At 36.7% G+C, this 128,163-nt stretch overlaps 3 protein-coding genes and 1 non-coding gene across 4 annotated transcripts; 2 read left to right on the top strand and 2 right to left on the bottom strand.

Annotated features, from left to right (window-relative positions):
- The first annotated feature begins 14,811 nt into the window (after positions 1–14,811).
- Positions 14,812–63,910, top strand: LOC115981926 (sacsin). Its single transcript, XM_031104365.1, has 13 exons — positions 14,812–15,342; positions 17,732–18,458; positions 20,614–26,588; positions 40,080–41,581; positions 41,923–42,186; positions 47,562–47,782; positions 51,053–51,324; positions 52,179–55,209; positions 55,293–55,425; positions 57,783–58,297; positions 58,394–59,299; positions 62,559–62,741; positions 63,328–63,910. Exons 1-13 carry the CDS (start codon positions 14,996–14,998, stop codon positions 63,523–63,525), a joined length of 14,274 nt encoding a protein of 4,757 aa, XP_030960225.1. The 5' UTR covers positions 14,812–14,995; the 3' UTR covers positions 63,526–63,910.
- Positions 63,911–66,701: 2,791 nt separating this feature from the next.
- On the top strand, positions 66,702–85,658 carry LOC115981927 (photosystem II stability/assembly factor HCF136, chloroplastic). The gene is made up of 8 exons (XM_031104366.1): positions 66,702–67,052; positions 67,136–67,371; positions 67,457–67,587; positions 70,295–70,427; positions 79,568–79,690; positions 81,235–81,309; positions 84,005–84,120; positions 85,305–85,658. The coding sequence occupies exons 1-8, from the start codon at positions 66,719–66,721 to the stop codon at positions 85,369–85,371; spliced, it is 1,215 nt and encodes a 404-aa protein (XP_030960226.1). The 5' UTR covers positions 66,702–66,718; the 3' UTR covers positions 85,372–85,658.
- Positions 85,659–107,669: 22,011 nt separating this feature from the next.
- LOC115980963 lies at positions 107,670–109,074 on the bottom strand. The gene is made up of 4 exons (XM_031103158.1): positions 108,886–109,074; positions 108,128–108,772; positions 107,846–107,974; positions 107,670–107,738 (listed from the first exon to the last, which is right to left on the bottom strand). Exons 1-4 carry the CDS (start codon positions 109,072–109,074, stop codon positions 107,670–107,672), a joined length of 1,032 nt encoding a protein of 343 aa, XP_030959018.1.
- A 14,710-nt stretch (positions 109,075–123,784) lies between these two features.
- Positions 123,785–123,891, bottom strand: LOC115983006. Its single transcript, XR_004089823.1, has one exon. It is a non-coding gene; the product is annotated as a small nucleolar RNA R71 (small nucleolar RNA).
- Positions 123,892–128,163: the final 4,272 nt, after the last annotated feature.

Below are 128,163 nucleotides of genomic sequence, written 5' to 3'. Positions count from 1 at the left end.
ACTTGAGCTACAATGAACAGTCATCTATGGCAGTACATGGTAGCTCAAACTTAAACAAAAAAAAACGATATTTTATTCAATCTTTCCCCTATTTTAATTAAGGGTATGTTTGATACATTGAATGTGGATTACAACAGAATGGTAATCTTTATTATTAGGAATAAAAGATATTGTAATGGAATAATTAATCTTTATTATTAGGAATAAAAGATATTGTAATGGAATAATTAAACATATTCATTAGTTTAGTTGTGAGTTGTAACATTAGAATCAAACTTATGATCTATTTTAGAAAATATCTCATTCATACAAATATATTTCCTATAAAATAATATATTTTAAATTTTAGAGAGATGAGTTATTTTTTGATGATTTTTTATTTCCATAATTGTTAGGTGGATATGGAAAGTTTATTTATTTGGAAATATATTAATGTTAGAAATTATTACATCTACTAAAGAATAGCTATTACAACTCTTTTATAGAGGAGTAATTATTTCTCATTTTAAAGAATAGCTATTCATAAAGAATGACTATTCCCTGTAATAAAAACATAACCAAACTATTAAATAGCTAAACTATAAGAATAACTATTACATTACAGTGCCTATTACATTCTACCAAACGTGCCCTAAATAATATTCTCTCTCTTTAATGTTTTATTCTCTACTTCGCAGTCTCACCATGTTCAATTCTCTTCTTCCTTTCTTTTTTTTTTCTTTCTTCCTCATCTCTTCTTCCAGCTCCTCACCAACACCCTCTCCCCCTGCCCAATTGTCGTCGATCTAAGCCCCAATCTTGAAATATCTTTCCACCAAACCTAAGACCTCTCTCTTCTCACATCTTCCACAAATTTCCTACCCATTTCACTCTCCCTCCTCTCTGTTCTCATTTCAGAATTGCTCTCTCCTCACTATTCTTCAAGCTCAAAGCTCGAAGTGTCAAAATTATTTGCCCTCAAAAACAATACTATGCATTTTTATTTTATAATAAAATTTTATTTTCACATTCATAATTTTTATAGGTATATTTTATTGTTTAAATGTGACATGTGATGTCGCCTCTATAAAAAAATCATGTTAATGGTTAAGGAACCAAAGACAGGAAGTAATGATTTTTCATATATTATTAAATTGTTCTAGGTTGGGGATATTAATTGAATATTACCAATGAAGCCTACACTTATTGTGCTGCTATATGATAGAATGATTTACTCTATCATTGAGGTAGTGACTTTAAGCAGACAGGTGGGTATAATGTAACAAGTACATACACTGAATTGGATCTGATCAAGGACACCTTATGAAATGATCACTGTTAATTCAAAAGTTGTTCTATCACAATTTTTCTATTGTCTTCAAATATAAGAGGTTTTGTGTATATTTATTTATTATGCACATAACTTTGACAATGTCAACTGGTGATGTCAATTTTAAAGGTTATATACAGACACGTTAGGTTATGTGTGTAATGAGTAAAATATATAAATGCTCATCAATAAATCCACCAGTCTCTAAAGAAGATAGTATATTCAGTTGATTTTCATATTAAAGTTGGACTCAAAATAAAACCGACCGATGACATTTTTCAAAAATGTTTTTCATATATATAATGTTGTATATATAAATTTAAAGAGTTTTTTAAAGATATTTTAGAGTCAAGTAGAAATTATGAAATCAATAAATTAAGGGTCACATAAGCTAGGGACATGACAGTGATATTAATCTAGTCCTAGTGACTTGTGGGAATATAGTATGGTGGAAGGACATAGATATAAAATTGTAAGTAATGAGACCTCATTTGCAATTCTCTAATCTTCAGGGGTCAATTGCACTGTGTTGATGGACACTATTGCAATCTGTAGAATATCAAATATTTTCTTAATATGGTTGAGAAAATTAAGGAATAATTTTGAAATAATTTCAAGACAAGTCAATAATGTTCAAAAAAAGTTATTGATGAATCCTACAACTGAAGATTAGGATCCCTAAGGATTCCACGTCCAATCTCTCTCTTGGGTTTTAGAAGTCTTAAATAAAAATAAGATTTTAAAAATATTATATTAGTTGTTGGCCATCAAAACTACTGAGTGATACTGGAGTCTTCTAAAAAAAAAAAAAAAAAAAAACAGAGAGAGAGACGTGAATACCTTAGGAGGCAACACACTTGGGTTGCTAAGAGAGGTACGCAGTTTTATTCTATTTAGAATCTATGGTTGTATGGTACAATGATCTTTAAATGAAAATATAAATTTTGTTTTATATTACTTCCGCAAAAATATATCACGAAGCTCTCTCCATCTCTCCACCTTAACTTTCCCTCTCGTAGCTCTCTCTCTCTCTCTCTCAAGCTCTTTCCTCTCTTCCCCCTCTTCTTGATATGGTTGTGGTGGTGGTAGTTTTTTTATTTTGGTTGTGGGTTTGGTGGCCATGTGGTGGTAGTGTTTGATTTTGTCTGTGGGTTTGGCGGTTGTGGTAGTGGTGGTAGTGGTGGTGGTGGTGGTTTGTTATTTGATTTTGTTTGTGGGTTTGATTTGGATTTTTTTTCAAAATAGCACTCATTTTCAAACAATTTCATTAGTTAGTATCGTTTTAACATCTCGAGTGTTATAGACTCGATTTTAGTGTACTAAATTGAGTATAATGAACTTGGTTTCAATGTTAAAATCGAGCCTATAGAGCTTGAGTTCAATATTGCAAAAAGAAAAATCTGACTAAGTGAAAAAGAAGAAGAATATGACCGAGAAGATGGAGGATCTGATCGAAGAAGAAGAAGCAACCCACGATCAAAAAAATCAAAAACAATCCCCAAATCCAAACCCAAACCCATGGTAGTTTCAATCTTAGCACCGAAACGACTTGGGTTTGTTGTTTCTCTATGAATTTGTTGCTTGATTTTGTTGTTTCTCTCTGGGTTTGTTGTCTCTAATGTGCTTGGGTTTGATTCTGTTGTTTTTTGGGTTTGTTCTCTTTGGTGTCTTCGGTGGTGTCTCCCTGGTTTGTTCTCTACGTTGTCTTTTGGGTTTTTTTTTTTTTTTTTTTTTTTTTTTTTTTTTTTTTATGGGTACTCGAGTCTTTAAGGCTCGAGTTCCACCCTCAGCACACTAAACTTGAGTTTTTAAGACTCAAGTTGATACAGTAAACTCGAGTCCAAGAGACTCGAGATGTTAGTTTTCTAAATCATTTGAAAACGATGCTAACTAATAAAATTGTTAAGATTTTGGTATTAAATTAAAGAAGAAAAAAAATATGTTTATGGCTAGTTGCTAAAGTGGTGGTTGTGGCTAGTTGCTAAAGTTTCTGTGGTGGATTTTTTTATTATTTTAATGAGTTCTTAATATTATTTTGGGAAAAATGCCAAGAGACCCCTTAAACTTTGAAGCAGTGGCCAAAACACCCCATAAACTTTTAGTTTGGTCAATTTGCTCCTTAAACTATACAAGCCTGCCAAATAAAGCCATCTATTAGTCTATCTGTTAAATGACTAACAGAACACAACACACACATGCGTTTCATTTAAATCAAAGAAAAAAAAATCCACCACATTCAAATAGAGAGTGAATCGCTTGAGTTTATGGTTCTGCCGCCGTTTATATTTTCTACCACTCATCATCATCTGTAAATCTGTAGCCATTATTGCCATATGAAAGAGAGTATACGAGCTTGAGAGAGAATCCCAAATTGGAGAAATCTATGGATTAATTTTAAAAGAGGGAGAGAGAGTTTGAGATATGGAGATTAGATTTGGGATTAGTTCTGACTTCTGAGAGGCTAGAGCTTGAGACTTTTTGGCTATGGAGGCTACAAATTGGCTAGAGAGAGAAAATTGCAAGAGAAAGAAATTGCTAGAGAGAAGCTAGAGAAGAGAGATGGCTTGGTCTTAGTAGCCACAACCGGCAGTGGTGGCTGTCTTAAGTCAACCATGGTCACTAACCTGTGAGTTTGAGAGAGAGGCTAATCTGTGGGTTTAGAGAGAGAAATTGCATAATGAAGCTTTGGTTTGGGCTTTGAGACTTTGTTGAAAACCCAGGATGGTAGTTGTTGAACATGATCCGATGGTGGTGCATACCTTCGGCGATTCCACAACCTCCTGGATGCTTCCTATGCTTGTCGATACAGCCATGTCTGACATTCACTATTTATGGCCTCAAACAAGTTTACATCATTTGAAACTCTTTTTTGTTTCAACAATAGAACAATTTAAAAAGAAACTCAATTTTGGGAAGTGATATAAAGAATTTTAAAGTAGCCATGACAGAAGGATTAGAAGCTTATGATGAAGAAAAGAGTGACAAAAGTGATGAACATGTTGAAAACACATCTATATAATGTTTTCACAAATGTGCTTATCTTTTGACTTAAATGAAGCTAGTAGTTAAGACGATGGTTATTTTGCCAAGGTAGGTGAACTCAGCATTGAAGATGATGTGATGTGTCTATGCTTCTTCCTATTCCTCTTCAAACGTGTCACCATTGTTGGGATCTCTCAATCGGTTTGAATAGTTTTTTTTTTTAATATATAAATGAAATGCACATGAGTTCCGTTAGTCACTTAACAGACAGACTAACGAATGGCTTTATTTGGCAAGCTTGTATAGTTCAAGGAGCAAATTGGCCAAAATAAAAGTTTAGGGGGTATTCTTGTCAATACTTCAAAGTTTATGTCTTTTGGCATTTTTCCCTATTATTTTAATCAAAGTGGTAAAAAAATAGAACCATTAATGTTGGGTGTGTTATAAAGTGGTGTGTTAAAATGGATAAAGTGAGTTTTTGACATGTTAAAAGCTAAAAAATTTAGCTCCACAACTATGAATGCTCAAACATCTACATAGAAAACACTTAATGTTTTACTCCCCCCACAATACACTTCCAAACAATCCAAGCCTACCCAATCAAATTTGCATAATTTAGGGTATCACAATCTTTCTTTAAATTTATTGTGCAAGTTATGTGAACTGTTTGAATGATTAAATCATTATCATATCGATTACAAAATAATAGATGATTAGTTAAGAATAATGAATGGGTTTTAATTAGCTCAACAAATAATGTTTCTTATCATCAAATAAGAAATTTGTAATTTAAACCTTGCCTACACCAAGAATTAATTGAAGTCTTGGCTTGGTGATAAAGAGCAATCATTATAAAGTGAACATCATAAATTGAAACCCTATTGTATCTATCAAAAAATAAAATTAGGGATTAGGAGATGTAGGGTCTCACAAAAAAAGCTATTCAACAAAATTGCCAAACGAACAGATGGTAAATCTTTCTAGAGCTTTAAATCCTCTCAAAGCTATTTTTTTCCCTTCTGAATGCAATGACATACACATTCTATTTTTCTCGATTTTCACTTGGTGTTAAGTATTTTGGGGGTCAAAACACAAATTATCAAGAACGGCCTGTAGAACTCTTGATCAACACAACTAATTTCTATACAAAGAGGGGTAAAACTCCACAATGGGAAGACTGGACAGATAATTGAAGGCACAAATGATTGGAAACAAAAACTTTGATTAAGAAGAAACTAATTCCCAAGATAGAAAGAGTGAATTAAGTGAAGGAAGAAAAATACAAATTCTTGCTCTCTCTCTCTCTCTCTCTCTCTCTCTCTCTCTCTCTCTCTCTCATTTTTCTGGATCCCCCTTCCTTGTCAATACCAACACCCCCGCCGTTGTGCCGCCACAATCGCCGGTCCCCAACTCCGCAAGCCCATCACCGATCAACTTTTTTATTTAGAGCTTCTATTCTCTTTTAGTTTCAGTGGTCTTTCTTTTCTTTTCTTTTTGTTCGTGGTTTGCGTTTCTTTTAGAGTCTGTCATCTGAATTTCTTTTAAAGTATGTAATGTCTTAAGTCCATTGCACAATGTATTTTCTTATTTTGCAAAAAAAAAAAAGAAGAAGAAGAAGAAGAAGAAAGAAAGTAAGTATTGTTGCTGTGAACCCATTGCATGTATTAGGCCTTAAATTGTTCTCCACAGGTCCATTTGTCCAAGTCAAATCCATTCACGTGAGGAGCCAAGACCGTGACTATCTACTGCAATTAGTTGGCCACTAACTAGGTTACAACTCTTACTCTCTTTTGGTGGGTTCAATTTTGTGTCATTGAAAAATATTATCTTTATATTTTTTATTTGCATATCCCACCATACCCCACTAGCCTACCCATTTTGTGCTCAAGTTTTTATTATTTGTACTTTCTTTCAGTACCCATTCTAAAATTCCAAAAAAAAAAAAAAAAAAAAACCAATTTCTTTGAAATATCTGATTCTCATTATTAATTATGGAGCTTATTGGAATTTGACTTTTATTTGGGCTATCTCTCAATATTATGAACATTGTCACTACTTGACTGCAATTTATTCCTTTGATTCATTGATCTAGTCTCTACACGCACTCTTGCTTGACCTTAATTTTACGTTGAGAATTGGTTACTTGAATTTTTGGGTATCTCAATTGCATTCATAAATATAGTGTTGCATGCATCTACGCAGTGGTCGCATCATGTCAAACCCTGAACATCAATCCACTTCCGAGCATAGGTCCTTCTTAGAGCAAACCATAGAAAACCTAGCAAAGAGTGTTCATAATTTACTGGATAGGGTAGAGCAAATTGAAACATCTCAAAGAGAGACCATCAACCATGAAGGAGATAACATGCATAGGCAAAACAACCACGGTTACTTTAATAGGGCTCCAAACTTTGAACATGATCACTATAATCACAATGGTCCTAGGGATTATAATGATAGGATGTCCAAGGAAAAGATAGAAGCACCCACCTTGGATGGCTGCCTCGACCCATGGGTTTTCACTGATTGGTTACGTCAAATGGAGAAATTCTTTGACTATTACCATTGGGTTGAGAATAAGAAAGTGAGGTATGTTAGGATGAAGTTAATTGGAAGAGTCAACCTTTTCTAGGAGGACCTTGAGGAAAACTTTAGGTGACGACATGAGCCCCCCATTACTGATTGGCTTGAGATGAAGGATGCACTCTCAAGGATTTATCTTCCTTTAACTTATAAGATCTCCCTCCTTAAGGAATGGGATCACCTAAAGCAAGGCACTACCCTTGTGGCTGAATATATAAAGAAGTTCAAGGAGTTCAAGAAGCGAATTCGAATAGTCGAGAAAGAGGTTATCACACTTAATAGGTTCAAGAAAGGTTTAAATGCTAACCAACTAGGCGAGATTATCACCCGAGGAATCACTACCTTAAAAGAAGTATATGACCTCGCTAGGAATTGTGAATTAGCATCCAAATCTATCTTTTGGCGATGTTCTGAGCTCCGAAGTGTTCCCACCAACCCTTAACCTTTTGGTAGAAAATCTAGACTTGCCTTACCCCCTAAGGTCAACCCCAATAGAAAAAGAGGACAAGGGAAAAGGTGTGGTCAATGAGCCTTCAAGATTAGGCTCTTGCCTTCAATGCTTCAAATGCAATGGGGTTGGACACATTGCAGCTAGATGTCCCTCTAGGACCCTTGTCATTCAAGAGGATGATGAAAAGGTAGAAGATGTTGAGGAGCTGGTGTATGATCCAAATGTTAAAGAAACCCAAGATGTTAAGGCAGAATGGGAAGATGATCCTAGTTACCTCACATGCATTAGAGCCATTTCTCCCCAGGATGATGACTTTAAGGACTTTGGTGTCCCTAGGGTGAATGTGGTAAGGTGTGCTTTGACAGAGCAAAGAGACACTGATGATTGGCGAAGGAGTACCATCTTCCAAACTTACACTAAGTGTGGAGACAAAACTTGCAAGGTTATTATAGATAGTGGGAGTTGCATTAATGCGGTGTCCTCTAACGTTATTTCCCGCCTAGGCTTGAAATTGACCCCTCACCCTAACCCATATAAAGTTTCTTGGGTGGATACTTCCTCCATAGCCATAAAAGAAAGATGTGTTGTCCCACTTCAATTCCTCACCAACAAAGCTGAAATATGGTGTGACGTAATTCCCATGGACGTAGGGCATATATCGTAGGTAGGCCTTGGCTTTATGATTTGGATGTCACCTTTCATGGGCGATCCGATTCTTGCTCATTTATGTTTGAAGGTAAGAAGATTGTGCTCAATCTTTTGAAACCCAAGCCAATCGACATGAGTAAGAAGATAGAAGCACCAAAGGCGAAAGGCTTGAACATCATAAGCCCAAAGGCATTTGAAAGGGTAGTAGTTCAAGAATCCATTGTATTTGTCTTAGTTGCCAGGGAACTTCATGGGGAGACCTGTGCGGAGCAACCTGAAGAAGTGAAGTTAGTGCTCTAGGAATTTAAGGACATTTTCCCTAAGGAACTCCTCGATCATTTACCGCCCATGCATGACATACAACACGCCATAGATTTTGTGCCCAAAATGACCCTACCTAACTTGCCTCACCATAGGATAAGCCCTGCAGAGCATGTTGAGTTGCAAAGGCAAGTAGAAGAACTACTTAGGGAGGGTTTTGTTCGTGAAAGCATGAGTCCTTGTGTAGTCCCTGCACTCTTAACTCCAAAGAAATATGGAACTTGGAGGATGTGTGTTGATAGTCATGCCATCAACAAGATCACTGTGAAATATCGTTTTCCTATCCCTCGGTTGGATGACATGTTGGATATGATGGTTGGAGCAACGATTTTCTCCAAGATATACTTGAAAAGTAGCTATGATCAAATTAGGGTTCATTTTGGTGATAAGTGGAAAACTGCCTTCAAGACGAAGGATGTTTTATATGAATGGATGGTCATGCCTCTTAGATTGTCCAATGCTCCTAGTACCTTTATGAGAGTGACGACTCAAGTACTTAAGCCTTTTATGGGGAAATTCTTGGTTGTGTACTTTGATGACATCCTCATCTATAGTAAGTCTAAGGAGCAACACTTAGACCACCTAACTCAAGTTTGTACTACCCTTAGGAAGGAGAGTTTATATGGCAACCTCAATAAGTGCTATTTCTTCATCGATAGAGTCGTCTTCCTAGGTTTCATAGTATCCTTTGTGGGAGTTTCTGCCGACCCCCAAAAGGTTCAAACAATTATGGAGTGGCCCAAGCCCAAAAATATCCATGAAATTTGAAGCTTTCATGGGCTCGCTTCCTTTTATCGCCAATTCATCAAGGGGTTTAGTACCATTATATCCCCCATCACTGACTGCATGAAATAAGGGGAGTTTGTTTGGACTAAAACTTCTGCTAAGGTTTTCAATGAGGTAAAGCAAAAGATGACTGAGGCACCTGTCATGCGTCTCCCTGATTTTACCAAGCCTTTTGAGGTGGAATGTGATGCCTCAGGTATTGGTATAGGAGGAATACTTAGTCAAGAGCGCCACCCAATTTCTTATTTCAGTGAGAAGTTGAATCTAAGCAAAAGTACTCCATATATGACAAAGAGTTTTATGAAATTATTCGAGCTCTTTGGCATTGGCGCCATTACCTGTTGTTTCAAGAATTTGTTATCTACTCTGATCACGAAGCCTTGCACTACCTCCATTCTTAAAAGAAGTTGAATTTCAAACACGGTAGTTGGGTTAAGTTTCTGCAACGCTATTACTTTGTGGTGAAACTTAGGGCAGGAGTTGAGAATAAGGCTGCTGATGCACTAAATTGAAGAGTGTCTTTGCTATCCATCATGAGTGTTAAGGTTACTGGGTTTGAATGACTCAAGGATGAATATGAGTCATGCCTAGATTTTGAGGAGCTCTACACTAGCCTAAGGCTTCGCTTGAGAGTTCATAAGGGAAGGGAATGGAATGGAATGGAATGAAATAATAATAAGGGAATGGAATGGAATGTATTTAAGTAAGGGAAAGGAATGGAAAAGAATGGAATGGATTGAAATTAAGTAACCTTAATTGGATGTTTTAAAATAAATGAATGAAAATGAATGAAATATAAGTAATCTTGTTTGGGAGCAATATAGAGGGAATGTAAGAATAATTTCACGATAATATTACTATTAAACCCATATTTTAAAATAAAGAGTTAAATATACAGGGCTATTTTGGGAGTTTTAGTAAAAAAATCATTAAATCTAATTTCATTCCCTCCAATTCCTCCCAATTTCAAGGAAAATGAAAATTTGAGGTTTTAAGGGAATAGAGAGGAATGAATGTTCCCTCCTACTCATTTCATTCCCTCCTACTTAAACTCCCAAACAAGGGAAGGGAAGAATATTCTAAAATAATTCTTTTCATTTATTTCCATTTCATTCCATTCCCTCCTTCCAAGCGAAGCCTAAGTAATGCCCCATGGCCAATCCTGGATGATTATACCCTTCAAGATGGTTACTTGTTCAAAGCCAACAAGTTATGTATCCCTCGGTCTTCAGTGAAAGATTTCCTAGTTTGGGAGACACATGCAAGAGGCCTTGCAGGTCATTTTGGCCGAGACAAAACAATTGAGGAAGTGGAACGTCAATTCTATTGGCCTAGTCTTAAGAAGGGCGTTGCCAAGATAGTTGGTCAGTGTCGTACATGTCAACTAGCCAAACATCGCAAGCAAAACACTGGCGTATACACGCCTCTTCTTGTGCCGGATCACCCGTGGCAGAATGTGAGTATGGACTTTGTGTTAGGTTTGTCTCGCACCTTTAAGAAGCATGATTCCATTCTAGTAGTCGTTGATCGCTTCTCTAAGATGGCTCATTTCCTACCATGATCTAAGACCTCTGATGCTTCTAAGATCGCAAAGCTCTACTTTGATGAGATTGTCAAACTTTATGGTCTTTCCAAGACCATAGTGTCTGATAGGGATGTTCGCTTCATGAGTTATTTTTGGAAGACCTTGTGGCATTTAGTGGGCACCAAATTGAAATTTTCCATGGCATTTCATCCTCAAACTGATGGTCAAACTGAAGTGGTTAATCGTAGTCTAGGAAATCTCCTTTGGTGTTTAGTGGTTGAAGCCAATCAGAATTGGGATTTAATACTTCCTATAGCTCAACTTGCATATAATAGCTCTGTCAATAGGTTTATAGGTGCTAGTCCTTTTGAGGTTGTGTATGGATATACACCTAGGAAGCCTTTAGATCTTTTGCCCATGTCCCCACATGTTAGGATTTCTGAATCTGCCGAGGCATTTGCATGACATATTCATGATTTACATAATGAGATTCTCAAAAAAATTCAGGTAAGTAATTCTCAATATAAAATTTATGCTGACACTCATCAGCATCATGCAGAGTTTTAGGTAGGGGATTATGTCATGATTTGGATTCAACCTGATCAGTTTCCCTCTGAGACCGTTAAGAAATTGCAAGCTTGTAGTGCCGGACCATTCAAGGAATTGAAACGAATGGGCCCAAATGCATTTGTCATTGACCTTCCTCATGATTATGGTATTAGCTCCTTCTTTAATATTGAGGATCTAGTTGCTTATAAAAGCCCCACAACTATTCCTGATACCCTTTTTTGATAAGTTTTTGCCTAATTTTATTGATACCCATATTCCCACCCCTTCACCCTTAAATTTGCCCTATGCACATAAAGAATCTATTGATGCTATTTTAGATGAGCAGATTGTTTCTACCAAGGATGGAGGTGTTCACCGTTTCCTAGTTCGGTGGCGAGGGCGACCAGATTCTAATTACACATGGATTACTTAAGATGAGCTACAACGACTAGATCTTAACTTGTTGGAGTATTATCAGAGCTCTTTAGATTTCCACTCGACGGGGTCGAGTTCTTCTCACCTGGGGGGAGTTGGTGCGGACACGAGGTACAAGCCCCCAATTACACGCACATATAGGAGGAATAGCAAAAAGAAGACGGCCCAACCTGTGGCCTTATGGATGTAGCCTATTAGTTATTGGGCTTGAGACTAAGCAAGTTCGAGCATTTAATAATTAGGTTTTCTTTATGCATTTTTATTGTTAGCTATTTAAGCACTTTTTCTGATTATTGTAAGACAGCTTTTGAGAATTATTAAAAAACGTGTGTTTTCTTTTCACTGGTGCCAACTCCAGTTTTGCTTGGTGCTAATCTCAAGCAACCCTTAGGTGCTGACTCCTAGGGTTTATCTTTTGTTCTATTGTTAGTGTGGTTGTCCTACGTCAGGAGGAGTCATTGAGGGGAAGACCAGGTTATGAGTGTCTGAATGATCTGCTACACATTTTAATTGAGGTTGAATTACTTGCCAATGTCATTGATATGCGGTTGAGACAAGCACAAGAAATCTTAGAAGAACTTCTTAAACCAGTGGTATCACTTTCAGTCTCATTCCTTCTAGTGTTCAAATACTATAAAAGTATAGTGCATATTTCCTAAGCAAACTTAGTTATTGTTGATTGCACATGGTCAGTTGAATGATTTTAGTCTGACATTTTTAGAAATTTGTTAAGATGTTTTTACTTTTCTTCATCACATTTGGAATGCAATTTAAAAAAGACGATATTAGGAATTATTGCCTTTTGGAATACAACCAGTTTGTGGTTCCTCCTGGAAGACCTTGTGGCAATGTTAGATCCTCACTATTATTTTCTTTCATTATATCACACTAATAATCAAGCTACTCTTTTCTACCCCCTACATGGTATTACATGGTCAATCCAAACTCTAAAGTCAATTGGTATAAAGTGAGATATCATTTTCTTATGTTTTTACTGTGTAATTTGCAGGCAACTTAGTATCAGAAAAAATGGCAATTGATCTTAACACATGACTATCCAAAAAGACATTTGTGGTGCAAGCCAAGAATTTGCAACCCTTGTCAAAAGCTATTCATCATTTTCCCCAAGATGGTCCTTGTGGTGCTTTTATTTTTGTATATCATCTTTCCTTTCTTTGTATATGCCTGTATTTTATAAATACAAATTTTGGTTAAGTCAATTAGATTGGGTCTTGGAAGAGAGGTTCTTTGCATGAGGTTCACCCCCCACCTGGACTTGGTAGTTTTATTGTTTCTTAATGCTGATTTTGTATTGAAAATTGGGGGTCTGTTTATGTTGATGTTTTTTTAGTAATATGAAAAGATTAGCTCTCACCTATAAACATCCAAACTTGAATTGAATACAAATACCTCAAATAACCTTAACATTATGTTTCTCACCAATACTGAATATTTGCATCAACGTTAGCAACAAAATTTAAATTAAACCCAACGGCCACTTCAGAATTGTACCTTTTTCTAATTAAATCATAATGGATTGTTTCATAGATCCCCACATGTTTCGCGAAAAATTGATTTTTGCATCAACTAAATTTGTTGCTAGGAAACAAAGTCACTTGTGTTTCAGGTGAGATCGAGGAAGAGATGCATAAAACATTAAGAAGGTACTCGAGTTCCAAGATATCGAGTACTATGCACTAAAATATAATAAGGTACTCGATCCGTACTCGCGTTCTCTAAACTCGAGTAAGATGGAGTAAGTAACCGAGCCGTACTTGAGTTTTATGAACTCGAGTATGGTGGATTAAGTATCCGAGCCAGACTCGCGTTTACGAAGCTCGGGTACTGTGTATGTAAATAACATAGTACTCGAGTATAAGAAACTCGAGTTTATTCAACAAAGAACTCGAACTTATGACCATCAAGTTCCAAGTGGCATTTTTAGAGCTTGTTTGGAAACCCACAAAACTGAGTGATATCACTCAGTTTTCTTAACTCATGATCCAAAACTTGCGGGTCCCACAGATGAATTCTTGTTTGGATGAGTTTTGAATCACGGATGTGAGTGACCAAAACTGAAAACATGTTTCACCTATTTTCAAAACTCAAAAACTGAGTTTCAGTGGCAAGTCAGTAAATTATATGAAATTATGGGACCCAAAAGCCAGGCATTGTCACATCCCACCGATCACTCTATCTTTTCTTTTCTTTTTTTTCCTTTCTTCTCTACTTTTCTTTCTTTCTCTCTTCTTCTTTATCTGTTCTTCTTTAGAGCAAAAAGCTCATACTCACCGACCACTCACACTGGTCACTCACATGTCGACCACTCACACGCCGACCCAAGCCGAGAGATCATCGGCGTTGATCTTCGATCACATGTCGAAAAGCTCCACCACTCGCTCGTTCTCCTCGTCACTGCTATCGTACTTGTTCTTCGATCTGGCCAGAGCGTCGAAATCGGCATCCACAGCAACGACGGATCTCCGTTGGAAATGATTCAATCTGGAAGCTCGTTCTTCGATCTGGAAGCTCTGTTGTCGGCGCCGGGAACAGCTCCGTTGGAAGCTCGTTTTTGATTTGGAAGCTCTTTTTATTTTATTTTTTATTTCGTGGTGTATCATATATAAGTATGAATGGAGTTTTGAATATGGGGGGATGAGCTGCCTTAGGTGTTGTTAAATTGTTGAGAGTTTTTGTTGTTTGTACTTCTTTGGTTAAACTGTAAATGGAGTTTTTTGTGTTAAACTGTGACTGTGGTGGTGGCAAAATGAAATGTGCAGTGAAGAAAATGGTGGGAGATGAGGGTTTGGCGGGAAGGCTAACAGCAGTCTCTGATTATTGTTTAGGTATGGGTTCCACAAAAAGTAAAAAAATTTGAGTGATGAAAAATTAAAAATATGTGTCAAACGGGTGGAATTCGGAAATTGAGGTATTTTAAGTAATAAGTGATGAGTGACGAAAATTGAGTGACCATTTTTTTTAACCAAACAAGCCCTTGATATGCAAAATTCCAGTTTAGCTATTGCTATGCTGGCAAACTATGTAGGTACTCGATTTCAGAGAACTCGAGTATGGGTCAAAACTTGATTTCATGAACTTTGAGTACTGAAAATGTGATAAATTGCTAAATATTTTTGAAACAGTGCTAGATTGCCACAAAGATGGTAAAGAAAGTGATACTTGGCCAGTTTCACCGTTTACGCAGTCTGAACTAAAAAAAAAAAAAAAAACTTTTCGTTCGTTGGCCTTGTGGCCCGGACAACTACAAACTGCAAAACCTCACAAAGCGACATAGACAAAGGAAAGCAAATAGATCGCCCTCAGGCGACCAATTCAATTCCAAAAAAAAACGAAACCCAAACAGGCAGCTTTCCTCCACGAATGACAAATCTGATCTGATCTCGAAATGTCGTCGACGTCGTCGTCGATGTTTGTGGAACTGGAAGACTTCGGTCAGACGGTAGACCTGACTCGGCGGATCCGTGAGGTTTTGTTGAACTACCCGGAGGGTACGACGGTGCTAAAGGAGCTCATTCAGAACGCCGACGATGCAGGCGCCACCACCGTCCGACTCTGCCTGGACCGGCGTGTCCACCCTTCCCAGTCCCTCTTGTCCGACTCCCTCGCCCAGTGGCAAGGCCCCTCACTCTTGGCCTTCAACGACGCCGTTTTCACCGAGGACGATTTTCGTAGCATTTCCAGGATCGGTGGGAGTGGTAAGCACGCCCAGCCCTGGAAGACCGGCCGCTTCGGGTATTCTCTCGCAATTCTTTCTTTCTTTCAACTCAGATTTACTTTCTTTTTTTATCCTCCCCCAAAATGTGATTAGATTACTGTCCGTCCAGTTCCAGTAGCTAGCTTACTCACTTACTTTTACAAAATAGCAATGGCAATAATCAAGAAGAAAGTTCCAATCCATGTGGTCCGGTCCGGTCCAATAAGACTCATCTACTATTATATTATTTAGGACTGAATCAAGATTCATGAATTTGATAAATGCATTTTGAGAGCTTCCCTGGCTATGGCTAACGCTCCCCAATTATTAGACTAAATAAATGGTTTGAAATCAATGCTCCTACTTTATTTATTTTGGGATGAGGCCAACAAAAATTGCTTTTTCATGAAAAGCCCAAAAAGTATTCATTACATCTTCTTTTATCACTTCCCATCTCAAAAAGTTTTAAAGAAAGCAATAGATTAGAGAAGCCATTAGGGATTGACACTCAATTACCATTTGAGTTTTTGAATTGTCTCTCTAACCAAAATGTATCTACACTATCCTCCTAACTGATGCCTCCATACTTCTGTTTCCTTATTAACTGAATGATCAATCAAACCAATCAGGTTTGTGGAACATTCTCTCTTTTCATAAGAAGTAGGGCCATTTATCTGTCCAATCCCTGCAAGGGAATTGCTACTACCTACTAGCACCTCAGGCCTACTAATGGGACAAGTGGAGAGTCTTCCAGCAAGTCTCCTTAGATTTGACAAGTGGAAACACTTGGAACCCTCATCTCTCATATTCATTCACTGTGATAAAGAGCTTATTTTTGAAATTGGTTTAGAGACATGAATTGGGTTTTGACTATTGGTTAATCTAGTCACTAACTATTGGATGAGTTTTCCGAAAAAAAAAAAAAACCATTATTTTTTAGTTGGAGTAGTAAGCAAATATGCATGAAAAAAAAATGATATTGAAAGAAATAACACAAAATTTTATTACTTAAGCAGAAGAAAACAATGCTGTTTTATTTTATTTTTATTTTTTATTTTTGTTGTATATATAGTTATATATAAGATACGTTGTAATATTATATATCAAAAGGTACCTATTAAAAGGTCATAACCCTTCAAATTGGATATACCAAAAAGCGTCTATTAAAAGGTCATAACCCTTCATATTGGATATACCAAAAGGTGTTTATTGACTGAAAATGTGCCTATTGAGTATTGAATGAAAAAGTGCCTATTGACCGAAAATGTGTTTATTGACTGAAAATGTGCCTATTGAATGAAAAAGTCCCTATTGACTGAAAATGTGCTTATTGAAAAATGAAAAGGCACAACTGTTTAGTGTTTTTAAATATATATGTGGCATAAATTTATATAGCCACGTGGTGCAATAAGGAGTGGCAAAAAAAAAGAGTCAAATGTTTCACTTTTATATTATATATAGATAGATGGGGTTCTGCCAAGATTTTCTACCTATGCGTTTCAACTTCCTCCACTGTTGTTGCTTTTCATCTTTTTGATCATTGGTTGAGTTTGCTTTTTGTGATGTTACAGTGCTGTCCCTCGCCTTTCAGCACTGCTGCGTAAGAAATGTTTTTGGAGGAAGGAATTATCATCCTTTGTATTTAGGGACTTATAAAAAGTTTTAACTTAATATCCATGGCTTCTGGCTGGTGTAACCAAATCACTATATCCTATTTACCTCCACCACATCTAATATGTTTCCACATGCCTACCTCATGAGTTGCTTACTTTTCTGAGCATCATCCTCCACATGAACTCCCATGCCGCTGTAACCATTGCCCTAATAGGGCTTTGAAAAACCAAAAGATTTTCCATTACTTATCAACCAAAAAAAAAAAAAAAAAAATGAAAAGATTTCTGACACCCAATCCCCATATTTAATAGGGGCACAAACCATATTCTAATTTACATAGGTGATATTTAAATTTATTGCCAACACCTCCTCACAGAGAATCCTGTTGTACTAATTTCTTGAAGTCTATCTGCTATATCAACAGGTGGAGGAAAAAAAGAGATTTTTTTTTAAGCTATAGCTAAATTGCTCTTAATTAAAGTTTCCTACTTCCCCCTTAAAAAAAAAAAAAAAAAAAAAAAAGTTTCAACCTCCTGTGATTCTTACAGCTTGTCAATCTTCTATCCAAAAGAGAGAGAAGTACTGCCGGTCTTTATCTTATATATGTGAAAACTCAAAATGTTTTTTAATGCACTATTTTACCATAGCCCCGATAAATGTTTGGTTTTGTTTCTGGATGTCAGAATCGGTTGACTTGTGCTACTTATGTTCCATCTCTAGTACTAGATATTATCTTATTACAGCCTAATATTGGTGTAATTTCTGGGATTTGAATATTTCTTCTTACTTAATTTTGATGACTTGCCTTTCTAGGGTTGGCTTCAATTCGGTGTATCATTTAACTGATCTGCCTTCGTTTGTCAGTGGCAAGTATGTGGTATTATTTGATCCTCAGGGTTTTTACCTTCCTAAGGTTTCTGCAGCCAATCCTGGAAAGCGAATTGACTATGTTAGTTCTTCAGCCATATCACTGTATAAAGACCAATTCTTTCCATATTGTGCTTTTGGTTGTGACATGAAAATGCCTTTTGCTGGAACTTTATTCCGTTTCCCTTTGAGGAATGTAGATCAAGCAGTCAGAAGTAAGCTCTCGAGGCAAGCATACTCAGAAGATGATATCTCTTCCATGTTTGTTCAGCTGTATGAGGAAGGAGTGTTCACACTACTCTTTCTCAAAAGTGTTATGTGCATTGAAATGTATGTGTGGGATGTTGGAGAACCTGAGCCAAGGATGCTTTATTTGTGCTCAGTGAGTTCTGAAAACAATGATACTGTTTGGCATCGGCAGGCATTACTGAGGTTATCAAAGTCAGTTAATTCTACCAATGGTGAGATGGATGCCTTTTCATTGGACTTCTTGAGTGAAGCTACGATTGGAACCCAATGTGAGAAGAGGATGGATAGTTTTTATATAGTGCAAACGATGGCTTCAGCATCTAGTAGAATTGGTTCTTTTTCTTCTACTGCATCGAAAGAATATGATATTCACTTGCTGCCATGGGCATCAGTTGCAGTATGCACATCAGATGATTCATTGAATGTAATTCTCAATATTCAGTCTTCTTATTGCAAACATCTCTCTCTCTCTCTCTCTCTCTCTCTCACACACACACACTCAAAGTGACATATAGAATGTCTCAATTTGGTGCAATTTTGGCTAGTTGTTTGGGTACAAGTTTGAGCCTTTTTCAAATACAAAGCTATATATTTTAGGCTTAGTTCCCATGTTATATGCATCTGTCCTACATGAATGTGAACCTTTTGGAAATCTTTCAATTCTAATGAGAAGACATTGGATGAGTTAAAGGTTTTATGCCAACGTAGTCTTTTGGAACTTTTCAACTGTTTATCTTGTGTTGCAATCTAACTGCTGTTTTTTAGGGCAACTGTATATCTTGTGCATTGTTTCAATCTAATTGACTTTAGATTGATTGTACAAGCTGTGTATAATGCCTCGTAGTAATTTAAATATATACAGTTATCTTATATATCATATCTTTCTACCCCTGGTTTTTACTTTGGTTGTTTCAATTGCCTTAATGGTTTGCCATTTGGCTTATGGTTTAGCAAGTAAGAGCATTTGATGAAGCTGTCCTGTGAAACTTTAGAGGATGTTTTCTTTCATTTGTTTATGAAGACCATGATGTTGTGCAATGAAAAGAAGAATGAGAAACCAAATGATGTATCCTCCCCTCGTAAGTAATGGATTCAATCCAGCAAGGGAAACTCTGTTTAACTCCTCTCACCTTCCCCCGTCTCAATTGCTTCCCCCCCCCCCCCCACCTGCGGCGGCGGGGGTCCAACTCCTGCCCAAAAAAAAAAAAAAAAGGAAAAATGGGAAATATATCATGGATGTATTTATTTCAATGTGATACAAAAGTGAGATGTCTAAAACAATTCAAACAGGAAATGTGTGTACTAGTTAGGTATGCTTTAAAGTTTTATTATTCGTGCTAGTTTTGCATGGTAGTGTAATTGAGCTTTTGCCTTTTATGACATCCATTTTAAAGAGCCTGATGCTTTTGGATAAGAGTTGATCCTCATGATTAATTCTCATTGAGAGTGGTCATTTTATTTCTTTCTTTTCTTTTCCTTTTCTCCCATGAGATTGGCCAAAGGTACTTTGGGAAAGCCTTTAGAGAAAGATGACAACAGTATGTCTTTCCTTTACTGTTATTAAACATCTTGGCTGAAGTTTAATAAAAAACTTGCTCGGTTGGGTGTGCTAGTGCCAGGTCTTCTTGTTCCACTCGCTGGCTGATTCACTAGTCTGCCATATAAGCTGGAGAGGATGATGTGGGCTGGTTTTTGGATTGTGTTAAACCTGTTGAGTTAAGCTTGAAATATTAGTTCTATGAATTACCTGTGTCATAGGGAAGAAAACTAGTATTGCATGATTACTTATATAATAAAAAAATCTACTTAGAATCTCCAAATATCTTCTCAAAAAGTGGCAATCCCCTTGCCTGTGCTAATAAAACACCATTTTTCAAGCAAAGCATGAGAACTCAATTTTTTTTTTCTTACAATTGCCTGGTGCACACTCCACTAGCTTGAAATATCTCTTTTGTCTACAAGTATTTGTTTCTAATTCAATTTTTATATTTATTTACAACAATTATATTGCTTTTCAATTTTCCCGACTATTTATTTACATTTGCTTGGTGCATGCTCAACTTAATCTGTTAGTTCAGGTTTCCTGAGTTAAGTATGTTCTTGTGGAGCTTATTTCTAAGAGCTTAGTTTAGAAGGTTGATTTTTTCTGTCTTAATGCTCCACTAGCCTGAAATATCTTTTTTGTCTACAAGTATTTGCTTCTAATTCAATTTTTATATTTATTTACAACAATTATATTGCTTTTCAATTTTTCCAACTATTTATTTACATTTGCTTGGTGCATGCTCAACTTAGGCTGTTAGTTCAGGTTTCCTGAGTTAAGTATGTTCTTGTGGAACTTATTTCTAAGAGTTTAGTTTAGAAGGTTGGTTTTTTCTATCTTAATATTCTTGTTATTTTATGTGCATGTTTGTGGGGCTAATCGGCTAATTACTATTGAAAAAATCCACAACTTACTGCTTTTAGTTAGTTATTTTCTTGTTTTGGATCTCTTTTTTCTTTTCTTCCCCTCCCTTTTCCTCTTCTTTTTTCACCTATATTCAAAGAAATTCTCATATAATTACTATGATTTTTAACAGAGTAATGTTCTAAAGCGTGGCCAGGCATTCTGTTTCCTTCCGCTACCTGTAAGAACTGGATTGACTGTCCAAATTAATGGGTACTTTGAGCTCTCATCTAACCGTCGTGGCATTTGGTATGGGGCTGACATGGACAGAAGTGGGAAAATCCGTTCTATCTGGAATAGGCTTCTTTTAGAAGATGTTGTGGCCCCCACTTTCACACAATTGCTGCTTGGTGTGCGAGGGTTGCTAGGTCCAACAAATTTGTACTATTCTTTATGGCCCAATGGTTCTTTTGAAGAGCCATGGAATGTTTTGGTCAAGCAGATATACAGAAACATTCGTAATGCTCCTGTTTTGTATACTGAACTTGAAGGTGGAAAGTGGGTTTCACCAGATGAAGCTTTTCTATATGACGATGAATTTAGTAAAAGTAAGGAACTCAGTGAGGCCCTGGTGCAGCTAGGAATGCCTATTGTTCATTTACCCAATATTTTATTTAATATGCTTCTCAAAGATGCTTCTGATTTTAAGCAGAAAGTGACTCCTGACGTGGTACGCCATTTTCTTAGGGGATGCAAAACTCTTGTTTCTTTAGGCAAACCTTACAAGCTTGTACTCTTGGAATATTGTCTTGAAGACATAGTAGATGATGAAGTTGTTACATATGCATATAACCTACCATTACTTCCTTTGGCAAATGGTGATTTTGGATTATTGTTGGAAGCTTCAAAAGGAATTTCTTATTTTGTTTGCAGTGAGTTAGAGTACATGTTACTTCAGCAAATTTCTGATAGAGTAATTGATCAGAATATTCCTCTCAATATACTGAATAGACTTTCTGGTGTTGCACGGTCATCAAGGTCAAATCTTGTTTTTTTCAGTGTTAATTATTTCCTTCAGTTATTCCCTAAGTTTGTACCTGCTGACTGGAAATATAAAAGTAAAGTGTTATGGGACCCAGATTCTTGTTGTAATCATCCAACTTCATCATGGTTTGTGTTATTTTGGCAATATCTTCAGAATCAGTGTGAGAACTTATTGTTGTTTGGTGATTGGCCTATCTTGCCATCCACATCTGGGCACCTGTACAGAATTTCTAGACAATCGAAACTGATCAATGCAGTAAAACTTTCCATTGAGATGCAAGACATACTTGTTATGATTGGATGTAAGATACTAAGCCAGAATTATGGAGTTGAACACCCGGATTTATGTCACTATGTATGTGATGGTGATGCTGCAGGTGTTTTGGAATCCATATTTGATATTGTCTCTTCAGAGGTTGGCAGCATAGTGCAAACTATTCATATTCTGGGAGTAAAAGAGAGGGATGAACTTCGTGGATTTCTTCTTGATCCAAAATGGTATGTTGGAGAATGCATGGATGATTCCAACATAAAAAATTGCAAGAAGCTTCCTATTTATAGAGTCTATGGTAGAGGATCTGCTCAAGATTTCCAATTTTCTGATCTAGAAAATCCTCAAAAATATTTACCACCATTAGATGTCCCTGAATACTTTTTGGGAGGTGAGTTCATTGTTGGCTCTTCAACTGGTGAAGAAGAGATTCTGTTGAGGTATTATGGAGTTGAGAGAATGGGGAAGGCGTATTTCTATAGACAACAGGTGTTCAATAGAGTCAGGGAGTTGCAACCTGACATTCGTGACAGCATCATGCTCTCTGTTTTGCAAAACCTACCACAGTTGTGTGTTGAGGACTCATCTCTTAGGGAATGCTTGAGAAGTTTGGAATTTGTCCCAACCTGTAGAGGTGCTCTAAGGTGTCCTGATGTGCTGTATGATCCTCGTAATGACGAATTATATGCATTACTTGAAGACTCTGATAGTTTCCCTTATGGTCCTTTCCAAGAATCTGGCATTTTGGACATGCTACTAGGTTTGGGCCTTAGAACATCTGTATCTCCCGAGACAGTTATACAAAGTGCTAGACAGGTAGAACGATTAATGCATGAAGATCAGCAAAAGGCACATTCAAGAGGCAAAGTACTCCTCTCCTACTTAGAAGCTAATGCTATGAAGTGGCTACCCAGTTCAGCAAATGATGATCAGGGAACAGTGAACAGAATGTTCTCACGAGCTGCAACTGCATTCAGACCTCGCAACTTTAAATCTGACCTTGAAAAGTTCTGGAGTGATCTGCGGATGATCTGCTGGTGCCCAGTTTTAGTTTTTGCGCCTTTTCAAGCATTGCCATGGCCTGTTGTGTCAGCCATGGTTGCTCCCCCCAAGCTTGTAAGATTGCAAACAGACATGTGGATTGTTTCTGCTAGCATGCGAATACTGGATGGAGAATGCTCTTCCACAGCACTATCGTATAGCCTTGGATGGTCTTCTCCACCAGGTGGAAGTGTGATTGCTGCACAACTACTTGAGCTTGGAAAAAATAATGAGTTGGTGAAAGATCAGGTTCTTAGGCAGGAATTAGCCATGGCAATGCCAAGAATATACTCAATATTGACAAGCTTGATTGGCTCAGATGAGATGGACATTGTAAAGGCTGTTCTTGAAGGTTGTCGTTGGATATGGGTGGGAGATGGATTTGCAACAATGGACGAGGTAGTCCTGGATGGCCCACTTCATTTGGCTCCATATATACGTGTTATTCCTGTTGATTTAGCAGTTTTCAGGAATTTATTTTTAGAACTTGGCATTCGAGAACTGTTGAAGCCCAGTGATTATGCTAATATCCTGTTTAGAATGGCAGTGAAAAAGGGTTCCACTCCTCTTGATCCACCAGAAATCAGAGCAGCCATACTGATTGTGCAGCATCTATCTGAAACTCATTTCCGTGACCAGCAAGTTAAGGTCTATTTACCTGATGTTTCAGGCAGACTATTTCCTGCCAGTAACTTGGTTTATAATGATGCCCCCTGGTTGCTTGGCTCAGAAGATCCTGATAGCTCATTTCATGGTGTGTCAAATTTGACATTAAATGCAAAAAGAACAGTTCAAAAATTTGTTCATGGGAACATATCCAATGATGTTGCTGAGAAACTTGGTGTCTGCTCCCTTCGTAGAACCTTGCTAGCTGAAAGTGCTGATTCAATGAATCTGAGTTTGTCTGGAGCTGCAGAAGCTTTTGGACAACATGAAGCTTTGACGACTAGGCTTAAACATATACTTGAAATGTATGCAGATGGACCTGGGATTCTATTTGAGCTGTTGCAAAATGCGGAGGATGCAGCAGCTTCTGAGGTGATCTTTCTCTTGGATAAAACTCAATATGGAACTTCTTCTGTTCTCTCTCCTGAAATGGCAGATTGGCAAGGCCCTGCATTGTACTGTTTTAATGACTCTGTTTTCAGTCCGCAAGATCTTTATGCAATCTCACGCATTGGTCAGGAAAGTAAACTAGAGAATCCTTTTGCAATTGGAAGATTTGGGCTAGGTTTTAATTGTGTCTATCATTTTACAGATATCCCCACATTTGTTTCTGGGGAAAACATCGTTATGTTTGATCCTCATGCTCATAATTTACCTGGGATCTCCCCGTCCCACCCTGGCCTACGAATTAGATTTGTGGGTAGAAGAATTTTGGAACAATTTCCTGATCAATTTTCTCCATACTTGCACTTTGGTTGTGATTTACAGCATCCATTTCCTGGTACATTATTCCGTTTCCCACTTAGGACTGAGAGTGTTGCTTCCCGAAGCCAAATAAAGAAAGAAGCATATGCTGCTGAAGATGTCATCTCTCTTTTTACTTCTTTTTCTGAGGTTGTGTCTGATGCTCTGCTTTTTCTGCGTTTTGTGAAAACTATCTCTGTTTTTGTGAAGGAGGGACCTGGACATGAAATGCAGCTTATACATCGTGTGGACAAACGCTGCATTAGTGATCCTGAAATCCAATCCAATGCACTACAGGACATGTTCAGCTTTATTAATGGAAAACAGCATAGTGGGATGGATAAAGATCTGTTCCTGAAGAAATTGAGCAACATGGATGGAAATTTGCCATATAAATGGCAAAAGATTGTTACTACGGAGCACAGTTCATCTGGCGATGTATCGCATTGTTGGATGACCACTGAATGTATAGGTGGTGGGCGAGCTAAAAGCTCTTCTGTAGCATCTAATGATAAGTTCCATAATTTCACCCCTTGGGCATGTGTTGCTGCATATTTACATTCTGTCAAGGTTGATAAGAAATTGAATGTCCCAAAGACAGAGGATTCTTTTACTCCTGATTTGTTTCAGCTTCCTACAGCTTCCACTCAAAATAGGAAGGATTTTGAAGGCCGTGCCTTCTGTTTTTTACCACTGCCAATTAGCACTGGTCTTCCAGCACATATTAACGCTTATTTTGAATTGTCTTCAAATCGTAGGGACATCTGGTTTGGTAATGACATGGCAGGTGGTGGAAAAAAACGGTCAGACTGGAATATTTACATCCTTGAAGATGTTGTTGCCCCTGCTTATGGTCATCTGCTTGAGAAAGTTGCACTGGAGATTGGCCCTTGTGATTTGTTCTTTTCATTATGGCCAACAACAGGATTAGAACCTTGGGCATCAGTTGTACGGAAACTCTACAATTTTGTTGCGGATTTTGGTGTTCGTGTATTATTTACCAAAGCTAACGGGGGGCAGTGGATTTCAACCAGGCAAGCTATCTTTCCTGATTTTACTTTCCACAAGGCACATGATCTTGCTCAAGCATTGTCAGACGCTGGTCTACCTCTTGTAATTGTTTCTCAGCCACTGGCAGAGAGATTTATGGAATTTTGCCCTACATTGCATTTCCTTACACCACAGTTCTTAAGGACTTTGTTGATTCGGAGAAAACGTGGATTTATGGACCGGAATGCAATGATATTGACCCTTGAATATTGCTTGCTTGACTTAAAAGTACCTATTCAGTTTGATAGCCTGTGTGGTTTACCATTGTTACCTCTTGCTGATGGTTCATTTACAACATTTGACAAGAAAGGTTTTGGTGGAAGAATCTATATTGCACAGGGGGACGAGTATGGTCTTCTCAAGGATTCAGTTCCAAATCAACTAGTAGATGGCAGAATCCCTGAATTAGTTCATGGGAAGCTATGTGACATAGCCTTTGGTGAAGACTCAAATATTTCCTTTCTATCATGCCCTCTGCTGGAGAAACTCTTTTTGAAATTACTTCCAGCAGAGTGGCAGCATGCAAAACAGGTCACTTGGACCCCCGGGCATGAGGGCCATCCAAGTTTAGACTGGATAAAACTTCTGTGGGGTTATCTGAAGTCATCGAGTGATAACCTCTCTGTGTTTTCTAAGTGGCCTATTCTGCCTGCTGGGAGTAATTTTCTCTTGCAACTAGTTGAAAATTCAAATGTAATTAAAGATACTGGGTGGAGTGAGAACATGTGCTCTCTGTTGCTGAAAGTAGGATGTCTATTCTTGAGGCGTGACCTGCCAATAGATCATCCACAGTTGGAAAGGTTTGTGCAGCCACCAACGGCAACTGGAATATTAAATGCGTTTCTGGCAATTGCTGGTAAGCCAGAGAACATTGAGGGGCTTTTTGATGATGCATCAGAAGGGGAGCTGCATGAACTTCGGAGTTTTATTCTTCAGTCCAAATGGTTCTGTGAAGAGCAAATGGAAAACATACATATTGAAATCATCAAATGCCTACCTATGTTTGAGTCGTATAGAAGTAGAAAGCTAGTAAGTTTGAGTAAACCTATCAAATGCCTTAAACCCAGTGGTGTACGTGAGGTTCTTTTGAATGATGAATTTGTACGCACAGAATCAGAAAAGGAAAGAATCATTTTAAGAAGGTATTTGGAGATTAAAGAACCCTCTATGGTGGAACTCTACAAAGATTATGTGCTCAACCACATGTCTGAGTTTGTTTCACAGCAGGAAGCATTTACAGCCATTTTACATGATGTGAAACTTTTGATTGAAGATGATATTACTATCATACCTGTACTTTCTGCAACACCTTTTGTTTTGGCAGCAAATGGATCTTGGAAACAACCATCCAGGTATTATATTTTATGAAATTCTTGATTCTAGAATATTAAATTTTTGTATCTATGTAGGTGGTAGTGCTTAGTTGAACCTTTGTTTGGCCTCTATTTTTCTTCCTATTCCATTCAGAAGTCAGAACATTAGAACCAAGTGGGTTCCTACATCATATAGTAATAAACTAATAATGTTCAATATGTGTTACTTTTGTAAGGAACCAACCTGGTTTTTTGTGCAGCAACCAATATTCTTTGCCAGCGAGTTAGCTTATTTATGCATGTGTTCATGTGAATGTTTTTAATAAACGAAATTCTCAATAAATTTTTAACATTTGTCAGTTGAATACTTTTGAATTGAATCATACTGTGAAAATAAAATAATTCTGGATTGACATTTATGTTTTTTATATTAGGTTAGGAGTAGTTCTTGCTTTTGTGGGTTCATCACTGGGTTGCCCTATTTTGAGACGAAAATGAAAGAAATATTCTATTTATGTCCTCCCCAATCCCCCTCCCCCCTCCCCTTCAAAAAAAAGAAAGTAAATCCTGCTATAATTTCTCTAATCAATTTTGCCGTACTCACTATTATGTTAAAAAGAGACATGAAATAATCCGCTCACCTTTTAGAGGGGTATATCTTCTTCCCTCTTGCCAATCATTTCTCCATTCTTAAATTATGCCAACAGTTAAGCTAAATGTTATAGGTAGGGAGGGAGCTCACGTTACGGCCTAGAACTCTAGCTAATGCCTTCACTTCTAGAGCTGCCCCCACTAGCTCGATTTCACCCTTACTGAGGTTCAACCTTGATCCTGTAATAACCTTTTCTTTGTTTATTTAATAATTTTTTTGATACCTGATCCTGTAACAACCTCAACATATAATAAAACACATCGCAGGCTTTGACATGCTTCAGTCATCTCATGTCAGATTAATACTCCTTTGATCCTTTGATTATTTCCCTACATTAAGGACTTCTAGTGGAAGGTTGAGTAACTCATGTTCATTAAGTTGAACGCTTTGGCTTGTGAGAAAGTTTGCCAATTCCATCTTTCTCTTAGAAATTGCAACCTATTGAAATTAAGGGTGTTAGTGCCCGTTTGGTTCAGCGTTTTTGGGGAAAAAAATACCTTTGCAATTTCAAAATGGGATTTTTTTGTTTTTATTTTTATTTTTTTTTCATTTTTGGGTATTTGGTAAGATTTCCAAATTGCGCCTTTTCAAATCGCAAACAACCAAAAAGTGCTTTTTGGTATTGGACCATCTAAGGTGGAATTCCAAAATGCACGGTTGCATTCCATGTGACTGTTGATTATTTTGCATATTGTCCCTGTATTACCCTTAGCTTTTTTTTGAATCCCCAATTTTACCCAAGTCTTTAACAGCAAAAAATACAGTCAATAAAAGAGACTCATTGGGCGGAGTGGGAGAGTTGAAAGTTGTGATGCCAAAATTTGATTGATTGTGTGATATGTGTGGGTGTGTGATAAGTCTCACATCGGGTATTTGCTAAGTAGATTTGGGTTTTATTAATAACTAAAAGGTGCCTCAATTGTGACTAGTCATTTTGAGGTATAGTGCAGATGTGGCTAGCGCTTTTCCTTGAGTCGTTACTTATGGTATCAGAGCCGGCTCGGTAACCCTGTGTGGGCTCGGAGACACTATCCATCAAAGTGGGCCCTAACGAGGACGTTAGGGATTTAAGTGAGGGAGATTGTTATGTCCCAATTTGATTGACTGTGTGATGTGTGTGGGTGTGTGATGAGTCTCACATCGGGTATTTACTGAGTAGATCTGGGCTTTATTAACAACTACAAGGTGCCTCAATTGTAACTAGTCCTTTTGAGGTATAGTGCAGATGTGACTAGCACTTTTTCTTGGGTCATTACAAAAGTGGCGGCATAGTGGAGGAAATCGTTGGAGATGGAAGGTCGGATTGGAGTTGTAAAGGCTGAGACTTGATTTGTGGGTTTGGTTGAGGATGTCATGGTGGGTTTTATGTGTGAGATTGAAAGATAAGGCTTGTAACCATGGCATGATGGAGCTTATGAGGGTGGAGTATTACTTTTGTGTTGGTGGCTTGGTGCTGCAGTGCTGCTCTTCATTTGGTGAGAGAGAGAGAGGAAGAGAGAGACTTGTGTGGCTATGTCTGTGTGTGGAGGGGGAAAGTGAAGAAGAGGAAAATAAGAAGATGAGGATGAAGTGAAAGAGTGGATCTATGGATGAGAAAAAGAGAGAAGGAAAAAGAAAAAAAAAAGAAGAAGAGGTTTTGGGTTTTGTAGTTAAGCAAAGTGAAAGACATGCATTTAGCAAAAAAAACAAACATGGGCACATCAAATTTAAAACATGAAATTTAATTACAAATTTAAATGGAAAAAAAAAATAGCTATAAACTATTTCACAACTTCTTTGTTACAATTGTGATGTGGCATAGTGGGAGTGGTAGAGAAAAAATTGTGGGTCCATGAGAAAGTGGTAGACAACCACCCACAGTTTGCCACATTAGAGTTGTGAAAAAAAATTGTGAAATAATTTGTAGTCCTAGAAGAACCACTCAGTTTAAAAGATATGTATTAATAAAATTCTATTTTAAAGAGATTCATTCTACCAATATTATTGGTTTTTAACTTTTAAGATAATAATTTTTTTTTTTTCATTATGAAAAATGCAAATCCACTTACTATTTTACAAAATCTTTTATTAAGAGAGTCATTTATTATTACCATGAAGTCATTAATTATTATTATTATTAATAAGAAGATAAAATCACATGAATGAATTCTTAAAAAAAAAAAGAAAAAGAAAAGAAAAGAAAAGAAAAGAACACAGTATAAAGAATTCCTTATATAATATGTATAGTTTGGTAATTTATATCTTAAACCACAATTTTGATAAGTGCTACCTAACACCCAGCTTTTTCCAAAAACAATTTCTGATAGCTTTTACCAAACACTATGCTCTTAAAAAAAACAAAATTTCATACTGCACTTTTTAAAACTACAATTTTTTTCAAAATGCTTAACCAAACACACCCTTAATTGGTCGGTGCACCAGTTTTGGGGGAGTTTTTTTCCCCATCACTTTTACCTAGTCCGTTTTCCAAAATGCCAAACCACTACTGTGCTGCGGAGGTCTCATAGTTGAGTTTCATGTGGTAGCTTACGTTGGTACAGTGGGTTGGTGGCCATGGAAGTAAGAGAAGTAAAAATGGGACTGCATATAAAACACGTTAAAGAGTTGGTGACTGCCTGTCATAGGTCAAATTGAGGAATTTGTGTACATGTGGATGTGGTGGGTTGAGGTTTAGGAGGATTTGTGGAAATATAATTTAGACTTGCTGAAGAAAAGAGTTATGGTTTGTGTGACTGATCAAGTAAAAAGTTATGGGGTTGTGTTAGGAACTAAAAGTTGGTTTGATGAGTTATTTGATGGCTATTTGGAAGAAAAAAAAAGTGATTTTTATGGTGTTTAGGTGCTTTATGAACAGTACCATGAGAGGGAGAAGAAGAAAAGAGATTGAAGGCCAACATGTCTCAATGTTCGAAGTACTCAATAATTTTATTAATTAACTTTCATCTACTTTGAATACATTGGGCACAAATATATATAAAGATACTTTCTTGTAGACTAGTACTTTGACCAGTAAACTAAAACCTAATAAAATGATAACTTGGACCCAAAGAAAATAAACCTAAGATACTGAGGATCTCCTAGAAGATACTAAGCTCAACTAAATTACCAACCCTAATTTGGGGTCAACTCTATTCTACTCCTCTCTCTCCTCCTCAATCCAAACGGACCCTCAATTAGCAAGAATTGCGGGAATTACAGATATGCCCCTGAGTATAAAATTGACCATAAGTAATAAAATAAAGCCCAAATAAAAAACTGTTTTAACCTTAAGTGATTCATACTTAGACCTTTAAAACCACACAACTTTATACTCCACAAGAGCAAAATTTTTACACCAATTATACTTTATACGTGGACCCCATAAAACCACTCATCTGTGGCGTAGGGTCATAGCCATGAAATATGGGGAGGGAAAAGGGGGTTGGTGCACTAGAGCTGGTAGAAGGGCTCATGGTTGTGGGTTATGGTGGAGTATTAGTGAAGGGTGGGATACTGTCGCTAAGTATTTCTCTTTTGTGGTGGGGGATGGTTCTCGTATTCTTTTTTTGCATGATAAGTGGACTGGGGATGTTCCTCTTAAAATTCTTTATCCTTAGTTATTTTTTTGCTCAGCTAATAAGGAGGCCTGTATTTCTGAAGTGTTAAGCCCTCCAGTGGGTGATAATGACAGAGTATGGAGTTTAAGCTTTTATAGGGATTTCAATGATTGGGAGTTAGCGGCTTCCTACTCCCTACTTCATTTCATCCAAACCCGAATTCCTAGGGGTGGAGGGTGTGACAGGCTTTGTTGGGATCTTAATGGAAGTGGGAAGTTCGATATTTGGTCTTTTTATCATAAGATTCGAAATGCAGCTCCTTCCACTTTATCTTGGAAGGGCATTTGGAAAGCCAAGATTCCTAAAATGGTGGCTTTTTTCACGTGGACAACAACTCATGGTCAGATTCTTACTTTGGATAACCTTATTCTTCATGGTCGCTCTTTGGCGAATCGTTATTGTATGTGCTGTTGTAATGCGGAATTTGTGGATCACCTGCTACATTTTTGTTCGATAGCTCATTCTTTGTGGATGTATATACTTCGGCTGTTTGGGATCGATTGGGTCATGCCAAGCTCAGTTGTGGATTTATTATTTTGTTGGTATAATTTGCTTGGGAAACATAGTTCTGATATTTGGAATTTGGTTCCATGCTATTTACTGTGGACCATTTGGACCGAACGGAATCGACGGTCTTTTGAGGATGAAGGGAAAACTGTGGTTCAATTATTAGAGCTTTGCCAACGGACCCTCTTTGATTGGTCTCGTTGTTGGGGTTTCTCGGATGGTTCTACTCTTATGGATTTTCTTTCGTCTATTAGAATAGATTAGGGTCTACTTCTGTCTTTATGTTCCTTTTTCTTTCGTTCACTACCGTGAACTCCTTGTATTTTTCTTGCTTTTCTTTTATTAATAATATTCTCTTCTTATCAAAAAAAAAAAAGTTCTTGAATAGGCGAATTTACAAAGTAGGACAAAATTTAGGTACAGTACATTAGGTGCTGTTCCTTAGGTTACTCTTTTAAGATTCAGCCATGTGCCTACTTAACTAAAAAATATACTTCCATCCCATGATAAAAAATCTACATGGCTAAATCTTAAAAGTGGAATGTAAAGAAAAACACCTAAGTGCTGTACCTAAGTCTTGTCCTATAAAGTAATAGCAAATTAATCTTCCATGGTTACAGATGTAGTAGTTGCAGATGTTAAATAAGACTAGAGGGTGAACCTTGGTGGACAAACCTGCTAAGGACGGTACAAATTGCAATATGGTGTTCTGGCTCCCTATCATTCTTTGAGCTTGAGATTGGTCTAGATTGTTAGGGAAGAGAGAGGTCAAAGGAGAGTCAATCTTAGGGAGGGGGAGGGGGAGGGGGTTGGTTGGTCGGTTTTTGTTGGGTTTCCAACACTCTTTCTTTCTGAATTGAGTGTTGTTTTGGAAAATTACCACCTCACTGTATAGCTATACTTGTTGGAAACCATCAGATTAGAGGTGTTTGTTTTGGTTTTCTCGGTTGGTGAAACAGTCCTAGTTGAAGTCACTCCTAGGCATCATGGTGGGTCCTTTTACCTTTTGACATTTCTTAGCTCCTTCAAGAGGTTTGGTTGTGCCCCATTGTCATTTAGGTCATAGATACAAGTATAACTTCAATCCAAGTTGTTCTCCACATTTCAGAAGAGGCAAGGAACTGAAAATACACCTTTTATGTATTCTACTATCTCTTTGTTTGTCCCACATCACTAAGGGTCCGTTTGGTTAGAGGGGTGGAAAAGTGGGAGTATAGAAAATGGAAGGAGGATGGAAAAGTGGGAGGATAGAAAAGATTTTAATTTCCCTTATTTTTGTTTGGTTAGGAGTGCAAAAGTGAAAGGATAAAAAAAGTGAGTTTGCATAAATTTCCTCATATACTCTTGTTAAAAAATGATGTCCAATTAAAACAAAAAAGTGACAAACAACCCCCTAAAAAAAAAGCAATCACCCAATTATGTCCTCATTAAATAAAACAAAAAAGTAACACATTTATTTAGCAAAAAAATTGTGTATGTGCAAATGGATGAAGGACAAAAAAAAAAGGTAAATAAAGTAATTGGATGAAATGAAGAAGAAGGAAAATAAAAAAGTAATTTTCTTCTGTTAAGCAGCCTCATTATCTTCCTTCAATTTTCTTTCTATTTTGGGGAAAAATCTTTTTGGTGGGCCTAGAGAGAAAACATCTGGGTCCCACAATTTATTTTCCTTTCTCCTCACCCAACCAAACGCACTCCAAAAAAGTTTTCCTGCCTATTTTCTTTCCAAAGTTTTCCATCCACCCTATTTCACCTTTAAACAAACACACCCTAACTAATTCCAAAGAAAGAAAATTTTATTTAATTTATTTCTGATTAATTTTAGAAGTCAATTTTGTTTTCATTAGTTAAATGGATATTATTTTGCCTCACTAGTCAATGGGGTTATTAGTATTTAATTTAATTTCTTAGTTTCAAGAATACATTTTTCATTCAATAATTGTTTTCATAAGTCAATTAGAATTAGGGATAAGATACAATAGTCTATTAAGGACAATATTGTACTCAAAAGTTACACAGTTTGCTTGATTAATAAAATTTTTGTGGAAATTTAAAATTTTCCCAGTGGTTTGGTGCTTATTTGAGCCAACCTTAGTGCTAATTCCTAGGTTAGTTTCCTCCTGCTTGGTGCTAATTCCAAGAAAGCTTAGGTGTTGATTCCTAGTTTATTTATTTATATATTCATTAAATCAAATTTTGGTGTTGCATCAGTTTTGGGTTTTGTCTGACTTCAAATTTTGGTATCAGAGCAAAAATCCAATTTTGTATTCAAGCAAAATTGTGGGTCAGAACTATATTCATAACAAAAAAAAAAAAAAAAAAAAAAAAAAAAAAAAAAAAAAAAAAAAAAAGAAAGAAAAAAAGAAAAAAGAAAAAAAGACAACAGCTCACTATCTAACAAGCTACCATCATCAAACCACATAATCCCATCCACCAAACAATCCGAGTCAAACCCCAAAACAACTTAGGGTCCATCAAATCCCATTCACCTTGTAACAAAAATTAGATCTTCAAAAAAAGAGAATGAAAATCCCTGTAGTTTGTCCCAACCTCCGCAAATTTTGGACTTAGTGTTGATTGCTAATGAAAGCTTAGATAGTCGCCTAAGGTCCGACATACTAGGGGTGTTATGTAAGCTAGATTTGGAGAAGGCTGATGATAATGTGCATTGGAATTTCTATATATATATATATGCTTTGGAAGTGTGGTTTTGGTCCTAGATGGAGGCTGGTTTCTTTCACAGCTCAAAAGGGTTGAGACAGAAAGACCCTTTGTTCCCTCTTTTATTCACCATCATTATGGAGGAGCTTATCTGGATGCTAGAGAGAGCTGGAAGAGGCAATTACGATTCAAGATTTTCAGTCGGTGGCTACTAGTCAGTCACTTATCTCACATCTTCTCTTTGTAGATGATACCTTGTCTTTTTGTGGGGCAAATCCAAAGCAAATTTGGCATTTGAAAGCAATCTTTATTCATATTATTTTTGGGTTGAAAATAAATTTGGGGAAATATGAATTGGTGCCGATTGGTGATGTGTTGAATGTAGAATCTTTGTGATGCAGGGGCAAAACCAAAATTATTTTAGGATTTATATTTTTAGATTTTTGTATTTATCTTATAGGAAATTGGGTAATTGTAGATTTTTATTTGGATAGGGATTAGGGGGCCGTTTGGTAATGTTGTTTTAGTAACGTTATTTGTATTTTTTGGAAATATGTGAGTAAAAAAGTGTGTGGAAATATGTGTAATGTTGTTTAAACATTGAAAATTGTTTCTCAAAACACCCTACCAAGCAGCCCTTAGATTTGAGATTAGATAGGGATTAGTATTTGAGTTTAGTTAGGATTAGTTTTGGTATGTTGTTACCTTTCTCTTTATTTTCCGGTTCTAGCTCTATATAAGAGACTAGTTTATTTTTATTTTGGGAATAGACGTGATTAGTGAAATTTAGATTGGATATTTTTCAATAGTTAGGTGCTGATTCCTAAGAGTTTAGCTTGGTGCTAATTCCAAGCGACTTAAGTGTTGATTCTTAGGTTTATCCATTACTCTTCTATTGTCCTTTTATTTTATTTTATTTTTCTATTAATTGTCCTGGATCACTTTGGTTTGAATTTCGAGATGCAAATTAGCTCAGCTACCCATGACATAGCTAGATCACCCCATAGGCTCTATGTTCAAAGCAAAGCTAGAGAAGATGGAGATGCGGTTGGCTGGTTGGAAGAGGATGTTTCTTTCTAAAAGGGGCTAACGTTAATAAAGAGCACTTTGGATAGAGGTGTACATGGGTGTGGTTTGTGGAGAAGTATCAGAATGAGTTGGGAGGTTTTTAACAAAACTATTCAGTTTGAGGTAGGGGTGGGGGATAGAGTGAAGTTTTGGACAAATCGGTGGTGTGGGGATTCACCACTCCATTCGACCTTTCCGGTTGTATTTGGGATTGCTTCCAATAAAGAAGCAACTGTGGCCTCTTCTCATGAACGATTGGGGATAGAGGAACGGGGAAATTGGGATGTTCATTTCATTCGAAAACCAAATGATTGGGAGATGGGTGTTGTGGATGAATTTCTTCGTACTTTGGGTTCTAATTTACCTCCAATTGAGAATGGAGACCGTATGAGATGGAAGTTGATGAACAATGGGGATTTTGATATCCGCTCTTTTTACAATAAGTTACGAGGTCCCTTGATGATTATTTTTCCTTGGATACGTATTTGGAGGGTCAAGGCACCTCGGCGTGTTTCTTTCTTTGTTTAGATTGCAGTTTGGGATAAGATTCTTACAGGTGACAATCTACAGGGTAGAGGGTTTGATTTTGTTGACTGGTGCATTATGTGTTGGTGTAATGGGGAAACGGTGGATCATCTGCTACTTCATTGTGGAAAGGCTTATTGGTTGTGGAGTTTGGTTTCTAGATCTTTTGGGATTTCATGGGTCTTGCCAAGATCGGTTGCAGATACTCTTTTTGGTCGGTGGAATTGGTTTGGAAAGCACTCGTTTAGCATTTGGAATTTAGTTCCGTCGTGCTTAATGTGGTGTGTTTGGAGGGAGTGAAATTGGCGGACGTTTGAGGATATGGAAAGCTCCAACGACCAGCTGCTTGCTTCTTTTAGTGGCTCTCTTTTTGACTGGTCTAGGGCTTGGGGACTCATTTCTAGTGATTCTCTCCCTTTGTTCCTTAGTTCTCTCCTTTGTAATTAGTATTTTCTTTGTTTTTATTTTTATTTTTTATTATTCTCTTTTTGTAATCTTTGACCTGCCTTTTGCCTTTTTGCATGAGGTAGCTTTTTGAATATACATATTTATTACTTATAAAAAAATAAAAAATAAAGAGCACTTTATCCAATCTTCCCAGTTATTTATTATCCTTATTTCCTATCCTGATGAGTCTCGCTTGGCATATTGAAAAATTACGATTTGTGGGGAGGAAAGGGAGATGACTTTAAGTATTACCTGGTTGGTTGGAGGAGGTTTGTGAACCAATTCAAATTGGGGGGCTAGGCATTTGGGATTTGGTTCTATTCAATTAGGATTTACTTCAAAAATGGTCGTGGTGGTACGCAATGGAGATGGATGCTTTGTGGAGAAGGGTAGTGGACACTGAAGACGGTAATATGTGGGGGATTGGTGCTCTAATGCTGTGCAAGGGACATATGGAGTATGTCTTTGGAAGAATATCAGAAAGGGGTTGATGGAGAAAAAATGGTAAAAATGAAAGCTACTTTAGAAAGCTAAGTTGCTTAGAGAAAAGAAAGAATGAACTAGCTCTTCAAGAGACACTGATGTAGGACAAATTAGGTATTTGTCTAACGTTTAGTTGTGGTGAGTTTAGGGTTAGGAAAGAAAAAGAAGAATTAGAGAGAAGTTACAGCTGTTTAGGGGCTGTGTGAACAGTAATCTTAGAAAGAAAGAAGAGAAAAAAAAGAGAAGAGAGAAGGGAGAAAGAAACAACAAAGGCCAACGTGCCTATTGCTCAAAACACTCAATTTTATTAATCAGCTCATTCTATTTTTTTTGAATACATTGAGCACAATATATATAGATTCTTACTTGTACTAGTAGTAATAGGATTCCTACTAGTATTAAGACTACTAATAAAACCTAATATTTACTGACTTGGATTCCAAGTAAATAAACCTAAGATACTTAGAATACCTTAGAAGATTTTAGACTCAACTAAATTACCAAAATACTCTTAATTCACAAGAATTGCAAAAATTACAGATTTGCCCCTTAATATAAAACTAACTATAATAAAAACCCAAATCAAAAACTGTTTTAGCCCTAAAAGACTCATTCTTAGACCAATAAAAGGGCACGACTTTCACTTGAATTAGACTTCACACGAGGACCCAAAAAAATAATTCTTGAATAGACGAATTTGCAAAGTTTTCATATTAATCTTCCATGACTCCATCAGACACACTCTTGGAATAATACCTCATAGGTAGAGATTTCTTGGATTCAAATTCAACTAGTTACAATGAGGGCAGCCTTGCTTATTTATAGATACATAAGCAAGCTGCTGATTGGCTAGAAAGTTAGTTACAAGAACCTACCATGTGGCTGTCATGTGATTGGCCAAAGCCTAACAAACATCTCTAACTAACTGATAGGCTATTGCACTTATCATTACCAATCTATCAACTAACTTTCTGTTACAAGTGAAAGGAACTACTTACCATACAACATAAGCACTAGTAAACAACTAGCTTTAAAAATGATCAATTAGCTTTAAAAATGATCTGCATCAGGGGTGACAATTTCCATTGTTTTGTCGCTTTTAAGGTGGGGGATGGTTCTTGTATTACGTTCTGGTTTGATCCTTGGTGTGGAGAGAGTTCTCTAAAAGATATCTTCCTAGAACTATTAGGTGTTGCTTGCATTAAGGAAGCATCTGTGGCTGATCCTTTATCTTTTCTTAGGGGATGGTTTCCATTGGAATGTCAATTTTGTTTGACTGGTTCAAGATTGGGAGATGGAGTCGGTTGCCTAGGATTTGATCTATTCTGGTTTGGTGAGAGGGAATGGAAGGGATTAGATTTGTTGGAAAATTTTCCCCATGGGGGTTTTCATCGTAGGTCCTATTATAAGATTTTATATTCCACTATTCAATCTTCTTTTCCATGGATGTCTCTTTGGAAATCGAAAGTGTCAATGAAGGTTAGCTTCTTTCTTTGGATTGCAGCTTTGGGGAGAATCTTAACCACCAATAATTTGTGGAAGCGTTGAGTAGTTGTGATGGATTGGTGTTGTATGTGTAAGAAGGATGGGGAGACTATTGCTTATTTACTTTTACATTGTCAGGTAATTAGAGAGTTTGGACTATGGTATTCTCTTTATTTGGGGGTTATTGGGTTATGCCAAGTGGTGTTGTGGAAATTCTAGCCAGCTGGTTGAGCAAGCTTATTAGACGTAAATTTGTATTGATTTGGAGTATGATCCCTCATTGTCTCATTTGGGGTATATGACGGGAGAGGAATGCTCGTACCTTTGAAGAAAAGGAGAGATCGACCCATGATTTGTAGCTGTCTTTCCTCCAGACTTTGCTAGAGTAGACAAATGCTTTGGGTGTTTTTAGTTTTAATTCTTTGGATGGTTTTCTTGATAGTTGTACTTTCTATGAACTAAGTTTTTGATGTTCTAGCGGTTCCTTAGTACACTACCAAGAAAACTTAGATGTGGATGGTGTCATGTTCACATGATTAACACGACACCATCCACATCTGTGTTCTAGTCGTTCATAGTTGTACTTTCTATGAACTACTTTGTTTCCTTGTATGATTTCTTAATTTTTCAATGTAGTTTTATTACTTAAAAAAAAAAAAAAAAAAAAAAACTTCAACCAAATGAAGCCCACGTTGCTAAGCACTCATCATGACCCATAAAAACCTAGGCTTGCCTTGCTAATTATCTTCATTTGTCTTGTCACTGCCTGAGGACACATTGGAAATTGCCTTGTAGCATCGCTAAAATGTTTGCCACTTGTATTATCTTCTCATGAGGACGCATGGGCCCCACATTCGAGGACACATGTGCCTGTAATGGAGGTGGATTGTGAAGGACCAAAGGGAGAAGCAATCCTAGAGTCCCACATCACTTGGGGGAGTACATGAGGATGTGCTTATAAGGAGTTATCTCCGTTTGATGTGTAGAGGCCTTTACTTCGACTATTGTGTGCTTAGGAGGTCAACAAAACCGCAAGGGTTTAGGACCTAAAATGGACAATATCTATATAGGTGGGGTGTGGTCGTTACATCCCCGTTGTTTCCGTAGATTATTTTTTTATCACTATACATTTCCTTGGCTTCGTTTCTCTCCTTTTGACCATCTTTCACTCTCTTTGCGCTAGTTATGTGAGTAGTCTTATTATGGGCTCCTCAAAGCCTTCATAGGAACTCCAAATAATTGGTCCCATAAAAAGTGATGAGGTTCACTGTGATGCGTCTTTAGCTTATGTTTTTCTTATTTAAATTATTATTATTTTTATTGTAATGATAAGGGTAACTTTGGTGCATCTTTCATTTTTCAAGTCATTTTCTAATTTGATTTATTTATTTATTTTTTTAAGATCTGAGTTCAGATCCTACTTTCTTTTTTTTGGAATTTATAAGCTTGTTTTTAAATTGGTTTTAATCATATAAGAAACCTTGATATAAATTAGGCACGAGTATGATTAAATACATCGTACTTATCACCTCCTTTTTATGCATAAGATGATAAATATCTTTTTATTTTTACTTTTTCATGTCTTTTGAAGTCATTTATGGTTTCTTAGATACATTCGTCATGCAACCCTTTTTGAATAAGTAATTTCCTTTTTCTTTTTTACACTAGCACATGCCATGAGAAGGTAATTTGTTGTTATTTCATAGTGTTGGCTTCACCATTTTTCCCTTCTACATGTGCTTTCATATAAGTTATTTCTTATGAGATGTATTGAATGTGCAACATATGATATATCTTGTTATAAAAGTTTTAAACAATTATGTTTATCATACCACATGGGTGCAATATTTGCATTCTGATTTTCTCTTCTGGGGTTCATTAGCCTGTTTGTATTTGCTATTCTCATTCATCTTTTGGACTGCAAGAAAGAATTTTGCACAGCTAACCTATTTAGGTCCTTTCTCATGAAATTACGACGACTTTATGGTAATGTTATCAAGTGAGATGGTTATAGTTTGCACAAAGCTATATAGGCAGCATGTCTAATAATATTAACATCATCAAAATCATTTTATATGAATATATTTTGTACTATATACTTTGCAGGCTTTATGATCCTCGTGTTCTTGAGCTACAAAAGATGCTGCACAGAGAAGTTTTCTTCCCTTCTGACAGATTCTCAGATCCTGAAACTTTGGAGATATTAGTAAGCCTTGGACTCAGAAAAACTCTTGGTTTTTCTGGTCTGCTTGATTGTGCCAGAACGATTTCTCTATGGCATGATTCTGGGGATTCAGAGACACACTATTATGGAAAGAAGTTGCTTTTCTGCTTAGATTCTCTGGCATTAAAGCTCTCAACTGAGGAAGGGGCAGGAAATAGGGATGGATCAGAGGATACCTTGTTATTGGATGAAAACAGTAATTCTATGGATGTTGATTCTTCCATGAGAGATAAGAACTATTATATAGAGGATTTTGACACTAGTTCAGTTGTAGGCATCAGGATTGATGATAAACCAGAAGAGGAATTTTGGTCTGAAATGAAATCTATTGCTTGGTGTCCTGTTTCTTCAGATCCACCTCTAAAAGGACTCCCATGGTTAAAATCTGTTAATCAAGTAGCACCCCCAACCATAGTCAGACCTAAAACACAGATGTGGATGGTGTCGTGTTCAATGCATATACTAGATGGCGAATGCTGCTCATCTTACCTACAACATAAACTTGGTTGGGTGGATCGCCCAGCCATAGATGTTTTATCCACCCAGTTAATTGAGCTATCAAAGGTCTATGACCAGCTTAAGTTGCATTCTTTTGTGGAACCTGGTTTTGATGCAGCACTGCAAAAAGGGATACCGTCACTTTATTCAAAATTGCAAGAATATATCGGTACTGAGGTTTTCATGGTGCTAAAGTCAGCTTTAAATGGTGTTTCCTGGGTTTGGATTGGGGATGATTTTGTATCCCCAAATGCACTTGCATTTGATTCGCCTGTGAAATTTTCTCCTTATTTGTATGTTGTTCCATCTGAATTGTCGGAATTTAGAGTTCTGCTTTTGGAATTAGGTGTCAGACTTAGTTTTGATATTTGGGACTATTTTAATGTATTACAGCGCTTGCAGAATGATGTGAAAGGTTTCCCACTGTCCACAGATCAGTTAAGTTTTGTCCATTGTGTCCTTGAAGCTGTTGCAGACTGTTGCTTGGACAACCCATTGTTTGAGGCTTCGGAGACTCCAGTCTTAATTCCAGATACTTCTGGAGTTCTGATGCTTGCACGAGATGTTGTTTACAATGATGCACCATGGATGGAGAGTCATAATCTTGCTGGAAAACATTTTGCACATCCAAGTATCAGCAATGATCTCGCAAACAGGTTGGGGGTACAGTCACTGCGCTGCCTCTCTTTAGTTGATGAAGAAATGACTAAAGATTTGCCATGCATGGACTATTCTAGAATAAATGATCTTATGGTGTTGTACGGGAACAGTGATTTCTTGTTGTTCGACCTTCTTGAGTTGGCAGATTGCTGCAAAGCCACGAAGCTACACCTAATCATTGACAAGAGGGAACATCCTTGCCAGTCTTTGCTGCAGCACAATCTAGGTAACAATACAAGATCTAAAAATTGTTATTGGAATGGTTCCCCAACGATTTTTTGGACATATATATAATAATAATTTCTAATTACACACGCTCGTGTAAGTTTTGAACCCATGATCTCTCCCTCCACCATTCTTATGGGAGAAGGAAGTTTATGGCTTAAAAAAAGCAGCAGAAATCTTGAGGAAAACATTGGAATATAATTCTGCAGTCATGTTGCAGTTGAGGGAAATCTATTTATTTTATTTAATGTTGTATTCTTTAATTTATGTCTTAGCGTTTTTCTTGCCTAACCATAATTTAGGGCATTATTCTAAACATTGTTTGCATTGTGACTTGTACAGGAGAATTTCAAGGGCCTGCTCTAGTGGCCATTTTGGAAGGTGTTAGCTTGAGTAGGGAGGAACTTTGTAGCCTCCAGCTTCTTCCTCCATGGAAACTACGGGGAGATACTCTTAACTATGGTTTGGGACTGCTTAGCTGTTATTTCATCTGTGATCTCCTCTCAATTATTTCTGGTGGGAACTTTTATATGTTTGATCCTCATGGTCTGGTGCTAGCTCTACCTTCAGCATCAGCTCCTGCAGCAAAAATGTTTTCACTGATAGGTTTCTTGCTCAACATCATTCATTTATTAGTTATTCGCTACTCCACTTACTATATTGCTTTTTTCATAGTTGACCCAGCTACTCTGCTTACTATATTGCTTTTTTCATAGTTGAACCAGCGCCAACGTTGCCTTAATCCCAAATATTTGTTACTTTGTTATTAATTATAATGTTGAGGTAGTACTTAGAGTAGTATATGGTGTGTTAGAATATAATTAAATGATTACATAATTAAATTCATCATTTCCTAATAGTTTAAGCTTTTGGGACAATTGGTAATTTAACATGATATCGGAGTTGCGAAAATTGGTAATTTAAAGAGTTGCGAAAATTGGTAATTTAACATGATATTGGTGCAGGAGATCTTAAGTACAATCCTTGTCTTCACTTTACCTTCTATTTAAAATGATAAAAATCTTATGTATTGGGCCTTGTTTATTAAGGGGGAGTTTAGGCTCACATGTGAGAGGGAGTGTTAGAGTTATGGTTAAATATTAAATTTACCATTTTCTAACAACTTAAACTTTTGGGAAAATAGGTTATTTATCAGTGTAAATTACCGATTGTCTCAAAATTTAATCATTTAATTTGGGAAAGTCAAAATTGGTTCCAATTGTTGATGTGCGTAATATGCATGAATCGGTGGAGATGTTGGGTTGTAGGCAGTCTTTACTTCGTTTGTTTCGATAAAACAGTTTTTAATTTGGGTTTTTATTTTTTTAGTTATGGTCAGTTTTATATTGAGGGGCAAATCAATAATTTTTGCAATTCCTGCGAATTAAGGGTATTTTGGTAATTTAGTTGAGTCTAGAATCTTCTAAGTTATTCTAAGTATCTTAGGTTTATTTGCTTTGGGTCCAAGTTAGTATTTATTAGGTTTTATAAGTAGTCCTAATACTAGTACGAATCCTATACAGTATACTACTAGTAGAGTTTTTATATATATTGTACTCAATGTATTTAAAGAAAATAGAATGAGTTGATTAATAAAATTGAGTGTTTTGAGCAATAGGCACGTTGGCCTTTGTTGTTTCTTTCTTTTTTTCTTTCTACAGTAACTGTTCATGGTTACTGTTCACAAAGCCCCTAAACAGCCCTAACCTCTCTCTAATTCTTCTTCTTTCCTAACCCTAAACCCACTCCAACTAAATGTAGACAAATTCCTAATTTGTCCAACATCAGTATGGATCCATGGATCTATGTCCTTTGAAATTTTTGGGTCTTCTATTGGGTGCTACCTTTAATGAGAAAACAATTTGGAATCCTGTTTTGGAGAAGATGGAGCGGGGATTAGCTGGATGGAAGAGGTTGTATTTATCTAAGGGGGGTAATGTGACTCTTATTAAGAGTACTCTTTCCATCTTGACTACTTATTTCCTCTCTCCTTCTTGTTCCAGTGTAGGACCCGAAGGTGGCTAATCATATGGAGAAATGTTATGATTCTAGCGTCCTATATGGATTAAGTATAAGCTTAACCATGTGTTTATAAGCTCTTGTGCAACCTCCCTTTGCAAGCCGGTTTTCAAAGGTGATTTCTACTCGTGGGTTTGCAACATTTGGTATCAATGCCTTTTGATCCATTTGAAGTATCACCACATCTCAAGCAACCAAACTCACCCTTGTCAACACCTAAACCCACATCCAGCCAGCACCATTATCAACACAAACACAACAGAATATTTTCAAACCCACAATACATTGACCCTAGGGCCATCCACTGAATATCGTAAGCCAAAAAAAAAAAAAAATTTGTGCCCACCATAATCCAAAATCCAATTCACAGTACCTATCAAGCCATTTACACAAGTTTCCACATCCAGCTCCAAAAAAAAATCCACCTCATCAAGCCATCATGTCTACAACTCGAAGGAAATTTATAGAGCCAAAATTCAAAGATGGAGATCCTTTTTCATGGCTTTTTTAGGTTTACGAATCTTCGCATTCAACAATACCCCATCACGTGATATGGTTTCCATTGCCTCTTATTACATGGAAGGAGAGGCACATCATTGGTTTCAAACCTTAGAGGCAGAAAGATTATGCATTGATTGGGTGGGGTTCATATGTACCCTTCAAGATCAATTTCGAATACCAATCAAGGAAGTACCAATGGAGGCTCCTATTGAAAAATCATTCAAAACTTTTGTCCAAGCCGTTCAAGAATCAAATATTCAAGAAGCAACAATTCAAGTGTCGGTGATCAAAGAACCGTCAATAATTCAAGAAAGTAATACATTGGGGGGAGCACTCGCCACAAAATTTGCATTTGAAGATCAAAGGATTAATGAAGTGGAAAAGATAGATCAAAGGGATCTTCTCGTAATAAGCCTTGTCTAATTTTGCAAATTGAATTTGTCATTCCCAGTCAACTCAAGGATATGAAAATCAAGGTTATTTTGTTCACAAAAATGCTTAAAGAATTGGTGCAAATATCTATGGTCCAAATTCTTATCCTTTAACTATTTAAAGTTCAAGGTCGAGTATTCTCTAATCAATATGAGCAAGCATCAATTTTTATATCTTGGAATCTTGAGGACAAGATTCATTTGAAGGGGAAGGGAATGTTATGACTCGAGATAATGTGTTGGAGAAATTATTATTTGCATTGGAAGAATTTAAATTTAGACTTGGTGATAGATCTTTATCTAGATAAGTTAGTAGTAGATTAGTATTGTTATTTTCTTGTATTTAAATTGATCCCTATGTTTTAGGATAGTATTAGTTCCTATGTTTTAGAAATTGTTGATGAGATTATTTCATCTTTGGTTATTTATGTATGTTGAATGCATTAATGAGAATTAAGCAGAAAATTAACCCAAAAATGTCTATTTCTTCTCTCAAGTTCAGGACGCTAGTTGCCTTGAATTGACTAATCTATCTTTCAATTATCCTGGTTCACAAGAAGGAATTATAGAGAGACTTTCTTTGGAGTGGTATTGATGCTCCAGAAGTACCTCTGGTGAAATGGTCTAAGGTTTGTAAGTTGATGCAGAATGGCGGGTTAGACATTAGGTTTTTGAGAAGATTTAAATTTGCCTTGCTAGGCAAATGGTTGTGGGGATATGGAACAAAGAGAGATGCCCTTTGGAGGAGGGTCATTAAGGCGAAATATGGGAATGATTGGAGTTGTTGGTGTACAAAACCGGTGGCAGGGGCCTATGGTGTTAGTGTGTGGAAATCCATTAGAAGTGGTTGACTTTTTCTAAATTTCTTCGATATGATGTGGGTGATGGTACTAGTGTATAGTGGCTTGATTCATAGGGTAGTGGAATAAGAATAGATATTGTGGAGCTTCATCTTTAGAGCGTTTGGTATTCAAATTCAATGGGTGTAGAAATAGCCTCACTTTTGAGGATGCAGGAAGCTCGATTATGACTATTAGAATCATTGATGATTAGAATTTTGTTCCACTAGACTCATGCATAAGTTCTTACAAGTAGCAAATCTTTTAGACTTAAAAGAATCACTCTACTTTTGTGCATAATCTTTTTGTAATTCTTTTACCGTGTGTTTGGATGAAGAATTTGTTGCTTACATGGAAATTTCAAAATGATGGGATTTACACTCCAATTATAATGTCCCATCATTCACAAAGTTCATTGTTTGGACATGACACTTGAATTTTAAATTTCCTCTTTTTTTTTTTTTTTTTTAATCTTTAATTTTTTATTATTAATTTTGTTCATTAGACATTACTGGACTCCACTATCCTTCCCCAAAGAAATATCTCAAAGATTGGATCAGAACAAAATAAAAGTTGGAAAAATATGAAAAGAAAAGAAGAGTAAGTGAGAAGGGGAACGATGGAGGGGATTTCTTTTAAGATTTGTAAAGAATAATTGTACCTTAGCTTGGTTTTCTCGTAATGAGAAACATCATGTCGTGAAAAGAAAGGAGGGCTTATTGGGTTTATATAATAAGAGAGGAAATGATGTTGGAGGAGTGGCTGTTTGGGGGATTGGTTGTCTTTAACTCGTCTGATGAAGATTACCAATCTAGACCTGTCCAATGAAGATGAAGATCATCAAAAATTGCTTCTCTGGAAGCGGAGGACTTCCGACAGTGGCCACTTGACAGAGCCCCACAACGACCATGTTTGAGGGTAGGTATTATAGGTCTATTGATGCAGGAGGCAATGGGAAGACAGATTTATTATATTTTATATGATTTTATGTATCTAGGACGGTATTGTAATTTCATAATATTCTTGAATGGGCTGTGCTAACAGTCCATTAGATCTTCTTTTGGGCTTTATTTTAAGTTTGGTTATTTAGTTGGGCTTAGTAGTAAAAGCCCGAGTCCAAGTCCAAGTCTTATTAGGGTTTTAAGAAATCCTAGTTCAACTAGGATTAGGTATTAGTATCCTGTTTAAAGAGTTGTAGTACTTTCTATTGAGTTGGTTAATAATGAATGTTTTCAGAATTTAAGAGCTATGAAGCTTTCTTATGGTTTGTGTGATGCAACCTTCTTTGAGGTGTGATGTCAAGGAACCCTAGGTGTGATGCCTAAAATTTATCTATTTTCTTTAATTTTACTATTCACTGTTACCATCACTGTTCACAGTTACCCAAATCTTGATTTTCACCTTTGTCTTCATTCCGAAACCCTACTAATCCTTGTCCCTTTTAGAAACCATATAATCCTTATTATTTTCTAGCTTATTCCCCACCAAAACCTAACCCTAATTCTTCAAAACCCAAGCTATACCAGATCTGCCCTGGTGTTCTAAATCAGAGTTTTTTGCTCCCCCTTGTCCTACGTCACCTATGGGTTTGTGATTTTTCTTTTTTTCTTTTTCCCTGGGTGTGGGTTTGTGATTTGAGTAGAGGTCTGTGGGTCTTTGATTTTTGGAAAGATTTGATAGAAGAGAGGAGAGAAATTTCAAATGACAACTCTACAGGTGGAATTTGTTGCCAGAATTTTGGCTTTATAAATTCCGCCTAAAAATTCTAGCAGAATTTTGAACTTATCTTGTTTTAGCCAAACTCAGAATTTGGGTTTACTAGAATTTAAAATGATGGCTTTATCACAAATCTTGGCTACAAATTCTGCATACAAACACACAGTTAGGGTACTTTGTGTTCATTATTGTGTGCACCTAGTAGTCAATTCCCTTAATAAAATACGATTACTTATCTAATAATAATAATAATTTGACAGTCTGGTGGTAGTTTTGTGCTCAATGGTGGGTCCCCTTCCTGATTTTTAAACTTAGGGAGGATATTGGAATTGACCCTATAGTTTATGATGGAAAAATGCAATTTATATTTACATTTTCTTGGATGGTTACTTTCCTAATATTTTGGATCTTTATAATTAATGTTTTACATGAATAGAATTAAAGATTTTAAACTATTTTTGTTATGGGCTTTCAGGTACTAATTTGACTCAGCGATTTAGTGATCAATTTAGTCCTATGATGATTGGTCAAAATATGTCATGGTCGTCATCAGATTCCACCATTATCCGCATGCCTCTGTCACCAGAATGCATGAAAGATGGACTTGAGAGTGGATTAAAAAGAATAAAGCAAATAACTGACAGATTTTTGGAGCATGCATCTAGAACACTTCTATTCTTAAAGTCAATTCTACAGGTATTAACGGTTATGGATGATTTTACCTAATCAGTGAGGTATATTAAATGTTTAGCAATTGGTTATAACATATAATATTGGGATATATCTCCCATGTTTTTGTCATGTTAGAAAAGAAAAAAGAAAGAATATGGAATTATTAGCTGAGGATCAGATTGGACAGAACTTAGCAACAGTTTGAGTTTTATTGGATGACCAAATTACCCTTTTTTTTTAATAATAATTTCACTTATAAACTCCTTCACAGAATAGTGTTCCTAATATGTCGATCAATTGCCCCTTCGTTATATCTTCTCTGACCTTCTCCATGGATACTTAATACTTATGTTTGTGACCTTAGCTTTTGATGGCCTTTGTTTCCTACTACAATCTTAAGCTATTAACATCGTACATATCTTGCTGATCATTATGAATAGTCCCTTTCTTAAAAGATTAAGTTTGAATAGTGCTTACATGAATCAAAATTAGGTCTAAATCAATCAGAACCATATATACGTTCACCACATCTGTCCTAATCTAATCTAAAATGTGACATTCAATACCTTGTTCTAACCCATATTAAACAGTGCTCTTTCTGGCCCAAAATATATGGACTTCCAAAGAAAGAAGAACTAATCCATTTAGCTTCCTATATTATCCTTATATTTTATCCCACCTTTTGCCAATGAGCTTTAGCTCAAATGACACCTCCTTCCCTTGTTAGGGCAAGATAGAGGGTACAGTATATTGGGTGAACCCACATATTTTCAAATTTGAATCATCCTCTCTTGATCCACCTAAGGGAATTTTAGGAAGATTGTGGTTGAGAGAGCTTTGTAAGAGAAGTGGCTTTTATGGGCTTGTCTTGTTTTGTCCGTGACTAGCAAAGAATCCTAATTCAAATAGGATTAGGAATAAGAGGCGATTGGCTTGCTTATAAAAGCAAGGAGTGGGTGCTGCTTAGAGAAAGAGAGACAACCAAGAGAGAGGGAGCTGTGCATAGAGAAGAAAATAGAGATGAGAGAGCAAAGTGCTACCGCTTTTGAGAGAAATAATTAGTGTATGAGAGAAAAGAAAACAAGGAGATTTTCTTTAGTCGTGAGACTTACACGAGGATTTATTATTGAATTTGGTGAATCTCAAGTTAGGCATAAACTTTGAGAATTATTGTAATTGTTTTGATAATAGTTAAATTATTCGGAATTTGTCCCATGGTTTTTCCTTTCATGGAGAAAGGGTCTTTCATGTAGAAAGGGTCTTTCATGTAAATATTTGTGTTCCAGTGTGATTGCTATTTTGGATTGATAGTTTTGGTGATAATATTATTTGGGACCCAATAAGTGGTATCATAACATAGGTTTAAGTGGAAGCGATGGCTGGAGAAGAAGGGAAGACATCAAGAATTGAGAAGTTTGATGGCGTAGACTTTGGGTATTGGAGGCTGCAGATAAAAGATTATCTCTATTGGAAGAAGTTGCATTTGCCTCTTTTGGGGAAGAAACCTGATACTATGAAAGATGATGAATGAAATTTTCTTGATATATAAGTACTGGGAGTTATTCGATTAACTCTGTCAAAATTAGTTGCACACAATGTTATGAAGGAGAAGACCACAGTGGATCTAATGAAGGCTTTGTTTAGTATATATGAAAAGTTGTTGGCTAACAACAAGGTGCATCTGATGAAGTTGTTCAATCTGAAGAAGGCAGAAGGCACTCCTGTAGCGCAACATTTGAATGAGTTCAATGCGATTACAAATCAATTATCCTCCATGGAAATTGATTTTGAAGATGAGATTTGTTTATTGATTATTTTGGCTTTTTTTCTAAACAGTTAAGAGGCAATGAGAATGACAGTAAGCAATTCTGTAGGGAAAAGCAAACTCAATTATAATGATAACACAAGAGAGATGCGAGTATAGACAATGCACAAGATCAAGCTTTTGTCATGGAAAACAAGAGCAGAGGTAGAAGCAGGGGACCTAACGATCTAGTTAAATCCAATAATAGGTCACAATCAAGAGATAGATCTCAGTTTAAAGATACTAGAGAATGCTTTTTTCTGGAAAAGAAGGAAATTTTTGGCATTGGAATAAAGAATAAATTGAAGGTAAAGATGAAAAGAATGATAGTGAGAAAAATACTATAGTTGCTATGATTGCTAAGGACATTGTGGTGCTCTCTGTTGAAGAGCAAAAGTGTGAGCTTGTTGCTAATAATGATGTTGAGTGGGTTGTTGATTTGACAGCCTCCCACCATGTTATCCCTACAAAAGGGTTTTTTACCACGTACAAAGTAAGACTCTTTGGTACAGTGAAGATGGGTAATTGTAGTTATTCGAAAATTGTGGGAATTGGTGATGTGTGCATCAAAACCAATGTTGGTAGTACCATGATGTTGAAGGATGTGCGATATATTCCAGATTTAAGGATGAATGTATTTTCTACATTGTCTATGGATTGAGCGGGTTATTGTAACTACCTTGGAAATGGAAGATGAAAACTTATGAAGGGATCATTGGTTATTGCAAGAGGGCATGCTTGTTGCGCTATGTACAGGACTCGTGTGAATGCCTATAAGAAGAAGTTCAATGAGATTAAAGATTTTGAGAAAAATCCACAGTTGAGAGTTAGGATTGATGGTGATGATACCAAGAGAGTAAAATTCTCTTTGCCTAATAGTGTTTCAGATGAAGTGATAGGTGATGAAGAATATGAAAATGCTAAGGCTATATGGGATGATGATGAAATGAAAGACCTTGGAGGTCTTGAGAAGGGGGAGCAATATCCTCCACTAGAGATTGTTGAACCTCATGAGAATAGGACTACTAGAGAACGTCAAATTGTTAGCTTTGAAAATAATTGGACTTCTGATGAGGGGGAGCCAAGTGACTGGATTAAGGATATCCAAGTTGAAATTAATTATTTGGGAATGAAATGTATTGACATTGATAAGGTGTTTTCAGTGATGGTGAAGATTCCATTTTACCTCACCAACCAATCCTCTTAATGCCGTGTGTATATTAGGACTTCATCTTTTTGACGTGCATGATGGAACTTCTTTAACAGACCTCAGTTTAACCTATTAAAAAAATAAAAAAGATACTAGTTTATTCAGAAGAAAAAGGAACCAAACTTGATTCTCTAATTTATCTTGTTTGCTAGGAGTGTATGTTACTTCTTAAAAGATGAAACAATTGTTGTTTTATGATCTCTTTCAACAATTTATTTATTATTTTCTTTTAATTTTGTCTTTTGAATGCATATTATCTGTAAGTTTTATATATTAACAGGTATCACTCTCAACATGGGACAAAGGAAACCCACAGCCATGTCAGGATTATTCGGTTTTTGTTGAATCATCATCTGCTAATATGAGGAATCCTTTCTCAGAAAAGAAGTGGAGGAAGTTCCAAATATCAAGGTTATTTGGAAGCTCAAGCGCTGCAATAAAATTGCACATAATAGATGTGAACATTTTCCAAGGAGGAACTAAAGTTGTTGATCAATGGCTTGTTGCCCTCAGCCTGGGTTCTGGGCAAACAAGAAACATGGCTCTTGATAGGTATGTTTGAAAGTGAAGTGTGTATAAGGCTTTCTCCTTTAATGTCACTGTACTTTTGAGTTGAAACATGAATTTTATGTATATTTTTCTATACGATCTATCAAAAAATATGCTATTCTTTATGTCATAAAGGATATTGAAGATGAATATCATAGATAATGCTAACTGCTTGACTTTTGATAAGGAAACTTGTAATTATTGAACTTTCAGCATCCCTGTTGTAATATCATTCTTTCAGTTGAGCACTTGCGAATCAGTATTTACAGTACTAAGCATAAGTTTGCTATCAAGAATTGCATGTGCCCTTGCTTACTTAGAAATAGAACTTCTTGTTTCTCCTTTTTGTTTTAATATTTTCTTCTTAAATTCATATTCTCTCTGTGCTAATTACTCTCCAACCTACTTTTGTATACGGGAATTCATCTCCTGTTCATTACACTTTCATGAAGGATAATTTCTCTTCTCATTGAGCAGAATTTCAGTGGTTTAGTTATTAATTACTTTGAAATCAAGGTTAGAACGTCAGTTTATTCTACAGTGCATTCTCCCTGGCCTATTGGTCCTTTACCAAAATTGAGGTAACATGTGATTATTTCCAAATTCATTCATTGGTGCAAAGAAATTGTTGCTGTCTCTTGGTTTTTGTGTGTCCTCCCTCCTCATTTTCTTCTTTTTACATTCCATTTCAAACCATTTGTTGGTGGCTGTCTTTCTTGCATCCTAACTATTATCCAGCTTCAATCTGAGACAAAATTAACTAATTAGGATAATTATCCCACCCTTTGTAATTCCCAAAAAAAATCTGCAACATTCTCTGAATTGACGTGGTTGATGGCATCATTTTATTCTTGCAGGCGATATCTGGCATACAACTTGACTCCTGTTGCTGGAGTTGCAGCACATATTTCCCGAGATGGCCATCCAACTGATGTTTATTTAACAAGTTCCATGATGTCTCCTCTTCCTTTGTCTGGTGCGGTAGATATTCCTGTCACTGTCTTCGGATGTTTCCTTGTGTGTCATAATCGAGGTCGTTTTCTCTTTAAACATCAAGACCAGCAAGCTTTGGTAGTGGCACAGCCTGATCCTGGAAATCACTTAATTGAAGCTTGGAACAGAGAACTGATGGCTTGTGTTCGTGATTCCTACATTGAAATGATACTGGAAATCCAAAAGATAAGTCGGGACCCTTTGAGTTCTGCAATTGAGTCAAATGCGGCTTATGCAATTAGTCTGTCTTTGAAGGCCTATGGAGATCAAATTTATTCCTTCTGGCCGAGGACTAGCAAGCACACCTTGATTAATCAAAGTGGCAATGGAAAAAATTCAGTTTCAACAGAGATGCTAAAAGCGGATTGGGAATGCCTAATTGAACAGGTAATAAAGCCTTTCTATGTTCATACTATCAATCTTCCTGTGTGGCAGCTGTACTCGGGAAATTTAGTCAAGGCCGAAGAGGGGATGTTTCTTTCACAACCAGGGAATGGGGTGGGTGATAATTTGCTTCCAGGTACAGTTTGCAGCTTTGTGAAGGAGCATTATCCAGTATTTTCAGTACCATGGGAGTTGGTAACTGAGATACAAGCCGTGGGGGCAACAGTTCGAGAAATTAAACCTAAGATGGTTCGAGATCTTCTTAGGGCTTCTTTAACATCTATTGTTCTTCGATCAGTTGATACTTATGTGGATGTTCTTGAGTATTGCTTGTCGGATATTCAGCTCCCAGTAACATCTAATTTTAATGAAGATGATGCATCACCTAACCCTGTTAACTCCAATTCTATTAATAGGGCATCTGCTTTAGTCCCTTATGGGCGTAGTTTTCCTGGGTTGTCTACTGAGGGTGCAGTTAGCTCTGGAGATGCTCTTGAAATGGTGACAAGTTTGGGGAAGGCTATACTTGATTTTGGCCGGGTAGTTGTTGAAGACATTGGTAGAACTGGAGGGCCATTAGTTCAAAGGAATACCATTGGTAGTAGCAGTAATAGCAGCAGTGGAAGTGTAAACCAGAAGCTTTTATCAATAGTTGCTGAGCTTAATGGTTTACCATGTCCAACTGCAACAAATCATCTAACAAAGTTGGGGGTTACTGAACTTTGGTATGGAGACAAGGAGCAGCAGGCACTAATGAGTCCTTTAGCAGCAAAGTTTATCCATCCCAAGATATTGGATAGATCAATCTTGGCTGATTTTCTTTCAAATCCTACTCTTCAGACATTATTAAAAATACAGAATTTTTCTCTTCACTTACTTGCCAGTCATATGAAGCTGATTTTCCATGCTAACTGGGTGAGTCATGTAATGAGTTCAAATATGGCTCCTTGGTTCTCGTGGGAGAAAACATCAAGTTCTGGTGGTGAAGGCGGCCCTTCCCCTGAATGGATAAGACTCTTTTGGAAAATTTTCAGTTCATCTCCAAAAGACCTCTCTCTCTTTTCTGATTGGCCCTTGATTCCTGCTTTTCTTGGTAGGCCAATCTTATGCCGTGTAAGGGAGTGTCATTTGGTCTTCATTCCACCGTCAGTTACTGATCCAGGCTCAGCAGATGGTGTCTTGGAAATGGGTGCAACAGGAAGAGATCCAACAATGTTACTGATGAATCTCACTTCTGATTCTAGATTACTTCAGTCCTATGTTTTGGCTTTTGAAGTATCCAGAACCAAATACCCTTGGTTGTTGTCACTGTTGAACCACTGTAATATACCCATTTATGATATAACTTTCATGGACTGTGCTGCTTCATGCAATTGCCTCCCCATTCCTTCCCAATCATTAGGGCAAGTTATTGCTTCCAAGCTTGTGGCAGCTAAACAAGCTGGCTATTTCCCAGAACTTACTTCCCTTTCGACTTCAGATCGAGATGAACTTTTTACCCTTTTTGCTAATGATTTCTTTTCTAATAGCTCTAATTACAAAAATGAAGAACTTGAAGTTTTGTGTTCTCTACCTATATATAAAACAGTTGTGGGATCATACACACGCTTGCACGGAGAAGATCAATGTATGATCTCTTCAAATTCATTCCTTAAACCATATGATGAGCACTGCCTCGCTTATTCCACAGATTCAATTGAATGTTCATTACTTCGAGCACTTGAGGTACCTGAGTTGAATGATCAACAAATTCTGACAAGGTTTGGGTTGCCTGGATTTGAGAGAAAACCTCAGTCTGAACAGGAGGATATATTAATTTATCTTTACACGAATTGGCAAGATCTTCAGGTTGATTCTTCTTTAATTGAAGCTTTGAAGGAGACTAAATTTGTGAGGAATGCTGTTGAATTTTCAACAGATCTGTTTAGACCCAAGGATCTCTTTGATCCCACTGATGCTTTATTAACATCTGTTTTCATTGGTGAGAGAAAAAACTTTCCAGGAGAAAGGTTCAGTACAGATGGGTGGCTTCGCATTTTGAGGAAAGTTGGCCTTCGAACTGCAACCGAAGCAGATGTAATACTTGAATGTGCCAAAAGAGTAGAGTTTCTTGGAAGTGAATGCATGAAATCTGGGAATTTGGATGATTTTGAGTTGGACATAACCAACTCTCAAAATGAAGTGTCTATGGAAATATGGTCATTAGCAGGATCTGTAGTTGAAGCAATTTTCACAAACTTTGCTGTACTTTATGGAAACAACTTCTGTAATCTCCTTGGCAATATTGCATGCATACCTGCTGAACATGGCTTGCCAAATTTTGGAGGCAAGAAAGGTGGCAGGAGAGTGCTCACTTCATATAGTGAAGCGATTCTGTCAAAGGATTGGCCTCTAGCTTGGAGTTGTGCTCCCATTCTCTCTAGACAGGCTATTGTTCCTCCTGAGTACTCTTGGGGAGCATTACACCTCAGGAGCCCTCCAGCTTTTTCCGCAGTTCTAAAACACTTGAAGGTCAGATGCTCAACTCCCTTATATTTTCATCCAAGATTACTAGTGATGCAAATAAACATCAAGCTAATACAAATGTGCCCCAGATTATTGGAAGAAGCGGTGGTGAAGATACGCTTGCTCATTGGCCAACTACTTCAGGCATGATGTCCATTGATGAGGCTTGTTGTGAAGTTTTAAAATATTTGGATAAGGTTTGGGGTTCCCTTTCTTCTTCAGGTAGATTTCTGTTCTTTTTTATTGATTTATTATTATGTTTTTAGGGAAAACTTAGATTAATGGGCCTTCATTTATTTCCACATATAACGGTAAGTCTTTTAACAATTTAAGCCCTTCAATATGATTAGCACCTCTTATGCAAGTGATGATAATGCAGGAAATATAAATTGAATGCTTCTTTTTATTGTGTTAAATTACCAATTCTTCCAAAATTTTAAGCTAATAGGATATGGTAAATTTAATCATTCAACCATATACTTCTAACATATTGAAATAATTATTTTTTGGCTCATACATCTAGTGATATTCACTGTGCAAATGCAACAAATATATGTATCATTCTGCTTTCCTAATATAAGCAAACTCTGGAAGATGTCCATCTTCATGATTTATAGATTTATTTGAATGGATTGGATCTATAAACTATCTTGCTTTTGGATGTGAAAATGGGTGAGGTCCCTTCAATTTCTATGGTTCCTCACTCTATCATAGTTTATCATTTAAAATATATATATATATATATATATATTTGTACAGTGCTATTTAATACCATTGCTTTGGCCAAATGGGTTTCTTAATATTTTTTTACAGTGCTGTTTAATTCCATTACCTAGTCAAAGTGGGTTGCTTAATATTACGACCAAATGCTTAAATAGAAACTGCATGGTGTCTGGCCATTGATGCTGGATTACTTATTTGAATTTGTTTACTAATAAACTAGTAATTTGTTGACATCATCATTTCATCTCTCCTTCTTTGTCTTTTTCAGTCTGTATGCGTAACTTTTTATGCTGGTTGTGGTAGAAGTTACAGAAATTCTCTTATTCCATTCCACACCTAAGCCTTAACTATTTCCTTGTGCCTTTTTGAATTAAGTGCATGTTGCTAGAGGGCCATCCAAATTGGTATATTGCTCATCTTCCATGATCGTTTGCTAATGATTCTAGTTATTGAAGGACTTGGTGATTGGTATGACATAAGATAAATCCCCCATGGACGTAGATGCATGAAGAAGATGGCCAACCGGTGGTCTTATGGATGCAACTCACTACTATTTGTGCCTAAGGCCTAATCTATTAATGTCTAGGAATTAAATTGCTTTTCTTACTAGGTTAGAAGAATTAATTCCTTTTCTTACTAGCATATTTGAGTTTATAAGGCTTTGTGCTTTAGAAGATGAATTTCTTCTAAATTAACTCTTATCCCTTGAGTGGATTCCTTTGGGTGACGAGTTTTGGTTTCTGTATCTCTTTGGGTAGTGATATTTTGTATCCCATTGAGTGGTGAGCCAATTCAATTTTGTCTGGTTAGCAAAATTCCTTTGAGTGGTGATATCTATTCCCTTTGGGTTTGCTTTGGTGGTGAGCTTACCTATCCTTTTTAATACTTGAGTGTTTTTCTTATTTCATATAACCAAAAAATATAAAAAAAATATGCATCCACCCCTTCCTTATTTATCATATCAGATAAGTTTGATTTGCCCCATACTTTTCCGGTATCATATACCAATAGAGTCATTTTTCTAGGTTTCATCTTATCCCCATTGGGCATGTCTTAGACCCACAAAAGGTTGAGGAAATTGTAGATTGGCCTGAACCCTAAACATTAAGGACATCAGAATTTTTTATGGACTTGCCTCCTTTTACCGGAGGTTCATCCGCCATTACTGATTGTATGAGGGATAGGCTGTGAGGGGTATAGTTGTTGCAGCTACTTAGGGGCCATTTGGTAACGTTGTTCTAGTAACGTTGTTTGTATTTTTTGGAAATACGTGTGGGTGAAAAAGTGTATGGAAATATGTGTAATGTTGTTTAAAAACTGAGAAGTGTTGCCTAATATTAGGGACAGGTTGTTCTTTTTTCAAGAGAAGCTTCTCCCAGATCCTTGGTCAGAATTTCTTCTTTTGTGAGATCATGAACATAGCGTTTTGACTGTTTTCATAGAGTTCCTTGGTATTCTGATTAGATATGCATTCCATTTCCAATGCAGACATTCATACATGCTGTGTATGCTTCAAAATGTGGTCACAGATGATATTAACTCTTTTTATTGGTTGTTTTTTAACTCGGTCTTTTGATTGTTTGTTTGTTTAGTTTTGTTTTTTGGCCTTTAAAGTAATTTCTTGTTCAACTTACTTCTCCATACATAGATGTGGAGAAGTTTGCAATGGTGAGAAATCAGATCTCGCTGAATTAGAATCTGGTACTTTAAGGGTCATGAAATAGCTGAAGTTCTCATCATTTTGATTGCTACTTTTCAATTATAATATCATTAAAAAAAAAAGATCTGTTATGCAGATATGACTCCATTAATAAATAGATAAAAATATATATATTATTAATTTTTCTCTCATGCAGATATAATGGAGTTGCAGAGAGTGGCGTTTCTGCCTGCTGCAAATGGAACGCGTTTGGTGAAGGCAAACTCTCTTTTTGTGCATCTGACAATTAACTTGTCCCCATTTGCATTTGAACTTCCTTCTTTATATCTTCCTTTCGTAAAGATTCTCAAGGATTTGGGACTTCAGGATGTTCTATCAGATGCTTCTGCAAAAGAACTCCTTTTAAATCTTCAGAAAGCTTGTGGATATCAGCGTTTAAATCCAAATGAACTCCGTGCCGTGATGGAAATTTTGGACTTTGTCTGTGATGAGACTGTTGAGTCTAATTGTTTTATCTGGAAATCAGAAGCAATAGTCCCAGATGATGGCTGCAGACTTGTGCATGCAAAATCCTGCGTATATATTGATGCTTTTGGCTCCCAATATGTCAAATGCATCAACACTTCCAGGTTAAGATTCGTTCACCCAGATCTTCCAGACAGAATAAGTACAGTCCTGGATATCAAAAAGCTTTCTGATGTAGTCATAGAGGTAGCTGATATTCTAAAAGTCCTTGTATTCTTAGTGTCTTGTTTCGTCTTTTTCTTTCTTTCATACTGATTTGGAAAAATCTGCATCTGTTTGTAGGAACTAGATCCTGGGGAACATTTAGAGACTTTGGAATACATTGGATTGGTTCCACTTGCAGCCATCAGAGAGAAGCTTTTAAGCAGATCATTTCAGTTTGCTGTACAGACTGTTGTAAATAGTATGGCTGGTCACATTGCTGCAATTAGTAGTTTAACTTTAGAAACCATACAAAATTCACTAGAATCTGTTGCAGCGAAGCTGCAGTTTGTTAAGTGCCTCCATACTCATTTTTTGCTCCTTCCAAACTCTGTCAGCATTACAAGTACAACTAAGGATTCCATGATTCCAGAGTGGGAGGATGACTCCCAACATCGAACCCTTTACTTTGTTAGCAGGTCAAATGCCTGTTTTCTAGTCGCTGAACCGCCAGCCTATATATCCATTTTTGATGTTGTTGCAATTGTTGTGAGCCAGGTTTTAGGCTCTCCAACCCCATTACCCATCGGATCTTTATTGTCCTGTCCTGTAGGCTGTGAATCTGCAATTATTGATGTTTTGAAGCTTTGTACTGAGAAGAAAGAACCCACAAGTGGAATCGCTAGTTTGATAGGCATGGAAATATTGCCTCAAGATGCTCTACAAGTACAATTTCACCCATTAAGACCTTTTTATGCTGGAGAAATAGTGGCATGGCGATCTCACAATGGAGAAAAGTTGAAATATGGTCGGGTTCCAGAGGATGTTAGGCCATTTGCAGGCCAAGCACTATATAGATTCAAAGTGGAAATTGCACCAGGGCTGACTCAGCCTCTTATTTCTTCACAAGTTTTCTCATTCAGGAGCATATCAATGGGAAATGATGCTTCCTCAGAAACCTTGCTGAATAGTTCCCACACAGTAATTGATAGCAGGACTCAAATTGAGGTGCCTGAAAGTTCTGGTGGGGGAAGACCAAGATCCCAGGTTTGGCCTCTCTGTGTCAATCACTTTTATGTATAAATGGTTATTGCTTTTTGTTTTTATTTTTCTCTTGGAAGAAACCTGTTTTGGAGAAAACATATGTATCGGGTTATTAAAATTAACCCTAACATATAACATATTATTGATATATATATATATATATCAATATATATATGCACACACACACACACATTGAGTTTATTCTTTTGCCCCTAGCTTTATACTCATAACACTCCCCCTCAAGCTGGAGAGTATATATCATACAATCCTAGCTTTTTACATAATAAATCCAAACGAGTCTTACATAAAGCTTTGCTAAACATATCAACAATTTGAACTCTTGTAGAAACATATAGAGTAGCAATTACACAATCTTCTATTTTATCCTGAGTAATATGACAATCTATTTCTATATGCTTAGTTTGCTTAGGGAACACAGGATTGGAGGCAATATGAATTGCTGCTTGATTATCACAATGCATAGTCATAGGCAACTTTACAACAAATTTTAATTCCTCAAGTAAATGATTAATCCACATAAGCTCACATGATGTGTACCATGGCTCTATACTTGGCCTCTACACTAGATCTGGCAACAATAGTTTGTTTCTTACTTTTCCAAGTAATCAGGTTTCCTCCTAGAAAAGTGCAATACCTAGTAGTGGATTTTCTATCTGATGGTGATCCTGATCCGCATTAGTATAGGCTTCTAGTCATAGGTGACCGTTAACTTTATAGGAAAGACTACGGTCTAGATGTGCTTTAAGATACCTCACAATTTGAATAACTGCCTCCCAATGTGGAAGGCAAGGATCTTTCATATATTGGCTCAAAACATTGACGGCAAATAATATATCTGAGCGAGTAATGGTGAGATAGTTTAGTTTATCAACCAAACAACGGTCTCTCTCCGGATTAGATAACAGCTCCCCTTGATCTTCAATCTTCATTCAATTTGACATTAGGTTCTATAGGAGTCTCCACTAGTTTAGATTCTAACAAGCCAGTTTCTTCCAAAATATCCAACACATACTTTCTTTCTGATAGACTGATGCATTATTTAGATCATGCTAACTCACCAAGAAATAACAAAGTTTACCTAGATCTTTAGTTCGAAAGGAGTTTTGAAGGTATCTCTTCAAATCATCAATACCCTTCTTGTCATCACCAATGATTATAATATCATCAACATATACTATCAGTGAAGTCTTTCCTCTTGCAAAGGTATGAGAAAACATAGAGTGATCAGAATGGCAACGCTATAATCCAAACTTTAAAACTGCTTCACTGAATTTACCAAATCAATCTCTTGTAGATTGTTTAAGACCATACACACTTTTTTAGACTCCCCTTGAGCAACAAACCTACGAGGTTGCTCCATATACACCTCTTCCTTCAAATCGCCATTCAAGAAGGCATTTTTAACATCTAACTGAAACAGTGGCCAACTCAATTAGGAGCCAATGAGATCAAAATTTGAACGGAAGAAGTTTTAGCAACAGACGAGAATGTCTCTGCATGGCCAACGCCATATGTTTGTGTATACCCTTTGGCAACCAAGTGAGCCTTTAAACGCTCAATAGAACCATCAAACAAGTACTTCACAGTATACACCCAACGACAGACAACAGTAATTTTCCTTGGGAGGAAGAGTAATCAAAGACCAAGTAGCATTTCAGACAGAGCAGACATTTTTGCCTTCATAGCAGTCTTCCAACTTGGGATGGACATAGCCTTCTGGACAGACTTAGGAACAACAGTACAATTCAAGGATGTGATAAAAGCATGGAAAGATGAAGACAAATGACCATAAGAGACAAAGTGAGAAATAGGATGAGAGGTACAAGTACGCTTACCTTTGCAGAGCAATTGGAAGAGAGTAAGGATCAGGAGGCAGATCACTAGGTAGGGAAGAAGTCTCTATTGGAGGTTTCTGCCGATGACGATATACCTAGAGTGGTTTCTAAGAAGGAGATTTAGTATGAGACATAGGCGGTAAGTGAGGAAGGCAAGGAGGAAAACTGTCACTACCAACCGAAGGAGAGAAATAGGATTGAGACTCATCAAATGTGATATCAACACTAATGAAACGACAACGAAGAGTAGGTGAATAACTTCTGTATTCCTTCTGAGTATGAGAATACCCAAGAAAAAAAACACATTAAATTGATCTAGGATCAAGTTTATCACTCCCTGGACCTAAGATATGAACATAGCACACACAACCAAAGATCTTGGGAGAGATGAAACAAAGGTGCATTAGGAGAAAGCATAGTATAAGGGATCTGACCACCTAGAACAATGGATGGCATGCGATTAATCAGGTGACAGGCAGTTAGAGTAGCATCACTCCGATATGATTTAGGAACACGCATATGAAACAAGAAGGCATGAGTGACCTCTTAGAAATGATGCATTTTGCATTCAGCAACCCCATTTTGTTGTGGAGTATAGGGGCATGAATATTGGTGAATTATATGGTCATCAAAAAATTGAGACAAAGATATATGAAAATATTCACGAGCATTATCAGATGAAAAAATACGAAATGAAGCGTTAAATTGAGTCTTTATTTCTATAAAAAAAAATGATTTGAAAATTGAGTACAATTTAGACCTTTCTTTCATAAGATAAAAATAAGAGACCCTAGAATAATCACAACAAAAATGACAAAATATATTTATGATTCTGCAACAATGTCATCCACCTCTGTACATGTATTCTAGTTCAAGACTTCTTGATGCATAGATTGATCATATTCAGAGTAATGGATGTCAAATATGATTCCCATTTAGTCATCATAAACCATACAGAAAATTGTACTTTTGTCTTGGGTTATTTTGGTTTAATTACCCTTTTTTTTAAATTTATTTGTTCTATGTATTTGCTATACTCAATTACCATTCTCTTATTCCCATTCTTGTATACTATCTTGTTTAGCTACAGTTTGTAGAAAACACAGACTTTATAGGCTTTGGAATGGAATTTTTTCGTCAGTTTCTTTATAGGCTTTAAGACTTTATTGACTTTGTAGGCTCTGGTATAGAAACTTAAATGTGGAGTTGGAAGTAGCGGCTTCTTGCTCATCAACTGCTTAAAATATTTGATTCCTCCATATTTGATAATTATGGAGGAATCATTGTCATAAGTCATGTATAGAGCCTGGGTCTTGTTTGATTGAGCTCATGCTGGTGGACTTTCCAGTACTTTTTCAATGGTCAGATGTCATATACCTTAAACTGAAGGTTTTCTTTGTGGACAGCTGCAGCCTGGTAAAGAACTTCAGTTTGGCAGAGTCTCAGCTGCAGAACTGGTGCAGGCAGTTCATGAGATGCTTTCTGCAGCTGGGATCAACATGGATGTGGAGCAGCAATCTCTATTGCACAGAACCATAACCTTGCAAGAACAATTACAGGAGTCTCGGGCAGCACTTTTACTTGAGCAGGTTTGTAACTTGCAGTTTTAAATTATATCCTTTGTCATCCATAGTTTGAGTATACAATGGTAGAAGCATATATGTGACTTTTTCGAAATAATAATGTTTAAGTTACATATCAGGGAGTAGCCACATGTAGGTTGTCATAGAATTTTATAAGCTGAACCACCAGTCAATTCAGCTTTGCCCATAATGTGGTACTGAATGAAAAAATGTTTGAATATTCCTACTTAATATATGTTTATAGTTTTGATTTTCTTTGGATCTATAAATGACTTTGCCTGGACATTATTAGGGCCTGCCTGGAGATATAAATCTGGGATTCCTAAACTCGAACTACCTTAATCTAAATGTTTAGTAATATATGGGATATAAATCTGGGATTCCTAAACATGAACTACTTTAGTCTGAATGTTTAGAAACATATGGAATGAAACACAGCATTTCAATACGACTGATTAATAAAATCATTTGGAAGATAAGATTTTTGGGTTGCATATCAATAAGATTGTTAAATATGGAGACTATTGATTGTCAAATCTTTTGATTGCTTAATTCTACTAAATATTTGTCATTTTTTGGAACAACAATGCAGGAAAAGGCTGATGTTGCTGCAAAAGAAGCTGATTCAGCAAAGGCGGCATGGATTTGTCGAGTTTGTTTGAGTGCTGAAGTCAATATGACAATAGTTCCCTGTGGCCATGTACTTTGTCGTAGATGCTCTTCTGCAGTTTCCAAGTGTCCATTTTGTAGGCTCCAGGTCACAAAAACTATGAGAATTTTTCGGCCCTGACAACCCCCGATTCCTTGGAAAGGGGGTGTGTTCTTATATATTAGTGTTAGAGATTAATGTCTATAAAACTGGGATCTTCTCACCTCATTTTTACAGAAGGTGTGACGTGATGTGCAAGACTTTGGGGGAAAATGACTGAAGCAGGCGAAGTTAATTTCCCTCAGTTTAATTGAGGAACTGATTCTCAATTTGTTTATATTAATAGAATTTGTAGCTATGTTTTTTCAATGTTATTTGTTCATTCTGTCCCTTGCATATAGTATAGTGGCGTTATTTGTCAATGTAAGAAACTGGAAATTGATGCCTTGTATAGTTAAAATTATTGACTAATCGAAGCATTTGGTGTACATAAACCCACCAATACTATGCAGTGCATTTTCTCGTTGTTCGTGACTTCTATGCCATTAAGTTTTACCTTACCGGCTTTCTATTTTCTTTTCAAAAAATAAATAAATAAAAAATAATAATAATAGAAGTTTTACATTAGGCATTCCCATCCCTCTTCAAAAAAATATGCATTTTGTATCACCAAAGACCACTTTATCTATTTTACATAACCATTTTCACAATACGCCTTACATCCCATTCTTAATTTTTCTATATATTATATTAAAATTACAGTTTTAAAAACCAATATGGTCAAAGAATTGGAAATAGAGTGGTTCTTGGTTTTATGCTCTAATTCGGTTGGACCAATGATGTTATAAAAAATTAATTAATAATTTTAAAATGATAAAAATAGTTAAAAAATATATAATAATTCTATTACTTGTAATATTATGTTAAAAATATATATAATAGGTTTTTTATTTTAATTTAATTTTTTTTAAATAATGCATTTTACATTTAGAAAATAAAAATAACCAAATGTAAATAAACATATAAATAATAGAAAATCATTTTCAAAACATAACATTTAAGAATTTCAAATTTTTTGACAATTTTAACCCCATTATATGACCTTAATAATAGAATTTATTAAGTAGAAAAACTTGAACAATATTGAGAGGTGAATTATTTATTTCAAATAAGGGTAGAATACTTTTATTTCAATGACTTTTTGAATTTACTTTTTTTTTTTTTTTTTATTTAACATTTTTTTTTTCCAGCAAGAACAATGTTAAGAAAATAAGAGTGGTATTTTTAGAGGTGTTCTTAAAGGGGGGAAAAAAGTGCCAAAAGTCATGTAGCTCAATTAATACTCCGTAATATAGTTATCAATATCGTATAATACGTGATTCGTATTATATTGTGTACAAAAAGTTACGTATTGTAAGAGCGTATCGAAAGTGCTAATGAATCGCATGATACATGCATATCGTATGGTATTGTTGAATCGTACATATCGTACGATACATACACATGTGGATTTAAAATGAATTTATTATTATTAAAATTTGTAATTTTATTTGATTTAAACAAGTTGATAGACCTGTTTTTAACACAAAATTATTGTGCTACTTAATTGAGTCCAATATTTTATGTATTTATGAGTTGTGGGTGCAAGTGCCTGCCCCCAATAATTGTATGGTAGTGTCTAACTCCTCTTTGCTATGCACAATCGTCGTGCTCTAAGGAATATGCCTTAGCCAAGTGGACTAGAGGTGGAGGGTTTATGGAGTTACCACCTAGGTTAGGTCTAGGAACTATATTTGTGCCCCCTTTGCAGATGGCCTTGCCTACCCAAAGTCTATGTCCGGAGTCAAGGTAAAGAGAAGTGCTAATGAATAGTACGATACGTAGGTGCATATCTTATGAATCTTATTGTATCGTTGAATCATACATATCGTACAAAACATATACATGTTGGTTTAAAATAAGTTATATATATATATAATTAAAATTTGTGCTTTTATTTGATTTGAACAAGTTGTTATACTTGTCCTTAAAAAAAAAATTTATTGTGCTACTTAATTGAGTCCAGTATATCATATATCAAGTTAAAGAGATGAGAAGGTATTGAACATCTAAATCTGCCTAACCTGTGGTTCTAATATGTTTTCTTATCACGCACACTTACTCTAGTTCTATCCTAACATACATCTAATCATACACCTTAGCATTCATCTAAGCATGCCATATAACATCTCATCATACATGAACATATAGCATCTCATACACATCCTAATGTTCTAGGTATGGTATACATTCATCTCATCATACATGTGTCCTAGCATTCATCTAAGCATAGTGTACATATAGCATAACACCTCATATCACATAGGGCAACAAGCATTATCATATCATCACCAAGGCAACAAGCATGTCATATCATATCATCATACAAAGCAGCATTAACCAACACATATTCATCATGTTATCCTACATATCATGTGTTCATCATCAAATGAGTACTTTTTTTTTTTTTTGGATTTAATTTAAAGAAGAGTTGCAAGCAAGGACAAAAAAAAAAAAAAAAAACCTGATTCCCACTCATCCTCCATCCCACTTACTTTGAGGTCCCTCAATTTTCCTTTTCCTTTTAAAAAAAGCACAAATTTTTAACAATAATTGTGATGTTTGCTTATGTTTTTTATTTGATAGAGAATAAGAAAGGTGATATTGAGATTGAAGAATCAGACATGCTTGAGTTAGCAAGTGATTATGATGTTTGGTTCAATTACCAAAAAGTGTTGCCACAAAACTTCATAGGAGTGCATTCACCGTTGAATTTTGTGTTTTAGTGGGAATTTTTGTTTTTCCTTAATATTAAATTCAGATTTCCATTCATATCAATTCAGAGTTTATACATTTGTCAATGATATTTATGCATTTTTTTCAATGAATCATTGAAAAACCTAGAAATGTAATGAGATTTATGCGTTTGTGGGTATATTAAAAATTTTATTTTAGCACATCTTATCTCATCACACTTGTAAGTTTTTCAACGATTGTAAAATGCATAAACCTAGAATTGAGGTTAATAGAAAGTAATATTTAAAAAACAATAGAAAAACCGCTAAGCATGAGTGTGAAATAAAATTTTATTTTATTTTTAAGGGAAGTGATGAGAGTTGTGAAATGTAATACTGGGAAAAGAAACGACCACGTATTGGTAAGCAACTCACAGACACACAAAAAGGAAGAAGAAGAGCGGAGGTCTATCCTATCGAGTAGAAAGTAGAAAGAAAGAAAGAAAGAGAGTATTATTCTATAGTATCCGCGAAGATCAGTTAAAACAGAAAAGGAAAGAATGGCAAAGAGTCTGTTGCAAGTGAGCGAGCAGCTCCTAATCCTAAAGCCTCCGAGCAGCACTATCACAAACCAACAAAAGCAAATGCAAAAGCCGAAGCAAATACGAATACAATCTTGTTTGAATCGGAGACAATTCATATCCCAAACAAATATGGCAGCCTCTTCTGTTTCAATATCTCTACTACTACGTCTACTAGTACCAGAAGCAGCAGCAGCAGCAAAGTCCCAAGATGAAGAAGACTCTCTTTCCGATTGGGAAAGAGTGTATCTCCCCATCGACCCTGGCGTCGTCCTTCTCGATATCGCTTTCGTCCCTGACGACTTTAATCACGGTTCCTACTTCTCTCTTATTGTTTAAATTCCCATTTAGTTACATTTTTTGTTGTTGTTGTTGTTGTTGACGTTGTGTTCTTAGGTTTTGTACTGGGGACTCGCCAAACCATTTTGGAGACCAAAAATGGTGGAAACACTTGGGTTCCGCGTTCCATTCCCTCAGCCGAAGATGAAGATTTCAACTACAGATTCAATTCCATCAGCTTCAAAGGAAAGGAGGGATGGATTGTTGGCAAACCTGCTATTCTTTTGTACACTTCCGATGCCGGAGACACCTGGGAAAGGATACCTCTAAGCTCTCAACTTCCTGGTGATATCGTAAATCCTCTTCCTCTTCCTCTTCCTCTTCTATTTCTAAGGGAAACCAAAGTTTGTGTAGGTGACTTCGTTATAACATATGCAGGTATACATAAAAGCAACTGGAGAGAAGAGTGCAGAAATGGTGACTGACGAAGGTGCAATATATGTTACTTCAAATAGAGGCTACAACTGGAGGGCTGCAGTTCAGGAAACAGTGTCAGCTACTCTTAATAGGTGTGTTTCTGCTATAATATAAGATAGTCTAACTGTTTAAGCTGCTTTCATTTGGAGGGTTTAAATTAAAGGTTAAATCCTGTAATAAACTGTATACTCTTAATAGGTATGTCATTTAGAAAGAATTTTGACAGACAAATGTCAAAATCTGGTTCTGATACAATAATTGCTGCAACAGTAGTAAGGATGTTGATTATAGTGGTGATGTTCTTTTGGTCAACAAACTCATGCTTTTAACTAAAATAATTCGTGCTTTTTTTTTTTTTTTTGTTGAAATTATGCCTTTCCTTTTTTTAATAAGTAATAAGTTTATTGATATCAAAAAGGGGAGCACCATTGTACACAGGGAGTGTACAAGGGGGCAAACAATCAAGAACAAAAATTACAAGAATCTAGGAAATCAAGAAAAGATAAAAATGATTGGTTCCGCAATGCAGCTAACCAATCCATAAAGTTCTAAAGAAAAATAGCGTCAAATCTGATCTTGATCTCTCCTTACCTTCAAAGCACCTACTATTTCGCTCTCTAATCAACAATATATACCCATTTTGATGACAACCAAATTTGCCATGCCAACATGCTAAAAGCCCCACTACATATTGCGGCATAGCCCAGCTCACTACAAACAATCCGAACACCATAGCCCACATATCCATTGCAACCGGACAATGAAGAAAAAGATGATCAACCAATTCACCATTACACTTGCACATGTAGCACCAATCCAATATCAAAACCTTCCTTTTTCGTAAATTGTCAATCGTTAAGCACTTCCCAAAGCAGCAGTCCAAACAAAGAAAGCTACTTGAGAAGGAATCTTCTGTTTCCAAATACTTTTCCAAGGAAAGCAATAGTCATTGGAGCCCACTAAGAGACTATAATAGTCTTTAACTAGGAAGCCCTTCTCTCTATCAAGTTTCTAGCACATCTTATCCTCACCAAACCCTTTCACCGAAGCACCATAAATGGTATCCATGAAACCAGCCAGTGCCTCTAATTCCCGAGCATGCACACCCCTAAAGAAACTTACATCCCAAAAAAGGACTCCATTATCAAGCTTCATAAGCTCAGCCACACTAACCTCCTTGTCTCGGCAAACTCTAAACAATTCAAGATAGTTGATTGCAAAAGAAGTCTCACCACACCAATGGTCTTGCCAAAATTTCACCCTAGACCCATCCCCAATATCATATAGAATGTGGCGAGAAAAAGAAGGCCATCCCCGACTAATATATTTCCACAAGCCAACACCATATGGACCATTAATAGGCCTAGTACACCAGCCACCCCATTCATTGCCATATTTCACCTCCATCACTTGCCTCCAAAGGGCAGCCCTCTCCATCCCAAATCTCCATAGCCACTTCCCAAGCAAAGCTTCATTAAAAAGTCTTACCTTCCTTATCCCCAAGCCACCTGAAGTAATGGGACTGCAAACAGTAGCCCATTTAACCAAATGGAATTTTGGTTCATCTCCAATGCCACCCCATAAGAAATTTCTCTGAAGTTTCTCAATTTGGTTAGCCACAGCTGCAGGAATAGGAAATAGAGATAGAAAATAAGTGGGCAAATTAGATAGAGTGCTTTTAATTAAAGTGACTCTACCTCCCTTGGATAAGTACAAACGTTTCCATCCTTTTATATGTATTGGAATAGAAATTGGTTTAATATATACAAGACTTGTGATGACTGATGAAGGTCATGTTATCAGGCTTATAATGTAGAATGTAAAACTGTAGGGATAACTATCGTGAATATTGAGATGTTTGATAGGATTGTAAGACTTTTGGTAAATTGCGACATGTGCTAGAACTTTGAAGGAATTTTATTTCTTTAAATTGATTGGATTCTCTGATTATAAAAGTTAGTAAAGGTTCTTTGGTTGTAATGAAATAAGAGAAGCCTTCCAAGAATTTGCACAAGTTAACTGGTGATGCAGTTAGAGGTGGAGTGCATGGTGGAGCAAAAGATAGAAAGGAGCATTTGGTTAAAATCACCCATAAAAGAAAAATAGTGATGGATGAAAGCAAGTGAGATTTGTGAAGAATGTAATTGATATGATGTAGGAGCTAAGTTCGAAGAAATTCAAGCATTGCTGGGGAGTGATTCTAGCTTATGTATTAACTCCTCCTTTTGTAAGAGCAAGCTAAAAGGGTGAAATTCTGGGTTCAAGACCCATAAAGTGAGTGTGTAACTTACCGGTAAAAGATTTCAAGCATTGCTTGAATTGAAAGAGTTCAAGTCATGTCTCACATTGAGAACATAATGAGGCACTGCCACCATAAATGGGTGCAAGTGGGTATTCAAAGGGATACTTGTAAAGACACCTCTTCATGATTGGATGAAGAGATTTGTTGAGTCATGAGAAGTGAAATTAAGAGCTGTGATGATCCTATAAATATGGTTGGTAGCATAAGTATTTGTGTATTCTACAAGAGGTGGAAGAAATTTTTTTGTTTGGTGTGTTTGTGTAAGAGCATCATTAGGTATACTGGGTTTTTGGGTTTTTGGGTTTGAGAGTGTAAGTTTCTGTGCTTGAAAATTGATAACTTTTAATCCACATCATTAATAGTAGATTTGATTGTGGACATGAGCAATTGGCCAAATCAAATTAATTTTTGTGTCTTGTTATACTGGTAGAAAAGTTAATAGAATGGCTTTAGTTTGGACAGGTAAGATGTTCACATTGTCTTCCTTTCCTTTTCAGAACGGTTTCTAGTGGTATTAGTGGTGCAAGCTATTACACAGGAACTTTTAATACTGTGAATCGCTCTCCAGATGGAAGGTATGTTGCTGTCTCAAGCCGTGGTAACTTCTATCTTACATGGGAGCCTGGGCAGGTGAGGTCCTTCTCTGTTCTGATGCCATTGGGCTTTCCTACTCTTTACGTAATGCTGTTACATGAGGCTTGCCTGCTTTTAAACCCAAATCAGATGCATTCCAAGGAGTATTTTTTTCTTTTGTATTCACTGTTAGAAACATGAACATCTTGATAAATATTCCTAGTCTTGAGTGTAATATGTGATGAAACTCCAATGAGTTGTTTCATTCAGTGCAGTACTTGTCCAAGTGAGCAGCAATGTTGTTGCCCATTCGTATTTAGCATTATTATCTGAGGTTGTATGAATTGGTTTAATGCAAGAAGAGCATAACTTTAGAGGGGATTTGTTACAAACTGGAATAAAACGATAAAAATTCAATTGGCTGAGTCATTTACATAGGGACACATACTCTTCTCTTACTTTGTGAAGATGCAATTGAGTTATTTTGACTGATCACATTAAAAATTCAATTAGTCGAGTTGAAATTTTAGTTTCATTTGAGTCAAATTGTACTTAGAAATTCTATTTAGATCCTCACCTCAAATTTTGATATATTAAATTATCTTGGCAACTGTATACCATATAATAACTACAGTAACTTATCACTTTAACTGGTTCATGTCTCTCAGCCTTTTTCATAGCTGAAAATATTTGTATGGCAGGAAACCATTGAATTCAGAAAAAGGATTTGACTAAACAAAATAATTAATGGAGAGAAAAAAAGGGGGGTGGGGTTTGGAGTTGGCATTGATCAGTTTTGTATACATACATATTTCACATATGTCGTGAGGTGTACAGTACATATATTTGTGTATTTACACAAATCCAAATTGCACTAAGGTGAGCCAAATAGGTTTTCGATGAAAAATAACCCCATATAACAAACCAACCAATCCTAGTCCCAATGTAAGGTCTGCAAGATATGGGAGTGTACCACAAGCATAAAATAAGATATTTAGACGCACCAAATTATTATCAATAAAGCTCATTGCAACTTTTCACTAGGAGTACGTTACTATTTTGTTCTATTAAAAAATCAGTATTGCATATGCAAATTTGGTCTCACATTTTTAGGTGACTATATTTTAATTATGTTAAAATAACAAAGATTATGACTTTGGATAGAATAGAATGGAGGAAAAGAATGCATGTGGCTGACCTTGACTAATCGGTTGATGATCCATAGCCGATTCCAACAAATTTAGGACTAAGACTTTGTTGTTGTTGTATATTTTAATTATGTTTTCTCTGTGAAATTTCTGCAATTATTTGTGTTGAGATGCAATGTAAACTGTACTTAATAGCTCATTATAACTTCAGTACATCTTTATTTTACTTGGTTCTAGGATGTTGATCTTATGAGTATCTCTTTAGGACCTTCAACATAATTGTTTCTATTTGTTAAATTATCAATTGTCCCAAAAGTTTAAGCTATCATGAAATAGTGAATTTACTCATTTAACCATAATTCTAACACTCTCTCCCTTTTAATAGGTGAGACCCAACACGTGGGATTTTTAACATTTTAAATGGGAGGTAGAGTGAAGACAGAGATCAAACTCAGGATCTCTTGCTCTGATATCATGTTAAATTACTGATTGTCCTAAAAGTTTAAACTATTAGGAAATAGTGAATTTAGTCACTTAACCATAATTCTAACACTATTCTCTAAATACTTTATTTTCATCATAATGAACACAAAGTACTTTTCCTTTTTTAATAAAACTTCATACTTATTATAACATATTTGAAATATGTGCCTTCCATCTAAAAGCAAGGGTTTTTTTTTGGTTGTTGTTGTTGTTGATGTCTTTATTCACCATTTACTACCTAAATGTAAAGCTTCCTCTGAAGTAGGTTTTGAAAACGCTTCTTTTAGTGTTAACAAACCACAATATGCGGAATTAGTTATTCAATTAGTGGCATACAGGTGGAATTCCTTTTGTATGATTGTGGGACATCATCGGTTTGAGAATTTAATTAAGGCATGATCACTGTATCTTAATACCATATATTAGGATTAGCTTACCCAATATATTATTACTTGCAAGGTGAAGATAAGTGAACCATGTGTAGGAATTGCTTTGATTGTAGATTTGTTAGTAGAAGTTTTGAATCTTATGAAAAGATCATCAAGGAATGGTGGTTTTCTTTGTTGTTGTACATATAAATATGTATATCCTGCTTGGCATACCTCTTTAGTGCCTCTTTCTCATGGCGGGAAGAGAACAACAAACGAATGCCTACTCTGCTTTTTAGAACCAGAAAGGCACTTTGCTCGGTCGAAGTGTGTGTATATATATATTGTAGGAGGGCAAAGATTTGGCCTGTAGTGGCCCAAGCCGGGCACCAATAAGTATAGAGTAGGCCAAAACTTAATGTTCACCAAGCTGAAGCGCAAACTTACATGTCCCTGGCAAGCATATCCGAACAAATCCCACTATCCCTGAGGAGGAAAAGTAGTGCGTTGGGGGAATCCACCTATCGAGTACAGGATTTGGTGTCGGGCACAAGTTACTATAAAATCATTTCAATGACAGGTTTGTGGGTCCCATCTCTAATGCATGATTAGACATGTTAAAACAGTGACTTGGACTTAGGAAGCCACCCAAACCCTATAAGTGGAGGGACCCATGTACGTGTGAAATATTCTCTCATAATGACAGACCTACTAAAGCAAGCCTATAAAAATAAACCAAGGGGAAAAAAAAGAAAGCGAGGGTGGAATTTAGGTTAGGGGAGAGAAACACGAGGGAAAAGTGAGAGCCTAGAATGCCATTTTGGGTAAGGTGATCTAGCTTGGACACCTAAAGGGGGGACCTCGACTGCATGATATCCACCTCAGACAGCTATATTTCAGGCTAACAAACTCCATATCTTTGTCTTAAACCATCAACCATTAGCCAAACCTCTTTTGGGACCTCCTGTTGTGGGCTAAGCCCAAGAAAGAACACAAATTAATTTGGAGCTTAGGCCCAACAAGCCTAAAGACCATGTCTTTGCCTAAAATAAGCTAAGGATAGAAACGTTGCATTAGCCTGACCTCGGTCACTGACAAGGTGAAAACCTATGACTCTCCTCGTCTACAGATCCAAAGGTACTAGACCATGTCTTTACCTAAAATAAGCTAAGCATAGAAACCTTGCCTTAGCCTGACCTTAGTCACTAACAAGGTGAAAACCTAAGGCTCTCCTCTTCTATGGATCCAAAGGTACTAGACCATGTCTTTGCCTAAGATAAGCTAAGGACAGAAACCTTGCCTCAGCCTGACCTCGGTCACTGACAAGGTGAAAACCTAAGGCTCTCTCCTCTTCTAAGGGTTCAAAGGCACTAGACCATGTCTTCACCTAAAATAAGTAAAGGACATAAGCTTTGCTTCAACCTAACCTCGGTCACCAAAGAGAGGGAAACTAAGTAACTTGTTCAATCAAACATGATTCTATTCTTGGTATGTGATAGAGTTCGTTGTTAGAATAGATAACGGAGTTATATCGTACATTGGTTAATTACGCTCGACAACATTGTTATATCCCACAAACCGGCACTTTTTGTTATTTTATCAAGATAAGAAAAACAGGTATAAAAAGGAGAGTGAGCAACAACACTTAGTAAATAAGGTAAAAGTACTTTTCATTGATGGAAGTAAACTATTACAAAAAAAAGGAATGGAGAAAAGGCTCTCTAGGTCTATGGCCCCTCCCTGGTTACATTTGACATGGGAGGGGGATTGGCCTCGGGACCACTGAGAGTTGGGAGAGGCATTACAACTGGGGCGTTGGGGGTAGAGGGGGATCTCCACCGTAGGGACACCAGCTAGACGGGAGGGGCATCTTCGACTTCCATAACATTAGTCTGAGCTGCAATAGTTTGGACCTCCATGTCGAGGAAAAATTCCTCCATATCTGAGCTACCCAGCTCCTTGGCAATTGGAACCCCCTTTGTGGGCAATTGGGTTGATGATCCTAAAGCCCCACTTTTGTTCCCTACCAATTCAGCGGGATAAGGGATTCTCTCCACGACACGAAAGGGGGAGTTGAGTGGCACTTTGATGGCATCCAAGGTGGCCACCCAACTGTGCTTGGCGACCACGTCAATAAGGAGTCCTTGACGTCAAAAAAGCCCATATCATAGAACTTTTGCTTGTCCTCTGCATGGCGCTTTTTCATCGCCTCCATCTCAGCTGATCTACCTGTGACCAGGTTCAAAGCCTCAGCTAGTTTCGTATCAACCTCCTCGGCCCTCTTCATTGGGGAATCCACCCTCTTTCAGCCACTACCTAAGCCATTTCGGCCCGGTGGCCTTAGCCCACTTGGCTCTGGAGTTTGCTCTCCAACACCTACCTGAGAGCAGTTTCCTTTTCACGGTCCTTGGCTGCCTTTTTTAGGCAAGCCTCAAGTGCATGAACCCCCTGGCAAGCTTGCTAGCAAAACAAAGAAGACTCGAATGACAAGGATAGTAGAAGATTGTAGATAAAGAAAAATAGGGGAGGTCAAGTCCTTGCTACTTACCACCATGGTGTGTCTCTCCATGGCTAGCAGGACGTCTATGTTTGTTGGCGTAAGTAAGGCCTTGCCGAGGCTGTCGGCGACCCACCCCCTACACCTTTCCTCCACTAGCAAGTACTCTCGTTAGAGGGGAGTGGGCCCTTACGCAGCTTGAATTCATGAGTGTAAGGTGGAGGGGGTGTCTCCTCCCTTTGTCCCCCTTGAGTGGGAGGGATGGGCTGTACTTCAGACTAAGGTTGTCGCTCCTTTGGAATGGCAGTTATTTGGCTTCCTTGGCTTGCCTCCATTTGGGGCCTCTTGCCTGGACAGTTGCTTGGCGAGGTGACCACCATGGTGGGCAGGAGTGGGACCAATGTTATGAATACCATTCCGGACTCCGTTTTGGTTTGTCTAGTGGAATATAATATTTCTGTACTGGCATATTTTAGTGTACCGTTTCAAGGTTCCTAAAAAAAATTAAAAATAATATATATATATATATATATATATATATTCTTATACAAGATACAACATAAAATTATCTATCCAAAGAAGTAAATCTCAAATAATACAAATCATTTAGTCATTGCATAACAATTACTTTTTTAGGATATTAAAACATAAATATGTACTTAGATAATGAATAACAACGATTAAAAACAACACAATTAAGTGTGTGTGTATATATATAAAGATTCAATAAATAAGTTTGAAACTTTTAAACTCTCTTGTCATCCTTTTGAGTTTTGTCCTTTCCAATGCTTTGTCACGGGTGGGGTCAGCAAGCTAAAAGGCAAACATAATGATGAAACAAAGAAAAAACTTAAGAAAAAGACTAAGACGAAGAGGCAGAGAGTCTAAGAAGAAGAAGAAGAAGGGTTGACCTTTGAGTTGTTTGCGATGGTTGGGTTTGTTCTTCAGGCGATTGGTGCTCAATGGCGACATATTGTGCTGATGCGTTTGTTAGTTTAGGGATTTTTCTCTTTTCTTCTAAAAGCTGGTACTGGCCAAAACTTACATTTTAGCCAAAATTGATCGGAATGACCCGACACACGTTGGAATTGGACCCAAGGTGGAATGGGTGGTATTTCCGTTCCAGATTGCGTACCAGTATGAGATATTCCAACTGTTCCGGCTAGAACAAAATGGCTTTAATAACAATGGGCAGGACTACGACTGGAGGGACCTGCCCTGAACCCCTTCGTGGGGTAGTCAAGGAGTCATCTACCACCAAGGTCCTTCTTTGGACCACCATTTCCTCGGTCTAGGGCTCTTCGGTGGCCTCGGGTTCCTTGGTGGAAAAGTATTGATGAGCTGAAGTGTTTGTTAAGGGTGGAGGTGAGTCCCTTCTATGTTGATGAGGACCAGCTTGCCGAGCCTTGTATGTTTGTAAGTTCGGCAAAAATCCTTTAAGCTGAACGTTGACATAGGAGAGGACTGGATGATCTGCCCTCAATGCGGATCCTAGAAATCCCCGTACAAAGGTTTATATCTGAGGATCAAGTGTGCCGTGCGAAGCTGATTGTGACCGTTTGAATGAACGTAGATCTCGGATCGAAGAATCTGATTGAGATCGTGTACTTCCACAAACCTCAGATTTTGCTTCATGAAGTTGGGGTTTGAAGAAAAACAAAGAAAATCAGAGTAGGCAAGACACAAATATGATGAATGGATGACAGAACACTTCATAGGTGTAAAATGACTCATGCTTCACGGACTTGGTTTGTTTGAGGAAGTTAGACATGGGATTTCCCCGGCCTGCTAGTTCGTAGTGATCTTCAAGAATTCCCTATGATAATTCTCATGGTTTTAAAAAACTGGACCGGAGGCAAAATCATTTTTGCCTCTGGTTCTCGGTTTAACCCGGTTTTTAACCGATTTTGGGCATTTTTACTAGATCGGCGGTTCCCAGTTGAACTGGTCGCACTGGCCGGTCCGGTTGGGTGCGGTTTTTAAAACTATAATAATTCTTGCTGGAATTAGGCAGGCATGATGTAAGCCTTACCCGTCCTTTGCGGGTCTTAAAATAGTAGTTTGTGGATGGACTACCACAACAATTGTACAATGTTTATGTTGTACTGGGTGAGTTTTAGGTCGAATTTTCTATTGAGCTCATTAACACACCGCACTACTCAGAATAAGTTTGGCGAGCACTTATTGGGACAGAGCCTATAAAACCTTAAGAGGTTAATCAGAAGAGGGCTGAGAGGAAACCTAAACCCACCCTTTATAACAGCTATTAAAGGGACAAAAAGGTCCCTGGTACCCTCTGGTCGGCTATGGAATCCTAATGACAATGCTCAATGCTACGTCATTAGGATTATGGTATTTGGCCTTAAAGGCTGTCAAAGCCTCAGGAGCGTTTACTAGCCTAACAAATTTACTCATGGTTACGCTAAATTGAAAGAAGAGAAGAGGCAAAGTGTACTTACAAGAAAGAAAGGCGAGTAGGCTCGGGAAGATCTCTCTATAAGCGGGGTGAAAGAGAAAGTTGGCAAAAGAGTGAGGAGGTCAGAGGAGAAGAAACAGAAGAAATAAGGCCAGGGCCTCAAAAAGAATTCCGTAGACCTAGTTTGTTTGAGGAGGTTAGACATGGGATTTCTCTGACGTGCTAGTTCCTAGTGATCTTCAAGAATTCCCTATGATAATTCTCATGGTTTTAAAAACTGGACTGGAGGCAAAACTGTTTTTGCCTCCGGTTCTCGGTTTAACCCTATTTTTGACCGGTTTTGGGCATTTTTACCAGACCGGCGGTTCCCAGTTGAACTGGTTGCACTGGCTGGTCCGGTCTAGTCCGTTTTTTAAAACCATGATAATTCTTGTTGGAATTAGGCAGGCATGATATAAGCCTTACCCGTCCTTTGCGAGTCTTAAAATAGTAGTTTGTGGACGGACTACCACAACAATTGTACACAGTTTATGTTGTGGTGGGTGAGCTTTAGGTCGAATTTTCTATTGAGCTCATCAACACACCCTACTACTCGGAATAAGTTCGGCGAGAACTTATTGGGACAAAGCCTATAAAACCTTAAGAGGTTAATTAGAAGAGGGATAAGAGGAAACCTAACCCCACCCTTTATAACAGCTATTAAAAGGACAAAAATGGTCCTTGGTACCCTTTGGTCGGCTGTGGAATCCTGATGACAATACTCAATGCTATGTCATTAGGAATATGGTATTTGGCCTTAAAGGCCGTCAAAGCCTCATGAGCGTTTACTAACCTAGCAAATTTACTCATGGCTACCGTAAATTGAAAAAAGAGAGGGGGCAAAGTGTACTTACAAGGAAGAAAGGTGAGTAGGTTCGGGAAGATCTCTCTATAAGTGGGGTGAAAGAGAAAGTTGGCAAAAGAGTGAGGAGCTCAGAGGAGAAGAAATGGAAGAAATAAGGCCAGGGCCTTAAAAAGGTTATTTATAAGGGAGAAATTAGGGAAGTGGCTGGGAAAATTACAGCCCACTTTGCCCCTCAAGTTCCACGTGCCTCGGGAGCCCAACAGGCAATTGATTTTGGCTGTTGATCCATTGACAGCTATTAAGACACGTGCGAGGAGACTAGCTGTCGATTCCGGTGCATTAATTACCTGATGGTTGATGTCATTGAGACATGATGATTACAGTGACACATGTCCTAAGATGCTGGGAACAGAACCACGATCCCCTCACCACGTATGGGAGATGGGATTATGGGGGGCTATTGTATTAGGGCAAAAATTCGGCCCATACTAGGCCCAAGCTTGGCACCATTAAGTTTAGGTTCGGCCCAAACTTAATGGTCACCAAGCTGCAACGTAGACCTACATGTCCTTGGCAAGCATATCCGATCAAATCCTAGTATCCCTAAGGAGGGAAAGTAGTGTGTTGGGGTAATTTGCCTGCCGAGCATAGGATTCGGCGTTGGGCACAAGTTACTAAAAAATTATTTCAATGGCAGGTTTGTGGGTCCCATCCCTAATGCATGATTAGACATGCTAAAACAGTAATCCAGACTCAAGAAGCCACCCAAAACCTATAAGTGAAGGGACCCACGTACGTGCAGAATATTCTCTCATCATGACAGACACACTAAAGCAAGCCTATGAAAATAAACCAAGGGGAAAGAAAACGAAAGTGGAACTTAGTTCAGGGGAGAGAAAGATGAGGGAAAAGTGAGAGCTTAGAACACCATCATGGGGTAAGGTGATATAGCTTGGACACCCAAAGGGGGGACCACAGCTGTTTGATATCCACCTCGAACAGCCATATTTAAGCAAACAAACTCCGTATCTTTGTCTTAAACCATCCACCGTTAGACAAACCTCTTCTGGGACCTCCCATTGTGGGCTAAGCCCAAGAAAGAATACAAATTAATTTTGGGTTTAGACCCAATGAGCCCAAAGTCGTTGTGAAGCACAACCACACACACACACACACATATATATCAAGTACCTATTGTATGTCAGTCATCCACATGAGAGTAGGTGAGTAGTTATGATATTGTATATATATATCCATTCATCCCATTTTATTTTTACCTAAAATAAAAAAGTTGTCATTGATTTCCTTTCATTAGTTGCCTGTGTAAGTCATAGTTAATTTATTGTGTTCTGTGGCTATTTATGTAAATGAGTACTGAGCTTCAAGTTTCATTTAAGGAAGTGCACTCAGATAGATAATCATTGCTTTTTGAAATTTTCAGCCGTTCTGGCAGCCACATAACAGAGCAGTTGCAAGGAGAATTCAGAACATGGGATGGAGAGCTGATGGTGGTCTTTGGCTTCTAGTTCGTGGAGGGGGACTTTATCTTAGCAAAGGCACAGGGGTAAGTAATGTGGGGATATCTCTTTCGTTAAGTTGTCTAATATATTTTAGATAAGAAATTTTATTTGTGTGCATGTGGTGATTTTCTATTGCTGTCATATTTTATTTGATGTAGCCTTATTCGGCTGCATCGCTCTGGTTATGTTGTATGGACATCAGTGGGGATGTATTTTTATTAGAAATTTCTAGTTTATAGGAGGGAAATGGAATTTTGAGTTGAAAAAAGATGATTACTTTCTGGAGGAAAAAAGGTTCAGTTGACTAACAAGATGGGAAAGTGAAGATTTAATTTCTATGAACAAGCAAGTTGCCACTAGGAAAAGGCAAAGGAGCTTATCCTTATCCATTTAGTGATTTGTCTCTGAGGGCATAAAGGTGAAAATACAAAAGCAGAGGTAATTTTGATAACTATTCTGTTTGATTTTGGTTACGAATGTCTTTGTCACTTTGTCAACTTTAAAAATAAGAGAGAGAGTGTGTATGTGTCTTGTTCTGCGAAGTACCAAAAAAATAACTCCAAGTACAACTGGTGAGTTTTCTTTATGCTATTCTCTTTGTACTTTTCCTAGGCTGCACGGCTGTCTGATTATAGAATTACTGGAGATATCTTACTCTAAATGCACTCTAAATGCCAGGGACATAGGGGGATGGAGCCATATTACTGAGTGTGCTTTTTGGACACAGGCCTTATTTATATTGGCACAGGACCAGGACTTGGAGTTAGCACGAATTCCTTAATAGCTAAAATATCATACTTGGAAACTTCTATCACAAGGAGAGTGATGGAAGTTTAATAGGGGGTTTGATTTATTGCTTAGACGTTTAGAGAGTTCTATGTGATTATTATCGATATACACTGTTGTTCATCATTCTAGAATGATATAATTCATGGACGTGGCATATACTATGGTGTGCTTTATTGATGCAGTGAGATAGTCACAAGAAGTAGAAAATGTCTACTACTATGGTGTGCTAGGCATGGAATTAAGCAGAAATAAAAGGAAATTTTCCCAAAAACTGAAAATTGAGAAAATTACCAGAAGTAATACTACAAACTCTGGGAAACATCTTAGAACTGACAGAAACTTATTCTATCTTTTAAAATCAAAATCAGGAGGAGGAAACGTTACCATAAAAAAATGGAGGCCTAAACATAGGAATTTGGCCAAAAAGCGGGGCATAAGGTACAACTGTAAGACGATGAATTATTCCCCACACATCATTTCCCTTAAGGTTACCAAATTTCACGCTATTCTGCTACTGGAGGATTTCTATTGGTGCCTTTTCACTTTCTGAATTTCTTCCATTGCAAATTATCAGCTCTGGCTTGTCTGTTCTACATCATTTATGTACATTTACTATTTTTTTCCAGCTGTCAAGTTTGTGTCATTGAATGTTATATTGTGTCATTGAATGTTATATTCTTTATATGGGTCTCTGGTACATTGATTTTGATGCAATTCTTTGCTTGTCGTTCTACTTCACCCCTCCACTTTCTCCTTTAATTGCTTATTGATGGATGTAGCAATTTTTAATTTTTTTTAGGTAACAGAAGAGTTTGAAGAAGTTTCAGTTCAAAGCCGGGGTTTTGGCATTCTTGATATTGGGTACCGATCAGAGGTAACAATTTTCTCATTAGGTGGTGGTGTTATGATTATGTGCAGATCTTCAATGTCTTGAAATAAAATTAGAGTATGGTCTGTATTATCTACTTTGCAATCAATATTTTTCAAATGAAGAGTAATTCTAATAAAGTCATGGATGATCAGAAACGGGTGTACCTTCTTTCATTTGAAAGCTGTATATAGCATTACTTCATGTACAAACGATTTATGAGAGATTCTATGTACAAATGGATGGTTATGTATCAACTTTCTAAACCAAAACCACAATCCTGCAACTGTCCTTTCCTCTCTACAACCCCTCATAGAACTCATCTGCCAGAGACAGCTGAATTGTACCATGTGTTTGTTCCGAGAGAACTTTTTCCTCATCTTGTAACTGTACTGGTAAAGCATCCTTGCCCTTTAGTACTCTCAGTAATCCTTATTGCGCTAATAAAGTATGCATCTTTATACGCCATTAATCAAAAGCATTTTTCCCTTCAAATTTTCCTGTCTTGAATTTTTCTTTTCATGAAATATTTGTTTTCTAGCAAAAATTTAAATAACCCTATAATATCAGCTTCATCATATGTTGGTGTCAGCAGAAAACAAACTTGTTAGCTGCGTAGATCTACCTACGACCTTCTACATACTGGAAAGCATTGATTTGATGCTGGCTAGCTAAAACAGCATTCTCTTTTACAAGCTCCCATTGCACTATGTAATCCTCACAAAATTCAGATGGACAACATTTTCTTGAAATCTCTAAATAAATACGGTGGCACATTTAAGCTAGGGTGACATATATCTTTCACCTCTGTGAGGATATTAGAGTCAGTAAACTCAACCAAAAGTCACATAAATGGCTGATGCCCTGAGGTTGAGGCCTAGTGGCAAAGGCTTACTCCTATATGACTTGGTTGGGTCAACATCTTGAGATTGAAACCTCAAGGGTACAATGTTGGTTTATCAGGAAATCCACCCTGGTGGGCTTGAGGTTAAACTCTAGTTGAACCCACCAGAGGGAACACCTGCTGCCCCACATCCGTGTCTAGGACCTTCAAGCATTGATTCCTCAGCATGTTAGTGTTGTTGTGGTCATGTCTATGCAGGATCTTCCAGGGAATGGTTGTCTCCCCTCCCCCTAGGGGTGTGCAAAAAACCGACGAACCGAACAAACCGACTGAAACCGATCGAACCGTTGCCAAATTTTCGGTTTGGTTTCGGTTCGGTTCGGTTTCGGTTTCATTTTTTAAAAACCGAAATTTTCGGTTTTGGTTTCGGTGTTGGATTTTTTCATCCGAAACCGAACCGAACCGACCGAATATATATATATTTATGTAACTATGTTACGTGTCTGATTAGTGGCTTAGTGGTATGCTACGTTGTAGTTTTGCTAATGATCCCAAGTTCGAGCCTTCGCGTGGGGGCTTGTGTTTTTTTGCTATTTAATTTTTTAAAACCCTAGGGCATGAGATAAAGACGGAAATACCCCTCCCCTCTTTTATTCTTTTCTTTTCTTTTCTTCAGTTCAGCCGCCCCCTTCCTCAACTCTTTCTCTCAAAATTTTTTTTCTGTCTTTCAAAGAGTTCAGCCCTCAGCCCCTCCTCTTCTCTCATCGCTCCATGCCTCCACACATCGGCCTTCCTGCACCATCCTCCACGGCCTCTACACGTTGGTCTCCACACGCCGGGCTCCCAACGCCGGCTAATCTTTTCATATTCACGGTGACCCCCTCTCTCTCTTTAGTTTCTCCATAGTTTCCTCTCTCTTTTTTATATTCTGCCATTTTGGGTTTGTTTAATATTGAATCAATGCTATTTTTTCAATTTTTATGTGCAAAGAAAGTTAGGGTTTTGAAAAAACCCATGTGCTTGGTTGTTTATTTTTTAAATTTCTTCTCTTTTTTATATTCTGCCATTCTGGGTTTGTTTAATATTGAATCAATGCTATTTTTTCAATTTTTATGTGCAAAGAAAGTTAGGGTTTTGAAAAAACCCATGTGCTTGGTTGTTTATTTTTTAAATTTCTTCTCTTTTTTATATTCTGCCATTCTGGGTTTGTTTAATATTGAATCAATGCTATTTTTTCAATTTTTATGTGCAAAGAAAGTTAGGGTTTTGAAAAAACCCATGTGCTTGGTTGTTTATTTTTTAAATTTCTTCTCTTTTTTATATTCTGCCATTCTGGGTTTGTTTAATATTGAATCAATGCTATTTTTTCAATTTTTATGTGCAAAGAAAGTTAAGGTTTTGAAAAAACCCATGTGCTTGGTTGTTTATTTTTTCAATTTGTTCTCTCTTTTTTATATTCTGGGTTTGTTTTTTTTCTTTGTTTGCCTTCTTAGAAAATAAATGTTAAGGAACCGAAACCGACCGAAAAACCAACCGAAACTGAAACAAACCGAAACCGACAGTTTTTCAACTATTTCGGTCGGTTTCGGATGAGACTTCTAAAAACCGAAAATTTCGGTTTCGGTTGGCTAGATAGAAAAAAACCGACCGAACCGAACCGATTACAGCCCTACCTCTCCCCCCACCCCTCTTTTTTTCTTTAAAAAAAATAAATTTAGTTGGGGCCCATTCCAAAGCACTGAGGTTGAGGCCTAGTGACAAAGAACTGGATTTGCATTAAAGTTTGAGAATGTTTGCATTATAAGTGAGCTTAGAAATTTAATCCTGGTCCGGACCCCTTATGATTTTTCTGTGCAGGAAGAGGCTTGGGCGGCAGGGGGAAGTGGGATCTTACTAAGAACTACTAACGGTGGCAAGACATGGACCCGTGACAAAGCAGCTGATAATATTGCTGCCAATCTATACTCAGTGAAGTGAGTGTAACCCTTTAATAACTTGCCTATATATATATATATATATATATATATATGGATTGGGTTCTAGTTACACCTAGTGTAACTTTACAAGAGTTGAACTTTTTTTGGACCATTGACTTGTATTAGATCTAAAGGGTGAAAAAACACTCATGTTCAAATTAGTAATTTAAGTCATTAAAAAAAAAAAACAGCATTAATTCTCCACTTTCCCCGTCATCATCTTTTTCCTCTCTCCCTAGAGTTAAAGCTTAATATCCTCCATGATATGGGCTTTCTCTCTTGGTAAATCTCCATAGAGGACATATGGTTCTTTAAAAATTTGAATTACCTTAAAAGGTCAAAATCTGTTTCATTAAAAGCACTCAAATATTTAAAACTCTGTCCATTGCACTCAAAATCCTCAAGCTGGCCCTTAGTTAGAACACTCCCAGGATCAACTTAATATTACTTTTTGCTGTATAATTTAGAAATCATGACATATTGGTATTCTGAATTGGGCAAAAAAAAAAAAAAAAAAAAAAAACTTATCAATTTGTCTTCTACTTTGGGTTCAAGTTTAAGAATAGAGAGAGAAGTCAGCAATTAAAATTTTGATTTGGGGTCTAATGAATCATTTGTGAATGGAGAGAGAGAGAGAGAGAGAGAGAGAGAGAGAGAGAGAGAGAGATTTGGGGTCTAATGAATCCATTTGGAGATTTTTTTTTTTTTTTTTTTCATTTAATAAGAAGAGTTAATCCCTTAAATTACTAATTTCTTGAGAACATTAATGATATGTTTATGAGTGTTTTTCCACCCTTAGATCTAATACAAATCAATGGTCCAAAAAAGGTGTAACTCTTATACCCGGTGTAACTTTAACCCATATATATATTTATATATATTAATGCATATGCTTACTCCCTTACCATCTCTACAATGTAATTATAAGGTCTCCATTCTTTTCAGTCCATTTTTATACATAAATATATATGTATATATATATATATATATATATATATGATGTGCAGAGAAATGAAGGGGAAAGCAAATAAATCTGGAATAGCACCAAACAAGAAATAAATGCATATGATTTTGTACTCTTTTTGAAGAATTCTAGAAGATATTTTAAAATTTTAGGTTAAACTCCTTACCCTCATTAGTCATTATAAGATCTTGATGGTTTATTAATTTATCTGTGGCAGGTTTATCAACAACAGGAAAGGATTTGTACTAGGAAATGATGGAGTCCTGCTTCGCTATCTTGGATGAAGCTGTAATCATACATCTATGAAAACTCAAAACCCAAAAAAAAAAAAAAAAAGAAAAAAAAAGAAAAAGACCAGAAAGAACTTAGGAATGTCATTACCTTAGAAGGTTGATGGTCAAAAATGGCAGACAGAAATTGGAAGTGCCTCTTTGTTGGTTTTTGAGCGGTAAAACTACTTTGTTGACAGTTGAATAGGTGCAGGTTTCTTAACCATGCCAACAATTTTGTACTACTAAATTCCACCTTCATGGTGTGTTGTGCAATGCCGTGAAGAGGAGCCTAAATTTCATCTTTTAATGTTTTAGGGATAAAATTTAGTTACAAAATTGGTTGTAATCTTAAGTTACAACCTTAATAAAATAAACATTATTATATATTTTGAAAATTTAACCGTTGAATTGCATGTTATTTATGCTCTTAATACACATGTCAAATTTTTTGTCAATCAGACATTATTTATTATATAATTTATAAACTTATATTTTATACATAATTTTAAACTACAAAAAATTAGAATTTAAACAATTTATTGATGACATAGTTATTGATCTTTATTTTTCTAGAATTTTTACGAGCACAGAGAATATAAGAAGATGTAATCCAATGGTAGATTTGTCAAAATTCACCTTTAATAAAAATATATTGAGTAAGGTTATAGTTTTAAGTTACAACCAATTTTGTAACTATATTTTATTCATGTTGTAATTGTCAAGTACTTATTACTATTCGAAGTGGCAATCCCTTGCCAAATGTGCAGTCCTTCAAAGAGGAACTCATAGTAACAAAATTTTTCGGACTATTGCAACTTGTCAGAGTCAGATAATTAAGATACGGTATTGGATACAAAGATTATCTATTTATTATTTAAAAAGTATTTGGCAATTGTTTCCTTATTATTTTTTTATCATGATTAAAAAAAAAAAAATTAACGTGTTATTATACCTATGCTATACATGTAGCATTCTTTCTTTGTGTTGAATTTTTAAAGCATGCTTTTTGTGTGAAAGAAGCGGAATCATATCCGTCCACATACTGCCATACACCAATTGTATTTTATAAAGATGGAATGTTAGGATGATGATGATATAATAGATGTGTTTTCTCACATTCAAGTTTTGTATAGGTGTTTTGAGGGTTGTGTAGCTAAATTGACATTTTCTCATGCACAAAATATTTGGGAGTCTAAGGGAGAAATGGTTTGAGTGTTAGCAGCATATTGTAATTATCTCTAAATTTATTTATTTATTTATTTATTTTTTGTATAGGTATTTGTACTCCTATACTAGGTTAGCTAAACTCCTATGCTTCTATAGGTTAAAAAAAAAAAAAAAAAGTGAAATGCTAATAGATGCCCTAAAAGCATTAATTTAGAATGTATTTTAGAAAGTATTTATGGGAAGATAAAAAAAAAGTAATTGATTTTTTAACTGCTAAATATTTCTCATAAAAATAATACTAAAAATTTTCTAAAATGGTTCATTAATAAATGCCTTAAGCGCCCTCATTAGTCAAACTCATAAAAAATTTAGCAAAAAAGGTTTCGAACTCTGAATTCTTCTTGTGATAAATGTCCAATGTGGCCTATTTGTCTTAACTAAGTAAACTCAACACAGACAAAATTCTAGTAAAAAGTTGGGCAACCATAAAACACTTTGAAAAGAAAATTCATTCCACCATTTTCAATCTCTATTTTAGTCAAACAATCTAACTTTAGATCTCGTCGTTGCATAAGATAAAACGAAATCAAAGAGGTAAGGCAAAACATATGGTAATGCTCATTGGTTTAAAAAAGTAAATGTTCAAAAATATTAGTGGTCTCATTCCCATAAGACCACTAAAAATTCATCTTGCAACCCCCACACTATCAATGAAGACTAGCTACTGCAAGTCTAGGAGAGGAATTTAGCTAGAAGTTGAAGTCGAGTCATACGGCCTGCAAGATCTTTTGTCAAAGCATCCTAAAAGGGTGAAAAGAACCCAACATCTCCTAAGAAAAATTAACCAACTTGGACTTGGTGTTCTTCAGCTTGCCTCAATGGGGGCAAAATTTGCCAAACAGAATAATATTGGAAAAATTTTGGGCGGATGTCATGCGTTTAAAGTTTATTAGTTAGTTGGACTGTTTTTTGGAAATCAAGTACAGCAAAATCGACTTCCAGCCAAAATCCCAGCCAAAATCGAGTTTACTATACTCGGCTTCCTTTTTTATCCATCTCAGAGCTGATTTTCGGTAGGAAGTCGAGTATATTAAACTCAATTTTGGCGATTTTGGCTGGAAGTAGATTTTGCTAAACTTGATTTCCAAAAAATAGTCCGACTAACTAATAAACTTTGAACGCATGCCATCAGCTGAAATTTTTTTCAGAATCATACTATTTGGCAAATTTTGCCCCTCTATGGGTGTATCCTTTGGTTTTCTTGTTGGAGAAATCTACTTTCTCCTTTGGGAAGTCTAGGTGATTCCCTCGGGTCTTCTTCAGATAAAAGCTCATTTCTCCTTCAGGAAGTCTAGGTTCTTGAGACAAAAATCCTCAAACCTAGTAGTTAAATCCCTCACTAAGTTGTGAAAGTGATTGAGAGACCATGGAAAATGCCGCACTGGGGCAACTTTTTTTGCACGGTCTCTACTCCCTTAATGGATGTCTGATTAGTAGTCTCAACAACATCCTGAGCTTCGGCATAACCCTAGACACAATTGTATCGCAAGATCATCAGATGATCCTGCAACCTACTTGAAGCATTTATTTGAAGTTTGATCTCCAGATTGATGATGGAAAAAAGGTAGACCAAGTCTTCATTCAGGGAGAGATGTGAACTGTCTCCAATTTTATTGGATCTTGCCATGAGAGAATTCTTTGTCTAACTTTGTCCATCTCCTTTCCAGGATCATTCCCAACAATATTAGAACCACCTCAGCTTTGGTGATTCACTTTGTAGTCCTTGAATGCATGGATGATCGACTTGGGCTACTTCAGTGATACAACGTCGGAATTTGCTCATGATGAACGCCAACATATGAACCATGGTGGAAGAGTAAAGGGATTAAATTTGGTCCTAAATGAGGACCAAAATACTTCCAATTTTATCGGGCTTGGCATAGTCTTGATGTGTCACTAACTCCACTTAACTCAATTTCCTTTTCAGGAACATGCTTTAATCAAGCCAATGCGATGTCACTCGTATTGCATGCTTCAATGAATAATGACGACAAAGCATCTGAACAGTTGTGGTGACACAATTAGAGTCCACTTGCTTGCTCAACATTTGGGCAACAATGCCTCATCAAAATACTAGGGAATTGCATAAACAACCCTTTTTGTTGTTCTCATTTTGCATTTCTCGAATCCCTAATGTTGCATGATGCCTGGACAGGATATCTTGGTGGCCGTTATAAAATAAGAGAATGATATTCCTACAAGAACTTCCACCACAAATCAGAGAAACTCTTCATTGACAAGATGTACAGTAGACTTCCACCACAAATCAAAGAAACTCTTCATTGACAAGATGTACAGTAGACATGGAGTCAAGCATCTAAGGCTTCTTTGTGAGGTGGAGACCTTCATCCCCTAAGTGGATCTTTGCGAAAGCTTTTGGATATTGGGATCCGTCAAAGATATTGGAACCCAAATTTGGCCTTGTCACCTCATCCCAAACACTATGCGAACAAAACCTTTTCTCACCTCAGTTAGCTTAGGTTTGTTGCAATTTTGTCCATTTTTTTCAAAATGATTTTCCAAAAATAAAATCAAAACATAAAGGTTCAATCAAAAAATAAAAATCATGAAAATTTGTGTTTTGAAACGCATGCATCTTTTAAGAGTGGAAAGTCAATGCCAAAACTCTTTTTGTGGGGAAAGAGTTGTTTGAGTGAAATGACTATCCGTTATCAAGAATAGGTGGCATGTGGCCCCTAAACACTACATCATGATATTCCATCTTAGAAACCATGCATTTGTGAAATATTTACCACTCACACAAAATTTCATATTCAACTCATGTTGACAACCACCCTTTAGAGAGGTCCTACCCAAAATTGTTGTGGACCTTGAATCAGAGAATGACCAAATGTTCAAGTTTTATTGACCAACTGATTGGATCTGAAATGATGGGGGCATTTGTTTCATTTATCCAAACAGTTATATCGCATGATAGCCCCTTGAGCCGGAAAGAAAATATTTTTTGAAAATTACCCAAATTTGCAATTTCGCATTTAAGCTCCTTAGGCTAAGAAGTAAGCACTCAGGATGACGGAGAAAGACATTCATTTCACTACCGTCCCACTTGCAGAGAAATATCCCTTACTAGCCTAGTTGAGCCTATTGAATTATTTTCTTTTTTAACCTAGTCAAGGATTACAAACCCCCCCACCCCCCCCACATCGGGACAGGTTAAATGGTTACAAGAATCCCATTCTAGGCGACCTCCAAAAATTTGAGTCCATCAAATGAGTCCATAATAGCAAAGAGGGCAAAGTATAAAAAAGAAAAGCCCAAATCAATCAAATGACAAAGTCACAGGCCAATCAAGTCAAATGAAGCCCCAAACAAAAGGGAGTTAAAAAAGAAATTAGTTTGAAAAAGTCAGAAGATGTTGGCATCAAATCAAAGATGCCAAGGAAAATCAAAATGAAAGGAAAGCCCAAAAAGGTGAAATGGACGAAGTTCAAGAGATGGACTCAAATTGAGGATATAGCCAAGCATGAGAGGCAACCAAAATGGTTCTCAATGAAGTGTAATCCTTGAGTTTAGGGAACCCTTCGAAGAATTTCACAGCCAAAATAGTAAGCCTAGGAAAATCTTATCCTTACATTACGGTCCTAAGAAAGTCCTTGATTAAGAATGACTACTTAGTCTAAGGAACTTGTGCCAAAGAATCACCCACATGTGAAAATTTTGAGCCTGATATCCTTCATTTCAAGCACCACATTTAACCCCAAGGTCACGTCATAACCTACCGAAAGATCTCATTGATCATTGAGGATTGGTTGGTCATGGGACATTGAACATTTGGTCAATCATTGATGACTGACTCATCCACACATGCTAAAGCATCATGCCTCAAAAAGGATAGGGTCTTCTCCCAATCCTAGCTTCGAACCTAAATAGTTCAAAAAGCCAAACACATCCTTCAGGTTATCCCTTCATGAGCTTAAAGAAACGATACCCATGCGTTTGATAAGCATAAAAACTTCACTCCAAAAATCCTTGCTTGTGAACATGTTTCCTATTCAAGGTAAGTGGTAGCCATTGAGCACATACACTCATGAATCACATAGGAAAGATGGCCTTATTGAGCCTCTCTCGTGGTACATGCATTCAACCAGATTTTCAAGATCATGAATGAATTTCCAAATTTTTGAACATGGTTTATCAGAACCAAATAAAATAGAAGTAAAAACTGATGACCCTTAAAGATTTTAAATGAAAAGGATTTTAGATCCTCCAAACTTTTCAAGTTCAAAAAATCCTTGAGGGTTCTTCATTTATTCCTAAGGGATATCCAAAAAAAGGGTTTTAAGATTGCAATAGCTTATGCAAGTATCTTCCAATCATTACTAGGCATCCTCAAAAAGACCTGAACCCAAATGATCTAAATGCTTAACCCCAGGTTTTAAATACCATTCGAGCATCTCCTTGTTTCGTCTTTTAGTATAGTTTTGCCTAATTTTGCGTAACGAAATGGGAATTTTGTGAAACGAAGAGCTATGAACTTTGTAAAACTTTGGGAAAATTGTTCTAAAAGAATAAAACTTATTTGGGTTGGTTTGATTGTTGATTTGGAAATATCCAAAATACCCCTTGCACTCGTTTTTAGTAGAAACAAATACCAAAAAAATAAAATTTGTTTACGCTAGAATCGGGAGGGATAAAATACTTTATCCAATTCTTTGTTCAATATTTATTGTGCCAATAGATATTAGACAAAGAAGGGGCAGTTGTCGATATCGTATTTTGTCCGACCCCAATTCATGTGTAAAAACAAATGCCAAAATCCAAGAAAAATAAAAAGAGGTTAAAAATTGCAAGTTCTAAAGCCAAAAAGGGTGAAAAATAAATACAACATGATTGGATAGTGGATCAAAGGTTCACAACATTTGAGAACCCTTTTGATAGCAATTGAGGCCAAAACCCTAACTAGGTATGGTAAAAAAGTAGACTTTTTAATCCAACCATCTAATCTAGTTGAGTTTTGGACCGTCTCATAGGGCAAATTTTCCTTTTGAAACAATAGTTTATGGGCCAAAATTGGAGTTAAAATGGATGAGATATCAATGAAATACCAAAAACCCTAATAATTCCTTCACTTATTTTATTTTATTTTTTATTTATAGGAAAAACAGATATTGGAGCGATACGGTTGAACCAACTTGAAGTATAAGGTCTTGACTACTTCTCATAAAAAGGGCTTGATGATATCTACCACGGTTTGGAAGAAACAAATTTTTTAAGGAAAAATGTCACAAAATTTTCAGTATTACGTCACCTTGTAGACACCACATTTTGTATCCTTTACGACTCGGGTCCCTGTTCTCCAATGATGCTCGAACTCTAAGGCCCAAGGCCTGTTAGAACCCAATTAGATATCAAATTGACTTGAAAAGTGTTAAAATGGAAAATATCACTTTTTAAATGCACAAAAATATATATTTGGAAATAAATGACCAAAGTGGCCCTCGACCCATATGTGGGCAGCGGCCTGCATATGCAGCTAGGGTTTCAGAAGTATGGAAAATGCAAGTTTTCCAGCAATAATTATTGAGGTTTGGAATGAATTCCACATTGTCTGGGAGCCGTTCCAAACCCCATTTTTTTCACTATAAAAAGCCTTATATGGTACATTTTCAAAACACATAGAAATCCCACGGGAAAAACCTAAGATTCACTAAAAAATAGTGAATCAAAAGGGAGTTTTTCACAAAACACCCCCAAGTTATTTTTTTATCTGATTAGGACATTTTTTGGCCCTAATCCTTTGAGTTTAAGATTGCTAATCACTATTTTATTGAATTGTGAAAGATTTGACTGAGGGGAACGGTAAAAAAATCAAGCCTAGGAGCTTTTTGCTTTAGGGTATTCTTTCTAACTTTCGTTTCTTTCTTTTTGTCTTTTAAATCTATTTTCTTGCTTAGTTTATATTTATGCTTGTTTGTTTAGGTTAGTTTTACTGTCTTTTATGTTTTGAGCATGTTTGGTTGTTAGAATTCTGGTTTTAGTTCATGCTTTGTTTTCTGCTTTGTTCATTTCTAGGTTAGGGTTTTGAACAAGCCCTATGCATGCATGTCATAAGCATGTGTACGTAGCTTAAACTCTGTGTACGCAGGTGCTTGCCCAGAAACTCTAATTCAGATTTTTGCTTTGATTGGTGTGCTTGCTTCACATATTTTGCCCATGTCTGAACCCTTTTCATATGTATGCAAGTACATGAGTCTCTGTTTCACATGCTTTATTTGTTGTTTATCCCTCATATGCTAGATTAGGGTTTTCTTTTGTTTTGATACCATGCCATTCATTCACATGCCCATTCATTGATGCCATAGGTGTTGAGATGCATGGAGGTAAGTAAAGGTAAGTCACGCATTCACATGTACATGCATATTGTTTGATAACATATTTTGATGATGAGCATGAATGAGTTTGGTCGAACTATGTCTCCTTAATGATCTCCATGTTCCCAATGTGATCCTTTGATGTTTACATGTTGCTGCCTTGAATGAGACATGTGATATGATGCTAGATGAATGTTAGGTGGATGATATGTAGGATGATAACATGCTAGGGTTTGGATATGTGTATGTTTGGCTCTCTTTTGCTTTGTAGATATCTATGTTTGTTTTGGGATAAAGATGCCATGTTGTGTGTTAGATGCATGTTAGTGTGTGTGTAAGTTTAGAATACAAGTGTTGAATTAGTTTTTAATAGGGTTAAGACATAAGACACGATGATGGGAGGCCAATCTTAGGGTTAGGCGATCTTGGGTGTCTAACACCTTCCTAAGAGCATACCTAAACTCCGAACCCATACTCTGGTAGTAAGATCAAAGGCCCTTCCTCAAAAGGACGCTATATATATGGTTCCTAGACCATTGCAAAAACTAGGTGGTGACTCCCCCCTTGTGCCCACACACCTTCCTTCCGGATGCGATAATTTGGTTGTCTAAATCTTGCAAGGTTAGGACCAATGGAAATTAGACATCCAGAACTTTTCAGAAATATAAATTTTGAAGAAAACAAAGCTCGGAAAGGCCTCCAAACAGCTGCACGAATTTCGGACTAGAAATTGAAAAAAAGATAAAATAGCCTGATGGGGTGGCAAAAGTGGGAGGCTATGTGTTATATACTATGGTACACTACACATAGCTGCCCCTCACCTTGGGTAACTATGTGTAGTGTACCATGGTACACTGCACATAGCCTCCTATTCCATTGACTCTCCTATAAATACCCCTTCATTTTTTTGTGAAAAATATGAAGAAAAAGTGGGAAATCCTTGGGAGAAAAAGAAAAAGAAAAATAGAGTGAAAAGAGTGGGAAAATTCTAGAAAAATCCTTAGAAATTCTGAAAAATTTCTCTCTCCTCTTTTTAGGAAACCCATCACAAAAAAAGACTTCCATTTTTACTTGTAATATGTTTTTTGTGCACAAGCTTGTAGGGATGGGATAGTTTTTCTATATCCATACCCATCCCATTTTCTTTACTCTCTCATGTAAACATCATCCATTTATATATATGAAGCTCTTTTACTTATGTATCTCTTTATTTTACTTGCTTTAAATTCCAAGCTTTATATTATTATGTATACATCTCTTTATCCTTTATGCCTCTATTATTTGTTGTTGGTTGTGATGTTATGATTATATTCCTAGATGGGTATTGAACCATCTCCTAGCCTAATATGGGAAGTACCCTTAGGGGGAAAAATCTCATTCTCTTCTAGGCATCTAGGAATTTTTATGTTCTTGCTTATATATATGTTGTTAGCCATTTAATTTTTTCTATTCCCCCATCCCCCTTTACTTTAATGTCATCTATTTTATTTCAAGAACTTCCCCTTCCCCTTTATTTTAATACCATCCCTTTTATTTTCAAGAACTTCCCTCTCCCCTTTATTTTAATGTCATCCCTTTTATTTTCAAGCTTTTCCGCTCCCCTTTTATTTATTGCACTCTTTACTATCTAGACACCTAAAGAAAAAAGATTTTTTACCCATCCCTTTTAAATGAGTCTTAAACCCCAAATAAAGCACAATATGGGTATGTCATCTTAAAAGTAGTTAATGGCTTAGAACTCTCATCTTTTTTTGATGAAGAACCCATAGGACTTGAAAGAGATTAAGACTTATTTAAGAGGGATCCTAAAAAATAAACCCTTTTAATAAACCTTTACTATTATTGTCATTTAAATTTCAGGCTTTTTACCACCGCACACCCTTGGTGCGATGGTCACTTCACAAGTATAAGTGTTTGTGGAGTGTGGGGGGCAAGGGTCGGGGTTTAAGTCTTTAGGAGAGAGTTTCACACACATATATACTCAGATTAGGCTAGAGTAGAATTCTATCTTGTATCAAAAAAAAAAAAAAAAAATTTCAAGCGTTTTACTTTTAATGTCATTTAAATTCTAGAACTTTATTTTTAATATCATTTAAATTCCAGCACTTAATTTTAACGTCATTTAAATTTTAGCACTTTATTTTTCTTACTTTTAATTTCCAGCACTTATTTTATTTGTCTTTAAATTTATAGCACTCTTATTGTTGTTGTTCTTTACGTTTCTCATCAATCCATAGACTAATATTCTTAGGTAAAACAAATTCTTTACATGCTTTTTCCAAGGACATGGTTTTCAAAAAAAATTCTTTTTCTTCCCTTTTCAAAAGATGTTCTTTTTAAAATGAGGTCTTTTTCAAAAAAAGAGTTGGTGAATGAAAATTAATGATCGTCATCGAGTGATTTTCAAGAACAGAATTAAACGAGCTTGGCTGAATCAAATTCTAGAGAGGAGTTAGGGATCACCATCCTAACTCCAAAAAAAGGCAAGCACGATGCACTAAGCATAGAATAGTCAAACCTCGGTTTAAATGAGCACAGTCAAATCAAACCCTCATAAGATTAAACGAGCACGGTCGAATCAAATCTCGAAAGACATACAAGATTAAGCGAGCACGGTTGGATTAAATCCTAGAAAGAATTATGGACTGCCGTTAGATAATTCTTAGAAGGCAAGCACAACGCATAGAGTGCAGAATACTTAAGCCCCAAAACTAAATGAGCATGGTCGAATCAAACCCTCATGAGATTAAATAAGCATGGTTAAATCAAACCTTGAACAAAGATGAAAACCAGAGATTGGCTTCAAATGATTTTCAAGAATAGGACTAAACAAGTCGAATCAAGTTTTGTGAAGAATTATGGACCTTTGTTAGATAATTCTTGGAAGGCAAGCACGACACATAGGGCACAGAATACTCAAGCCTCGAATTAAACAAGCACGGTCAAATCAAACCCTTATGAGATTATATGAGCATGGTCGAATAAAATCTTGAAAGACATACAAGATTAAGTGAGCACGGTTGGATCAAATCCTAGAAAGAATTATGGACTGCCATTAGATAATTCTTGGAAGGCAAGCATGATGCATAAAGCGCAGAATACTTAAGCCTCAGACTAAATGAGCACAGTCGAATTGAACCCTCATGAGATTAAATAAGCACGATCAAATCAAACCTTGAACAAAGATGAAAACCAAAGATTGGCTTCAAATGATTTTTAAGAATAAGACTAAAAAAGCACAGTCGAATTAGGTTTTGTGAAGAATTATGGACCTTTGTTAGATAATTCTTGGAAGGCAAGCACGACGCATAGGGCGCATAATACTCAAGCCCCGAATTAAATGAGCATGGTCAAATCAAACCTTCATGAGATTAAACGAGCATGGTTGAATCAAACCTCGAAAGATAGATATTTTGATAAAAATTGGTTATTTTGAGATAAAAACTAGGATTAATGAGCACGGTCGAATCAAACCCTAGGAGATAAGAGGAAAGAGTATGCTAGGTAAAGATCATGCATGATACGCATTAGGTAGTAAGGTTAAACATACATACTTGTTTGTTTGTATCACCATTTAATCTCGACTCAATGACTAATTTCTCATAATCTGGTCTATAGGTTTTTTGTGGCCATGACAAAAGGATGTTGGTTTTGCAACAAAGTCTTTCGGCTATGGTTCTCTCTTCATGTGAGCTTGTATTACATTTGATCAAGGTGGCATATTGCTCTTTTTGAAAGATTTTTAGTGGTCTCATGACATGTGACCACTAAAAATCTGCCTCAGTATGGATCTAAAATATCTGAACTTTTCACCAAGTATGTTCATTGGGGAACACTGTCTTCTATAAGTGGAGTTAGGCAAAGCCTATCAGGTCGAGTTTGAACATCTCCTTTTTCTTTCCTTTTTTTGTTTCTTTTTCATTCATTTTTTTTCTTTTTGGAAACTAGTGCCTTTTGTGCTAAGGACATTGAAGGAAGGGAACCCCTTATCACGAGGGCTTAAAGGACAATGCCTTTTGTATGACATTTGTGTGAAAGAGTTTCAACGAGAGAAACATGTCCAAAGACTACCTAAAGGCGAGGGGAGTTCCAACGAATGAAATGAGTCCAAAGACTATTCGAAGGTGATAGAGGTTTCAACAAGAGAAATGAGCCCAAAGACTACTTGAAGGTGAAAGTGTTTCAACAAGAGAAACGAGCTTGAAGATTACCTGAAGGTGAGAGAGGTTTCAATGAGAGAAATGTGTCCAAAGACTAGCTAAAGGCGAGGGGAGTTCTAGCAAAAGAAATTTTTTTAGGCTACTTAAAGCTGAGGGTGTTTCAAAGAAAGAAACAAGTCTGAAGACTACCCGAAGGTGAAAGTGTTTCAATGAGAGAAATAAGCCTAAAGACTACCCGAAGGTGAGAGAAGTTTCAACGAGAGAAACATGTTTAAAGATTACCTGAAGGCTAGAAAGCACGGACGCGGCTGGGAGGGTGTCGCACCTGTCCGACGCGGTTGATCGCGCGTCGGTGCCGCGTCTGAGTTTTTTTTTTTTTTTCTTTCTCAGATTCGTGTTGACTCGGCTCGATTCGCGCCGACGCAACTCGATTCGCGCCGAATCGGCTTCAATTCGTGCCGAACTAGGCTAATTCGGCCAAAATTGGGCCGTATCGGCCGGCGATCGATACGGCCGAAACAGGCCGGAAACGACCGAAACAGGCCAAAATCGGCCTTGAGACTCGCCGTAGCAGTCGAAATTCTGACCTCAGATTTGTTTCTTGCCTTCTTCTTTCTTTGTTTTGTGAATCAAGGTATATTAATGTGTTTTTAAAGAATATTTTAATAGTAAAAATATATAGAAAATATAAATAAAAATATTTTTAATAATTTTTTAACCGCCGAGTCCCACCGCACCCGCACCTTACTTTTTCAAAAATTGTCGAGTCCCGCACCCGCACCCACACCCACACCCACACCCGCACCCTACTTTTTCAAAAATTGTCGAGTCCCGCACCCGCACCCGCACCCACACCCACACCTGCACCCACACTCGAGTCCCGAAACGCACCTGTGCTTCATAGCCTGAAGGTAAGGAGTTTGCTGGTTGTGCTGAATCATTGAGACACTAACCAAGGCTTAAAAGAACTAGAGAATTGCCCTATTATGGGCTCTTTAGGCTCCTGGATTTGTTGAATTCTAGATTCAGTGCTTTGGGTAGATCCCCCCTAGAAATGATGACACTATTGGTTATAATTGCACAAAAATTGTCTCGATGCTGTGTTCTGTGCGGTCGTGATGAATTGTGCATGCTTGGCACCTATTCAGGTTCTCACGAGGAGAGATTTCTCCTTCTTCTAGTGGATATCTTGAATTGCACTGGATAAAGGGAACGCCATCCACGGCTTGAAAATATCATAAATAAATCTGCCCTAGTAGCATGATTAAGACTAGGGCCAGACTTTGGGCAATAGGGGTCATGTTTAAAGTATGACTTAGGCATCCTCAGTTGGGATGAGTTTGAGAGACTCGGAAAGTATTTAAGGTAATGTTGCTTGAACGAAATTTAAAGCCTGGGGTTGAGCACTTGAATCTTTTGGGTTCAGGTCTTTTCAAGATGCCTGGTAATAATTGAGAAAGGCTTGTATAAGCTATTGCAATCTTAAAAACCCATTTTTTCCTAGAAATTCCTCAGGAAGAAACAAATAACCCACAAGGATTTTCTAAACTTGAAAAGTTTGGAGGATCTGAAATCCTTGCCATTTGAAACCTTTGAAGGTCATCATTTTTCCCTTCTGTTTCAGTTGGTTCTAAAAACTAGGTTCGAAATTTGGAAATTCATTCATGATCATGAAAATTTGGTTGAATGCATGTACCACAAGAGAAGCTTGACAAGGCCATGTTTCCTATGTGGTTTATGCATGTATGTGCTCAATGGCTACCACTTATCTTGAATAGGAAACATATTCATAAGGAAGAATATTTTTTTAGCAAAGATTTTATGCTTATCAAATGCATGGGTGTCCCTTTTTTTTTTTAAGAGAAAAAAAAAATCTTTAGGTTCGATGTAAGGGTTAGGAGAGAACCCTACCCTTTTTAAGGCATGATGCCTTAACACATGCCGATAATTTTCTGTCATTATTGATTGACCAAGTGTTCAATGTACTAGGACCAATTGATCCTCAATGATCAGTGAGGTCTTTTGTTAGGTTATAACGTGGCCTTGGGATTAATTGGGTGCTTGAAAAGAAGGATATCAGGCTCAAAATTTTTTACATGTGGGTGATTCCTTGGCATAAGCTCCATAGACTAAGTAGTCGCTCTCAATCAGGAAGGACTTTCTTAGGACTGTAATAAAAGGATATGGTCTTCCTAGGCTTAAAGGAGGATATTTTTGGCTATAAAATTCTTTGAAGGGTTTCCTAAAGTCAAGGATTACACTTCGTTGAGAACCATTTTGGTTACCTCTCATGCTTAGCTATATCCACAATTTGAGTCCATCTCTTGAACTTTGCCCATTTTCATATTTTTGGCCTTTCATCTGATTTTTCTTTTGCCCATGTCTCTTGACTGTTTTGGGTTGAAGTTTTTCTTTTTCCATCTCTTTGCTTTGGGCTTTATTTGACTTGATTGGCCCATGACTTTTTCATTTGAATGATTTGGGCTCTTTTCTCATAATTATTATTGTGATGCCCCAATTTGATTGATTGTGTGATGTGTGTGGGGTGTGTGATGAGTCCCACATCGGGTATTTACTAAGTTGAACTGGGCTTTATTAACAACTGCAAGGAGCCTCAATTGTGACTAGTCCTTTTGAGGTATAGCGCAAATGTGGCTAGCGCTTTTCCTTGGGTCGTTACATATATTAAAAGGAGAAGAGAGTGAGAAAAGAACAAGCAAAGGAAATCTTCCTGCTATTTTGTGGCTGATCTTTTGAAAACTCATTGATAGTTTTGCCTATATAGTCGACCTACCTAAGGTTAGTTTGATATGTAGGAGATTCTCATAGGTTTAATTATTGAATGATAGTTTACTACATGCTTTATTCAAAATTTGGAGTGCTTTTTAGGGAATTGGAAATTGCAGAACTTTATTTAGGGGTTAAGGTTTGATGTTAGAGCTATGATCCCTTGATTTTAGTTTATATGGAGTAAGGAAATATACAGAAAGTTCGTAGTGTGAAGGAAAAATTAATTTATTGTTATTGTAGTTCACATTATATTATATGTTATTATATAAATTCTGAGGGTGTTTAAAGAATTCAGTAATATATCGATGGACTTCCTTGGATTCTATTTTTAAGGACCGACCTTCTTTTGGATCATTGTTCTTGTTAGGGTTGACCTACTTGGATTACCATAGCCTAATTTATGTGTGAGGTAGTCCCTAAATGTTTTTGAGACATGTTCTGTTACTTAGAAGTTTGAGGTCCTCAATTTCTTTCAATGGACTTAGAGTATTGTTTAATATCTTGGGGAAATAAGTTTTGATGCCAGAAATGTAATTCTTTGTAACTGATAAGAGTTAATGGATTGGCTCAATAGAAAATGAAGCGGATAGAACACAAGTAGATGGTAGTACTAAATTGGACTAGTGAACCATATTTTTTGATTGGATATTGAAGGAGTTGGGATGGCAAGAGAGTTTATTTTGAAAGACTATTACAGTTTGAATTATAGTCAATTGTTGTACCTTTTGTTTTATATTGGCAGATGGTTAGTGATTATAAATTGCAGTGTACTCTTAAGTTCTAGACTGCTGGGACTATTATTTGCAAGGTTAAAAAAAAAAAAAAAGGGTTGAGATACTTCATGGACTATTCCCTTCTAGCCGATTTATACCTAGAGATTTGTTATCATAATAGGCAACGTAATTATAGGGAACCTAGCTCATCAATGAGTTCTAGCCCAAGTATCATTTGGAGATTAAAGGTGAATAAATGTTGCTTATTTGAGAAGATAAATTATGGTTAAGATAGAGGTTCTATGAAAGACCTTATATCAATGCTCAATTGATTATTTATGGAGATTTTGAAATTTCTTTTTGTACAAAACTTGAGGAAGAAAAGATGTAGTGATATACGCATATGTTGTAAATTAGTTTTGAACTTAGGAAGGATTGGAACTTTGGATGCACTACTTAATTTTGAGGTATAGAATTAAATGGATGCTAGCATTCAATAGTCTATGGTGAATCTCAAAATTGTGGATTTCCCTTGTTGTAATTTTTGGAGACTAATTAGGCCTTGGAATTTTGTTGAAATTAATAATTGATGGAAAATCAGTTATTGGGGTTAATCTAAATGAATGGGCCTTGGAAATTTTATTCATATTGAAAGGAACTTAGAGAGCTATTTAGACTAGAGATATGTATATCTTTAAAGAATCTTATATTGTTCGTAATATGGTTGTTCTTAAACTATGGGTAATTGAGTAAGAGATTTTATAGTGGTACTGTATTATGCAGTGGAAGCGTGATAAATTGGTTCAGTTTGTGATGAATTCAGAGGACTGAATTCTTATAAGTGGGGGAGATTGTGATGCCCCAATTTGATTGATTGTGTGATGTGTGTGGGTGTGTGATGAGTCCCACATCGGGTATTTACTGGGTTGAACTGGGCTTTATTAACAACTGTAAGGAGCCTCAATTGTGACTAGTCCTTTTGAGGTACAACGCAGATGTGGCTAGCGCTTTTTCTTGGGTTGTTACAATTATTTTTTAATTAAGGGCCCATTTGATGGACTCAAATATTGGTGGTCACCTAGCATGAGATTCTTGTAACCATCTAACCTACCCTAGTGCGGGGGGTAATCCTTGACTGAGATAAATAAGAAAAGAATTCAATAGGCTTAACTAGGCTAGGAATGGATATTTCTCTACAAGTGGGATGGTAGTGAAATGAATGCCTTTCTTTGTCATCTTGCGCGCTTACTTTTGAGCCTAAGGAGCTTAAGTGCTAAATTATAATTTTGGTTAATTTTTGAAAAAAAATATTTTCTTTTTGGCTCAAGGGGTCTATCAAGCGATATAACTATTTGGATAGCTGAAACAAATGCCCCCGTCGTTTCAGAACCAATCATTTGGTCAATGAAGCTTGAACATATGGTTATTCACTGATTTAGGGTCCATACCAATTTTGGGTAAGGCCTCCCCAAAAGGTTGATTGTTAATATGAGAATTGAATATGAAACTTTGCAAAAGTGGTGAATATTTCATGAATGCAAGGTTTTTGAGATGGGATATCATGATGTGAGTGTTTGGGGATCACATACCCCTGATCCCTGGTAAGGGATAGCCACTTCACTCAAACAACTCTTTCCCCACAAAAGGAGTTTTGGCATTGACTTGGCACTTTGAAAAGAATTTAAAAACACAAATTTTCATGATTTGATGTTTTGATTTGAACCTTTATGCTTTGATATTCTTTTGAAGTAAACATTTTTGAGAAAAATGGACCAGACTACAACAAATTTAAGCCAACCGAAATGAGAAAAGGTTTTGTTGGGATAGTGTCTGGGATGAGGTGACAAGGCCAAACCTGGGTTTTTGTGCTATTTCAGGTCAAATTGATCAAAATGCCCCTGGTCAGCCCTAGGTTAACCAAAAGTTAAAGTTAGTCCACATCATCCCAAAACAACATTTTTCTTGTTTCTACATCAAACTCGAGTTATTTAGTGATTTTCCTCAACTTTGACCAAGTTTGACCTGAGGTTGACTATTAGGGGGACCGGAAACCCTAATTTTGATTCAACTGTTAGAATGGGTTGGGACCAGTGCCATTGTGAATATCATAAAAATCGTTTCCAACTACTGTTCTTGGGTTGAAATCAGAGTTAAAATGGTTGAGCTATCTAGAAAACCGTGCAAAGCGCATCAGCACGCTTCCCAAGGCCATAACTTTTTATCTGACCATTAGATTTTCAATTTCTTTAGTGTTCTGGAAACTAGACATCCAAAGCTTTTTAGGGAAACCAAGATTAGCTTAATCTAAGTCTGAAAAAATCTTAAAATATGCATATGAAATTGGACTTGGAAAAAGCTAGAATTGCTAATGTCAACAAGGGTGGCTGGCGGCCCTTGTTTGGCTAGCCACCATATAAGGTGCACTGGAAGTTGAAGGATCATTTCTCTCCCAAACACTATCAAACACCTTTTCTTTTTATAGCTTTTTCTTGTTCAATAACATGTTTTATTGCTTTCCCTAGCATGTTCTTGCTTCCTAGCATGTCGTTCTGGCTTTTTTTCCTTGCTTATGCCATGATTTATCGCTTTGATGTTGTTGGCCTAGCCTTCTTGGGCTTAGAGCCACATGCTTTTAGGCTCCTTGCCATGCTTATGATTAGATCTACATGCCTATGTGTTCTTTGCCATGGTTTTGCTTAGATGTACATTTTTATTCTTAGATCTATGTGTTTATGTGCTTTGTGCCATGCTTGTGTGCTTAGATCTACGTTGGTTACTATGCCATGTGCTTCTATAACCCTTTTGTCCCTTAATATCTCTATTTCTTGTGTTTTGGCTCTTATTAGTGGGGTGTAGATCTAGATCATGTGGTCTAGGCCTACATCCATACACCTAGGCCTATACCAAAGGGTTTGGATCATTTCCTTTGCATGTCTATGTTTGCTTGCTTGCTTTTGTGCTTTATCTCCATGCTTGCCTCTCTAGATATAGGTTTTGCCATGTTTTGTTCCCTCTGTGGGCTTGTGCTTGTCAGTCCTTAGGGCCACTTGCTTTGTGTGGTTCCATCCCTATTAGGGCTTGTTTGGATGTAACCACTTGTGAGATGCATCCCCATAATGCCGGTTTGCTTGATGCATACCCTTTCTCCACCCCGTGCGATGTTGCTTGCCATGCTTGTTTTGTGTCAACTGTTTGGCATTCTTCACTTTTATGCATCTTTGCATGCTTGCCAACATGTTCATACATGAGTCTGTGTGTCATCCATACTCCAATCCAATGGAACTATGGACCCTCGATCCAAACCTACATTTTTCCTCGTAGGACACCCCCCCTTTTGTTTGATAACATGTTTGTTTGCCTCTTTGTGTGCTTCACATGTTTGTTTGACCTCGTTTGGCATCTTTTGCTAGCTTGCCTTTTAGCATGCTTTCCTTCTATTTGTTTCTTTTCTTGCTTGCTAGTTTGTTTCCTTATTTTTTGCAAGTACATGCAAGGAGCGAGAACGCTTGAAGCGAGGGTACAACTTCCTAGGCATGAGCAAAAAGGGCAAGGATGCAAGCAAGAAGACGCAAGCCCACAAAGGGCGATGTTTAGTAGAATAGAGGCCTAGCCTTCCTGAGTGGTTATGTCTTTCTATCTCCCTCTCTAAAACCTCTTCTTTAGAGTATGTATTAGGGTTCCCCTTCACCTTTACCCATTTACTTTTCCTGCTCTTTGCTTGGGCCACGTTCCCTAGGTATGGCAATGTCCATTTTACATTTCTTGTACCTTGTTGGGTCATACCCTTGGAACGTTGGCAATGTCTGATTTACTTTCCCACATTATGTGGTTGCATTGTGCATGATGTATGTATATTTATATCTGCTTGTATATAGGTGACTGTGCACTTTGTATGATGGACTCTCATGGCTACATGAGTGACCCTCTCTAGTCATGAGAGCTCTTGACCTTATAGTGTGGGTATGTGCTCAAGGTGATTGCCGTAGGTGCATATTCATGCTATATTATGTGCACGATCATTACGGTGTGATTGTCTTGATCCATGTCACCAAGTGACATTGGTTTCCACATGTATGTGATGCGCATCAACATGCTTGATGCTTTGAAGGGCTTTGGCTCATCACAGTACGAGCATGTTGATACACACTGTATACATAGATACGAAATCCTACTGGTGCACTATAGCGCACAAAACATGAAACTTTGTCGGGTTTCTACTGTGAAATTGGGGCATCCCCAATGTCGTATTCTTATGTCGAAATCTTGGTGAGAATAGCGTTTTGTGTGCTATGACACATTTGAGGCGAAGTGCTACCAGATTTCTACCACAAAAATAAGGTGAAATGCTGTTGGATTTTCGCTTGGAAATTTGGCATCGACTCCAAACAAACTCGGGAAGTATCGATTGAGACCACACCCATTCCAAAACCAAACCTTGAATCCCAATATGTTTAAATCCCCGAAAGCTAATGCCAATAGCTTATTTTCAATTGCCAATGTCCTTAAATTATGATTTTACCCAAACAAAGGACTGTTTACGGACAGGCATTGTGGGGTGCTTAACACCTTTCCCACACGTAACTAGACTTTCGAATTCAAGAATCAAGATTTTTTACCCATCCGTATTAGATTAGGAAAAATGACCTTTTTCATAGTCTAGGATCGGTAATAAAATCAAATAGAGTCAGGTGACCCAATGATTGGTGGCGACTTCACTTACCTTTGGTAATTTTTTTTAAAATTGATTCATAGTCCAGTCACACACCCGAGGTACAACACACCTCCATATCATCAACTCTTGAACCAAGACATAGAGAGAGAAGGTGTGCAAGCATCGCCGTGATGGGTGGTCGAGCAACCATGAGGTGTCGACAGTCTCCAATGAATGGAATTCCCAATATCTAGAAGCTTTTACGAAAATCCACATAGGGGATGAAGGTCTCCACCTCATAAAGAAGCCTCAGATGCTTGACTCCATATTTGGCATACATCTTTTGGATGAAGATTTTCTCTGACTTGTGGTGAAAATTCTTGTGAAGTACAAGTAACCAACTTCATTTGTTGTACTTTTACTTCATATCAACCACTAGGATATCCTGTCAAGGAAACATGCCACATTAGGGACTTAAGAAAGGCAATATGAGAACAACAAGAAGGGATATTAATGCAACTCCCAGATATTTTTATGGGGCATTATCGCCTAGATGTTGAGCAAGCAACTCTGATTGTATCATCACATTGTTCAAAAATTTTGTAATCACTTTTCATTAAGGCATGCGATGCAAGTGACATCCCATTGGCTTGATTAAAGCATATTTCTGAAAAAGAAATGGAATTAAGTGGAGTTAGTGACATATCAAGACTAGTCCGAACTTGATAAAATTGGAAGTATTTTGGTCCTCATTTGTGACAAAATTTAATGCCTTTACTCTTCCACCATGGTTCACATGTTGGCGCTTATCATGAGCAAGTTCTGACATTGTATCGTTGAAGTAGCCGAAGTTGATTTTTCATGCATCCAAGAATTATCAGGTGAATTACCAAGGAAAATACTGTTGGGAATATTCCTGAAAGGGAAATAGACAAAGTTAGACAAAGACTTTGGTCATGGCAAGATCCGATAAAATTGCAAACTTTTCATATTTCTCCCTAAAGGAAGGCTTGGTTTGCCTTTTCCCATTATCAGTTTGGAAATCAAACTTCCAAGGAATGCTTCAAGCACGTTAAAGATCTTCTAATGGTCTTGCAAAAAAAATTGCGACTGTGGCACTTGCTAAAGCTCAAGATGCTATCGAGACTATTGTCCAAAAATCCATTTGAAGGGGAGAGACCGTGCGAAAAAGCTGCCCCATTGTGGCGTTTTCCATGGTCTCTCAATCACTTTCACAACTTGGTGAGATTTTTAACTAAAGGGTGTGAGGATTCACATATCAAGAAACCCAAAGACATCCTAGGATACTTGGAGAAAGAGAAAATTTTGTTTAGGAAGACCTGAAGGAACCACCTAGATTGGTCGAAGGAGAAAAGAAATTTAAGGACAACCTGAAGGAAAAAAAGATTTCTCCTAAAGGAAACCTGAAGGGACCACCTAGACTACCTGAAGGTGAAAGAGAATTTTGTCTAGGGGAAACCCGAAGGAACCACCTAATCTACCCGAAGGTGAAAGAAAGCTTTTTCTGAGGGAAACCTGAAGGAACCACCTAGACTACCCAAAGGCGAAAGAAGATTTTTTTTGGGGAATACCTGAAGGAAACACCTAGACTACCCAAGGTGAAAGAATATTTTTCTGGGGAATACCTGAAGGAAACACCAAATCTACCCGAAGGTGAAAGAATGCTTTATCTGAGAGAAACCTGAAGGAATCACCTACTGAGGCAAGTTGAAGAAAACCAAGTTCGAGCTGGTTGATCTTGCTCGAGAGATATTGGGTTCTTTTTACCCTTGTAGGATGCTTTGACAGGAGCTTAAAAGCTATACGGATCAACTCCAACTTCTGGCTAAATTCCTTTCCTAGACTTGCAGTAGCTAGTCTTCATGGATAATGTGGGGGCTGCACAATGGATTTTTAGTGGTCATATGGGAATGAGACCACTAAAAATATGACCCAGTAACATATTAAGAGCACTTAAAAGCTTAGCCTTCTTCCAGTCCATATGGACATCTTGTTGATCACTAATCTTACCAATTACTCTTTTAATGCCTCAACAAAATTGGCTACTACTCATGTTTGAGATAGGGAATCCAGGACCTTTGATGGCTTCCATAAAGGATATTGGTCGACATTGTTGGAGTAGACAACTCAAGTTATGCTTATCTTGCTTGATATTTGATAGGCCGAAGCAAGTTCCTGAAAAAGGAAATTCAAAAGAACCAAAATTAGCTAGGAATCTTTACCCTGAAAGGATTCGACAAAATTGGAAATACCTAGGCCCTCCTCCAATAGAGTGGCCTCATGCATCCTTTTAAATGTCCTTTCCCATGTTCAACATACATGTTTCATGTTGATTGATTGAGACGTTGCATCCACAAGGTAACCCAAAGTAGGTTTATTGCAATCTTTAACTCCTTGGAGTGAGTTCTTGAATGAGCTACTCATGGCTCGTGCATTCAGAAATTCTTCCACAAACTTCTGTTATGACCTCAACTGAGGTGAATTTCTGCAAAACGAAAGTGGACATGATTAGTAAAGGATTGTTGCCTAACTAGGATCTGATAAGATTGGAGATGCTTAGCCTCTTTCACTTGCATTTTCTCTTGGATTTACCACTGTTTGAGAGGGTAGTTTCCCTGAACTTTGTGCCTCTAGCCGACTAATTGCGGTTGCCATTTGGCCCATTTGATTTTCCAAACTTTGAATATTGGCCCTCACCTCTTGTTGAAATTGTTTCGTCTCCTGTTGAAATTGCAAAGTATTAGTGGCAAGAGACTTAACAATATCTTCTAAAGACATACCAGAATTAGAAGCTTGGCTCGGTTGTTGTCTAAGGGGGTATGGCTACTTATATTGCTGGCAAATTAGGTAGTTTTGAGTCACAGGCTGATTTACTTGTGGATTCCCATAGCTAAGATTAGGGTGATCCCTCCATCTCGAGTTGCATGTGCTTGAATAGGGATCATACTTCCTTTGCGGTTGTCCAGGAAAACCACCTACCATATTCACTTGCTCAATGGGTTCCTCTTGAAGAGTTGGGCACATATCAGTTGGATGTCCTACTACCAAACAAATCCCACAAACCTTCACTATTTGCATATTACGTACAGCCATTTGACGAACAAGAAAAGTTAGACTCACAATTTGTTGTTCAAGGGAGGAAATATTTACCTCATTAACATTCTTAGATGGAGGGTCAAGCCTAGTGCCAAATTGTTGAGAATTGGCTGCCATATTTGCAATCAAGTTTCTCACGACCTCGAAAGTTTTATCCACCAAAGCTCCTCCACTAGCTGCATCAATCATGCTCCTATCAGTGGGTAGAAGGCCCTTATAGAAATACTGGATAAGTAGTTGCGCACTAATTTGATGATGGGGGCAGCTTGCACATAATTTCTTGAAACGTTCCCAATATTCATGTAGGGACTCTCCGTTGTGTTGCCTTACACCACAAATTTCTTTTTGAATGTTGGCCTCCCTTGAAACTAGGAATATTTCTCCAAAAACAACCTCTTCATCTCGTTCCATGTTTTGATACTCCTGGAGGATAGATAATAGAGCCAATCCTTAGCCAAATCCTTCAAAGAAATCGGAAAGGCTCTTAATTTAATTTGATCTTCAGTCACCCCCGTGGGTTTCATACTTGTGCATACCACATGAAGCTCCTTTAGATGCTTTTGAGGATCTTCACCTGCAAGGCCATGAAAAGTGGGCAAGAGATGTATTAGTCCAAATTTTAATTCAAAAGTAGTAATAGCATCTAAAGTAGGGAATGTTATGCATAAGGGTTGTTGATTTAAATCAGGGGTAGCAAGCTCTTTCAAAGTTTGATTTCCGGCCATGACTTCCTCCTCTTCTAAATTAGAATTGCTAGCAAATAGAGAGAATCAAGAGCTAGATTGTGCTCTTCAGAATTTTTCCTAGCTTCCCTCCTTAACCTCTGCAAAGTTCTTTCTATTTCTGGATCGTACTGCAAACCACCTTGATTAGAAGATCGAGTTACAGTCATAAACAATCAAGGAAACTCGAATAAGCCATGAAAAAAAAAAAGGAAAAATCTAGAGTAATGAAAATAAATAAATAAATCTATGCTGAAACACAAAAAAAAAATAATAATAATAAAAATAAAATACAATAAAATAAAATGCCTAAAAACCCTAGAAAACAGTGGAATTTGGCCTTGAGAGAGTGGGGCTAGTAATCCTAAGGATTAACTAGTCTTGCTTAGAATGTCATTTACCTTCAAAAAACTATACTATCAAGATCTAATTCTACCGTAATAAGAATTCTGCCGAAATCGTAACCATCGAAAACTATAGTTTGTTTGTTTGTTTGTTTTTTTGTTTTGAAAATTTCAAGAATGAAATAAGGATCACAAGAAGCACAAAAATCAACTAGAATCACTCCCCGACAACGGTGCCAAAATTTGGTGTGCTGTTGCAGGCAACAAAAAATAAAACCTATACTCCTAAAAATACATGTAGTGGTGTGAGTAAGGATCGTTCCCATAGAGAGTATCTAGCCTAGTTTTGTGCTACATGAACAAGGATTGGGGGGGGGGGAGTTGAGTATAACGAAAACAATTTTAAGAAAAACAACTAAGGAACAACTCAAATTAAAATATCGAAATCAATCAAAAGAACAAATCTCGGTCTAAGTCAACATCCACCATCAGAATATTATAACTGATCATTGATGCAAGCATATATCAATTCATACTTTGAATATTCACCGTTGGAACTATTTTCCTATTTCTCCTTAGTCACAATTAATTAGAAAGCAAGCGATCTAATTAACCCTAACTACTAAACAACCCAAGACAAGCGCTAAAGGTTTAATCTAGTAGCAGCCTTAAGAATTCGAGAGATCGATGAAGCTAAACAACACAAGTACAAGTGGTTGCATTTAATTTAGTCGAGCGTTCTTCCTAAGATCTAATAATTTCTGACGCAGCAAATTATTAAATCTTAGTTGCTTCACAAATTAGAGAGATCAAACAATTACAGATTTGATATTTAACCTAGTAGTAGATTGCAACGAGTAATAAACTAGTAGGCCTCCTAGTAATTAAAAGAGACAATCATGAAAATAGGCACATAAGAACATCCGATATTCAAAGCATAAATTGAATAATAAAAACAATTTAGATCTCACGGTTTTATTGATTCCGAGGCTTCAATTTCCTTCGACCAAGTATAAAAGTTTAGCTAAGCAGGGCCATGACAGAAAACTCAAAGGAGAAGCTAGAGAAGAGGGGAGAGAGTGGCGTGTGTGTCCAAATCTGATTTCACCTCCCCCTTTTACATGTTAATTCCCCCTTTCCCAAGCCTACAAAATCTCCTAAAAATATTCTAAATAATAATATCAAAATTTGACTAATTAAGGAAAAATATTAAAAATAAAACAAAGTCCTAATATAACTAGGAAAGTGGTGTTTTTCAGCTGGAATTTTTTTGTACACCAGATCTGGAAGCTTCCGAAAATAAACCACAACAGATCCGCGTATTAAAATTTCATGCAAACGAACATTCCAGAATGTTAGCAGTGCAGTTGTGGCAACTTCAAGCCCGATTTTGACCTTGATGTGTCCTGTATCTCTCAAAATGCAAAACATGAAAGTTGTAGAGCTTTTTCTTGGAGTTCCATAGCATCTTGAAGCATCTCAATCGGAGCTCGGATGAGGGAGTTATGCCCAGATTTCGAAGCGATGTCAAAGTTGTCCAGAATCACCTAATTAACTTCGTTTTGCACTTAACACCTTCATTGCATCCTAAATCAAAATATAAGAATAATGAGTACATTTAGGCACCAAATAAGTATAAAAGACTAAACATTAAGGGAGAAAAATATGACAATTTGCATTCTCATCATGCATCAATCTTTTAGGATTGTAAACTGTAAAGATGTAGTTGTTTGTTGCACCTCCTCGACATCAACTTCTGCACACAGGTCCAAACTAATGTACAACTTAGTAGCATTTATTTGGGGGCATTTCCTGCATCCTATTAAACATTATCTTCACATGTTTGTCTTCTTTGATCACCATATACCTGTAATTTATCTGTTCATGGAGGACTTCTTATGGACAATGATAAATAATATTTATGTCATCAAAAGAAGGGTTCAAATGCAGTTCTTCCATAATTTTCATCTTCAAATCATTCAGGATCTTCAACTTACGACGTAGCACCATATAATAGTGCTTGATACCTGGGACCTTTAAATGTGAGTCTGTCAATATCGTTGGGATTGATAAGGGGTCCACCATAGTATATATTTATATCAATCATCTTTAGTTGTGATTGTGAACCTATTAGAGTCAAGTGTAATATGTTAGTTGTAACACCCAAACCCATACTAAGGATTTAGATGCATAACCTGTCTTATAAATAATCAAGAATAATATAATGGAACAAAGCATAATTAAATATCCACAAATAAATTTCAAACCATCAAAATCTTTCCTATGAAATCCATAAAAACAAAAGTTTAACAATATTGTCTCCAAATACAATCTCAAAGAGTTCCACAAATGCCGAACTCACTATCCTAAGAAAATATACTAAAACAGACCATTAACTAACATAGCTTCAAAAGAAGTCTTCAATCTATGGCACCAATGATCTACCTCCAAAAGATATTGCATTGCTCTAATCTGAAAGGGTGGAGAAAGGGGGGTGAGCTAGAAGCCCAATAAAAGACTACATAACATGAGGATGTCTTTCAAAACAAAACATTAGTATCATTGACAAAATATAGTCTTTACAAAACATTTACAAATAGTTTTAACAATAATATAATATATTCTATAAAACTATCAAGAATAAAACATTTAATTATAACGTTGTAATCATTAAATAAAATAATAACCACTTTAGTTAGCCAAAATACACTAAATAGGTAGAAACAATATATTGTAGTAATAAACATTTTTTTCCACTTATAAAGGTCAATAACAATAAGACCATAGTTTCATATGGAAAACATTAAACATTAGCCAGATAAAAACATAAACTGCTAAACACTTGGTGGGTGAGTCCCATAGGGAACAATAACACTAACCTCAAAGAGGCAACACTGGCTCCAAAGAGCAAACAATAACATTGGCTCCAAAGAGCAAACGATAACACTGCACCACACCACAATAACACTACATTGGCCGAAGACCAACACTTAACCCTGTGTTGGCAAATGTTGCAGACTATCTAGCTAACCGTTTGAAAATATTCTTACTTTATTACAATATTGCCAATATCAATCATATATCATATAACCAATACTTTCTCAAAAATATAGTTTTGAGTCATTCTTAACTTATATAGTTTCAAAGTAATATACAAGAAATAATAAAATTTAGGTATTTATAAACCATTGACAATGGTATAATTTTTTGGAAACTTCACTTTTATAATTATGTATATATAAATTTATTTTTACCAAAAAATATATAAATATATATGTCTTGAGAGACGTCATGTTCTGAAGTCTACTTACCTCTAGTTGCTAATACTTGTAGTTTCAACTCAACTATCTGAATCAATGACAACTAAAACCTAAATAAGGATAAGACAACTCAATAAGAATGGATACACTAAGACAGCAATGAAAATATAAATTTGACTCTTAAAATTCGTATCTCACATTTTATTCTGAAACTACAGCTAAATTAGTACTCAATTGCTTTATCAAGTACTCCAAAAATCAATACCTAGTAAACAATTCTAATGAGCCGAATATGTTGATCTCTATATTATTTAATTCTCCCAGTACGAGTTGGCTTCCAAATAATTTTATGCTTATAGATCATATTATCCCAAATTACATATATATGGCATCCAATAAGATTCCTACCCGTAAGACATAGACAGGATGCTATAAGTTTACAAAGTTATTTCTACCTAGTAACCTGTATCATGCATTAACAATAATTTAGAAACTTGAAACAATTATATAGATTACAAAAGTTATGAAGCTAGCACCACTACCAATCTGCGTAAATCCCAGCAACAAATCATCTAAAAGCTTAATTCATGAGTTTGTATGGAAAAGTTCATGCAAGACTAATATACTACACTAGCTTTATAGATTATCCCATAGATCTTTGTGAGAGAGGCATACATGAACACACGGATGCAGTAATTTTTTTTTCTCCTGTAATCTCATAGTTTCTCTCTCCGTCTTTCAGCAGGAAGCCCTAACTAATTTACACGTTAAAATTGTTTTCACTTGGGCTGAAATTTAAAACCCACTAAAAACTTAAATAAGCTTCCAAGACTTTAATTCCCACTAAAATTCATATTAAGGTTGTTTAGATAGGCTAAAACTCTAAAGAATTCCAATAACACTTAAACTCCTAATCCAAATAGGAAATCTCTTATCCTTTTCCTTAACTAATAAGGAGACTACCCCTAATCCAAATAGGTTTTAATCTCTTATCCTTTTCCTTAACTGATAAGGGGACTAAAAGTTAAATATGAATAATCCACAAAAATAACTCTCACGTTACATCTTCTTTTATTTATCTTCTTTGTAGTAATCATAGTATAAAATAATATGACCTTCAAAATAAATTAAATAATTCATCAATTCCACTCTAGAAGCAATTAAATTCAATTTAAGTGAGGCGGGTGTTACATTAGTGACAAATTTTATCTCTTTCATAACAATTACAAAACCTTTAACATCAATTACAAAACCTATTACAACTTGTTACCACATATAGTAAATGTATGAAATTATGTCCCAAGACCTCAAACAATTTTGCATATTGATGATGCACAAAACTCAGTAGGTCGAATGCTCTAGACTTTATTGATGGTTGGGTGTCTTGAGAAGGAAGAAAGTAACTATTAAAGGTGACCAAGGTGAACCGGCCAAGGACCCTTCGATGGTTAAGTCAATTTTCTCTCTAGAACACATGCATAGTGAGTGAATGAATAGTAAAAATGTACCTTGGTTGGATGAGGCTCGGTCCTTTTATAAAGAGTTTAGAGTGGATCTACTTGTTTGGAGAAGTGTAGACTTAGTGGGGAGAGTGGAGCGAACTTTGGGGAATTCACCCTACGTTTCGAGATGTGGGTTAGTGGCATAACCATTTGAGATTGTAGAAAACACATAGAAATTTACCAAGTGTTTGTTGGTCATTCATACTTGAATATGGTATGGACGACCATACCTTCTTTGGACAACCAGATCCTTGCTGGACAATCGACGACCTGCTTGTAAGTCCACATTTTATATTTGTGGTGCATATTTCTTCTTTCTCCTTTCTAGAGGCTATTTTGGACATTTCTGGTTATGGACAACCAATATGGACAAAGAGCTAATTATTTGAGTTACCATCAGTTGCCCCCTCGTCCATAGGTTGTCCATATTCTCATCTTTCTTACCTTGTGTCGCTTTTTCTGGATTTTAATTTTTCTGAATTTTTTTTTTGATATGTGGCGCTTTTTGATTCGTTGATGGGTTGTATACGTGGTGTCCTGAGATTAGTTGGAATCAATCAGTGTAGATGTTGACACATGGCCGGATCATAGTGGCCAAGAGGTCACGTCGCTTCGTTTTAAGAGGGAGTTAAGCCTTTTGATTGGCTTGCGTCGCTTTAGTGACCCACCCAACCACCTATAAATTGCTCAATACCTCTTCTACCCTCTCACTTTCTCATATTTTCTCTTCTGACATTCTCGTCTCCATCCTCCTTCACGCCTCGTCTAGCAGTCTTCTTCCATCCTTAGTCCTCTTCGTCTAGCATCAGGTATCTTCTTCCTCTTCTTCTATAGGTTTTCTTTTAAGAATTCATTACAAATGGCTGAAATAGTAGTGTCTTCTTCTAGTGATAGGGATGATAGGGAGATAGACGAGTATCATGACAAGAGCAATAGTAGTGAGGGTAGTAGTAGCAAGAGCAGTTTTGAGAGTAGTTCCTCAGATGAGGTATATTCATCTGGGACGCCTGGGATTCCTTTAGAAGTTTTCTAGGAAGAGATAAGGAGAAGGGTAGCATTAGGATCGTCTGCTGGCTCGTCTACCGCTCCTTCATCACATATTCCTTCCCTTGTTCAGCCAATAGATGATACTATGGTCTGCTATGCTTTGAACATACCATCTTTAATAGATGCAGAAAGATTACACAAACTTAGGGGTAAATACCAAATCCCTAATAATATCCACACTCGTTTTCCAACTACTGGGAATGGTGTTGTGCTCCTAACTCCCCAAGGTTGGGCATATATGAGGTTTATATGTTAGGTGGTCTTAGACTTCCTTTGAACGCTTTTGCTAGGGAGATTTTAACTAGGTTAGGCATAGCCCCCAATCAACTTAACCCCAATGGTAGGTGAATCATCATGGCCATGCAAGTATTGTGGAAGGAAGCTTTTGAGGGGAATCGTCCTCTTACTGTGGACGAGTTCCTCTATTGTTATAAACCTTTTGGGATCAGCCAATTCTTTGGCTTTTACCAGTTTTTTTGCTAGAGGCTCAAACTATAGGATGATAAGGTCTCTTCCAACATCTGATAAAGAGTGGAAGAAAGAGTTCTTTTTTGTTTCTGGTCCTTGGGCCAGAGACCCTGAAAGCTTGAATTTGTGTGAAAACACAAGAGCTGTTTAGACCCTCAAATTAAAATTACGGCTTGGTTGATTTTACTCTAACTTAAACTAAGTGAAGAATAGTGTAAATGCGAGTGAACAAATAATATAACTACTCTAAGCCATATTCATCAAATATCAACAATAAAATGAAAGCTAAAAGAGTAGGGAAGAAGAATGCAAACACAGATAACACCGAGACGTGTTATCGAAAAGGAAACCGAAGAACTCGGCGAAAAACCTCTCTACCGCCCTCCAAGCAGTAAATCGATCCACTAGAGAATGAGTTGGAGTACATGAATAACAAAAGACCCTCCAAGCCTAGTCTACCCCATTACTTGAGCCCTTCAAGCTCTTGCTACCAACTGACTTGACGAAGTCTTGTCTTCTCTAGCTCTCTGGATCACGAAATTCAGCCTGATTGCATCCACCAAAAAAATGGCTTCTTCCAATGCTTTCCAGCAGCACCAAAACCTCACTTTACACTTAGGATGGGTGTGGTAAGTGTTTGGGCTATTAACCTCTCAAGGATTTGGATATGGAGAGGTAGGAGTTGAGGAAAACTACAATGGATTGTGTAGAGAATTGTAGGTATGACATTCTCTCACTCTCAAGGGTAATGGCTAGGGTTTTCTCTTTGGAAGGCACTCCTCTCAATATATGGGTAATGTGGGTATATATAGTGTAGGTAAAGACCTGGTGTATCAGATATGACAAACTGGCAAAACAGAATGTTTTGCGGGTATCTCACGGGAAGGCCTTACCTGCGAAATACTCGCAAAAACCAGCTGTCACCGTTTGTCATGAATCTTCACATTCCAGTCATGTGTTGAGCACATGGCTTCACTTTGCAGGAAGTCTTCAAGCAAGCTACCCGCAAAAACTCCTTTGATCTTCAATGAGTCTTGAGTCTTCACACTCTCTCTCACACGCAACCCATACAATGAAATCCCACATAAAATATAGGGTACATAAGATTGAACAAAATTACAATCAAATTTGGCACAGAATTAAAGCCAACACAACTTAGTTGTAAATCACAACTTTACAGACCCCATCAAGGTTGGTAGGGATACTTTCCCTCCACTGGTTGGTGACTGGGGTTGTCTTTGTCCCTAGGGTATGTAACCTCCCTTTTTTTAAAACTCATCTAAATCTTTTTCTTTTTTAAACTCATCTAAATCTTTTTTTCTTCTCTCATTTAACTTCACTTCTTTTTTTGCAGCTGTGACTCATGTAAGCTTAAACAATGTGTTTTTAGATAGGGTTCAACGGGCTTGTTGCTTCTCGGATAGGAGTTTTCACTCTTTGACGACTCTACATCGTCTTACTCGCTAGGGTCTAGGTCCTGAGCCGTGTGAGGAAGCTTTGTTATACGAGACTACAACTTGTCAAAGTAAAATTTCTTTTCTTTACGTTACTTTGTATCATTTTTGTTTTATCATCCCATTCTGAGCTTTGACGACACTTTTTCAGAAATGGCAACGATGAAGGAAAACAAAGAGAAGGAACTTGCTGGTGTCAACGAGGTTTTCTAAACTAAGGATATTGCCCCTATCCAAACTCGTCCAAACATCTCAAAGACATTAAAGTTGGTGCCCCTTGGGTCCTCGGAGAAGAGGAAGGTTATGTCTAAGACGGTTGATGTAGGGAATCTCCCTAGACGTCTAGACCCTAAAAGGCCTATGGTGGATTTTTCTAGCAGTGGCAAAGCTCCTGTCGTCGAGCTTAATCTTTCTCCAGTTGAAAATCTTGTTGTAGTCCTTCCTCCTGATGTTCCTTCTTCCGAGGCTCCCTCTTATCCTGATCCAGAGCCATCCACAGCTCCCCCTGCAAAAAATCCTACTACTACCTCTCACACTCTTCTAATGAGTGAGGCCATGGCCTGGAACATGTGCAAGACAGTGGTGAAGGAAGACAATGTCATGGCTTGCTATGACATGTCTGTTAAGGAGTTTGAATGCTCCACTATCCATGATTTATTCAAGGTATTTTCCTCATCCATAGCAAGTTATAAATTTCTTTTCTAAGTCATATTTTAACATTTTACTCTTTACTGGTCATGTCCAAGTTTATGGTAGCGTCTAGGCAAGACACGGTCTTGGACGAGGAGAAAATCAAGCTCGATGGCAAAGTTCTTGCCATGGAGAGGGAGTTAAGCAAGCAAGCTGGGGAGAGGTTGAAGCTGGAGTACCAAGTGAAATGTCTGGAGTCCGAGGTGAAGGAGTTGAGAAACTTGGTTGAAGAACTCTGAACTGACATTGTTGACAAGGAGCCTTGTCTAGATCACCTTAAAAAGAAGATTGACAAACTTTCCTCATCTATGAAGAAGCCCAAGGACGAGGCAATCAAAGAGTTCAAAGCTTCTAATGCCTATACAAAACTCCTGGATGAGAACTATGCTTCTAGGTTTGAGGACTTTCATCAAGATGCAAGCGAAGCTTTTCCTGGAGTAGATTTTGACTTCATAAGGCTTCGTGTTGCTGCTGAGAGTTCTTTAGTCCCAAGCACCTCTAAAGACATTGATATAGATGATGATGCAACCACCTCTGATAAGCCCAAAGATGATACTTAGCCCATGGTTATTGCTCAACCCAAGGATGATGCTCCCACCGATTTATCCCAGTAGTTTCTATCTTTTATTATAAGCAATCTTTCTCTCTCTTTTTTTGGGAGGGGGGGGGTCCATTTTTTTGGACCATTTTTAATTTGCTTAAGTACATTCACTTCGTCCATGGTTTTAGATATAAGTTTCATACATTTGCCTTTTCAAGCTTAACTTTCAATGGTTTTTGAATGGTGGTTGTCTACCCTTTTTATGAACAAGTTAATATATGTTTGTTTTTCCATGATTGGACGTTTATTCTCATCCCTTTATGTTTGTATATATTCGTCTATGTTTTAGACTTGCTTGTTTAGGGATCTTTGGACATTTGTCGTCCATGACTATCGTCTATTTTATTGCATGCTTTAATTCATCTTTCACTTATTTAGCATCAACGAATATATGTGGGAGGTGTTTGTTCCTTCCCTCATTTTGTTTACCTTAAGGTTTTATCCCACTTTGTGGTGTTTTGCCTTTCCTTTGTCTAAAGGTGGCTTGTAAAGATACATCTCTGCATCTAAAGATTTTGCTCGTCCATGGCTTTTAGCCTTTCTTGTGGACTTTGATTTTGTAAAGAATTAAGAACACTTAAGTAGAAAATCCAAACTGCTTTATATACAAGCTAAGAACTTTGTACACAACATAATATTGTCCATAAGCAATGCACATGCTAGTAGCTAGTGCTTTTTAGGGAATTCGAATACTGGAAAATATAAAATGCTGCTAGAAAACATAAGTTATAGGGGTTAAGGTCATCCAAACTGACCTTCTCAATGAGTCTTCACTGATAGTACTTCCTAAATGTTCCACATTCCATGGATGCTCCAACTTTTGTCCATCCAAAGCATCTAGGTAGTACAATTCTCATCTTTTGGAGTTGATGACTTTGTATGGTCCTTCCCAATTGGGTCCTAACTTTCCATGAACAGGATCCTTAGTAGCCAATGACAACTTTTTTAGGATGAGGTCTCCAATGTTGAATTGCCTGTGTTTGACCATCACATCGTGGTGCTTGGTCATCAAATTCTTGTAGCATGCTACCCTTTATTCTGTGTCCATCCTCACCTCATCTATGAGATTGAGGCTCAGATGGAGCTACTTCTCATTCTCTTCGTCTTTGTAGTGGGTGATAATAGCTTAATTTTGCATATTTATACCATTATTAGAAAGAATTATCATACTTATTTTGAGTTAATTCATGCATTTTATAGTTGGTTTTGGAATAATGCTGAATAATCAATTTTGTGCTTAGTTGAATTTTAATGCGTGCATTTGTCTTTTGTAGGATAATGAAATTAAATAAGGGGATTTGTGCAAAGAAGAAAGTTAATGGGCTTTACTTTTACAAGGGCCATGATGAAGTCAAATACGTCCAACCCAATTAAATTCGAGTCCAATTGGAGCAAGGAATCAAAGGAAATTTGTACTAAATCCAAGTCCAATTCGGATTAGGATTCCAGTCTGCGCACCGGTTAGTATTTGGAGTATAAATTTCGGCTTAGATGTCTAATCAAGATGATTCAAGTTGGGGTTGAAAATTAACTTAAAGGGCTACAACTTTTTAGTTTACCAAAAGTCCAAATTCTAAAGTTAAATGGGCCGAAAATGTCAGTTAGGTGAAGACTAAAAACCTGGGATTTTCTCCAAACGGGAATTCAACTTGTAATAGGATTCCTTGACCTATTTAAAGGATCTTTAGGGAAAAATTCAGGAGAGAGCTGCCATAGAACATAATTTAGGTTTTCTTAAAATTTCTTTACAGTTTTTAGAGTTTTATTTGTGTTTTGGCTTGCTAGAAGCCTTGCTAAGGCAAGGAGTGAAACCCAACCGTTTATTGGTATGTTCTTAAGAATTATATTTTGGTTTTAATGCTTATGTTATTATATTTTTGATTGATTTACTCATCTAGTAAAATGTTTAGTTTTGTATAATTCTTTGATTTATCGTAGACTCTAGGCAAGTTAAATACTTAGTATTCCCTACGAGCTAATTCACTAGTTTTGTTTTGCCTAAAATTAATCAATTTCATGAAACTACATTAGACAATTAATTCTTGAGTTTTTATTGTTAAATCATCCAACTAAGATCATCTTTCGTATGAATTTTAGTTAAGTTATAAAATAAATATATTGTTAATACCACCAATAGATGTGTTGTGTGTAGATCCCTAAACTTTAGCGCCTTAATATATTGTTGTTAAGGACATATTTTATGTAATTGGCTAATCTTTTGACAAAATACACTTTACTTGTAATTGGGTAGATTTAGGATAGGTTTAGTACTTCAAGAAACAATAGTTCAAGTCAAGTGTTAAAGCCATGAAGATCTGACCAAAAAACAAGTGAAAAAAAGTTGTTCATTTAAAGCTTGATAGATACCTTGACAGAAACAGTATCTATCGAGATTTAAGAATGAAGCTCGACAGAAGCTGAATCTATCGTGATCTACGAAATCAAAATTTCCATATCTAATTTTTGGCCCTAGTTGACACGTATATGTAGAGTTTCTTTTCTCACAACCCTAAACATATATAAGACTCATTTTAAAAGCCATAATACATGGAGAACACATGCAGAAAGTGACCTAGTGCCTTATTCTCTCTGCAAGAAGTTACTGCGTCTTTTGCGCTTTAGGGTTTTGTAACCAAGTACTTCTTGATCTTTATTGTTGATGAAGTGAAGAACTTTGTAGCTAACAACATCTTCAAGTTGCTGGAGTTAGTCACGTACTAGGATCCGTGCAAAAAGGTGGCGTTCATATATTAAAGAGTTCAGAGGTTTTAAAGCGATAGAAGGTTTCTGCTGTAAATTCATCTTCAGGGATTGTAGAGTCTAGGGAAAAAGGTTTTGTACTAGATCTGAAATTTCTCTTTACTATAGTGAATTGCTTTTCGGGAAGGTTTCCCCGTAGGTTTTTTACTATGAAACTAGTTTGTTTCATTAGTTTTCCTAAGTCATCATATCTTGTCTTATTTACTATTCTACTGTGCATGATATTGACATGATATTGATGTTTGTTTGTTTTAACAAGATTTATTCATAATAAATCTAATTAAAAACTTGGGTTTAAAACTTGTTATTTCTATCAACCAGGGTCTAAATTTCTCAACAAGTGGTATCAGAGCTGGTTCACTCTGTTTGGATTAATTTCCTAAGTGTGATCCTTAACCCCTGTTGTCATGGATCATGGACAATCACTTTTGATTCCTCCTTTATTTGATGGCACTAATTATGCGTACTGAAAAGTTCGTATGAAAGCTTTTTTGTAGGCTCTAGGTGAAAAAGTATGGCAAGTTGTTAAAGTTGGCTGGATTAAGCCAAAGGAAGTGCCGGTGGATTGGGATGAAGCAACAATCAAAGCAACAAATTTCAACAGTAGGGCCTTGAATGCTTTGTTTAGTGGGGTGACCAATAAGGAATTCAAGAAAATATCATCCACGGAAGTTGCCAAGGAAGCATGGACCATTCTTGAGACCACCTATGAAGGTACCAAGGCAGTAAAGACTGTGAAGTTTCAAAGACTCACTAGTAGTTTTGAAGAAATAAGGATGAAGGAGGATGAGACCTTCGATGAGTTCTATGCTAAACTCAAGGATATTGTGAATTCTGCCTTCAATCTTGGAGAATCTATAGCAGAATCCAAAATTGTTAGGAAAATCCTTAGGTCCTTACCTGAAAGATTCCATGCCAAGATCATTGCCATTAAAGAAGTGAAGGATATTGATCAAATTCCTTTGACTGAGCTTGTAGGGAACCTTTAAACCTATGGGATGGGATTAGGTTTAATGGGAAAAAGGTGGAAAGAGTAGAAACTTGGCTCTTAAGGGTATAGAGGAAAAGATTGATGACTCTAAAGATGAAGATGAAAGTGAAGATGAAGATGAAGATGATGATTAGGATGAGGATCTAACCTTCATAGCTAATGAGATTATCAAGCTTCTTCAATATAGGAAAAATGATAAGGACAAACCTCCTAAGAAATCTAAATCCTCTAGGAAGGATAAGAGTGAGAAACCCCTTATCCAGTGCCATTAGTGTAAAGGTTTTGGTCATATGAGGATAGAGTGCCCAAACTACCATATGAAGGAAAAGACCAAGAAGTCAAAAGATAAAGGGTTGGTTGCTACCTTGAGTGATATTGAGAATGACTCTTCTGATGAGTGTGTGGATGAATGTGGTCACTTTATAACTTTTGCTGCCACAACTGATAAGGTGATTGTGGAGAGTGCTAGTAACAGTGAGGATTCTTCTGATGATGAAGTACCCAAGAAGTTGAACCTTCAGGAAGCCTATGATAAGCTATGCACTGAGTTTATAAAATCTTAGAAGGCATTACATCTTTGTAGAAAAGAGCTTAATGAGGTAAAAACTGAAAAAGCTGATCTATTAGTCAAATTAGATGAGACTACAAGGTTGGTTGAGACTCTTGTTGTGGAGAACACCTCATTTGATGGGAAGGTCAAGAATCTTGAGGTAGAGCTTAGTCAAGCTAGAACTCAAATAGAGAGGATGTCTAGTGCAAAGCTTGATGAGGTCTTGAATGCTCAAAATCCTAGTTCTAATAAGGCTGGCTTAGGATATCTTGATTCCTCTGGTCCCTCCTCTTCCACGGCTTCTGGATTAAAGACTATCTTTGTGCCCTAATCTAAGAGGTTTTCGGCATTAAATTTCTTCACATATTTGGTAATATCTCTCTAACTCTTTTCTTTTTAAGTAGTTTAGTTTTCCTTTATATTTTTTCTTTTCTTTTCTTTTCTTTTTACTTCTTTTTATTGTTAAAGGTGTTTGTTTTCTTTTCTTCTTCTTTCTTGCTTTACTATTGCATGCGTGTTTGGTGTCGTGATAGTGATAAACGCTTGGTTAGAATTGAGTCTAATAATTTTTTTGGCAATTTATATGATTCTTTCTCACATTCTCACACACTTGATATCATGGTGGACTTAGATAGTAATCATGGTGATGAGAATAATTTAAATAATGAAAACTTCCATGCTCACCAACCCATTAGAACTCTCAGGGATTATTTGCAACCTACTAGGAGTAGTGCACCATCATGCAACATTTTTCCAACTAATGCAAATAATTTTAATTTTAAGCCCAGTATGATTTCATTACTTCTTAAATTTTGTGGCTTAGATTCTGAAAATCCCTACCTACACTTTAAGGAATTTGAGGAGGTATTTTCTACCTTCTATGACCAATCATGTAATGAAGAGACCATTAGGTTGAAGTTGTTTCCTTTTTCTCTTACAGATAGGGCAAAAACTTGGCTTAATTCTTTGAGACCTAGGTCAATTGGTACTTGGCAAGAGATGCAAACTGAGTTTTTATAGAAATTTTTTCAATTCATAGGACTAATGCACTTAAAAGACAAATAATGAATTTTTCACAAAAAGATAATGAGACATTTTATTAATGTTGGGAAAAATTTAAAGATTTGCTTAATGCTTGTCCACATCATGGCTATGAAACTTGGCGTATAATTAGTTTTATCTATGGAAGTTTAACTCCAAAGATGGGCCAATTTGTAGAAATGATTTGCAATGGAGAGTTTTTGAATAAAGATCCTATTGAGACTTTTGATTATTTTGATCTCTTAGCTGAAAATGCCCAATCTTGGGATACCACTATTACCTAAGATAGGTCTAAAGCATCCACCAACCCCTCTGGGGGTGGTAAGTACCAACTTAGGGAAGATGATGACCTTAGTGCTAGGGTGGCTAGTATAACTAGGAAGCTTGAAGTCATGGAATTAAGGAAAGTCAATGGAGTCAATACTGTGCCTAAAATTGATAGGGTTTGTAGGATTTGTGAGACCATGGAACACCCTACCAATGAATGTCCTACAATTCCAGCTTTTAAAGAGGTGTTGCATGATCAAGCAAATGCTATGAACATGGTGAAAAAATCATACCCTTCCCTTTATTCAGAGACATACAACTCAGGGTGGAAGAATCACCCAAATTTTAGTTGGAGGAATGATAATGTGGTTGCATCTCCTACACATGTTTCTTTAAATTTTGCACCCTATAATCCCCCTCCAAAGATGAGTCTTGAGGAAACTTTGCAACAATTCATGTAGATTCAATCCACCACTAATAATCAGAACTCACAAGCCATAAATGACATTAGGAGCACTCTCACTAAATTGACCACATCCATGAGCACAATAGAAAAGGGTAAGTTTCCATCTCAACCACAGCCAAACCCCCAAGGTCAATTTTGTGTAGATGATTGTAGTTCCTTTGAAAATAAAGTGAGTCAAGCTAAATCTGTAACTCCTCTTCGTAGTTGAAAAATCATTGAAAAAGATATGCCTAAAAGCAATACACATGATGAATCTTCCAAAATAAAGAGTAGTGATGAGGCCCTTGAACCTAAATCTAACGAAATTGAAAGGTGTCCTATCCCTGCATCTTTTCCCCAAAGGTTTATTCCACCTCAAAAGGTGAATCAAAATTTTCAAATCCTTGAAGTGCTTAAGCAAGTTAAAGTGAACATTCCTCTTTCGGATGCCATAAAGCAAATTCCATCATATACTAAATTTTTGAAAGATTTGTGCACTGTTAAGCGTAAGCTTAATGTACATAAGAAGGCATTTTTGACTGAACAAGTTAGTGCAATCATTCAAAACAATAGACCTCCAAAGTTTAAAGATCCAGGTTGTCCCACTATTTCATGTGTGATTGGTAATTCAAAAATAGAGAAAGCTTTGCTTGATCTTGGTGTGAGAGACGTGTCCCTCAAAAAAAGAGATTCGGGTACCTTTTAGGGAACCTCTCTTTTTGGGTAAGTGGTATGGAGTCACCACTTAATTTTCTTTATACAAAAAAAAAATAAGAAAAGCTAAATACATGACTGAATTATTCTCTTCATTGATTGAATAAAAATTACATATTTGGAAAATTGAAAAGTTACATAGTTTTGGGTCCTAATTACAATCTACCAAATATTTACATGGCTTGTTGTCCTAGTTACATTCTACCCAAAACAAACAAAGACAAGGCTAGATCTATTTAGCCAAAGACCTAAATCTGGAGGCTAGGTTACGGAATGGGAAGGTGTTAGGCATCCATTCTGCCCAGACAAAGTCTAGTTTTCTAGACTCTTGTAACCAATGAATTATGCTATGCATATCATGCATGATATGTTGAACATGTGAATGAAAAATTAAATCACACAACTTTATTTATGAATGAAATCTCTTCTTTTGTTTAAGAAAATTCAGATCTATTTTGGTGATTAATAAAATTGATTTTGATTTGTCAAAATACCAGATCTGTTTTGTGGTAGAAAAAAAAAGTAGGTTTTGATGATAAAAATTCAGATCTGTTTTTATTACATAAAATAAATGTTAGGACATATGTGATTCACTTGTTAGAAACATATGTCACTATTTTATGTAATTGGCTAATCTTTTGACAAAACGCATTTTACATGTAATTGGGTAGATCTATGATGTGTTTAATACTTAAAGAAATTTTGTTTCAAGATCAAGTGTTGAAGCAATGCAAGTCTGTCCAAGATTCAAGCTGAAAAGTGCCTGTCATTAAAGCTCGGCAGCTAGCCTGACAGCTAGCCATCTATTGAGCTTAAAGAGCTGTTCAACCCTGTGACTTGACAGCAACTCGACAGATAGGGTATCTGTCGAGGTTTATGAAAAATAGATTTTCAGTTCTGTTTTGACTCCAATCCGTGATTATGTGTTTAGCCCTTCTTTTCTCACAACCCTAGACATATAAAAAGATTATTCTAAGGGCCGTCAAAGAGTTCATAAGTTGCACAAGTGTTGAGCAAAGTTTGTTCAAGCAAATTGTGAATGAAGACAGAATTTGCCCTAGTTCATCATTCTTGTGAAAAAGTTGCTGTGTTTGTGCACCGAAGGGTTTTGTGACCAAACATCTTCTTGATCTTCATCGTGGATGAACTGAAGAACTTTGCAGCCAACAACCTTCCCTAGTTGGTGATTGAAGTCGCATATTGGGATTCGCGTAATTGGTTAGTCACGTACTGGGAGCCGTGCATCAAAAGGAGAAATTGTCACTACAGAACAAATCTAATTGGGTATTGGGGTAAGGGTTCAATTGTAGGTTGGTATAAGGTACTGGAATTCCTTTACTTGTAACCACTTGTTGTGATAATAGTGGAATTTCGGGAGTGGTGACCTTAAAATCAGTCGGTGGGGCTTTTGCTGTGTTAATTTTCTCCATTCATAAAAAAATCATTGTGTCAATTTATTTTCTACTGCATACTTAGTTTAATTGGTGATTTGTTTGTGCTACCACGCTTTGCATGTTAATTTGATTAATTAATAAACTTGGCTAATTAATCAATTAATTCATCATAAGGGGTCAATTCGTTTTTGGCCTATCAATAAAGTCTTTTGATTTTTAAAAAACATCAGATCTGTTTTTAGGAGCTAAAAACAGTGGTTTTTTATGACTAAAAAATCATATCTGTTTTATAGTGAAATAAAAAGGGTTTTCGACAATAGAAAAACTAGATCTATTTTTTATATGTTTTAAAAGAATGAAAAAGATTTTTTTCTAAGAAGAGAGTTTCACACATAATTTAAATTCGTTCAATCATGAATTAAATAAACAAAAGCAAACACAACAAGGTTTTATCTTTTTCTTTATTTCAAAAATCAACATGTATTAAAAAATCAGATTTGTATCTTAAGAAAGATACAAATCAGTTTTAATTTGAGAAAAATTCAAATCTGCATCTCATAAAGATGCAGATCCATTTTTGTTTGAAGAAAAACTCAAATCCACATCTAAGAAAGATGCAGATCTGTTTTTAGCTTTAGAAAAATTCAGATCTGCATCTAAGAAAGATGCAAATCTATTTTATTTGAAGAAAAATTCAGATTCGCATCTAAAAAAGATGCAGATCTGTTTTTTTTTTTTTTAAAGAAAAATTCAAATTTGCATCTAAGAAAGATGCAGATCTGTTTTGTTTGAAGAAAAATAGTTGACTACATGCAGATCTTTACAATTAAGAAATATATTATATCAACAATAAAGAAATCAAGAACATGTTTTGATAATCTAAATTAACAAATCAGAACATGGATATTTAAAACAATAAAGCATGCATCATGATGATGAAAGAACATAAGAATAAAAGGGATAGAAAGCAACCTCTTGCACGGGCACTCTTCTACTTGAGAGGATGTTTTAGGGTTCAAAGAAACTTGTTCAGCTATCTTTGAAACCTAAAAACCCTAATTCTTCTAGCAAATCTCAGAGAGGATCAATTAATCTCAGCAAAGGTGTTTCTCTCAAGAGGGTGAAAAGTGTGCTCTCCCTGGGGGTCAAAGGTGTGCTCTCCCTGGGGGGTCAAAGGTGTGCTAAATTATGAGATGCATCCTCTATTTATAGAGGTTGGAATCAGTGAAAACTTATGAGGGAAAATCCTAAAAAAAAAAAGAGAGATTTGGATAAGAGTAAGCTGATTTTTCAGATCAGAACTAGTTTCGTATTTTGATCATATCTCTTTGCTCAAAATTCTGATAGCTGAAATTTTGATAGTGGGAGTGAAATTCGATTCTCTACAACTTTTCCAGAAATAGCCTAGTCCTAATTTTGAGTTCTACTACGCCAAAAGTGCCCTGGAACGTATCTGAAATCTGTTACTTGATTAGCCTTTGAAGTGTTTTCCAACTATAAGACTGTATTTGGACGAATTTCAGAGTTATTTTCATGATAAACCTTATTCCAAAGTGATAATTAT

The sequence above is a fragment of the Quercus lobata genome, chromosome 3 (genome assembly GCF_001633185.2).
Source record: "Quercus lobata isolate SW786 chromosome 3, ValleyOak3.0 Primary Assembly, whole genome shotgun sequence".
Classification (NCBI taxonomy): Eukaryota; Viridiplantae; Streptophyta; class Magnoliopsida; order Fagales; family Fagaceae; genus Quercus; species Quercus lobata.
Note: the sequence above shows the minus strand (reverse complement) of the source record. Positions and strands in the feature narration are given on the sequence as shown.

What these genes read in the sequence shown, in the direction of transcription:
- LOC115981926 (XM_031104365.1), top strand. Translation starts at nt 14,996, where the DNA reads ATGTCGTCGACGTCGTCGTCGATGTTTGTGGAACTGGAAGACTTCGGT. An exon ending in CAGTTCTAAAACACTTGAAG is followed by an intron (nt 55,210 to 55,292) that starts GTCAGATGCTCA and finishes AATGTGCCCCAG; the next exon opens with ATTATTGGAAGAAGCGGTGG. An exon ending in TTTCTGATGTAGTCATAGAG is followed by an intron (nt 58,298 to 58,393) that starts GTAGCTGATATT and finishes ATCTGTTTGTAG; the next exon opens with GAACTAGATCCTGGGGAACA.
- LOC115981927 (XM_031104366.1), top strand. Translation starts at nt 66,719, where the DNA reads ATGGCAAAGAGTCTGTTGCAAGTGAGCGAGCAGCTCCTAATCCTAAAG. An exon ending in ATCTTAGCAAAGGCACAGGG is followed by an intron (nt 79,691 to 81,234) that starts GTAAGTAATGTG and finishes AATTTTTTTTAG; the next exon opens with GTAACAGAAGAGTTTGAAGA. An exon ending in ATATTGGGTACCGATCAGAG is followed by an intron (nt 81,310 to 84,004) that starts GTAACAATTTTC and finishes TTTTCTGTGCAG; the next exon opens with GAAGAGGCTTGGGCGGCAGG.
- LOC115980963 (XM_031103158.1), bottom strand. Translation starts at nt 109,074, where the DNA reads ATGGCCGGAAATCAAACTTTGAAAGAGCTTGCTACCCCTGATTTAAAT. An exon ending in ATCTAAAGGAGCTTCATGTG is followed by an intron (nt 108,773 to 108,885) that starts GTATGCACAAGT and finishes TCTATCCTCCAG; the next exon opens with GAGTATCAAAACATGGAACG. An exon ending in TTAGCTATGGGAATCCACAA is followed by an intron (nt 107,975 to 108,127) that starts GTAAATCAGCCT and finishes CAATTTCAACAG; the next exon opens with GAGACGAAACAATTTCAACA.